Consider the following 143,160-nt stretch of genomic DNA (forward strand, 5'->3'; position numbering starts at 1 on the left):
CATGGGAAAGGCATCGTGCAAAGCGAAATCGATCGGATTTGGATTCTGAATTCTTATTTAATGAATTGATTCGGAAACGAGAAATTTCTGAAAATGGAAACGGAGGGATGCAGATAATGTCTGCATAAATCATCCAAAAACCCTTGATTTGAAATGGAGAGATTTGATGATTTGCAGAGAGGGAGAAACTTTGATTCTTTGATTTCCCCCTTTCTGCTTCAAAAATGGATGGAATTGAGAAAATTTTGACAGATATGACGTATTTGGGTCGGGTGAGATTGGACCCGTTTTAACCAGGCCCAAATCCAGCCACGGCCCGAATTTGGTCTGAGCCCATTCAAATTCAAGTTGAACACTCATAATTTATTTTTAGGGAAGTCACATTTGTTATGAAATGAATGAGGAATGAGACTATTGTTGTAAGATTTGTTACATAATATGATGACGAAGTTACATTGTTGCAATTAATTTCAAATGAACAGTTTTCAATAAAATGGGATTTTTCACAAGTTCCATGAGAAGTTCAATGATCATATTCCATCTGTTTATGAAATAGTAATGCATTGGTGAGAATTTTAGAATAATATGTGAAAAATTAAGTGCATTTGCGCATATCGTTTTTATAGTATATTCGTTTAATACTTTTACAATATGAGAATAATGATAGTGTAGCGCAGGGTCTAATCATTCAAAATGGGAAAAAATGTGATATTATTTCATAGATGATTTAAAATAGAAATATGAACATTATTTCGTGGAGACGTAGACTATATGACAATCCACTTAAAAGTTACTATTCCCTCTATTCGGCAATAGGATCCAATATTAAGACTTTCATTTTTCCATTTCAATTTGTCTGTCCATAGTAATCATATTTTTTTATATATTTTTAAGAAAAAAGAGAGCCAAAAGCTCTAAGAGTGTCCACAATAAGACCATGTTTATCAGTGACCCCCTAACCAAACCCAATCATCCACTTTTTCAATATTTAATTCATTTCTATCTCCTCCACACCATCTTCCACATCATTAATATTCATCCAACCCAACCACATATATTTTCATGGTTTATCAATGACCATCCAACCACACTATCATATATTTATTTTTATATTATTTTTTTAATACTATTATTATTACATGAAATACGTATTATTGTAAATTTCTCGAAAAACGTAATAAATGACAAACTAAAAATTATAAAAACAAATAAATAAAAAACATAAATAACAATCATTGAAATACGAAATTGAAAATACAAAATTGGTGCTCATATATTATTCTTATCATCCTTCGTATCTAGCAATAAGCGAAACTAAAAAATATGAAATTCTATTAAACAATAAGGATTATAGGAGGAGAAAAGATGATATTTTTTGTGTGCAAAACTATAGCAAATATGGTCTCTATTTATAGAGGAAGAAAAATTATGAATTTTGGTATAATTTTATAAATTTTTAATATAATATATTAAAGATATATAAATTATTAAAAATAATAATACCAATCAATGAAATTGTGCCATTTGGCACAATCTCATTGGCTGAGTGGTGAAAGGGGAGGAGAGAGAGAGTAGAGACCTTTGGGTCTGTTTGAAGAGAGAGATAGACCGAGGTCTTAGAGAGAGGTAGACCTTTATTTGGTTTTCTTTTTTTCTTTTAAATGGGAGTATGACATGGCGGTCGACCTATGTGACCGATAAACATAGTCTAAGGGAGCCCCGGCGGCCGCCGACTCCCCGGGGCAGGGAGGGGTGGAAAGGCCACAGCCGAGTAGTCGGCGTGGACCGGGCGGTAGGCGCCGCGGCTCTGACCGCGGCGGCTTATTGCATGGCCGGTGAGCCGCCTGCCGGAAATGTATTTTTTTTTTCGTTCATTTTTTATGAATGGACATTTTGAGAGGGGAGTTTGGGATTGGAGTTGGATTGAGGTAAAGTAGAAATGGTTTTGGTAGAGAATGATAGAACGGCAGCCATTGATTGAAAATTGAGGGTTCTGCAAAAATAGAGAGGTAGTGTGAAAGTGCAGAGGCATATTCATGATTTTGGATAAAAGTATAAACTTTTTTCTTTTTTTAATTTTTTGGGAGTTTATTTAAAGGATATTTGGTCCCAATTCTTTTTTTATTTTGTTATTGTTTTATTTTCTAATTATTTTCAGTCCCATAATTTTAATTCTAATTGAATTAAAATATACATACAATTAATCAAATAATGTGATTTATGGCTTGGGCATGTCCACTATTGCTGTGGACAAATTGTTATGGCCGTGTAAAAAAATGAGTGGCTTGTCCACCACCATAGTGTCCACCTCTAAGAACACCAATGCTTAGACAGAAAGATTGAGAAACAAATAAACCTATTTTATTGAAAAACAGTCTCACCTTATTTCCCCAATATTTAGATATAAAAACAAAACTAATTTTATACTCCGTTTTTCAATTCAACAAAACATTCTTCTTGAAAAAAGTGAATAGTAGAATTTTCTTGGATAAAATGAATATTAAAATATTCATTTTAATATTCATGTGCGCTGCAGATGTGGGACGCAAAGAACATGATGTGCGCTGCAGACCCACGCCACGGGCGTTACTTGACTGCCTCAGCCATGTTCCGTGGCAAGATGAGCACCAAAGAAGTTGACGAGCAGATGATCCCCAACAACGTAAAGTCCAGCGTTTACGATGTCTGAAAATGGCTTCCACCTTCATTGGCAACTCCACCTCGATCCAGGAGATGTTCAGACGCGTGAGCGAGCAGTTCACAGCAATGTTCAGGCGCAAGGCTTTCTTACATTGGTACACCGGCGAAGGGATGGATGAATTGGAGTTTACCGAGGCTGAAAGCAACATGAACGATCTTGTGGCAGAGTATCAGCAGTACCAGGATGCAACGGCCGATGATGAGGAGTATGAAGATGAAGAAGAGGAGGAGGATGTTGCTTGATGTGTTTCATGAGTTCCCATGGTATGTCCAAATCTCATGGTCCTTGAATTTTTATTAGTGTGCCTAGATTTATTTGTCCATATGTATATGATATGATTTGTGCTTCTTCATGTTGTGTGTGATTATGAATGTTTTTTCTTGGAATATTTCTTTCTTGCATAATCACGTGGAACGCATATATGTAACATTTTTTTGTCGTGTTCAAGTGAACGGCCTTTAAATTTCTGTTCATTTTTCAATTAAAAAAAACATTACTACTATTTTCACATGTTTTACAACTATAGTACAAGTATTTGCTGCTGAATAAAACTCAGAAGAGAATTCAAAACTAGGCCCTTTTTCCAACATCATTTCAGTGACTAGGAACAGCCGTTATATCCTGGAAAACCTGCAGCCTCCTCCGGTTTTGGGAATTCTCAAAACCGAGATATCCGGCTTTGGTTGTCAATGGTGAAGCACACCGGACATTTGGTGAGTCGGGGCTGTGGTTCTGATCGAAACACAGAGAACGCCTCAGTGGTTGGTTCTTTGACATTGTGGTTTTCTCTGGCTGAGTCCGATATCCGTCTCCAAGTTCTATCGCTCCCATCAATTCACTCGCCTTGGAAATTATGTTGGAGTAAACATTCTCATCACTGAAACCTCCTTGATCCACTGAAGCAGCAGAAACAGAAAACTCATCTGATGATGAAGTTTTCTGGTAGATTTCTTCCGCTTTATTAGCCCAGTTCTTCCCGTGCTGCTGCTCGCGTCTTGAAATCTCAGGCGCTCGATTCTTGACTGAGATATCTTCTACTTTTCCATTATCTTCCAGAAACTGTGGCAATATATCCGAGCTTGCAAATGACAGCACTGATTCACTACTGGGGGATGATCCGAATGACAGTTTCCGGCAATAGTTTCCATTCACATTTTCCACCAAAACGGCCTTTCCTTGATCTCCATCGCGCTCGCATCTTCTTGGCTGAGTGAGTGAAACTTTAGGCTCATAATGGTTCGCCCTCTTCTCATAAGCAAAACGAGTAGATGCTCCTTTGCTCACATCCCCTGATGAGGGCAGTAGAGACGACATCGTTCCATTGCTATCACTCGGACATCTCTGAGAAACGAACTCACCGCCCCACTGCTCCATCTGTTTTGTTACGTGCTGTGACTCAAACTCAGCCAGAATCTCAGAGGCATGCTCCATTGACTTAACATGAGATTCGTCGACAGCGCCATTCTCAGATAGCATCCCTTCGAGGAGAAACCTGGCTTCTGTCAACTTGTTCGTGTGCATCAAGCATACTGCCAAGTTACACTGCTTATTCTTGTCCGCATCAAACGATAGTGCTTTTCTGCAGACACGTTTACACGATACACCCTCAGCGTTCCGCAAGATCTAAATACGAAAACTCGATACACATTACCTGTAATTTTCTTCAGCAGAGTTGAAATCTTTCTTTTGCATGTAGGCCCAAGCTAAATTTCCCAGCAACCTGCAGTTATGTTATCAAAGTTACAAGGTAGTGAAGAAGGATCGTACGAGCATGTTTACGAACTAAAGAATCGAAGAACATACAAACCTCGAATACTCCTTCTGAACTGTGACCAGAACCTTCTTCTTTCCTTGAGACCTTGCAATCTTTGTTTTCCTCCCAGAAAAGGTCATCCCCTCTTCCAATTGCTTCAGTTTATACTGTAGCAGTTCGATCTCTTCCTCCACCCTTCCGGCTTGCTGCGTTTACGAGACTTTGATGCTCAGACTACCAATTTCCAAATTTCAGAAGAAAAAAAGTACACTTGTATAACAGTTTACCTTGTAGAGTTCAACCAATATGTTGTCAAGGGCTTCCTGAGAGTCGGGAGGAGATAGGTGGCGAAAGGACTTGATGGCCTCGATGGCTTCATCCGAGCGATTCAACTGTTTCATGATGACCGCCATGTCTTTGAGAGCACTATCAACGCGGTCACCAGCGTTTATCGCTTGCCAGAACAGCGAAATCGCCCTGCTAGGATCCTTGTCCACAAGCTGTAATTACAGAAGCCATTTCAGAAAATTTCTTGTCACCATAATTTCCACAGTTAAATTCCATTGTTTATTTTTGGTAACGAAGATAAATAAACAAAACATAATAAGAAGCCAAAAAAACAACAAAATCAACCAACCTGAACATGTTTGGCTCTAACATAAGGCGAGTCGCCGGCCGGGATCTTGTGAATGACATGAAACAGATCTCCCTTCTGTTGCGGCTCTGACCTCGGCATCTCCTGCCACAGCCGGCTGCTATTCTTCCATGTCGATGGCGGAGTCAAGAAGCCTCTCGGATGAAAAGAGTCGGCGATGTTGTGACGATCAACGCAACTGCTACTCGACATCGCCATTTCCTTCAATCAGTAGTTCTTGACGCCCTTTTTCACTCAATAATATCAACAAAATCGGTTTCTTTCAATGAATTCTTGGATGATTCAGAAAACTATGAAAGTAGAGAGATTAAAAAGGTTGAAATATTAATATGAATATATGATGATCGTCAATTCATAGCCGTTATGTATGTTGCCGTTGCCAAAAGCCGCGACTCTTTGTTGGAATTCTTAATATTGTTACTCATATATATATTAATAATACATAAATATAGATATAATATGGCATTGCATAATTATCTGTATATCATAATGTATATAAAATTTTTAAAAATAAAACTTATTCTGTTAATATATTATTGATATGATAAAATAAATCTAAATAAAATAGATGCATCGAATAAATGATGAGAAAGAAATTAGAGGAATCAAAAATTAAAAATATGGAGAAAAGAGAGAATAGAAGAATTCTAAATAAATAATGTAAATGTAACAAAATATCGCATTGCATGATTATCTATATATAATAATGTATGTAAAATTTTGTAAAATTAAACCTAATTTTGTTGATATATTAATGATAAGATAAAATAAATCCAAATAAAAATGGATGCATGGAATAAAATAATGTGAGAAATTAAATTTAGAAAATGGTGAAAAGAAAGAAGGGATAAAAATTATAGATAAATTGAGATGAGAGATAAATAATGTAAATGTACCAAACTGCATAAATTTACTACTATAATTTGCAATCGTATGATACTAATTTTCGATTCACGATCGCGATTCGCAAATCACTGCGACATGAAAATCCACTTGGGCTCTACTTTAATCCAGATTGATATCATCTCATTAAATGAGCACCACACATTCATTGTGGTTAGGGCACCCGCAACGCGTGCCGCCGGCATTCCGCGTGCCGTTCCGCCGGAACGGTTTCGCCGCGGAACGCGTTGCGGCGCACCATTCCGCTCCCATTCCGTTCTCATTCCGTGCCGGGTGCCGGCGGCACGGAACGCGGCACGGCTTGTGCCGCCACGCGCTGGGGCGACGTGGCGCTCCCCGATTCGTGCTTGCTTCCCACTCGCCGGCCCGCGAGTGGGACACGTCAGCGATGACGCAATAATTAATTTTTTTAAAAAAAAATTGATTAAAAAAAAATTTTAAACGGTAATATTACCGTTTTTTTTAACTTTTTTAATTTTTTTTATTTTATTTTATTTTCTTATTCTATAAATACACATAATTTATTACATTTCACACACAACTACACATCTACTCTTCCTAAACCAACATCAATTCCTCTCCAATTTTCTATTTCAATCTCCTTCACAAAATGTCCGGCGACGGGAATTACGGCGGTGGCGGCTCCGGTGGGTGGGATCTCAACGCGTTCGGCGATTGGGAGACCATGTACAACACACTTGGTTGTTCCGGGTCGTCGACGCCGGGTGGGTACCAACCACCCACTTTCGATGTGGATGCCTACGCTCGACCACCCGGGTCGCGGCTTTCTCAGGGTTTGTCCCAGATTCGTGAGGATATCCCCGTTGAACCCACCCAGGGAGGAAGCCGAGGCGGTGGAAGCTCTAGGGCTGCTTCTGAGGCACCCGAGGAGGAGGAGGAGGAACTGGAGGATCTGGGCCGGCATCCGTACAACAACGAAGAAACTAAGGCGGTGTACACCGCCTGGCTCACCGTCTCGTACGATCCCATCGTCGGGAACCAACAAGCCGCCAGGTACTTCTGGGAAAATGTCTGTGATGTCTACCACCAGACTAAGCCGAAAGGGGCCCGGAAGCGCAAATATACAATGCTCCATGCTCACTTTGGCCGAGTCGACGCACAAGTCAAAAAATTTTGCGGCATCTACTCGGCCGAAGCGGCAAACTACCAAAGCGGAGCTTCGGGCGCCGACATTCTGAGGGCGGCTTTGCGCGTCTTCTACCAGGACACCGGTCTACAGTTCAAATATGTTGATATTTGGCAGCTCGTCAAGGACGAGGAAAGGTGGGCCGGCGGTGTCCGCTCGAGCTCGGGCTCAACCTCAAAGCGCACGAAGCACACGGCGAGCGGCAACTACTCGTCTGGTGACACCGGTGAGGCCAGCGAGGGTGAACCGCAGGTGTTTGGGGGTACGGGGGATCCAACGCCCGACGAATACGGGGGATCCAGCCGTGGGCGCCGTCGGCCGCAAGGGACGAAGGCGGCGAAGGCGGCTAGAGCGAGGAAGGGCCGAGGCGAATCAAGCCAGTCGGCCTCGGGATCGGGCTCGCGGGGAGGCTCGGACACACTTATGGTGGCGTACATAACCGCCACAATGGCCGACACTTCCCGCTTCTCGTACGCCCAATTCACGGCCTGGTGGAACGGAATTGTGCATATGGCAGGACTACTTGGTCTTCCTCCTCCCCCTAAACCTCGACCGCCTCCGGAGGATGATTCGCCGGCGGAGTAGTTTTTTTATTTTCCCACGTTTAATTGTGTGTTTTTTATTTTGTGTTTTTTATTTTTTTAGGATTTTAATTGTGTGCTTTTTTTTTAAGTTTAAGTTGAATTTGTTTTTAATGTTGTGTGTTTTTTAATAAAGTGTGTTTGTTTTTTTATTAAAGTGTGTTTATTTAAATTGAATTGGGTTGGAAATAAAAAAAAATGAAATTGAATGAATAGTAATTTAAGGAACGGTTAAGGAACGGAGGGTTGCAGGTTCCGTTCCTTAGTTAAGGAATGGAGTAAAAAAGTACAGTGGGGCCCTCAAATAGTGGTTTAAGGAACGGTATAGGAACAACGTTGTGGATGGCCTTATGTTCAATTGCTAGAATCTGGCTAAAAAAGTAATCTGATTCCTTAAATTTAAATTTTTATATTTATTTAGAATTTTAATCAAATTAGAAAATAATCATAATCTTAAAAATAAGGGAAGTAGCACTCACAACTTTATAAGAGTCTGAATACTAGCTTTTCTTGGATATTCTTTTTCTTAGTTGTATGATTCTTACGCATTTAGGTATTTAATGGAATGTAGATAACTTTATACAATTATTATTATTAATTACTAATTTTTTTAAATAATTTAAATTTTTGAATCATACTTAATTTAGATATAAAAATAACTAAAAATAAGACTATAATAGTAACAATTATATTATTTATAATTGTTATTATGAATATCAAAATTATTATCATTAATTTATTAAATAATTAGTATATAGTTATTTAAATTATGAATCACATAATAATTAATAATAATTATTACTCCATCTATCCCACAAAAATATGGACATTTGGGATGACACGGGAATTAAAGCGCAAATTATAAAGTAAGAGAGAAATAACAAGAAAAGGTAACTATAGTACTGTTAGTGGAGAATGATATCCTTCTTATAAAGTGAAAGAAGTTATTAAAAATAGAAGAGAATATTTTTATGGGACATCTCAAAATGGAAAATGTCATTATTTTTATGGGACGGAGGGAATATTATTTTATAAATTACTCCCTCTGTCCCATAAAAATAAGGACATTTTCCTTTTCCATTTCAACATTATTATCAAAGTTGGCTTATAAAATCGAAGTTACAATTCTAACATTCGTAATAACAAAGACATCTTGAGTTATCGCAGTCACCAAAAAAATAGCCTTCTCCATGACAATCTGCGGAACACAGGTCCCTAGTAGCTAGTACCTCTGCGCAAACCCACTGATACGACTTGCTTAATACTGGGCAATAAGCTGCTGCAATCATCATCATCTCCTCTGCAAATGAAATTAGTTAGCATAGATAAACATGAAATCCATATATCTAGTCATATTGTATTTGGGTTACGTCTAATTCCATCAAAAATTGATCCAAACGGGCATGCTCGACAAATTTTGCCACGTGGTGTGTCCAATCAATTAAAACTGTGATTGGCTCGACATGTGTTTTGTCCACAAATTTTATAGTCTCGTTGCAATACTTTAAATAAAAAACAGTTATAGAAATACGTTGATAATAATACTTTATGAGATAATGTTTGTAAATTGAAAATGATGTGTTATGAGATAATATACGTAAATGAAAAGATTTTTTGTGAGTATATCTGGTAAAAATTGATAATTCTTTTAAGTAAAAGAGAATATATATTAATCTACGAGACGGAACAACATTGTCGAGAGACTTGACCAATATGCAATAATTTACTCCGTATAATTTATAATTGCAAAATTCAGAATAAATTCAAGATATACTACTTGATTAAAATTTATAATTTCAAAAAATAGAACTTGACAAAAATGCAATAGTTACATGTTATTATCCAAAAAAGAAGAAAGAGTGTAAACTTACGAGAAGCTAAATGGCAAAGAAGAAAGAGAGAGAGAATTGAGAATTGTTTAGCCATTTTGAGAGTAGGATTTTTAGGTTGATATTTGATATGGTTACATTCTTTGCCTTTTTATAGAGTGGAGAATTGCACAAATTGAAGAAAAACAATAAAGCTTATTTTAGTCACGTTTCATAACACCATTTTTTTACATGGAAAAATAAAGTAATAAATCTTCTTCTGATCCCATTTTTTAACAACTTTCTATTTTCTTTTACCTGGAGAGATTATGTTGTTATTCTTTACAAACGCATAAACATGACAAAAGTTTGATTCTATAATAGTATAATATTTTTCGTCTTTTTCTTAATATTGTTAGTCTCATATTTATAGCAATAATAATAATACATAAATATAGATATAATATGGCATTGCATAATTATCTGGATATCATAATGTATATAATATTTTATTTTAATGTATGTAAAATTTTGTAAAATAAAACTAATTCTGTTGATATATTAATGATAAGATAAAATAAATCTAAATAAAATAGATGCATCGAATGAATGATGAGAAAGATAAAAGAGAGAATAGAAGAATAATAAATAAATAATGTAAATGTAACAATATATTGCATTGCGTGATTATCTATATATCACACCGTGGGGAGTGATCAATTCCTAACTAATTAGCAATGTCAAATCTTAGCTATTAGATTAGGAGATCCGGTGGTTGAAATCATATCACATAGATTATATTTTAAATTAAAAAAATTATTCAATAAACTTAAAGGGTATTAATGTCAATTCTCTCTCATCAAAATCATCTCAAAACTTTATATTTACGTAACTCTCTCGATTTAAATTATTTTTTCGCAAAAAATATATCGAATTAAAGATAATTTTATAAGGATTCCAACGAGATCTCTATTGCATATGTTTCGACGATGTTCGGGTGATGAAATTTGACAAATTATATTTAAATTTTCATATATGTTGATAAACAGATTTTATCAAGAAATGCAAAAAAAATCTCGTATGCAAAATCTCAATATAGTGTAGGTAAAATATCAATAAAATTGTGTTGATATTTTCTTATACTTATCTTGATATTCTCATGTCATATCGTTGATATTTGTAATACACTATGTTGATATAAAAAACATCTACGAAAATTATCATATGATAACATAATGACGATATTACCCTTTTATTGATATTTTGTCTACTATTTATTGAAATTTGTGAGCTTTAATCTCATCCACTCATTTCAAAATCTAAGGGTGTAGATTTAGTCTTAATTTTGGATTATAGTGTTATAAGCATTAGAAGATGACCTATAACAATATATGTAAAATTTTGTTAAATAAAGCTAATTTTGCTGATATATTAATCATAAGATAAAATAAATCCAAATAAATAGATGCGTGGAATAAAATTATGTGAGAGAAATTAGAAAAAATGAACTTAGAAAATGGAGAAAAGTAGATGTATTGAGATGAGAGAGAGAAATAATGTAAATGTAGCAAAATGCATAAAATCAGTATCATCCACATAACCACTGAAACATATCTAGTTCCATACCCTTTAAGTTAACATATTAAATTATAGAGTATAAAAATAGAGCACATATTTGGTCTAATTTTTTCACTCACTCATTATAAAGTCAAACAATTTTTTAAAATCCGACCGCAGAATTTCCCGACGAACCATCGGAAGTTGAAAAAAAGCCGGTATACATCAAGATATGTCCCAATATACAACAATGGGTGCAAAAGAAGCAAAAATAACACTATTTTTCTACTTCCACTACTCAAAAAGCAAAAGGGAGAGTTAAAAATGAGATGCATAATTCACACTTGATAGCTAAAACAAGAACTACCAAAACCTAAATGGAGGACAGATCTTCATACACAGTCTTGATACCCGGCCTCTCCGACACCGGCCTGATGCACCGGAGGGCGATCCCGAGCAACTCTTTCATCCCTTTATCCGCAGCCGGGATGCTCATCTCCGCCACCAATGCTGCATCGAAGCATTCCGATCCCCGCCCTTCCGCCACCTTGAACCGGACCCAATCCGTCAGCCCGACTCCCCCATCCGCACCGGAGGCGACATCACCTGCGCATTTCCCGGTTAGGAGTTCCAGCATTATGACTCCGAATGCATAGACGTCTGATTTGAACGACGGGAGGGGCTTCTTTGATGCGACAAGCTCTGGCGCCCGGTAGCCTAGAACACCGGCATCGAGGATCTGCTCAATGGTGCCCGATTGGGTCATGAGACGGTGCAGGCAGAAGTCAGCTACACGGGCGTTGAGGTCGGGCCCTTCGAGTAATACGTTTGCTGCTTTGAGGTTGCCGTGAGGCATGGCTCGGTCGAAATGGAGATAGTTCAGGCCACGTGCAACATCTACGGCTATCTTGAGCCTCTGGGCCCACGTCAAGGCCGGCCCCTTCTTTCTCGGCCGATCTGCAAACGATAGGTTCGTTGAGTCGGAAACACAGAGACACCATAAGTAATTCACATTGTACATAAACAATTATGAAAATAATTCCTCCATCTGTCCCAACGAAGATGATCCACTTTCCTTTTATGTCTATAGCAACGAAAATGGCCCATTTCTAATAATGGAAACACTATATCTCTACTTTATTCTCTCTACTTAACACACAAAACAACACTGCATAAAACCATGAAAGTTGTGACAAGTGAAACACCAACCAATCATTACTTAATAAGGAAATCAAGATCTCATCTACGTCTATGATGATTGGTGACCGTGTCGATCACGGGCTTCATAAATTTACGATGCAATCACACGAACCACATCCTCGCCAAGCACACGTTACGAATACATACAACATTGTAAGCAAAAGAAGACGGTAAATTGTCTGAAAAATAGAGGCTAGGAGTGTTACCGTAGAGGAAACTCGCGAGATCTCCGGGAGAAATGTAGTCGGAAAGGATGAGCTTCTCGTGTTGCGTGGGGCCCCAGTAGTACCCTCTCAGCCCCACCACATTCGGATGTCTGATGTTGGAAAACTTCTTTGCTTCTCTAGCAAACTCCTTCCTCTGCTTAGCAACTCCTTCCCTCAACCACTTCACGGTCAAGAGCATCCCGTTCTCGAGAGTCGCTCTGTAGGACGTCCCGTGGCTGCTCCGTCCAAGGACTTCCGCTGGGGCTCGCGACAGCTCCTCAGCAGTGAACGAGACAGTGTCGTCGAGAAAGTACAGCTCTCCCGCCAGGCGGTCGGGAGATCCGGCTTCTAATCTCGAGAGGCTCTCCATAGTGTACGAATCACCGGATTCAGGGGACCGCGAGAAGTGGCTGGTCTTTGATGGGGAGAAACCGGTTAATGCCGCCTGTTTCTCCTCAGGGTCGATTATCTCCGACGACGACCCTTTCCTCGATCTCGCGAGATCCCCGGCCGAAACGTGCAAGCCACTAGAGCGGTCCTGGCCACCTACGCTCGATGGATTCGTTGAAGTGCGGCTGAAGTCTTTCGTCGTCGCAACAGGGGACGGCCTCTTGGATTTTCGCTTGTGACGGATGAAAACGACGAGCAGGATCAGAATGGTCAAGGCTGCCACACATGAAACCACGATTGCCACGATAACGATAGTTCTCGGATGATTATTTCCAGCTTGGCCTTGTCTCGGTCCCGGAGGAGGATTAGGGAACTGCAAGGCGGAGTTGCCAGGGTAGAACGAAGACAACGGGAACCTCCTCAGGTTATCCGGGACAACACCCGAGAGATCATTGTAAGAAGCATTGAAGCTTACGAGACTATCAGACAAGTTCTCTGGCAGATGCCCAGTGAAATGGTTCCCGGAGATGTCCAACGAGCTTAGCCTCGTGAGATTAGCAAACGAGCTAGGCAACGACCCCGAGAAATTGTTTCTTCCGACGTTGAGCCTTTCAAGTCCAGTGATCAAACCGAATCCATCAGGCAACTCACCACTGAGCCCATTGTCAGAGAGATCAATAGCAAGAAGATTAGTAATGTTAAAGAGAGGCGAGAACTCGATCGTTCCAGAGAAGGCATTGCCCTGCAGGTGGAGTTCCGCAAGAGTCTCGGACATCAAAAGGGAAGGCAAAAGAGGCCCTCCTAATCCGTTGAAGCTGAGATCGAGAGTGGCGAGTTTTGGAAAACGCGCGATGGCTTTAGGAAGGGGACCATTGAGGGAATTGCACGAGAGGTTAAGGTGATTCAGACGCAGAAACTGAGCCGTCGCCTCTGGAATAGGCCCGGTCAATTGGTTTTGGCTCAGATCAAGGATCTTGACTTTCTCCCATTTAACCAACCTAGTCAAGTTTCCTTGGAAGTTGTTTCTTGACATGTCCATCACAGCACAGCTTCCCGTCAGCAGCGGAAGCTCACCCGAGAGCTGATTAGACGACAGGTTGAGAGTGTGCAACGTCGTTGAAGTAATCAAACTTATAGGCCCTGTCAAGTAGAACAAGGTAGCTTTTGCATCACTTAATTCACAAGTGCATAAGATCATAAACAGTTGCTAAAACAAGAAAAGCAAACACAAAATATCATATCCAATAATAATTAACACTACAAATTCATACCTAATTATGAACGTTAGATCAAAAATAAGAACAGAAACAGTTACTAAAACAAGAAAATCAAATGATAGTTTTGTCAAGAAAAAGATCCTTACATGCTCAAAACATAGTTATAAAACCGAGACGACATCTTAACTTATCATATCAAATCAAGCAAACCGAATGAGCCCTAAACATCATATGGCAATCCAACAATAATCAACTCTACAAATCCATGCCTAAATTATGAACATTGGATAAAACACAAAAACATAAATAGTTAATAAAACATGAAAATCAAATGATAGTTTTGTCAAGAAAAATATCCTTACAAGCTCAAAACATAGTTATAAAACCGAGATGACATCTTAACTTATCATATCAAATCAAGCAAACCGAACAAGTCCTAAACATCATATGGCAATCCAACAATAATCAACACTACAAATTCATGCCTAAATTATCAATATAAGTTAAACATTCACAATTTTCTCAATGTACCTGAGAGGTTATTCCTACTAAGGTCCAGCTCAGTCAGAACCAAAGAGTCTCCTTTCAGAAGGTTGTTCGGAACAGGGCCAGAAAACCCGTTGTTGCCAAGTTTAAGGACTTCAAGATCGTAAACAAAATTGAAGCCAGGCAACTCCCCAGACAGCTGATTGTAGCTCAAATCCAAGACCTTCAAGCTCCCAAAAGCCTGTGCATCGCCACCACCAACGAGCGATCCTACTATTCGATTGTGGCTGAGATTCAAATACTTAAGAGATGAAGAAACACCTCCTAGAAACTTCTTATGATCCTCAGCAGGATTAACTAGCAAATTCCCACTGAGATCAACATGACTAGCATTAGTGAGCATCAAGAACAAAGGATCAACCTTGCCATCGAGCATGTTCCCATGTAAGTCGAGCACATCAAGTTTATTCATCAGCTCCAAACCGTTCGGGATGCCCTTTGTGAACCCGTTCAACGACAGATTGAGATACACCAAACTCTCCAGCCTCGTCAAGGATGAAGGTATGGGGCCGGATAGGGAATTCCGGCTCATGTCTAGAGACCTAATCGAGGCGAGGCCAGAGATTGAGTCCGGAACAGCACCAGAGAAGTTGTTTCCAGCCAAAGACAGATTCTTTAAACTAGCAAGTTTACCAATCTCAGATGGCAACGAAGAGGATAACAAATTATCAGAAACATCAAGATACTCGAGGCTCTTGAAGTCGCCTAGGCTTCGTTCTAACTTTCCAGAGATGGAATTGTTCGCAATCGAAAGCTTCACGAGCATTGTGAGATTAGAAAACACACCCAAATCCACATCAGCAGACAATCCCAAATTGTCAAGAACAACAGCAGCAATGTTATTGCCATTACACATGATTCCATTCCAAGAGGAAGGGCAGCCATTGTTTTCAATTGACTCATCATTCCATGAATTGACTACAAAACCAGTTGGATCATGTTTGATTCCTTTCTTGAACTCAAGCAGTGCTAAGGTGTCCTGAGATGGGAGCTGTCCTAAGCAGGAGACACAGCAAAGACTCACAACAAGAAGCCTAAATATCCTCATTCTAAACAACCACAAAAAGCAATCTTGTAATCCACAAATGTACCACATGATTAGATACCAAAATAAAATAATTCCACTAAAAATGTGTTCTCTCACTAGAACAAACACAGAGCCAAATCTCCATACCACATTTTCTGAACAGAACACCGTTGACAGCACAAAAAGGAGATCTAACAAATGAAACGTCACCGTTTTACCACCATGGCAGCACCCTCCTTGAGAGCAAAAAATGGAATAGCTCCCAAAATACAACAATGTTCCTAAAAAAGGCAACAATTTCTCACTTTCTACTCTCAGTGTAGCTCTCACAAGCCGGGTTCTTGGAAAGAAAGGCAAAAAGGGTGTTCGAATTATTCCACAACAAATGCAATTTCACACAGTTAAACCAACAAGGTTTGTGGCCTTTCAAAACCCTAACAACGTGGGGAGCTAAAGATTAGAGTTTTATGGCAAATTACACAAGAAAAGAAAAACACTCACTCTCAAAAGGTAACACCTTTTGTCTCTACAAAACTGATTCTTTTTAAAACTTTTTAATCCTTCAACAAGGCAATCACTTTCTCGCTCCAAAAAGGATAAGTGGGGAAGCTCAGCACATTAATTTTGTTTTATTTCATAACCTTGTTGCTCTCCATCACGTTTTATACAGCTATTTAATTAAACAATTAAGCTGTATAGCCAATCAGGGTGAGCATTAATTAGGGGTTACTGTACTGTGATTTAATCAAGAATCTCTGGCACCAGAAAAAAGAGGGAAATATTAGCGGGAGGATTAAATGCGTAATTACACCCGCCAAAACAGGAATCTTTGGACCCCAATGAGAATCATCAAATCTTGTTTATAAGTTTGATTTAAAGCAAAGTGGCTGCAGTAGCGAGCGCCAATTGGTTTCGAAGAGTGGTGAAGCAGTTTTAGGACAGGAGTGGGACCCTTCAATAACCATTTGAACAGGGTTTTTTTTTTATTTGCCTCATAATTTCACTTACAATTAAAATTCCTTATTATGTTTGATTTTATTTCTTTTGAATGGTGTTTCTCAATTCATTCGTCACTTTTAATTGCTATACTTTAGTTTATTTCAATTGGAATACAAATAGATGTACGTTGATACAATCGGAGTTTTTTTTTAAGCAATATAGGACCGATAATTTTCTACGCGACAAAAAATATGTACAAAATGAATAAGTTTGAGTCAAATTTTATTATATTTTATATCCTTGTCGAGTTAATCCATTGAGAATGTGATAATTTCGGGTTGAATTGCCGAATTCAGACTATCCATTTGTAATTAATATAGGAGTATTATTTTAATCAAGTTTATTTCTGGTTTTTAATATATTGATTAGGTTATCATTTTCCACTTTTTTATCGGTCATCTTCATTTCATTATTTGTTTTTACCTCTAATTGTAGATGGCTAGTCCGAATTAATAATGCTCAATAATCAAAGCCAATAACCTATTCTCTGAGATTTAATACCGCTTAATCGTAAGAATAAAGGAAAGAAGCATAGATTTAGTACCAAACGTATATGAACTTTGATTTGATCATACAAACTCAATTTAAACATCAATTTGATTATACAAACACAATTTCGACTATTAAAATATCAAAATACATGAATTTTAATATGCTTTTAGTGTCGGTGTTTGGACACGTAAAAAAGAAGAAATTGATGTAGTGGGATAACAAAAAGATGAAAAGAGATCGTGGATTTGTATGTAGTGTGTAAATTAGAGTTGGTAGTAGTGAAGCATCATTCAATGATTAAATGGGCCCACTGATCTGCTGTTTGGAGAGAGATTAAGTTGGAACTGGTAGGGTGGGCCAGTTATGTATGCCTTGGGCCCACTAGTGGCCCAACACAAATGGCTTGATGGAATAGGGAATGAATTTGGGAAATTGAAAAAAGAAAGAATTAGTAGTTTATTTCTTCACTCCAAAAAAGAAAGGAAATATATTGTGTTTATTATACTATTCTCTCTAAAATAAAAATTTACTTTTACTTCATATAGGTTTTTAAAACATATGAAAAAATATGGATAAAAAAATTAGTATAATATGAATTTTTCTTTTTATATACTATCAATTTGATACAATTATAGTGTATGAATTATCAAAAAAGTTGACCTAATCGTAAATGACACAAGTTTTAATACATAATTGGTAAAGTAAGAGAGGGATAAAGAAAAGGTGGTGAAATTAGCGTTAGTTGATTGTGGAGTTCATATTATAAAATGTGTTGAAATGGTTTATATTTCACTCTAATAATACTATATTTCCATTGATTTACAGCCTACTATATAGTAGAGAGATCATACAAAATAAGGTAAGATTTACCCTAGTTCGTATTGCCTTATTACACGGTAATTCCATTAATTCCATATCTCCTTGATTATTCTCTTGTGATTTGATCTTCCCTTGATTTCTTTCCAACAAAATGATATGTAAGGTTAGTAAGTAGTTTGATCAAAACTAGGTCTAATTTTAACTAGGTCTAATTTTAATGAAATGGAGCATGAGATGATGGACATCTTAGATGAAAAAAATAGTATGATACTACGTTGCTTTGCGATTAAAGGAATGATAAGATTGAGTTCATAATTTTTTTAAATTTGACGTATAGGGAAATGAGGCATAATACTTAATTTCGAAATTATATACAAAGAATTTAACAACGTTAATTGTTTCAAATTTTAGGTGTTTTTACACTCATTAAAAAAAGAGAGACTATACCATGATTTGACGTAATACTTGCACCAGAACCTGATTTAGATCTTATGCTTAATTTCAAATTTTAATTTTCGCAAACAATATTTGATAACATTTCCTGTTTTGTTGATTTTTCTACTAGCTTTTCTAATTCTGGTTTTACAAATCACTTCTTTCTTCTAAAACGTGTTACAAATCCCTTCTTTCTTTGAGCTTATTGATATTTTGACACAATGTAAACTTGTAAAATGGAAATAAATTATCTGTAGCAGTACTATATAGATTTTAAAAGATCCATTTTAAAAAGTGAAAACTATTCTAATAGTAATATTAAAAAGTAACTCATATTTTATATACCCTGAAATTTCTTACTGAAAACTGACTTAGATTATGATTGTAGAAATGTACTATTAATCAGAACTTAAAGATTAATCTAATTTTGAAACTCTAAATAATACTCTTGTGTACCAGGGTTATTTATCTTTTTAGGATATCCCACTTTAATTGACATAATAATTTTAAAATAGAAACATCAATACATAAAATATCAATGTTAGAAAAATACTCCTTCCATCCACCATTTAAAGAACCCTTTTGCTATTTTATTTTATCCACGATTTATAAAATCATTTATTTTATTCCACTTTTAGTATGCGGACTCCACTTCTGATACGAGGGTACTCGTATCGGTTCCGGCAGCGTGAAGTCGCCGAAGAAGGGTTAGGTTCGTTCGCGGGATCCTCCCGTCGAGCAGCCTAGGGTTCTCGTTCAATTAGGGTTTGACGAGATGAACTTGTGGAAAATAAAGTACAATAAAAGATAAAGTAACGATAGAGGATAAACTGGATTGATATTTCTTGAATGATTGAACTAAAGAACAATGTCCACTATTTATAGTAGTGGATACTAACTTAATGAGCAAGACAAAAGATATGAAAAAGATATGCAAATCTATAATTAACTAACTAAATAATAATAATAATAATCGTATCAACTCCCCCACGGTTGAAATCCACCTTGTCCCCAAGGTGGGCACCATGAAGCAACAATGAGTGTCGAGGAATCCTCCTGGGTCAAACATACACCGAATAGTTGAGCGTCTCCCTGCATCAATACGTCCATGAATGCTCAAGCATACAGTGTCATTTTGCAGAGGAATCAACCGGGCATCGGCGTCGAGAAAAGTTGATCGATGATTAATACTTGTAACATCACCAACATGCCAAACCGCATATACACAGACAATTACCTTCTTCATATCCTCAATGGAACCATCTTCGTCCTCTTTCAACAAAAAAGAATCAATCTTGTTGCTCAACATTGTAATATCCAACCTGTTATGCTCCACCACATGTATAGGTTCTCGGCAAGTAAAAACAACATTACATGGATCATCTATGCCATCTTTACTACCATAAATTAGTCCACTAATATCAACACTAGAATGAATAACAATTTCTTCCTCTTCATCATTATCAACGACAATTAATTCCATCGAGTCATACCCGAAATTGGAGTCGCACGACAGAGATATTGTGGCTGGTGGAGGCGGGATAGCAACGACAACAGGCAGCGAGCTTCTAGATGGATCGTGATGGAGATCAGCTGGGGCGGCGGCTGTCATCTATGGTAGGGGACACGATACCGGCTCCATGTACATAATACTGGCTGTAGGGTCTGGTGGAGGTCGTGTCGCGGCGTGTGGATCGTCCAGGCAGCGTTTGTTTGCATCCATCCGAGACGTCAATTGCTTGATAGTAGCAGTCAAACACTCGAGCTGTGAAGCCAAGGCGACCACCGTTAGGTTCGGTTCAGACTCAGGCGTCACTGGATCACGTGGCATGTTGAGAGGCTCCATATGGCCGACATCGTTGGTCGTTGGGAAACATTACCAATCCGGTTGATCGGGAGGTTGCGGATATAACAATGGCGAGTCTGGATAGGAGTATCCAAATTGCACGTTCTGGCTCTGGAGGTACCAACACGATGTGGGGCTCGGCATGGGCAGTGGCGAGAGGAACGGTCTATTGAACTGGCGATGGACGTAGTCAGTGTACGTGTATGACATGATGGCGGAAATACGGAGGATGAGATCACAATGAAAGCACCAGATGATACGAGGGTACTCGTATCGGTCCCGGCAGCGCGAGGTTGCCGGAGAAGGGTTAGGTTCGTTCGCGGGATCCTCCCATAGAGCAGCCTAGGGTTCTCGGTCAATTAGGGTTTGACGAGATGAACTTGTGGAAAATAAAGTACAATAAAAGATAAAGTAACGATAAAGGATAAACTGGATTGATATTTCTTGAGTGATTGAACTAAAGAACAATGTCCACTATTTATAATAGTGGATACTAATTTAATGAGCAAGACAAAAGATATGAAAAAGATATGCAAATATATAATTAACTAACTAAATAATAATAATAATAATCGTATCAACTTCCCACCAACTTTTACACTCACAATCCAATATAAAATAAACTTTTTACTCTCACAATCTAATAAAAAACTAATATTTTAAATGGGTCTCACATTATACTCACTTTCTCCTTTTACTTTTTTTCACAAAATCAAACAATTTATTAAAACACATGCCGAGTCAAAATGACTCTTTAAATGGTGGACGGAGAGAGTATATGCAACACTTAAATATTTGTCCCTCAGTGTAAGAAAAATATATGCTCTTACAATATCAATTGGTAAATTATACTTTACAGCCCAAAGCCCATTCAACATGAAATTGGTAATTTAAACTCTTGAGCACAAAGCCCATTCAATATGTACATAGCCCAATCGGCGCTCCACTCCCCACTCTGCCCCGCCGCTCCGCCTCCCTTTTCTTTCACCAGCCCCGTCGGCTTCCGGTGTGCTCCGTCAGTTATCCTTTTTAGTTGATTTAATATGATTTAAGTATTCTAATTTTGTTTCTGAGTTGGTATTTGTAGAGATTTTTAATCTTATTTTGAAAGCCATCATCTTTCTATCCATAATTTCACACAAATCTATTTTTGACAGATTTATGAAAAAGTGCAGATTAGGGCACACGAATTGTTTAACTTTTGTATTTTTATTATGAAAAGTATTAAAGATTTCATTTTTTTTATCCTATGCTTGTTTTGTAGTAATGGTTTACAGTATTAAAGATTTGATTTTTTTGTTGATAGTATATTCTAATTTGTGCTTCTTGTAGATTTGATTGATTCAATTGCATCCCTTTCAGAATAGTATTAATCGAGCTTTTCTTCATCTACTAATCTCGTATTGTTTTCAGGTATTAATGATGATTTTGGAAGGCGATTCTGGGTGTGGCATAATGAATAAAATTGCCAAAAAGGGTCGTTTATCTGCAAGGAAAGAAACGAAACTGAGAGATGTTTTGTTTGCAAATCTACCGGAAGAGATTACGATAGAGATCTTACGAAGACTCACCATTAGGCACGTTATGACGTGCAAGTGTGTTCTTCGTAAATCATGGCGCGATCTAATTGAGGGGGAGGACTTTGGGATGTCGTATACTCCAAAACCAGGCCTATTTTTCGTGTATGGAGACATGGAAATGCAGTACGTTGTCTGCGATGAGGCCTTAAAGCCACTTTTCCGATTCGGTTCGCCTTCTCATAATCAATTTTCCACTGCTCACTATCGTGTTATAGTTGCTTCAGCTAATGGTTTCCTTTCAATTTGGGACCAACGTGATAACATTCTATTTATATGCAACCCAATGACTCGTGAGCATGTCGAGCTCCCTCGTCTATCTAAGTACAATAAAGTTTGTTCCTTTTGGGGCTTTGGAGTGAGCAAAACAAGTAGTCAATATAAGATTGTATATGTCGATAAAGATAGTTGTTGGGTATACACTCTAGGAACAGGGTTGTGGAGAAGCATCGAAGCAATTGATCCATGCATATTTTTACTCGGTTTTGATAGTGCTGCTTTTTTGAATGGAAATCTTCACTGGCTGACATATGATTCGAAAGAAAATATCTTTATTTGTTGCTTTGATCTAGAAACTGACATCTTTACCCGTTTCTCTCTTCCTTGTGAGTTTAGTGACGATATATCTAGCTACAAGCGGATATATATATTTGAGGGTCGGCTATATTTATGCGGTATTTTAGATTGGTGTCGTGTCGTTCTTCGGATGATGAACAGCTACGGAGATGATAATTCTTGGATAAAGGAATATAGCTTCGATATACCCGGAGTTTATTCAAGAATGCGCGGGCTCAAAGTTTTGGTGAATGGTGAATTGTTGATAGCAATTCCGGGTCTTTATATGTGCACAACTCATGATCGACTATTTTTTATCGACCCCAAAAACACTGAAGCTCCGGTGGCATATAAAACATATGGTGATTTGGAACAAAATTATTCTTCCAATATTGCTACTTATACCCCAAGCTTAATTTCGCTCACCACCATTGGTTGTCATAATGTTCAGCCGTTAAATTTTTTGTACTATTAGTTAAACATATAAATAGTTTGTACTTATGTATTTTTAGTTTATTTATATGATTCTTATTTACACAATCGTAAACTTCTTGGCCATCTATAAAATTTGTCATCGTTTGTTATTTAACAAATCTTCACATTATATTAGGTTGTGATTGTAGCTAACAAAAGTTGCATCGTGTAATTTGTTAATTTTTCATTTTTCATATGTTAATTTCTGTTATTTCTTAAAATTTTCGTTATTATTAATGTAAACTTTGATTAAGTTTATTTTACAGTCTAATTTTTGTAAAAAAAATTCAATCATGGTTCGGACTTTGAAAATATGTTCAACAATGTTCAACAATGCTGCCACTTGGCCAAAATACTTGTCCAAAATAAGGACACATGTCAAAAGAGTCCTGTGTAAAAGGATTCTTGAGAATATATAAGGTGTTGGTGCTATCTATTTCAGCCGCCATACACACACACACACACACTACCATTTTCGCAAGAGCAAGAATAAAGAAGGAATTGGTGATAAATGGAAATAAAGTTGTTCAAGTTTAGGTAAGTCTCGATTTTAAATTTGTTACTACTTTCAATTATGCAATTAGTATCAAGCAAATTAAAGAAAAGGAGATTATGCCAAAACTTAAATCTTAGAATAGGCACAAGAGAAGTTGATACGGTTTCAACAATGTAAAACACAAAGTTTATGTAAGACTTCCACCTCAAAGTCACTCAAATGCATAAAATATTAAGATAAGTCATATTATCATCATAATAATATGAAGTTTGAAAGCTTATCACATGAATGAAGGTGGACGGTGATTCGAGATGGAGATTTGACCACTTTGCGAATTGTAATTAAATTAAACTAATAGGACTTGGTTTGGGAGATTCTTTGTTGGGCTGAACGTATAATAAAGTTTTGGGCCTTCCAAAATTAAGGTATGGTATGGAATAAACAAATAAGTGAGGTGAAGTTGATGTTCTAACTTCCGGAATAGTTAATTCAAGTTTATTATAGTAACGTAATTATGATTTCTTTCAGTAAAACAATTTCAGAACCCCCTCTAAAAAATTAGAGAATAAAATGAACACACATGTTAGAATGCATGCATTATAGGTAGATGTTTTCCTTAGTCTAATCCAAGTTTATTTCTAAAATGCTATCTCTGCAAAGTAAGATTAAGGAAAATAAGCAAATGAGGTGGACATTCTGTTTAAATATGGACTATGTCCTAAGCATGTTTTGATGTGATGTTATTTGTCATGCCATGTTTATGTTTTTCTATGGGGATCTATCTGAAGTTGCTTTGACATGTATGTTTAATCGTACTCGGATCCCAGTAGGGCCACAAACTTCACTCGGACTAGTGACCTGGAATGTGTACACCTATAGTAGATCGGGCGCCATCCTTCGAGTTGGCTGGTCTAGTGACCTGGAATGTGGTCACATTTCATGACAACGTATGTTCAAATACGGTATGACGATGATGGATGTTTATGAATGATTGGGCTGCGCAGCCATATTTTTCATAATTTTAATCAAATTTCTTTGGTTATATATGCAAAATCTCCTAAATTTTTTTATATATCCATTATTTTGTATCTTTAAATATTTCCTTCTAGTCCTATGTATATAATAAATGAAATACAAAAAATCACAGTTTAAACAAATCTCCTATATAATTCTTAGAGCATCCGGACTTCCCGGCGGAAGTCCGACCGCCGTGCCGGATGTCCGCCATTAGGCGTGGGAGGGACGGATGCGGACGTCCACTGCGGACACTGCAGATCCGCGGCTTTCCGGCGACGTCCGTTGTGACGTCCGCCATTGCGGTGCCACGGCGGACGTCCCGGCGGACGTCCCGATTTTTTATTTATTTTTTTTTTAAAACTCTATATATACGGCTCGTTGCAAACTCTATATATACAGCGAGACCCCCGTTCGGCTAGCGGCAAACTATATAGATTCAAGGCATAAAATGTAACTTTGTTTGAATCGTTTTTGGTTTGGGATGGGTTTTTTTTTTGGTGAACTACATATTTTTTTAAAATTTAAATATATATGTATGCTTTTGTGAATTGCATATTTCCCCGTATTCATGTCGAAATTTTAATTCCGTAAATTGCATATTTCTGAATTTGTGAATTTTTATTATTGTGGATGTCCGTCGGGATGTCCGCTATTGTGCAGTGGGATGTCCTTATGACGTGGCAGTGCAGTGGGAGGTCCTTATGATGTGGCATGAGGTGTTTTTGGGAAGTCCGCCGGGATCCTCGCACCATTGTGGATGCTCTTAGAATGTATAACGCCATTTTGAAGAATTAAAAAAACAACAAATCTATGTGACCAAATTTTGTACAACCAAAAACAAGTTTATTTGAAAAAAAAATAGGTTTATTTATGCATTTAATTAAAATATATGGATGCATATATAGTACATGGAAAGTGCATAATATTGTGATCATATATTTATGATTTGTATATAATTTTTTTACGTTTTTGGAACCATAAATGTGATTAGTGCATACTGTAATTCAAATTTTAAAAACAATAGAAAGAAAATTCAAATATAAAAATAAAAAATGAGGTTAAAGGCTAATAAGTCTTTTTAACTTGTCCACTTACTACATTTATTATTTTAATATATAATTAATACATTAAATTATTAATATAATTATTTTTTGGTTATACAAAATTTGGTTGTTTATCATCACCCTTAAAAAAATTTCCCATCTAGTGACACGATTTTCAGATCTTAGGTATTGCCATTGACAAAATATTCGATATTGCCGTTGAAAGAGGAGGGTAATTATTAATTCTCGTCCCTTTCACTTTAGCTTTCCCTTTTCGGTGAGAACTTATTGTGATGAAAAATTGAAAAAACTAACAATTTCAACAATCCATTGGATATAAATGTAAAATTGGTTAAATAGCAAATGATGACAAATTATATAGATAACGGAAAGTTCATGTTTGACTAATTAAAACTTAGCGTGATATGACACTCAAAAATGTCAGCACAAAAATGATGTCATGGCACTTTATCTATAATGGCATCCTATGCAAGTGCAGCTCAGAGTCACTGTAATGATAGGTGAAATGTAATCATATAACTATCATAACTACACCTAAAATTGCCATAAAACAATATGTTTGCTGACATTTGAAAGTGCCAGCAAATGTAATATGTGATTACATTGATTAATACAAATGAAAATTACAAACGACCACCTATATATTTTTGCAATTACATTTTGCCTCTTCAAATTTCATAATTCACATTTTTCATCTATAAATAGCATAATTTACAGGTTGCTCCTTCAAATATATAAAAATTATTTTATTACTATTATTTAATTTTTCTGAATTTGAATATTAAACAAGTACATTTCCATTTCCCAACGTACTCAGTTCCACTTTTACAATCACTTTAAATACAAAACATACATTCATATAAAAAACTTATATAATAATTTCCATAAAATCAAAGTATACAATATTAAAATGAAAATACAAAAAAGTTCTACATGACTACACAATTATCTAACGCTTAAGGTTTTTTCTTAGAAGCTCCTTATCACACATTCTCATCCGCATTAGAATACTTAGCTAACTTCATCTTCGCAACATCATGTGTTCCTGTTAAGATATTAAAAACGCAAAATATTAATCAACATAAACAAACTCTAACAAAATAATAAAAATTGATGATAAAGAGAAATATTAAGCTAGCAACACTTAACTTTGTTATTGATGCCTATTTTGTGCTAATAAAAAAGTTGCCACATTCCATAATTTGACAATATAAGATCAAGAAAATAACTAAGGTAATAAGGTATTACCTGTTCCTCGGGACAAAGAGAACGTATCACACAAAACTCAAATTATTAACGAATTTACCAACACTCTTTTACTTGTCTGTTCCCAATCAAATTTTCAATCATCAATGCAAGAAGAAACAAACCTTCAAATTATTTATCCATATGCACATATAGAACTTGCATATTGGCTTCAATACCCTTCTTATTCTCTCCCACTCCATAAAGTACTGCACAATAAACAAAAAAGATCAAGCTAATAAACATTAGCACCAGCTGTATTTCTCACATAAAGGTTATGTTTTTACTACCTTTTATTATTTGAACATCAGATACATAACATATACTATATCAATATGCATGACAATATGCAATCTCACTAACTCTTAGAAGAAAATGTAAGAAACTATTATAAGCACGTGAAATTCAGATTAGGTACATAGCTACTGATAGTTACCAAGGCAATGCATTATCAACTTACTAGCTTAGATGACTGAAGCAATACAATGTTGAGTCTCTAAATTTGTGAATGGGATAACATTTTTATAGCCATAGACACACATATATCAAGTCTCTTATTATTATTAATATAGCTCCAAATATTAGTAAACTTATTATTCACATTCACCCATTATCAAGTAAACTTATTATTCACATTCACCCGTTATCAAGTAAACTTATTATTCACAAATTCACCCATTATCAAGTCTACAAATCAATGAAGTTATAAAACGTAAACGATAATGTGTTATATAATTCCATAGTATGACCAAGCAAAAGAATTACTCTAATAAATGAGTGAAACTTATAAAGTCAAGTGTAAATGACAATAAGGTGCAATGGTGATTCTCCAGATGGTTAATTATGTTAATCAACTAATGAATCGACAACCATTAGCATTCAAAACTCTAATTTTCCCAACTTATCCATGTTAACTCCACTTCACAAGAGGAACAAACCATATGCTTCATTTTAGACAGAAGAGTCAAAAAATGAAATTCTTATATATCTACTTCATCCACTATTTTACCCAAATCGTTAACCAAATCATAAGCTAGACAATTATCACAAACTATTTCCCACATAAAAACCTAGAATTGAAAAAATTAGGATTCACAAACAAACAACATTTTAAACTATGGAAATAAACCTCACGTGGAGCAACAAGGGCAGCGACTAGTAGCGTGGGAAACGTCGCCGCCGGGGAAGGGCTTTCGGAGGTGAGCAGTGGCGCCGGTGACTAGTCGCATGGGCAGAGACATGTTTGGGCAGTGGCGCGCCTATGGTACGCAATTAAAAGTTTTGTACGGGGAAAGGTAAGCGGTGACTCTCGCCGGCGATTGGGCAGCGATAACGTACGAGGGTACGGTGACTTTTTTTTGGAGGGGGGAAGGAGGGTTTGAGAAATCAAGAGAGGAAGGGGGAGTCCGGGAGACGAGGGGGAAACTGAAAAGTTGTGGGTAGTGTGCAACAATTTACCTCTTTTTTATTTTCTATTATTCAAATTTATAATGACAAAATTTGGTTTTAATAATTAAGAGTTTTTATGACTTTTTAATTTGTTATGTTTAATTATTGGTTTTAAATTTTCTATCTTTTCTGAATGTCATAGTTAAATATTTCTTAATTTAAGTAATTAATTGGTTAATTATCCATTTGCTTCGTAAAATATTAGGTGATGACGTTTGCATTTTTTGTTAAAATTTACATTTTTAATTTTTATTACAATATTAAGAATTATTTTTACTTTGAAACCGTAAAACACTTAGAAGTGCCATTAAATGAGTTCCAATATGGCATTTATTCTGAGATGTAGTAATAGTATATGTTATATGTGAGGTGAAAAGCTAGTGTAGTGACTGAATATCTGTACTGGCATCTTTTACAAAGTGTGATAAATAAAGTGTAGTGAGAAGCTATTTTTCTAGTAGTGGCGACTGAACATTATGAAACCCCATGGGTTTGAGCGAAATCAAGCTCGGGGTGATTACAACAATTTTGGAAGTATAATGTTCTAAACTATAATGTATCTCATATGTCGCAGTAGCTCCTGTGTTTTTGGAGTAGATAAATGTTCGATCATGAGATGCGGGCAAAGCCAGGGACGGAACCAGAAATTCAAAAAAGCCGGTGCTGAAATTATAATATTTATATATTTAATTTTACATATAATTTTTTACTGTGACCCTTAATGATACTCCTTCCGATCCCCAATAAAAGTTTCATTTTTGTCGGCATGGGTTTTAAGAAGTTATTGATTTTGTACATAAAAGTGGTATAAAAAGTTAATGGAATGTGGGTCCTAGTTTTATATATTAATTTTATAATAAAATGTGAGTTTATGGTGTTGGTCCACTATCCAAATATAGTAAAAGTGAAATGAGACTTCTAATGGAGACCAAACGAAAATGACAAAATGAGACTTTTAATCGGGACCGGAGGGAGTACTTGTATGAACCAAAAATCAATAAATCTCCATTATCAAATTCAGATACAATCCAAATTTTTAGCTATTTAATTCTAAACTAATAAACCAAATTATAATTTAGAAATCATATCATAATTTCTTAATATGCAATTCCAAATGGAGCAAATAAAATAAAGTATCAAGCTTTATTCACTATCCCTAAATGTTTTAAACTATAATGTATCTCATATGTCGCAGTAGCTCCTATGTTTTTGGAGTAGATAAATGTTCGATCATGAGATGCGGGCAAAGCCCTAGTAACTTCAATTGCGAACAATAAGTCACCATTCCATTCGCCAAGACTTCGATACATGTGCACTCTTGGATAAACTCCAGGTATGTTGAAGTTACATTCCTTACTCCAGAAATCCTCATCTCCGTTGTTGTTCATCTTCCAAATAATAACACGTTGCCAATCTAGAATATTGCATAAACATAGCCGACTCTCCAATAAGTATGGCTTGAACTTTGAAAATCTATTCAACTATAGCTATGGCAACAATCGGCTATATATTTTGGAGGGTCGGCTATGTTTATGCAACATTTTAGATTGGCGCCGAGTTATTATTTGGAAGATGAACAACTATGGGGACGAGAATTATTGGATAAAGGAATATAGTTTCAACTTACCCAGAGGGCGTCCATATTTGTATTTGCTTGAAGTTTTGGCGAATGGTGACTTGTTATTCGCAATAGCAGGTGTTGATTCTTGATCCACATCTCATGATCAACTTTTTTATCTACTCCAAAAACACTGAAGCTATTGCCACGCATGCGATATATCGTAGTTTGGAACGTTGTTGTTTATATCCAAGCTTGATTTCACTCACGACCATGGGTTTTCATAATTTTCGACCGTTAAGTTTATTAAATAAACATGCGGATCGGTTGTATTTTAGGTGATTGGTGTACTATTTATTTTTTGTTGTAATAGTTCTTATGTATTTTTTAGTTTTATTTATAAGATTCTTACTCGCAGCATCCTAAACTTCTCCATAATCTATAAAAATTTGTCACAATTTGTTACTAGTATTTAACAAATTTCCACATAATACTGTTAGATTGGTTGTGATTGTAGCTAACAAAAATATCGTTGTGTAATTAATTATTGATAGCAACTTTATAGTCTTGTCTCATTTATAACATCAATTTTAATAGGTTTCAATTACAGTGTAAACTTCGATTAAGTTTATTTTACAGTCTAAGTTTGAAAAGAAGTTTCAATTACAACTAAAACGACCAAAAATAACAATGTCAAATTTAATTTGTTGCTAATCTTGTCATTTCATAATAAGTTTTGTTTGATTGACGCATAAATTTTATGGTTGAGAACTGAGGACAAATTTTGACCGACAACCACTGCTTTTCTCTATTTTTCAGTTAAACTTCTTCATTATTCAACCAAAAATTTTAGAGTATTACCTTAACCTTAAAACGAGGTATGCCCTTGAGGCGGTCCTACATGCAAATCTCATATGCTCCGGTAAGGTCGATCAAGAAGTAGAAAAGTTTTGCGTTATCTCAACAACGTGGAAGAGTGACGAGGAAACAACTCAAGTGAGGTGAGTATTTCAAAAGAGACGTACATATGAAGATCGGAAGATGGTGAAAAGTGGTACGACCGAAGCACACTGTCAATGGCCAAATTACCAAAAGCAGGAGGTCAACCCCACTCCGAGCAATGAGGCAGTTCAGAGTATTGGTGTGGAGCCGAGTAGGAACCGTCTAATTGAACAAAAGGCGGCTAAGCGCAAGGCAAATGGTCAGCCACAAGTATTGCGACAACGAATAATCTTGCAGGTAGGCACTTGAAAAAACAAATTAAGTCTATTATAGAAGTCACGAACGATGAACAGTTGCAAATACACCACAAGTTTATCAAAAATCACTAGGATAAATTGAGAATATCCTATGTAGTTCTTGTTTTATTAATTATGTAAGTACGGAGTAATTTCTATGTCAATTAATCCAGTACTTTTAATGAAATTTGTTGTTTTAATTTTATATAATTAACTTAATTGGAAATAAGAAATTATTGTAGGGATAGGAGTTGCCCACATACAAGATCCTGATGCGAGTTACTTACAAAATCGGTTGCACAATTATTACACCTAACTATAGAGTATTGTATCTAAGTTTTCGACTAACATTAAAAATTGACTAAAATATAGTAGTCATTTCCACATAAACGCTTTAAGAAATCGCATGACTTGCAAAAGCAACGCATGACTAAAAGTCGGGTTGAGCGGTGATTTTTGTGGCCTTATTGAGAATTATGATTCAGCCTCCAAAATGGCATTCCCTTCATTATTGCCTTACTTCGTTAGATAAATTTATAGTGACATAGTCACATAGCATAACACTACTCCATGTGTCCCCCTTTTTAATTATTCCACTATATTTTACTATATTTGATAACGGGTCTCATATTTCACTAACATTTTTGTTAGCTTGTGATTGCTCAGTCTCCAAAGGATCAAAGTGTTCGAGATACTTCAAAGGAAATGAGCATCGAGCTCATCTTAAGCTTGCGTGCTTCAGCAGCCGTTCGATTGAGTTTTAGTTGATGGATTAAATCTGAGCCGTCAGATTAGAAACTAGCCGTTAGTTTTGTTATTCAAGTTTGTTAAGTTTGTTTGGCTTTTCTCATTCTTCCCATTCAGTTTGTAATCACCTTTTGAGCTCCGATTGAATAAGATTTCCTCTCTCTCTTTTGCTCAATTACTCTCCTCAAGAATCTCCTTTCCAATTCTCGTTTATCGATTCGCGATTAGAACTCATTTCTTTACAATTGGCGCCGTCCGGTGGGAATTGTTGAATCTTGGCTGGGATCTGTTTTTTTGTTTCTCGCGGAATCGAAGATGGCTTCTAGGTTTGAAGCTGAGAAGTTTACGGGCAAGAACGACGTCGGCTTATGGCGTGTGAAGATGAAGGCATTGCTGATTCAACAGGGACTTTCATCGACGTTAGAGGCTGAGAGTAAGGATAAGCCGAAGGTCGATCTTGATGAAAAGGCAGCCGCGAAGAAGGCTGAAATTGAAGCGAAGGCGCATAGCGCTGTTGTTCTGAGTTTGGGCGATAAGGTACTCCGAGAAGTGTCGAAGGAGACCACCGCGGCTGGAGTACTTTCGAAATTGGAAGATCTTTACATGACGAAGTCGCTCGCCAATCGTCTCTACATGAAGCAAAACCTTTATTCCTATCGTTTCTTGGAAGAGAAGAGTGTTTTGGAGCAATTGGAGGATTTTAACAAGGCGGTAGATGACCTTGAGAATATTGATGTTTCGATAGGAGATGAAGACAAAGCGATCTTGCTCCTGAATGCACTTCCAAAGGCGTATGATCAACTTCGTGATGCGATTATGTATGGGCGTGAGAGAACCATCACCCTATTGGAGGTACAATCTGCTTTGAGGGCCAAAGACTTGCACAAGACCAGTGCAAAGGGGCAAGATCCAGTGCCAGAGAGTCTGAATATCAAAAAGTATAAGGGGAGGAAGTATGCCAAGAAAGAATCAGAGAGCTCGAAGTCTTCATCCACTGACCAAAAGGAGACCCGTTCATGTCACTGGTGTAAGAAGCCAGGACATCTAAAGAAAGACTGCTTCGCTTGGAAGAGAAAGCAAGCAAATGCAGGGGGAAACTCTGTTAATTCCACTGATTGTGTTGAGGAGAATGAGACTCCGGATGCACTCAACATAATGGAAGTGAAGGATGGAGGTTCATGGATAATGGATTCTGGATGTTCTTTTCACATCACCCCCAATCTAAATTTGTTTGAGGAAATTCAAGAAAGCACTAGTACTGTGGTTCTGGGAAACAATGTAGTCTATCAGAGGGGAGGGGCAGCTTATACTACTTGATTGCAACAGGACTCAAACTCTCAGATGGAGAAGTGAATATGATCAAGTCTGAGAGTGTGAGCCTTTGGCTCGGGCATCCTGCAGAGGACAAACTCAAACTCAAACTCTCAGATGGAGAAGGCTCGGGCATCCTGCAGAGGGAAGTGTAAAGGAATTGATTAAGAAGGGGATAATTCATGCTGCAGAGGACAAAGCCAGTACTCCATGTGATGAATGCATTCTTGGAAAATCCAAGAAACTACCTTATCCACCACCTTATCCACCAGGTAAACACACCTCCTCAGCACCTCTGGACTATGCACATAGTGATCTATGGGGGTCAGCTTCTGTTAATTCTATAGGAGGAGGCAGATACTATATGAGCATAATAGATGATTTCTCTAGGAAGTGTTGGATATATATCTTGAAGGAGAAGTCAGAGGCTTTTAAATTCTTTACTCAATGGTGTAATGAGGTTGAGAGGGAAAAGGGTACTACACTTAAATGTCTAAGGACTGATAATGGTTTGGAGTTTCTGTCTAAGGAGTTTGATGGCTACTATAAGGAGAAGGGGGTCAAGAGGCATAGAACCGTACCTCTAAATCCTCAACAAAATGGTGTTGCAGAAAGAGCCAATAGAACAATATTGGAGAGAGTCAAATGCATGATGTTGGCATCTGGTTTGGAGAACAAATTATGGGCCGAGGCAGCCTCCACTGCTGTGAAGCTGTTGAATATGGGTCCTTCCTCCAGCATAAATGGAGAGACTCCTGACCTGAAATGGTATGGCAGACATGGAGAATACAACCAGCTGAGGATTTTTGGCTGTAAGGCATTTGCTCATTTAAAGCAAGGGAAACTTGATGCAAGGGCAATAAGGTGTATAATGTTGGGATACCAGATTTGAGTGAAGGGGTATAGGCTTTGGTCAATAGAGCCAGGAGATCACAAGATTATTATCAGCCGAGATGTTGTGATGTTGTGTTTACTGAGACTGAAATGCCTTTTATGCAGAATCAGAAAGTTTCTATTGAACAGAAGCCAAATAATGAAGAGGTTGGGGCTGATGAATCTGAGGTGGAGTCAGGGAGCTCAGATGTTGAGACTGAGAATGTTGAAACTGATAAGCCAACTCAGAGCAGTCCAAATGATTTAAAGAAGTGGATGCTAGCAAGAGATAGAACAAGAAGAGTCAGAAAGGTGCCTGCAAAGTATGCTGATTCAGAAATGTTGTTTTATGCTCTTTGTGTGGCTGAGGAGGTGGAATATTCTGAGCCAACCACATATAGAGATGCTATGAGCAGTAAAGAATGGGAAAGATGGATGCAGGCTATGATAGAGGAAATAGAATCACTTCTAAAAAATGGAACTTGGGTGCTTGTGGAGAAACCAGATGGAAGAAAGGTAATAAATTGCAAATGGATCTTCAAAAAGAAGATTGAATCCTCTGGAGAAGATCAGATCAGATTTAAAGCCAGGTTGGTGGCTAGAGGTTTCACACAAGAAGAAGGAATAGATTTTACAGAGGTGTTTTCACCTGTTGTTAAACATGCCTCTATCAGAATGTTGCTAGCATTGGTGGCCAGAAATGATTGGGAACTGGAGCAGCTTGATGTGAAGACTGCTTTTCTATATGACAACTTAGAATAGACCATTTATATGTCCCAACCAGAGGGCTTCATAAAGCCTGGAGAAGAAGGCAAAGTCAGTCTGCTCAAAAAGAGCATTTATGGCCTTAAGCAGGCCTGGCACATAACTTTTGATGATCATGTGCTTAAAAATGGCTTTGTGAGGTCCAAGTATGATGGATGCGTGTACATCAAGAAGAAGAAAGGGGTTCCTGTAGCTTATCTTCTGCTATATGTCGATGATATGTTAGTAGCTAGGAAAAATATATCTGATGTGCAAGAAGTGAAAGATGACTTGATATCAGCATTTGAAATGAAGGATCTGCGATAAGCCAAGAAGATACTTGGTGAGGAATAGAATAGAGAAGCAGCTGTGGCTGACTCAATCTGATTATATCTCCAGAATGTTGAAAAGGTTTAAGGTGGAGAATATCAGAGAAGTTTCAACTCCATTTGCCCTTCACTTCAAATTATATGCTGATCAGAGGCCGCAAAATGAAGCCGAGGCTCAAGAAATGCGGAGGATTCCTTATGCTAACATTGTTGGGAGCATATTGTATGCCATGATAAGCACACGGGCAGATATCTCACAGGCCATTAGTGTGACTTCTCGGTATATGTCAGACCATGGTAATGATCATTGGGCAGCTTTAAAGTGGCTGCTAAGATATCTCAGAGGTGCAAGTGATTATGGAATTTTGTTCAATGGTGACAGTAATGATGAAGAAGATGTCTTGTTGGGCTTTTGTGACTCAGATTTTGCTGGTAGTATTGATACATGAAGGTCTCAAACAGGGTATATATTCACAATGTATGGATCTGCGGTGAGTTAGAAATCAAATCTCCAAAGTGTGGTGGCTTTGTCTACCACATAGGCCGAATATATATCACTTACTTCGGCTGTGAAAGAAAGCTTTTGGCTTAAAGGAATGCTGGGAGACTTTGGTTTGAAGCAAGAAGCGGTCAGCATTGGGTGTGATAATCAGAGTGCACTAAGCTTAGCAAAGCATCAGGTCTACCATGAAAAGAGCAAGCACATAGACGTGCGTTTGCATTTCATCAGAGAAGAGATAGAGAAAGGGAAGGTGAAGGTGTTCAAGGTGCATACTTCGAAGAATCCTGCGGATATGTTAACCAAACCTTTGCTGAGAAAAAAGTTTCGTTTGTGCATGAGTTTGGTGAACTTGTGCAGACTTAAGCAAGTTGGTGATTGAGCAATCAAGGTGAAGTTTGTTAGCTTGTGATAGCTCAGTCTCCAAAGGATCAAAGTGTTCGAGATACTTCAAAGGAAATGAGCATCGAGCTCATCTTAAGTTCGCGTGCTTCAGCAGCCGTTCGATTGAGTTTTAGTTGATGGATTAAATCTGAGCCGTCAGATTAGAAACTAGTTGTTAGTTTTGTTATTCAAGTTTGTTAAGTTTGTTTGGCTTTTCTCATTCTTCCCATTCAGTTTGTAATCACCTTTTGAGCTCCGATTGAATAAGATTTCCTCTCTTTTGCTCAATTACTCTCCTCAAGAATCTCCTTTCCAATTCTCGTTTATCGATTCGCGATTAGAACTCATTTCTTTACAATTTTATTACAATACTAATATACAAAAATAGGACACACATCTCATTAACTTTTTCAACTCACTTAAAACTGTGTCTAGTCAAAGTGGGACACGTAATGAGGAACGGAGGGAGTATATAATAAGTCAAAATAAAATTTATGGTAATTAAATTAATTATAAAAGGGGAGGTGAGATGGATAATAATAAGATGCACTACTCCCTTCGTCCCATAAAAAAAATATGGACATTGGGACGAACACAATTGATGAAATAAGAGATATAGAAAAGAAAAAGTAATTATAGGGCTCATCTTATTATATGGAAAGAAGTTACCAAAAATAGAAAGTACTATTTTTATGAGAGTGGCGTAAAATGGAAAAATTCCATATTTTTTTGGAACGGTCGAAAATTAAAAAAGTTCATATTTTTATGGAACTGAGGGAGTAATATAATTTTGACATAGGAAAAACATATCAAGATATATTGTCATAAATTGAATTTTTGAAAAAAAAAACAATTAAAATATAAGAATAGGCATGACCTCGTTAACAAATTGCTGTGCGAGCTCAATATGACGTCTGATTAGTGAAGCTTCGCTGTTGGCATTTTGCACGATCCATGGCAAGGCGCCATCGTCTATCAGGAGGGACCGGCCGTGCCTTGATCCTGTAACTGGACCACCATATCATTAACAAATCACAGCCATGCATCAAATAATGACTGCCTTTGCTAAGTTTCTCCGACTTCCAAAGCATGCATAAAATATAAAGCTAGAGTTCACAATCATGTAAAATTCTAGTTACCTATTCGTTTCCAGAAGGAAATAGTTTACCTAAAAAATACTCTGTTAAAATCACTAAAGACTGAGAATCGAGTACAGATTAAGGGATGGTAGGAAGCAGGGGACCAACCCTAAGCAACCATTCTTAGAGTTTGAGGATCTTCTGCAACAGTGGCTGTCATAGCTAAAAGACATATTCCACCTCAGGCCATTATGAGCTCTTGATTAGCCTCTGAAACCAGGACAATAATTAGCCTCTGACGAAACCACAACTGAATTCCAGCTTCAGATTTGGTTAATGATCATACAAATTCCTATTATACAAGACCTTTCCAGTAGAATGAAATACAGAAAATTTTCGCAAGAGTAGATGATAACAACATTGCAGTTGTACTTATTAATTTAGGAGATCAGAAAGACATTGGACAATTCGGATGATGCATACAGGAGCAAATGTGAAATACCTTCTGCAGCTAAGTTGGCTACCACTTTTACCTCATATTTCCGTACAGTAGCATCCTCTGACTCAAGTAATGATAATATCTTTTGCAATCCAACTGTTATATCAAGAAGCAGATGAATACAATTACAGATACATGAAGATGATCTGAAAATTTGTGACAGAAAGGCCTAATCAGCACCTTGTTCATGAAGGTTTGCAATCAATACCCGTTCTCCATTATTACCATCTCTAGACCACATATGATTGGAATCTTGACCAACTGGGGGATTGCCAGAGGTTGTATCCATCTGCATAGCCTCTCGCATATGGACATAAAGATCAAGAAAAAGTTGGCCAGCTATACAAGTAATATTCAAACAGGGAAAATTAAAGGATCAGATGAAAAGGTTATTACATTTGAATGGGTTCTTTTTTTCATGAAGATATACAAATGAGTTATCCACTAAATTTTGAAAATGAATAACACATTAAGCATTCCCATAACTGAATCAACTTTATCACCAAATTCCACCTCTTAAAAACAGAATAGACTGCTTAAGTATTCGTTTTCACAACATACAATGTACAATTTTAGCCAGAAGGCCTTTCGCTTCGGAGCTTAGGACAATCAGAGCTTAAGGGTGCAAATCCAACCATGTAGAAATGAAGCAGTCAAAAGGGGATAAGGTTGACAGACAGTTTCCCGAGGTCAGAATTGAGTTGGCATGAGAAACGGAGACAGCATGTGATGCCACTCATGGTGCCGGAGAAAAGGTCGTTGAGATCGCCAACTGCAATACAACGGCCATAATGACTTGCATCAGAGATACTGCCTGCTAAATCATGTACATCAAATAATCACCAAAATAAGCAAACTTACAGGTAGGAGTGGAAAGCTTAAGAGTTCGGAAGCAGATATCATAGAGAGCCTCGTTATCCACAAACATACACTCATCCGCATTCTCAACGAGCTGATGAACAAACAACGTGGCATAATAAGGCTCAACAACAGTGTCGGATACCTTTGGCGATGGAAAGACGGAGAATGTAACTTCATCCTGTCCGGAATGACATAGCTGAAATCCTGTTGAAGAAATATCAGAGCAATGTCACAATCCAATAGAATAATCATCCTCAGTTTGCATTATCCTACACCTTATAAACCATCGTAGGCAGAGAATGAATATAATATTGAATTTCTTGCAAGGGAAGAAGTGATAAATTTGGTATACACGTATGACAGAAGTATTGAGACATCAAATACATAAATCTTTGTGAAGTGTTCATTATTACAACATGATAAACTAACAAAGGGCAAAGCTTATGGTAAAATCTGGCATATTCAAAATTATATATGAAGTTCCATTAAATGCTATCTATCTCTGCATCTCTAAGTGTATGTAATTCAGACAAGCAAAGTATGGAATTCCATGTCATCAAATCCACACACTGTAAAAGTTGGTCAAAATTCTATATCAAATTCAGACTGAACCTAACAGTTAATATTAGGGTGATTATTCTATACAGCTTTTCACTTGTTAGCAGATGGGCAAAAGACACACACATAAGTATGTATATATGAGGGACCCGATAGGATCATAGGGGGTACAAGGGGGTGAGCACATGGTCATCAAACAGACCAAACAACTCATTTTGTTTCTGAGGAAATCACAACTGAATTCCAGCTTCAGATTTGGTTAATGATCAAACTGCAAATATATTTGTCAATCATAACAAATCATACAAATTCGTATTATACAGGACTTTTCCAGTAGAATGAAATACAGAAATTTAAGGCAATATTAGAGGACAACAACTTTGCAGTTGTAGTTATTACTTTAGGAGATCAGAAAGACATTGAACAATTCAGACGATGTATGCAGGAGCAAATGTGAAATACCTTCTGCAGCTAAGTTGGCTACCACTTTTACCGCATATATCCGTACAGTAGCATCCTCAGACTCAAGTAATGATAATATCTTTTGCAGTCCAACTGTTATATCAAGAAGCAGATGAATACAATTACAGATACATGAAGATGATCTGAAAAAATGTGACAGAAATGCCTAATCAGCACCTTGTTCATGAAGGTTTGCAATAGATGCCTGTTCTCCATTATTACCATCTCTAGACCGCATATGATAGGAATCTTGACCAGCTGGGGGATTGCCATAGTTGTATCCATCTGCATAGCCTCTCGCCTATGGACATAAAGATCAAGAAAAACTTGGCCAACTATACAAGTAATATTCAAACAGGGAAAGTTAAAGGATCAGATGAAAAGGTTATTACATTTGAATGGGTTCTTTTTTTTCAAGAAGATATACAAATGAGTTATCGACTACAAATGAGTTATCGACTAAATTTTGAAAATGAATAACACATTTAGCATTCCCATAACTGAATCAACTTTATCACCAGATTCCACCTCTTAAAAACAGAATAGACTGCTTAAGTATTCGTTTTCACAAAATAAATGTACTACAATTTTAGCTAGAAGGCCTTTCGCTTCAGAGCTTAGGACAATCAAAGCAGACACCGATGGGATAACTTTAAAATAGAAGTATGCAAGGGCAAAAATTACTTGTCACAGTAAGATGCTTTTAACCACTAAAAACGCTAGTAGTCATTAGTCAATACGAAACATACTTGATCAGCTTCAATAGATATTTGTGCCAGTTCACTCCTTAAATATCTCACTTCTTCTTGCTGAAGGCTAGAGCCATCAGAGTTTCCACCTGCCAACTACACAACAAGAGTTAGTCATAGGTAGCTACACATCCAAGGATCAAATTATTTTACTCATATCTTACTGTCCATACCTCCATCTTTGAAAATCTAAATAGCTGATTACTTAAGTTGTGAATTTCATCTTCAGTTGCTTTTCGTAGACAAACTTCATCTTTGAGCAGCCTTTTTAGCTCCACAACCTCCTCATTACCAGCACCATTGTTAATCTGCATGAGAGTAATTCAAATCCTCACTTAAACTTTGAGAAAGTGACAAGTGGCAACAAAAAAAAGGTATTCACATCTTATTTCAGATCTGCTTTGATTCATCAATTTTATTGCCATGTAAAAAATGAGAGGAGCAAGTTATCACAACTACAGCAAATGACGGTAGCAAACCCAAACTACCTCTGCATTAATAGCATGCTTTTGTTGGTCGATAGTCTACTTCTCAAGCTTCTCAATTGACTCCATATCATCCATCTGACATTTGGTTTTCTCCTCCTAATACAAAAGGTTGATAAAGGCCACAAAACTAAAAAGATCAAATAGCTTCGAGAATTTTTTTATGGTTTTTTAGGGGATTCAAAATGAAAACAGTGATTAAGGCTGAAACTGCATTTACTAATACATAACTAGACTGCATTATTTCTCTGTGAATTCTAAACTGTATTCTAAATACAATAAGATATTCAGGATTTCATAGGCATATTAAGGCATATATATACCTCTAAGGATTCCACATAATTCCTTTCAGCCTCAGCGACATGTTCCTCTGCTTCTAATCTGATTCGCTCAATCTAATTTTCATAAAACTTTTGCTGCCTTTCATTCTCGGCCATAAATTTATCAATATCCATCTCAAGTCTCTTGGCCAAACTCCTGTAGTCAAATTCTTCCTTAATCTTCAGCATGTTCTCCACTTTCATAGCCTGGTATAAATCAGCATGTGCACACATTATGGTTGAACCTAATTTCAAAAAATAAACCACTTCTATCTTTTCTAATTGAAAGTATGTGAACACTTTTACATTTACTTAGATCTGGATCACAGTGTCTGCTACTAACAACTCACCCTTGTCCCAAACATTATGGTACTTGAAGTCTCTGCTCGAGATGTGGAGAAGGACCGATTGTGATAACTAATGATGTTCTGGATGTCCCTGCAGCATAAGTACAAATCATATCCTGACTCTGTACACATTGATTTATGGTTATAGGTTAAAACAATGTAACTATGAGCAGATATATATTACCCAATTTTTTAAACAGGTTATGCAAATGTGTGATGATATTGCTTCACAAAGTGTCATGGAAAATTACTGAAGTTGTTCAACAGAAGCTCACACACAATATACTTTCAAAACAAGCACTAACTCTGACCTCCGGATGAATCTTTAAGTAGCCTTGTAAGCTTTGAATCTCAAACTGGGACGTGAGGACTGTTTTCCGCCAAGTCATTTATACATTTCCCAAAAGCACCAAGTGAAAGATTTATAGACTTGGCTTCTTCTAGTATATGTCCCTCGCTTCCTTCAAGAACAATAAAAAACTTAAATTACAATTCCAAATAGTTAACCACTGAACACAATATTATCAACAAAACGAGCATGGCCCCAACTGACTCTAATCTAGAGATGGGCATTAAAATTTTTAGATTCCGCATCAAGAAAATCAATCCAAGATCAGAAAGAAAGACCAGAGGCAATTCATTCTAGTTATGACCTAAACTAGGTTAAGAGGAGCGGATTGAACCTGATGTGGGTCTCAGGTAGAGAGTTCCAAAGACCTGATTGAGTTCGGAACCAGCAAGATCTACCACGATCAGTTTGCCTTTGCGTAGCATAGGAGGCCTCAAATTACCAATTGAGCAATTTTGTGCATCAAAAGAAAATTCATCCCTTTCCACTACAGACTTGTTCCACATGTACCTACACTATGACAAATGAGTATCAATGTTTCATAATTACAGAGGCCGAAATGTAAAGGCAACCAAAAAATAAAGCTATCAATACTAAGATTACCATCAGAAGGGCATGACTCCGAGAAGATTCAGTGTTCAGTACTTCAGTTTAGTGTTGGCAACAATCCTATGGGCTTCACCAAAGCGTAAGAGTTGCATGAAACTTTGCTGGTCTCTGATCTCCCAGACTGTCGCCCCTGGCAATGAAACACCACCAGTTTTCTGGTCCTCAATAATTGATAGTATATTATCATTTGCTGGGTTCAACAGATCCTGGATGTATTCCATATAAAGCTACACAAAAAAACAATAATTCTATATAAGAATAGCACTTCAGAATATAAAGATCTTCGAGGAATAACTCAATTGGACAAAGAAAGATGTCCATAATGATGGAACCAATATTCAAGCATGCAAGTAGCCTGTTCAACCTGCAAGAATGAAACTGAGACAGAATCAGTCTCGGGTGAGATATTTGCAAGAATATCCTCCATCGCACGAACCATTATACCCCGAGCAGAGGTATCTTCATCGTCTCATCGTCCTATAGTATAAGTCTTCACGGTTCCGGTTTAACCATAAGCCATCACTGTCCCATTGTAACCCTGTACAACACTCTGGGAAAGAAAAGAAACAGCATAAAATCTAATAATCTATAATCAAGAGAGAGTTCAAAACAGCTTCTGTATACAAGAAAAGTATTCCATGACTTAGCATACTCTTTCAGTCTGATGATGGAAATTTTAAACATGAGCCAAATGCGGACATAAAAATAAACTTTAAACCTATTCATTTGCGCTTTTCTGTAATCCGTTAATATCCAGGAATACCAAACACACTGAGCCCTTTTAGCACAGCAAACTTGCTTCAGTATGAAATGCTCGATATGCTAGATAATACTAAAGCTCTGCCAAGCTCACCTCAACAACAGGTTTGGCAACAACTATTTGGTATCCTGAGGTCGCAATCTTACAGCAACTCGGATTCTTACTGAAACTACCCAAGTAGCATACATGAATCAGATTTTGCTTAATCAAAAAGTATATACTATATTTCTCAAGTAGTTTATCACGTCTAAAAACATAATGAAGCTTGGAAGTCTTAGATTTGCTAACTCATAACTAGTACTAAGTGATCACTCATTAATAGGATATGTATATGCATTCTATAAACATTTTTTCCAGCTTCCAAAGGAACATGCGACAAGTCCACAAAATAATAAACATGAATATCTAGAAAAGCTCTCTGATATCATCATAATGCCATAAATTTCTCTCCGCATTCAGGTGTGTAACTAGTAAGACAGAGGATGGGGCTTAAGCTCTCTGAGCAGCAATTTTGGCCGGCACCGATGATATGTACTCTTCAGCGGTCTGCAGATTTCTAGAAAGCGGAGAAATTACAGCTGTTGTCGCCGAAGCCAGAGCAGCGCATGGAGGGAGCCAATAGTCGAGAAGCAACCTTGCAAGCAGCCACAATTCTCGGCCTCCTTGAGTCGCCGCAGTTGATGCCTTGCTCATCGCAGATTACCTCCCAGAATTTGGCGCCGATCTGGTTGCGGATGATTTCTCTGATTTTCCTTGATTTTGGGGGATTTTCCTTCTTCGATTTCTTTATTCTGTGATTTAATTTTAATTTTAATTTTAATTTTAATTTTAATTTTAATTTTAATTTTAATTTTGATTTTGATTTTGATTTTGATTTTGATTTTGATTTTGATTTTGATTTTGATTTTGATTTTAATTTTAATTTTAATTTTAATTTTAATTTTAATTTTAATTTTAATTTTAATTTTGATTTTGGGGGATTTTCCTTCTTGATTTTATACAATTGAACGAATATCATTTAATTAACTAAAGCTTATTAATACATATCAAAGCACGTTATTTTCATTGTTGGACGTGAAGGGGCTTAGAATGTGAACTATACAGAGCATATAATCGTTAAAAAATCGTGAAGCATATATATTTTAATGAAGTATATTAATATTGATAAAGCATATGTATCAAATCCATTCGTTGCATTGATAAAATAGATTAAACTTGTATTTTAAATAAAAAGCTGAAATCTTATTGTTATTTTGATAGACAGAGGATAGCAATGTCTAAAATAATAAACTACTGTGTACAACTTTTATAAATAACTAAAAAAAAATAATAAAACATTATATAAAAATCCCTAATTTTTTATTATTGCAAATACAATATGGTCATGTTTTGGTTGTCAGGATTCTGAGAAAGTAATTTGATTCCTTAAATTTTAAATTCATGTGTTTGTTTTGGTTTTTAATCAAACTGGGAAAGTAATCAGAATCCCGAGAACACGTAAAATTAGTACTCCCTCCGTTCCTTGTTAATAGAGGCGTTTCTTTTCGGCACGGAGTTTAAGAATAGTGTGTTAAGTGGTTGGTGAATAAAGTAAGAGAGAATAAAGTAAGAGAGATGTAGAGAGAATAAAGTAAGAGAGGGGGTTACTTTTTACTAAATATAGAAATGACTCAATTAACTTGGAACTTCCTAAAATGGTAAAATGACTCTATTAACATGGAACGGAGGGAGTACAACTTTTCAGGATTCCGAATCCTAACTTTTCTTAGGTATTCTTTTTCCCAGTTTTAGGATTCTTACATATTTAATGCAATATAGTATAATTTTATTATTATTATTATTATTATTATTATTATTATTATTATTATTAATAATTACAATGTTTTAAAATAATTTAAAATTATAAATCATACTACTTAATTTTAGTATAATAAATAACTATTATTAAAATAATCATAAGTATAACTATATTTTTAAAATTTTATAATATAGTAATTAATAATTTCTTAAATAATTAAAATATAATTATATAATATAAATCATTGTATAATAAATAATAATAATTATATTTTATAAATTAATAATTAATCTACAAAGTCGTGGTGAAATTTTAAAATTATAATATCCATAAATATTATATTAATAATTATTATTATATTTTGTTATTATAATAAATTAGTATAATACTCTATGTAACTTTAATTACAATTATATTATTATATATTATGATGGATAATTCATATTTAAACTATCCATCGTAATAGTAATAAATAATTATTATTATTTGTATTTAATTATATAAAAATAATAAGTATATTTATAGTTTGGTGTTTAAATTAAATTTAAAATCTTGATATTTTCCAAACACAAAAAAGTAAAGTTACTATGAATCATATACTTGGTATTCATTTTTTCAGGATTCATTTTCCTTAGCAACTTTACTTTCCCGTCAACCAAACATGTCATATGTCTCTAAACAAAATTAAGTATTCATTATAAGAGGAATGATATGCTATATACCTTATGCAACCTCCTTATGTGAGCATCATTCTTGTTTGACACGCGTTTAGCATTGTTCATTCGATTTATATATTTAGTTTGACTCTAATACATTAAAAAATGTTTTTGTAATTTTTAATTTCACAAAATTCATAAAAATCAAAGCTCGATTTGCTCGTTTTATCTTTAATATCAAACAAATGAATAAAATAACAAATCAAGCTTTGATTTTTCTGAATTTTATAAAATTAAAAATTGCAATAACAATTTTTAATGTATTAGAGTCAAACTAAATATATAAATCGAACTCGAACAATGTTAAACGTGTGTCAAACAAGAATGATGTTCACATAAGGAGCACGCATATAGGTGTCAAGTGGCCCGGCCCAGTGGGCCCAGTGACATTTCGGCCCGGCCCGGCCCACGTTGGTGGTGGGTCAGGTCGGGCCTGAGTTTTGGTATACATAATGGGCCCAGCTCAGGCCCGGGCCCAGTTGATTTGTGGTCCAGGCCGTTTCTGGGCTGGGCCAAGTTCAAAATTTTTACTGTGCTATACCTATTAATTAATCTATATTGGAATAGTATAGTATAATTGATGCATAAAGATATATTCCCACAAAATAAGGTAAGATTTTGTAGACATGAGTTTTATATTGGAATATGTAATAATTGATTTGTGTATTACACATACACGCATATGTTATACAATCCCACAAAATTAGGAATTATTGTATACTATAATTATATAACTATTTTTAATTGAGATAAATCAATTAACAACTAATATCTATAATTATGCAAATTAAATGTAATAATGGAAACCAAATGATTTAGGTTGAATAATTGAATTAACTGATTATTTTTTAGTAATATTATTAATAAAATTTAGAATGATTTTGAAAACATACAAATATAAAATAATCATGCATCTAGTAATATATTAATAAAATGGATATGTATGAAAATAGTATCCAAACTTCATAGTCTACACATATATATATACACGTAAGGGAATATATACATATTACATTTTGCATACATATGGAAAACTAATCAATTACTACTATATTTATGGAATTATATTTGGTAGAAATAAATTATTAACAACCAATCTCTACAATTATGCAAATCAAAATTATTATAGCACAATCAATTCTAGGATCCTCTATTTTTGAACAAAAATAGTCAAAACTAATCTCTTTAATTATGAAAATCAAATTTATTAGTATAAGTTTTAATTTAAGTTAAGTAATAATTAAATTAATTGAATATTTTTTGCATGATGCTATTAATAACATATCTTTAAAATATACAAATATAATATAACCATATGTCTAATAATAAATTAATACTAGGAGATATGAATATGTTATTAGTATTTTACTTTTGTTATGCATAAATAAGTCTATTGAAAGAACTAAAAGTATAGTATAGTATAAAACCAAGTACATAAGTTAGCTTCTGCCGAGCCTGGGCCTGGGCCTGGGCCGGGGCGGGGCTTTGTGTGGGCCTAGACTCGGGCCGGGCCTGGGTTTGTAAAAAGGCCCAATTGGAGCCCGATTAATCTACTCAGCCCAGCCCAGCCCAAGCCCTCTTCATTTCACTGATGGGCCGGGCCTGGGCCGGCCCATACCGGGCCTAGGTCGGGCTAGGTTGGGTCGGCCCAGCCCATTTGACATCTCTAAACCCACATAAGGTATGTAGCATATCATTTCTCTTTATTATAAATATACATCGCGTTTCAAACAAAAAGAAACATTTTTGTTATAAGAGTGAACTACACTAATAGTCTCTGATCTTGTCGAAAAATGCACCAATGGTCCCTAAAAAAATTTTATAGCCTATTTGATATCTAAAAATTACATTTTTGGTACCTGCCGGTCTTTTATATCCCTCTACATTAGAAGAATCTCCTAAATGCCATGGAGGGCATTTTTGGTATCTGGAAATTACAGTTTTAGTACCTCTTCAATCATGCAATTATTTTGGACATACATAAAGCACCTATTACAAAAAAAATATTTCTTTTGAATTAATTCACTTAAATTTTTTAAATAATTACTTGAATAACATATAAATTAAGCTTTATAATGAAAAAATTAATATAGTTCACTTTAATATTTTTAGTAAAAAAATGTTACTTGCAAGAGTTCGCTTTAATTTACGTTAGATATAATTCACTTAAATTTTAATTATTATATTTAAAAAATATTTTTCACTATACTATATTTTAATTAATGTAATTGAAATATTTATTTTTCACTTAAGTATAGTAACATTTAAATATTTAAGTAACATTTTTAAATAAAAATTTACTATAGTTCACTATAATATTTTTTCTTCTCAAATTTGAAAATTTTAAGTAACATTTTTAAGTAAAAATAAATCCCACAAAGAATTTTCTATAATTCACTTTAACATTTATATTAAAAAATGTTACTATGAAATATAATTTTTTCTTCGCAAACATATAGATTAAGTTGTATAATAAATAATATTTAATTTTAAAAATAAATAAAACATAATTAAAACATTTGGTTTCTTATTTAAATTTTTGAAATCATAAAACATCAAATATTATTTAAATGAAAGTATAATTGAGTTTATAAAATAAAATGGTGAGGGAAGAAAAAATGAAAAAAATTAAAGGGAGAATAGAAAGGTCCAAAATGCCCCAAAACTTTAAATATTGATGCCTAGGATTACTTTAATCTTAGCGTACCAAAAATGATATAAAATATTTTAGGGACCATTGTTTCATTTTTCGACAAAATCAGGGACTAGCAGTGTAGTTCTCTCTTGTTATAAAATGATAGTATTACCTTTTGAATAAAATCAGGGACTACAGTGTAGTTCTCTCATGTTATAAAATGATAGTATTACCTTTTGAATAAAATAATACCTTAATTTGGCGCCGATCTGGTTGCGGCATTGATGTTTTCTCTAAGTTATCGGAATTCCCTTCTTCGATTTCATTATTATATCTTGATAGCATAAGATTTTAATACGTATTAAAAGTCTATTTACTTTTTCCAAAAGGAATAATCTGATTTCTCATATGGAGAATTGAATGAATCCCATTACATCAACTAATGCTTATTTAAAAATAATTACCAGTTATATTACTGAAATTTCATGATGCGAATCAAATTTGTAAAAGGTTGAAAATTTAAACGCCCGAAGAGACTCACTATTCAATAGACTAGGTTTCGCTCTTTCTTTAAAGTTAGTTAATAAAATAAAAATAAAAATAAAAATAAAAATAAATTAGACTTTACTACCCGATTTGATCCGTAAATAATTAAAGAAGAGTGAACTTCAAAAATGCTCCCTGGACTATGGGCTTATCTCACCCATAGTCCCTGGACTTTAAAAATATCCTCAGTAATCCCTGGACTAAGGGTTTATCTAGAAATTGGTCATTTTGCACTATTTTCAGACGAAAATACCCTTTTGAGGGTTTGGGCAATTTGGACATTTCAAATTTTTGACTTTTCAGTGGTGTCAGCTGTGCAGGTGGTGTAATTGATGTGTGACTGTATATTTCTCTCTCTTTACACCTTCTCTCATCTATCTCTCTTCCCTTCTTGTTCCTCTGGTTCCTCCGCAACAGTCGCCCGTAACAAGAAACAAGAAATCAAATGAAATGTTGCAAGGTTTATTTATGGTGGTGTTATCCGAAGTGTGCAGTTTTTGGGACGAAGTTGATTTCTTTGATTTGTTGGGTTTCCGTTGTTTGTTTCATCTATATCCATTATCGTGAGTTTGAGCAAGTAGTTTTGATAACTAGATTGCAATACGTGATTATTGGGGAAAATTTTGATTGGCGTCAATTTAATTTGATTATGCGTTTTCTAAGGTCTATAACAATCAAATTTTATGAAGTTTGAAGTTTCTGATGTTGTAGTGAATGAAAAATTGATTTGAAATTTTATTTGATGCACTATGAAATTAACGTTGTCGGAAGTAAAAGTATGAAAATGGGCATTTAAATTTTCATTCGACCGGTCCGACGTGTGGTAATACACGAAATCTAGAAATAAAACTAATAGTACCTAGTAATAATATAATGGCCACTGAGATGGATCATGTTGGAAATCCTACTTAAATTGATGTTGCTGGACATCTACTAGAATGGATCTTGTTCGACATCTTCCACCCATTGTTCCCATTCCACTGCCCATTCGAATGGGTGTTGATTGTTCGACGTCGCTGTCATAGTTGAGCTTGAGACAACTGTGACATTGGCGACAGTTTCTGAGACCAGTGCTGAGAAACGAAACTCAGTTCCGATGGTGTCGGCTTCGCTTCACTTGCATTTTGGGTCGCTTTAATCTTGCAAAGATACTTCTCAACTTTTCCTTAGACAATTTTCCACCAATGACTGGATTTGGATTTGTGGTAGTCTCCATTGTGTTGTGTTGTGGCGTATGTATTTGGTTGTGCAAGTTTTTATATTGGTTGATGGGGTATGATTAAATGAGTTAGTTGGAAATTGGAAGTTGGAAGTTGGAAGTTGGATGAATCCAATGCGTCTTAAAGCCTGATCTGATACATAACTAATTTCAGATGCAGTATATGAAAATAATATTAAATTGGCTACTGATCGTTAATATCACATGTCATACGAAACTAATATCAAATCTATTGCACAAACTAGTACAACATAGAAAATAATAACATATTGTGTACTAATAGTAATATCAGATGTAGTAGATGGCAAAAACTACAACACAAAATAATATCATACTTCGTACTAATAGTCATCTGAGATGTGAGAGGTAGTGGATACCACAAAATAATAGCACATCAAGTAGAAGGTTTATGTACATACGGAGTACTCCTAACTTATGTATGCAATCCTACATAAATGCATACCAAAATCATCATCAGTCTGCACATCCCTTTACTAGTCAATGGGCAAAAACAAACAACAAGGTGTAGCAACCCAAGTATTAAGGGTAGAGACACAGACTGTATGTGATTTACAACAAAAAACGATTAAGTTAAGTTTAGAGACTTGCAATGCCATTCACAAAAAACACAGTTTCATATTGGAGGCCAATTCAATTCAATCAGTCGCCTTCCGACGACCACATCTCTGAGCTTTCCGAACATGGGCTGATGAGGAGGCAGCACGACTCGGCCCAACAGTTGTCTTTGTAGGAGGGCGAGGCGGTCGGTCCCTGTGCGCGTCAGGCTCTTGACTCCCATCACCACTTGCTTGTCTGCGTTGGCTGTTGGGTACTGAAGGGTCATTCTGAGAAGTCTGCCTATTGTGACCAATTTGCCCACATCGACCGCATGAGAGCACTGGAGTTCGCTGTAGCGATTCAACTCCATTCTCGTGAAGACGTACCTAGCAGCAAATCAAACTTGCATTCTTAGTGAATGACGAACACCACATATGATACATATAATCTGAAAAAAGATGTGTTACCTGAGGCTGTTCTCTCCGCAGTTTCCTTGGGCGCCCACGTTCCCTTTTGGTGTTTGGAGGGTCCAGCTCAAAACCAACCTCCGAAGACCTTGACTAGTTTTCCATACCGTTGATATGGTACAACACAAGCTCATATAGTGTCGCCATGCTGGCCCTCGCGTAAAATGATGATACATAATCAGTTAGAGGGTGCTTACACCTGAGTATGGATGCTGCAACATGCACACAAGGGAGCCCACTGATTTGCCAAAGACTACACGTGCATGTCCTATTGAGCATGTTCACCACAAACTGACCAGCAGGCACAGAGACCAGATACTCATTTTCCCCATTCCACAAGGCTCTCCAAGAAGTAGAGTTTGATGCCGCCTTATCAAGGATCTCTTTTATAACAGGTGGTACGGGGTAGTAGTAGTTCTTTACCCACTGACCTCTTATCTAGATGCGCTTCAATTGTTTTGTTCGAATTTTCTCCAACAACGTCATAATAGGTTTTTCACGTGCCTCGACGATCTTAGCATTAAACGTCTCACACATATTGTTCAGCTGCAGAATAATGTCGACATTAGACGATGGTAAATCTTGATTCACAACCCAAAACACTATAATATACTTTAAACATGTGTTATACAGTTAAAACTTGTTTACCTGTGTATCACATTTTGCATGTCCAGAGAAGTACGCCTTAACCCATTTTTCTTTTGGTGCCGCAGCCACCAAATGCTCATAGACAGCCTGGTTGTACACCCGAAGTTCATCCAATCTCTTCTCGAAAACCTCCACAGTCGTGCTATCAGATATTTGCCACATCCTTTTCTTCAACTCTTTATCTGAGAATCGCTTCTTAAAGTTGTTGTACATATGATGTACACAGATCATGTGCTCACTCTGCGGATACTTTTAAGCAATTATCTTCGACAAACCCTGTCCATATATAAACGAAAGTTGTTACCTAACAAGTTATAATATGATATGAAAAAATTTCCAATTGCAATACTTACCTTCTGTTGTTCAGACATGAATATATATCGAGGGCCGTTTTCTGATAGCTGCAAGTTCTCATCCAGATGATCTAGAAACCATTTCCACTGCGCATAGCTTTCAGTTTCACAAACAACCCAAGCTATAGTTCACCAGCCATTGTTGTGATCGATCCTGATGGCAGTCAATATTTGTCCCTTATACGTCCCCTGCAAAAAACATGCGTCAAGGAAGATGATAGGTCGACAGAACCGTGTCCATCCGATCTTTAGTGGCCCTAGGCAAATATAAATTCTGAGGAACCTCGGACTTGAGCTTAGTGTACGTCTATGATTCTCATAATGTCTCTGAACAGTTGAGCCGGGATGCGTTCGAAGCAGCTCATTCTTGTAGTAGAAGAGCTTCCTGAATTGCTTGTCGATGCTCTCAAATATGCCTTCGAGTGCGTGTCACTTAGCCCTATATGCCTTCATCCGACTAAGTCTGGAACCAAACTGCTCATCTACACATTGTCTGATTGCAACCAATGGAATTTGCGGATTTGTTTTTATCTTCTCAATGAATTGTTTCCCTAACCACTTAGCCGTGATCCATTTATTTTCTTGAACCTCTGAACATGTGTGAATATGCTCCCTGTTTAATGTTTGCACCACGTAGTCCCCATTTTTTTCCTTATGCATGTACACAAACCAAGTGCACCCACCATCAGCCCCACGGCACACAGCTCTCATTCTTGTATCATCATTCACTTTGATATAAACGGGCCTCTTCAACATCATGCCATGCTGTTGGAGGACCTGTCTAAAGAAGTCTCGGCTGTCAAAGATATGTCCAACACTAAAGTGTGGCAACTGATTAGTGAGTATGAACTACTGTTTCACCACAGGACTCCGCGTAGGTGCTTCATCGTCTGAATCAACATGTCTCACCTCGGCATTGGCTATGTCATCTAGCATGTCAGCATCCTCAGCCATCCGTTGGGCTTCATGATTGTGAGTATCTACCACATGAGATAATTTGCAGCATTTAGTTGTCTTCGAGGTAGATTTGGATGCGGCTGCGGCGGAAGATTTGGCTGTGGCTGCGGCTCTCTCAGCCTCGCGTTGTCTGGTCATTTCTTAGAAATAAGACGCAAACAATTGCTCATCCCGACACATGCTTGCCAGAGAAATGAACTGATCAAAGTCTTGGCAGTCATCATCACAATGCATATCAAAACCCTCGTTGTGCAGAGGGCAGTCGCCTATGTCTACGTCGTCATCGTCGTCCTCGACCTGGCCATCTTGCAAGTTTATGTTCACATCCTCCTCAGGTGCAATTCTTGTTCCTCCATTGACCACATCCTCAACACCATTTGTGTTTTCTCCTCCTTGGTTTTCCTCTGTGTTCACCTCCTTAACCACAGGTGGAAATCTTGTTCATCCTCCATTGTTCCTCTCCTCAGCCTCAGTCAGCCACACAAGATACTCCTGAAACACAGCAGCTGCTTCAACAAAGTCTGGCACAAACTGCCCTTTTGAGTGTGATTTAAATGGCACGTAATCTTCCAAAGCATCCATAATTGGCCTGTACACATCATCATCTGTATGTGCATTACCAACATATGCAACTGATTCTGGTTTATCTGCTTGTTCAACTACTTCAGTTGGCTGCAAACTCAACCAAAACGCATTTGTTAACCACATCAATCCCCTCCTCAAAACCAACACAACATAATATCAAAATCAATATGCTATGCATGAAAACTAATATCAAAATTAATACAAAATCATTGTGAAACAAAACAATATTCAATTTCAAACACAAAACTCAAAATAATCACAGGACAGTAACAATACCTCATCAACATTAGGACTCAAAATAATCACAGTACAGTAACAATACCTCATCAACATTAGGTTGGGCATCCCGAGATGCATTTTGAAGCTCATCTCCAACCGATGGTCCAACTTGATCTTGTAATCCTCCCACTCCAAGTACTTTCTCCACCTACAACATGCATACCAACACGGCATAATAGCCAAATTAGTAACTATGCAACCATAACAATCATAATGTATTCAATTCAATCCTAAAATTAAATCTAAATATCTATCAATGACAGTACCTCATCAACATGAGACACATCTACATCAGATGCAGTTTGAACTTCATCAGTTTGTTCAACTGCTTTAGTTGGCTGAAAAGTCAAAATCAATATGCATAAAAACTAATATCAAAATAAATACAAAGTCAGTGATTCACAAACAAAACAAAATACAATTCAATTTCAAAAGAAAAAGAAAATTCAATTCTTCAATATCAATGACAGTACCCCATGAGCATGAGTTTAAGCTTCATCAGATGTTTTTTCAATCTCATCTCCAACCTGAGCCTCATCTCCAACCAAAGGTCCAACCTGATCTTGTAGTCCTCCCACTCTCAAAATCAATATGCATGAAAACTAATATCAAAATACATATAAAGTTAGTAATCACAGTACCTCATCAACTTGCGCTTGTGCTACATCGGCTTGTCCAACTGCATGGTCTACGTGTCCTTGTAATCCTCCTACCCCATGGGCTTTGTCAACCTACAACATGCATAGCAATAAGTATGCAGTTAACTTATATGGAGAAATAACACATTTAATACCTGTTGTACAACATCAACATCATCTTCCTCTGTTGCATCACCAGCATTAACATCACAACATCATCCTACAAGGTAATGTCCACATTTAGATATGGTAGTTATTATAGTTATAACACAAACAAATATAACACCAAATAGGATACCTGAACCACAACAAATTCATCCATCAGATTATAACGCTTTAATTTTCCCTTTCTTTCGCCTTCCATTCCTCACGTACTACACCAAGCTATCAACGAGGTAGTCACGTTCATACCACCCTAACAAAGGTGTTTGTGGAATAGCCTTTGTCTTCTTCCTAGCCGGTTTCGGTACAACCAAAGGGGGCTCCTCTATTTCTTCAATCACAATACTACTAGACGATTTCGACTGCAATTTTTTTTAAACAACTCAATTTGGTCCTCCTGCTGTCATGCCCGAGCATCTGCAGGTGTCATCTCAGCCACGTAAACGTGAACATGCCTCGATTTCAAGCTACTAGCAACCTTTGTAAATCGAGAGACATCGTCTTCTTCTATGAGCGGATCAGGAGGATGCCCAATTTGAGTACCCACGCATCCATCATTGAAATGGGGATGACAATAATAGGACTCACATATAGTGTGTCTTGGATACCCAACTCTGACCATCATACTTGCCAATTCGAACAGGTCAAACTGCAAAATGCTCACGTAGTCGATGTAGTTTAATAATCCCGTAATGTAATCTCCAGCGCGGAACACACCATGGTGGTGAAGGGCAATTGTAAAACAATCGGGCCTATTCTCTGTTCAAAGTCATGCAAAACAACAAAATCCATTAATTCAAAAATGTCTACCTTTTTCGGATGCATAAAATCGATCAATGTTCACAGAACCCTAACCTCAACATTACATAATTACAAATTCTTCATTTTTTCAAGTACATAGCAGAACACTTTTAAAGGATAAAATGCGTACCATATTCAAGCTCCGGGTGGAAGATGGAGATATGTCCACCACGGAGTTGCCATGTCTCAGGCTCAAGGTCAATTATCACCGAGGACGGCTAGGGTCAGCACCACCATTGTTCCTCGTATTTCGACTCGACCCAGCATCATCATTGTTCGGCGTATTTCGACTTGACCCAGCACCATCATCGTTAGGAGTACTAAAATTTTATTTATTTTTAAATTTGCAAATATGCTTGTTAGTTGTTACTACTATATAGGAGTACGTTATTGGGCCAGATTTTAAATTTGTTGTCTTTGGGGGCTCAAATTTTGAGGTATTTTTCGGTTTTGACATTCTCGAAAGCAAATAGTAAATCGTGATAGGAATTGCCAAATATATAAATATGTAATGATTGAGAAAAAGTTAGAGAAAGAGTGACAAAAACAAAAAATATGTATGATAACAAGTTAACAACTAACAACAGTCAAAAGTATAGTTAATATTGAAAGAGAAGTTAGTGACACTAACTAAACATATGATTTTGTGATTAATAAGAATGTTTAAAAAACAGAGTTTATAGAAAAAAAATATAAATATAAAATGTAATCAGATAATAGAAATAGAGAATAACTAAAAAAGGTATGGATAGAGAAAGAGAAAAATAGTAAGTAACCAATATATTTGTGAAAATCGGTCTATTCTATAAGGTGATATTTTTAAGAATCTTTTCTTGAAAATTGACCTATATTTTTGGTAGTACAATAAAATAAGGAAGGGAGTGAAATTGGCACGATTGCAATAATGGACAGGTAATGTCGCATACCAAATGTCGTGCTGATTAGAATACGTGAATAATTAGGGGCTAAGCTTTCGAATTTGATAGGATTGAGATATGCGTAAGCTGAGTAGCAACGATTGCATCAGTACGATTTATTTATCTCTTAAATGTCTAATATGTAAAAAAAAATGTATAGTACTATAATTTATTATGCTATCTTCGTATATAAAATCATGGGATTTAAGATTCGATAGCTACCTTCAATTATTATTTTGATGACTGGTTAACATTACTGATTTGAATTTGATTTTTTATAGTGTATGTGAAACTTATAACTAGAATAAAGATAAATGAATACATATATTTTTTTAATTATCAATTTACAATATTATCTTCATACATGTGTCAATTAATTTTATTTCCATATTAATATATTTATATATATTGATTTGTTTTAATTGATCGAACTATTGTAGTGATTTGATTCTTTCCAAGCAAAATTAAACATAAATAAACTATTAAACACATCCTTCAATTCTTCCGTATAGTATGAATTAATGTTAATAATAACACATAATTATTATTTTGAGTTTATTCGTATAATTTATTTGACCGTTAGATTATATGGGGACTATAACACAAGCCAGCCCAACCCATTCCAAACGGTGGGAAAGATATAGCCTCAATTCTGACTATGATCGATTGTTTAATTTTTTGGTTCAATTATCTCTGGCCCAATAATATGTGCCGGCCCACACTATATCTGTGCATCGGTTGCACCTTCATGAATTGAGAATACCATATTTACCCTTCCGACTTTCCATTTCTCCCCAAATTCATGAATTGAGAATACCTTATTTACCCTTCCGACTTTCAATTTCCCCCCAAATTCACTTCGTCTTCACTCCTCACAAAAAAACATGAGTAGCAAAAAGGTACCTCTGCGCTGACGAAGTTTACACCGTCGGCGTCGAAATGTACGCAGTCGGCGTCTTGGTCGCTGCACATTGAGCGATTCTCCCCTCCGTTTGATACACCTTGTTGGTCTCCTATTAGGTCTGTTCCTTAGAGCATTCACAACCGTGCTCTTGCCAGCGGCACGGTTGTGGGCCCGACCCCACTTTTTCTGCCTGCTCTCTGGCAAGAGCACAACACCCACAGCTGTCCTCTTCCGCAAGGACGAGCACAATTCAATTTAAAATTCAATTAAACAAAAACATTTCCATAATATTAAAATTCATTAAAAAACCACAATAAATAATACAAATAAAATAAAAAAGACATAATTAAAATCCTAAAAATTAAAAATTACATAATTAAAATACTAAAAATTAAAAATTACATAATTAAACTCCTAAAAAATTAAAAATTACATAATTAAAATCCTAAAAATTGAGATTGAGAGAGTTGTTTAGTATAGTGTCATTTTTTGTGTTTGAAATGAGAGTATTTATAGATGAAAGTATGAATTTTGGGGTAAAAATGATGAAAAAAAATTAAAAGTGCGAAAAAAATGGATATATTTTATTAGGAAGTGAGACAATATTTTTTTTAATTAATTTTGAAATTTTCAGATTTTTTCGATTTTTTTTAAAAAAAATATTAAAAAATGATAAATCAACGGGCCAATCAGAGCATGCCACGTAGACGTCTTGTGCTCTTGCCGCCGGCACGGCCGTGCTCTTAGCTAAGAGCACGTCCGTGCCAGCGGCAAGAGCGCAGCGGTGGCGGAGCGCGTCCTTGCCAGCGGCAAGGACGGATGAGCAGCATTCCACCACCGTTGTGGATGCTCTTAACTTCATTGAGCTTGTGTGTATATTTTGAACTGTTTGAAGTTATATTTCCGTATGATTGGGGATTTTAAATATAGGTGATTCTACATCTATGAAATTTTTTAGAATGAGCTATATCATCAATGCATCAACAAGTTTCTATTGATTTTGAATTGATGCAGGTGTACTCACGAATGAGCTATATCATCTGTGTAATTTTATTCATGAATGAGCTACATCATCTGTGTAATTTTATTCATGAATGAGCTATATCATCTGTTTGATTTATTAGAATGAGCTATATCATCTGTTTGATTTGTTAGAATGAGCTATGTCGTCTGTTGTAAATGGTGTATCTGCTTGGTCCTTTAATTTGAGCTTTACACTAGTGTACCCTGTTTTATCTCTGATGAATGAGCTTTATCATTGTAAAATGTTAGTACCAACCTCCAGCTTGTGCAAGATACCGTTACATTTGATATGCTTATCCTATTAAATGTCCTAAATTAAAGTTTATTTACATTAACAATTCTCATTCTGTTTACAGATCATTCATATGGCTGACCAATACATGATTCTAGAATTGAAGAGGACCCCTGCTGAGTTTACTATATCAAATATAGTGGAATGGGGGCAGAATGATAATGTTGGTGAAATTCTGTTTTTGTTTTTGGCTAACTGCTTGCAGGCCCTTTCAGAGGTTGAAGATGACCTGAAGGATAGTTGCTTATGTAATATCCTCAGAATTTTCATTGAGAAATCTCCTAGATATATATATCCAGTTGTCTCTATTCTCACTAGGAGTTTCGTTGATGAGGATGGGTCTTTCGTAGTGGAGGCTTCAAAAGCTGACATCATGGCTGCAATTTCCCAAGCATCTGGAAAGTCCGTTGATGTTTTAAAATATGAGATGCAGCACCTATCTGACTTAGCATCTCTTGCTGAATCCAATAGGGCAGCTTGCCTTGTGATCGGTCGGAGACCGCATACCATTGATTATCTGTTTTCAAAGATCATTGCATTAGCAAAGGTAACAACTATTCTTATTTTAGTACTTGTAAAATCCATTCTAATATACTGTATATCTTCTAAAAACAGGATAGTGTCAGAGAGGTGGGTCGCAGAGGTCGGAGAAAAAAACTTAGGAAGACATTGCTTGCTATGTTCGTTGCAGCTTCAGAATTTGAAGCTGGTATTTTGGTTCGGCTTTTACAGGTTAATGTTGTTTAATTCTTCTTTTTTAATTGGCTAATTCTTCTTTATAAGCTCTATTTGTAGTTAATACTTACTGTTTGCAGCCTGTTTGGACCAAGGTCCCTGAGAATGTTGTTCTACATGCACTTGCATGTGCCACGGTCTATGCAGATAGACGTATCTTTCCTGAGGATATCCCTTCTCATGTCGACCGAGTAAGATACTAAGTTTTAATTGAAATATTCTCATTTTGATTTATTTCCTCTCCTTGAACTTACTTTTTATGCTGAATGGACTTACCTTTTTATGCTCGGTTAAATCTACAGGCAGTTGATCTCTACAATGAACTCTATAAGTTGCACCAATCCCTCCGATTATTATGTGATGCCTATCCGTGTGATTGCTATAAGTATATGCCTGAAATCATTGGTTTTGCCCCTGGTATACCGTTGGAATTAATGGAGGCAGAACACACACATGGGATATCGGAGATTTTGAACAAATTTGATTTGAAGAGGTTTGCCTATGAATCTAATGACTACGACGAGGTTATTCGTGCTCAGGTTTGAAAGATTTTTATTTTATATTTATATTTATATTCGAGTTACTTTTTCATATTTTGCAATTTAATGTGTTAACCCAGCACACACGGCTCACACTTTTTAGGAACTCACACACACAGAGCACACAGAGACATACACTAATCTTGATGAAGAAAGAAAGGTTTCTTGGAGAAAAGGAATTCTCTTTTATTGATTGACTCACTACTCTAAGATACAAGTAAAACCGAGCTATATAAAGCTCATACAATCTGGTAACTGCTACAAACAGAAAAAAAGAATCAAGAAACAAGAATCAAGAACCAGAGTTAATAACTGCTCTTTCATAACAGAATAACTAACTTCCTAACGTCTAGTTTTCTGATTCCTTCTTCCTTTAATTCTTCTAGAACTAGGATCTGAATGTGCACTAATTCTTACAATTCTCCACCTGAGTACACATTTCAGTCCTTGCAGCAAACTTTGATCAGTTCCTTGCAATGATCAACTTTGTCCCTTCCTAGGGACTTAGTGAGCATGTTAGCTGGATTGTGCAAAGTGTCAATCTTGACCACCTTCACTCTTCCCTTCTCAATCTCATCTCTAATAAAATGTAGTCTCACATCTATGTGTTTACTCCTCTCATGGAAATACTGATATTTAGCTAAGCACATAGTTGAGCTACTGTCACAATGAACAACCATGGTTTTCAAGTCTGATATAATACCCTGAATCCAGAAGCTTTCTTGCACTGCTGCAGCTAATGCCATATATTCTGCCTCTGTTGTTGATAAAACAACACTTTGTAATCCTGACTTCCAACTGATCACTGTACCAAACATAGTGGACAAATAGCCAGTTTGGGACTTTCTGTTATCTAGATTTGTAGCATAGTCAGCATCACAGTAGCCCACCACTACTTCACCACCCTCCTTATCACAGCCATTGAACATAATACCCCAGCTACTAGTGCTCTTCATATACCTCAGAATCCACTTAAGAGCATTCCAATGCTCTTTCCCAGGATCAGCCATGTATCTGCTAGTAACTGAGATAGCATGGGCTAGGTCTGGCCTAGTACAGATCATAGTGTACATTACACTTCCAACCACACTAGCATAAGGAATAGACTCCATCTCCTGTGCCTCTTGCTTAGATTTAAGTGCCTGCTCCTTAGATAGTTTAAAACTCTGTGACAAAGGTGTTGTAGCAGCTGACTCATGCTAATTTTGCAATTAAAAGCGTCACCCACAAGTGTACGGGCTAAGTAGCATATGTCAAGTTTAAAATTATCGATCCTCGAAGACTAAAAGCCGGTTTGAGTATTACGATGCAACTTTGAACACTATTTAGACTACTAAAAGAGGTTTTTTGGTTTTCTATAACTAAGATCAAAGAACAATTAATCAAGTAAAGGCAAATAACTAAACAAGACAAACAAAGGATGGTTTTTCACGCAAATTTGGAAAGGTATGGATATGGATCCGTTAGTATGGATCACGGGTTTCACCTAGGGATCATGCTCATCTATTAGTTCTCATGTGTGGCTAGGAAGGTCGGGTTAACTGGTTAGACCCCCTCTCGGGTGCATGTAACTCGTAGATTAATCCCTAGTGTAGGAGTCACCTCCATATAATTCAAGATTAACTCCCTAGAACAACGGACCCAAGTCCTCTCTCTAGCTCATGCATCTCTCGACTGCATGTAACGCACGTAGTTGTTGATTACCTAACCATTCTAATCATGCATCTCTCAATGTCATTAATTAGAACAAGATATATCAAATTGTTAGCTAGGCAATTGGATAATAAGAGCTCAATAACCAACAAAAACCAACACAAGAGATAGATAGCATAAATCAAGGATCAACCCATGCATTCCATACAAACATCACCACATCCCTAAGGAAAATCTAGCTACTCTTAGTCAGGTAAAACAAAAAGAAAAACAAAGCAAATGAAAGAAGACATCGATAGAAAATAAAATATAGAACTCCCTATGGTAGAAACAATGTTGTCAAAGCAGTATAACGGTTCATGGCGGTTCGCCCGAAAAATGCCACAGGGATATAGCGTATCGGTATGGCGGGATATAGCGGTCATTAATTAAATATATAAAATAATATTTATATATTCATATATAATTCAAAAAATTAGAAAATAATAAAAATATAACATTAAAAACTCTAAAAACATGTAATAAAGCATAAAATAGAAAACAATTATATAAAAGTCTAGCAATTAAAGTCTTTAGTTCAAGTGTTCAACACAACATAAAACCATGATAAGCTCAATAGACATCAATCATCAAGCTCAACATAGTCTTTTAGCTCATCATCATCACTATCATCGGCATCCATTTCATCTTCATCCTCCACTGCTTCATCCTCTTGATCTCCACTTACACTATCCTCAACTTCTTCCTCTTCTGATTCTTCATCTACAAGCGCAAGCCTTTTCCTTTTCCCTTTCCCTTTTCTAGGTATGATAGGTTCTTTGTTCTTAGAAACTCTAAGACAACTTGAACTAGATGTAGAAGATTCTTGTCGGAAAGCTGACTGCTGGTCGTTGGACTGTTGCTGGAAGGTGCTCGGCTGCTGTAGGTGGCGGCGGCGGCGTGAGGGTGGCGGCGGCGCGGGGGTGGCGGCGTCAAGTGGCTGGGCGGTGGCTGAGTCACTGAGTGGGGATGATTGTGAATAGGAGGGGTTGTAGGGTGCAGATTGTGAATAGGAGGGGCTGTATGGCTGGGCGGTGGCTGAGTCACTGAGTGGGGCTGGAGGGTGCTGGCGGGTGCTGGCTAGGCTGCAACAGGCGGCGGCGGCGGCGGAGGGGGCGGCGCGACGGTGGGTGGCAGATTGTGGAAGGACTGAAGGAGTAGAGATGAAAAGCGGCAGATTGGGGTTGTGGAATTAGGGTTTAGAATTATTGGGGCGGGCTGATTGGGCCTATGCAAAATTAAATTAAAAAATAAAAAGCCCAATAAAAGTTAAAATTAGCACCAAAAAGTCAAAATTGGGCTAAAATACCGCTATTGCGGGATATGGTAGCGCTATGGCGCCACGACCGCCACGGGTATGGCGGCCGCCACAGAAAAATGCTACGTATCGGTGTGGCGATAGCGTTTTCATTAAAAACTGATATGCTATAGCGCAATATCCCCGCTATAGCCGCTATTTGACAACATTGGGTAGAAATGATGGTGGGGAGTCTTCTCCTTCAATCTCTTGAGAGGGGAAACTCCTAAGCCTTCAATTCCTCTTCAAAACCTTGCTCTCTTGCTTAGAATCGTCGTGTTGAAGTTAGGGTCAAATGTGTGAAGTCCCCTTTTATATCCGGAGTGAAAATCAAGGTTAAATGAGTGATTAGTCAAAACACCCGGCCGGGTGATCTGTAAATGGAGAAACACCCAGTCGGGTCTTCTCTCTGGAGCCCGATACCTTCTGGAAAACACCCGACCGGGTTTTCCGGGAAATGAAAAACACCCGGTCGGGTTTCTTCTCTGGAACGAGCCTCGTTCGCTCCGTTTTTCTCGTTTTAACTTGTTTTTACTTCAAAACTCCAACAAACTCATTATTTCATCTAATTGATAACTAAATTGGTGAAAATATATAATAAACACCTTAATTCAACAAAAACATGGGTTAATCACCTCTAAAACAATCCTAAACTATGAGTTTGTCAGCAGCTTTTGCGTTATCCATGTTGAACCTTTTCAGAACTTTTTCAATATAGTCAGATTGAAATAGCCACAACTTCTTACAGCTTCTGTTTCTCTGGATGTTAATACCAAGGATCTTTGCCTCACCCAGATCCTTCATTTCAAAGCTAGACTTCAAATCTGCCTTGACTTTATGTATCTCAGCCATAGATGGTCCAGCAAGGGAGCATATCATCTACATAGAGCAATAGATAGGCTACTGGAGTGTTGCCTTTCTTCTTTATGTAAATCCAATCATCAAACTTAGATCTTAGAAAACCAATCTTCACCATCTGCTCATCAAAGTTTCTATTCCACTGCATAAGACTTTGCTTTAGTCCATACAAGCTCTTTTTCAGCAAGCAAACCTTGTTTTCTTCTCCAACCTTCACATAACCCTTAGGTTGATCCATGAAAATTGTCTCCTCAAGATCACCATTGAGAAAAGCAATCTTAACATCAAGCTGCTGCAATTCCCAATCTAACTGATTCACCACAGCAAGCAAAATTCTGATAGAAGTGTGCTTCATAACAGGAGCAAACACCTCATTGAAGTCCACACCTTCTTGCTGTGTAAACCCCCTAGCCACCAAACGAGCTTTGAACTTGATTCTATCTTTATCAGTAGTTTCAACCTTTTTCTTGAACACCCATTTGCAGCTTACTAATCTCCTTTCCTTCCCATCAGATTTCAACTGAGATTTGTCCACCAAAATCCAGATTTTATTCTTGTGTAATGACTATTTCTTCATTCATAGCTTCTATCCACCTTTCTCTGTCCTTACTTCTCATAGCTTTCTTATAAGTAAAAGGATCAGTGAGCTCAATATAGGAGGTCCCACATTTCTTCTACCTCTATCTCTAGCAATCTGATATTCTCTGATAGTCTCTGATGTGCCTCCACCTTGACTGGATGCACCTTCATTTTCAGCCTCTGACTCACTCTCTGAGTCACTAACTCCACCTACACCTTGGCTCATAGCACCTGACTCCACCTTAAAGAAGTCACTGTCTGCTTCATCAGGAATTGCATCCTTTCTCAGATAGGGCATTTAAGTCTCAGTGAACACCACATCCCTGCTAATGATCACTTTCTCCTTCCCAGGCTCAATACACCAGAGCCTATACCCCTTAACATCCCTCTGATAGCCAAGCATAATACATTTTAGAGCCCTAGCTTCAAGCTTGCTTTCTCTAGCATGTGCATATGCTGCACACCCAAACACCTTGTACTTTGAATAATCACTATGAGCTCCATACCACATGTAATCTGGAGTTTCTGACTTTAGAGCTGTAGCAGGGCACTTGTTGATAAGACAGGCAGCAGTATACACTACCTCCCCCAGAACTTGCTGCTCAAACCAGAGCTTAGAAGTAGACATCTCACCCTCTCCAGAATAGTTTTGTTCATCCTCTCCGCAACCCCATTTTGTTGAGGGCTGCAAGGAGCTGTTCTATGCCTCTTCATGCCCTTCTCTTTGCAAAACATATCAAACTTAGTAGAAAGATATTCTAGGCCATTATCAGTCCTAAGGCATTTCACACTCATGTCTTTCTCTAATTCCACCTCCTTGCACCACATTTTAAAATTTTCAAATGTTTCTGACTTCTCTCTTAGAATATAGACCCACAACTTTCTAGTATAATCATCAATAATACACAAATAGTACGTTCCTCCACCAACAGAATTAATAGGAGAATGATCCCATAGATCACTGTGTATATAGTCAAGAGGGGATGTAGATGAGTGTATACCTGTAGGATATGGGGCTTTCTTTGCTTTCCCCAAAATACATTGCTCACAGGGATCCAACTTGCTGCTGACATCTCCAGAGATTAAACCCTTTTTCACCAATTCTTTCATGCTTCCCTCAGCTGGGTTGCCCAACCCCATGTGCCACAGCTTCATATTTTCAGTAGATATGGAGTAGCTTTCTCCATCAACAGCTTCAGCAGTTAGGTAGTAAAGTGTATTCTCTCTTTCAGCCACCATAACTGATTGATTCCCTGATTGCACCATAATCTTTCCCTGACTCATAATATATTGAATCCTTTCTGTTCCAGCATTCCCAAAGAGATCAGGTTCTTCTTAACTTCAGGAATAAATCTCACTTCTGTCAAGATCTTGATAGAACCATCTTGAAGCCTCAGCTTCACCTTCCTAACTCCTTTGATCTTGCAGATATGATTGTTTCCAAGAAGAACTGTTCCATTTGCCTCAATGAGATCATGGAACCAGCTCCTATTGGGGCACATGTGAAAACTGCACCCAGAGTCCATAATCCATTTTTGACTTATCCCATTTTCTAACACATTCAGAAGCTGGGCTAGTGGATCAACACCCTTTGCACAATCAGAGGTGTCCTTCCCTTTGCCCTCAGAGGCTTGCTTCCTCTTCCATGCAAAGCAATCTTTTTTTAGATGTCCAGGCTTCTTGCACCAATGGCATGACTGGTTTCCTTTGGAGTATCAGAGGTGGATCCCTTGAAATTTTCCTCATACTTCTTCTTGAACTTAGACTTCTTGAATTTCTTCACATTTAGTGCCTCTGGGGCTTGTAGATCAGACCCCTTGCTGTTATTTCTCTGAAGTTCTTTAGCCATTAGAGTTGAATAAACCTCTGTGTAAGTAATAGGCTTGTCTCTGCCATAGATGATGGCATCACTCAATTGATCATAGGAACTAGGCAAGGCATTGAGTGTCAAGATAGCCTTATCCTCATCAGAAATCTTGACATCTACATAGCCAAGATCATCAATAATCTTGTTGAATTCCTCCAGCTGCTCTATAATGGATCTATCAGTAGCAAAATTGTAGGAGTAGAGCCACTTCTTCAAGTAAAGTCTATTTGCTAGAGACTTAGCCAAATAGACTTCATCCAATTTCTCCAGAATTTCCATTGCTGTCTTGGCCTCTTGCACATCTCTCAGAACTTTGTCTCACAAGCACAAGATGACTGCACTATGGGCCTTGAGCTGCATCTCATCAAGTTTGGCCTGAGATTTTTCATCAAGAACTGGAGCTTTCCCTTTCTCACTCGAAGTAGTAAGAACTGCTGCTAAGCCTTGCTGGATCAGAACTGCCTTCATCTTCCACACGCCATAATCATTTTTTCCTGTGAATTTCTCTGCATCTAGCCTTGCTGCCATCTCTGAAACCGTCTGAAACTTCTGCAAACCAACTTCAATTTCCCACCGGACGGCGCCACTTTTTAACCCAGCACACAAGGCTTACACACTCTTTAGAAACTCACACACACTCAGTTATGAACTCTCACACACAGAGCACACAGAGACACACACTAATCTTGATGAAGAAAGAGAGGTTTCTTGGAGAAAAGGAATTCTCTTTTATTGATTGACTCACTACTCTAAGATACAAGTAAAACCGAGCTATATAAAGCTCATACAATCTGGTAACTGCTACTAACAGAAAAAAAAGAATCAAGAACTAGAACTAATAACTGCTCTTTAATAACAGAATAACTCACTTCCTAACGGCTAGTTTTCTGATTCCTTCTTCCTTTAATTCTTCTAGAACTAGGATCTGAATGTGCACTCATTCTTACATAATGTTTAGGTTCATGGATTTGGCAATGGCGTGATTAGTATATACGTGGACCATGCATTGGTCACAGATCGTTTCCCGGATGTTGTTGCTATAATAAACAGGTATTGTTTACTTATTCATAAATAATTACAATGATTACTAATATATGTTTACATTTATTGCTTAAATGTAGTTCCTTAAAAGACGAGACAACATCGTTTATATTGGATGTCAAACTTTATGCATTTATTAAAGGGAGTGATATCTGGTTATTGCTTGAGGTACCTTTTTTAGATTTAGGTTCCCTTTATTATGTTTTTGTCTTTATTATTTATTTTGTCTTTATTATTTATTTTCTTGTGATTGAATGGTTAGGACCTTCCCAACCGTCATTGGGAAAATGATAAAATTGTTGTCAGCATTGTTGTGTCAGACATTCTTTACTTGAATGGGAAGTCACTTTTGCAAAGACAATTCAAGAATCGCTTTGAGGTTGTCATTTTTTGTTTGATTTTGCTTGTTTGTTTTTGTTATCCATCTTCATACTTTATTTTTGTTTGTAGGAACTTGAGCACCTATTTGAGTTGTTGCCAGGTATCAAGTACAGAGTCAATGTGTTGACTGATCTCAAGTTTCTTAAAGGCTTTTTAAATGATTCTCCCAAGTCAAGGTTAGCTGGGCTTTTTCTTCTCCAAGCATTATTTTAAAATAATATTTTTGTTATTATTTTTCTTATTTCTAACTATTGTCCCCTTCTTTTTACCTTTTTAGCTTGATTGTGAAGTCGTATCTCTTTGATTCCACTTATGAACCACACAAAAAGTTGCGGAATTGGCTTATTCTTACAGATGAAGATTTGGTAGAACTGGAAGCAGCCATTGATTGGGGTGTTGAAGATGCATCTCCTGGTGATAGTGCTGAAGATTTGTCAGAGCTGGAAGCAGCCATTGATTGGGGTGTTGAAGATGCATCTCCTGGTGATAGTGCTGAAGATTTGTCAGAGCTGGAAGCAGCCATTGATTGGGGTGTTGAAGATGCATCTCCTGGTGATAGTGCTGAAGATTTGTCAGAGCTGGAAGCAGCCATTGATTGGGGTGTTGAAGATGCATCTCCTGGTGATAGTGCTGAAGATTTGTCAGAGCTGGAAGCAGCCATTGATTGGGGTTCGTCAAGTGGTAGTGGTGAAGATGTTGATTAGAGGGAACAAAATGCTCCCAAGTCTTGATTAGAGGGAACAATCTTTGGCCACGTTTACGATCCTACAATTCTATTTGTTGATTAAAATTTGGTGGTGTGATGTTTTCTTTGAAAAATCAATAACGTTTTATGGAGTATTAATTTTTTATTCAACACTATTTAAGTTACATAATAATCATTTATCTTCATAAAACATTTACTTACATAATAATCACTTTCTTAATTATAGTATGTGTTTATTATAAAATGAAACTTGAAATATCGGATCAAACTGGCAATGTTTATATTAGTAAAAGTAATTTTAAAAATAGAAGTTTATTCATTTTCTTTGCATTAAATAGAATCCACAGTAGGCATTTAATATTTAATTCGTGATCTAAACAGCTAATTTAAACTCCTTGTGGGTAATTAACACTTAGTAGGTAATTTGGGTTTATCCGACATCCAGTCTATTTTTTAAGTTATTGCATTTTTAAATTTAAGAAATTAAATGGTGGGACGTGTATTGTCTCTTGATCAATAAATAATTAAAAAATAGTGTAGTGTATAGATAATAAAGAGAATAGATGAATAAGAGGTAATATTCTTAAGAGGGAATAAATTTTTTAGTATATCAACTAGCCTAAATGACCAAATTTGGTCCGTAACATTTTATAATAACTTTTGAGGTCCATCAACTATAAGTTAATATCAATTCAACTACTTTTTGGCTATTTTCAATATTTTTCGAACGAAAATGCCCTTAAAGCCATGAAGGGCAATTCAATCTATTTATCCTCTCATTTTCATTAAATTATGTACTAATTTATTTTTCTCTTTATTAATCCACTTTATTCTTTTTTCTTTGCCTTTACCATAAAGACAAATATTAATTTATCCACAATGCTCCTCATTCCTCCACCACACCACAGTATATTCAACACCACTCTCTCTGCTCCTCATTCCTCCACCACACCACAGTATATTCAACACCACTCTCTCTGTCTACAAAACATACTCTTCATGCATGACCCTTTCACTTCTCTTTGGAATTTCTTATGGAAAGATTGATTTTTTAGGGAATCTTGGTTCAAGATTTTGGGTCGTTGAAATGAGGTTTATGATTTCTGAGGCGGCGATTTGTTTGGACTAGAATTTTGAATGGTACAAAATTACATATTCTAATGAAGAATAGAGAGTAAATTACATATTTTGGTGTCTTTATATTTGAGGTATTAGGTTCTTTTAAGGTAAAGGGAATGAAAAAATTAGAAAAAAGAAAGGAGATGAAGAAAGAAGGAGAAATAAATTATATTAGTACTATATTTTAATAAAAAAGAGCGAGTAGATAGATTGAAATGACCTTCATTGTCTTGAGGGTACTTTGGTCATGAAAATATTGAAAATAGTCAAAAAGTAGTTGAATTGATATTAACTTATAGTTGATGAACCTCAAAAGATATTATGAAATGTTATGTACCAAAATTGCTCATTTGGGATAGTTGATGTACCAAAAAAGATGTTCCCCCTATTGTTAATGGTGTATATAGTACTACTATCATTAGAAAAAAAGATAAAAGCGAAACGTATTTGTAAAGATCATCTGTTGATCCAATATACTCCCTCCGTCCATGAAAAATAGAGCATATTTGCCATTTTTATTTATCCACGAAAAATAGAGCACGTTTAAAAAATGAAAGTTTTCAACAACTTCTCTTACTAATAATATGGACCCCACATTCCACTAACACTACCTTTCTCTTACTTTTTTCCTTCTCTCATACTAATAATACGAACATCACATTCCACTAACACTACTTCTCTCTTACTTTTTCCCCTTCTCTCTTAATTTACCAATTCCATATTAAAATCCGTGTCATTCACAATGTGTCATATTTTTCGTGGACTACACAGCAAATAGTGTTGTTCTCAAAACGCATAAAACAAACAATGAAACGGCAGGTTCCATTTCAATTATTTTCTTCTTATATTTTATTATAATTTTCTATTTAAAAATAAAATTTACTCTAAATATCAATTAAAATTCATAAATTAGCACACCCAATAATTATCATATCAAATATTATGCGTATGTTTTTTAGTATTTTTAATTTATTTTACTTTTTTGTGTGTTTTATATGACAAATGTATATTTTTATGATAAAATAAAAATATTAAACAAAAAATAAAACATACTCCTATCTAATATTTGAAGGGTAAAATCATACCCATGTTTGTCTAACATGGGTTAAGAGGTAGAAACCTCCAATAGCAGGTTTGAAGATGGAGTTAGTAATCTGTGTCAATTGTTTGGTTGTGTAGACACATATCTCCAGCTCCGTAAACACGCTGTTTGGTATGCGTGGGCGAAACTATAGATACACATGTGCATTCCCGATTTTATCCTCGTTGTTTTTACATAATGGCCAGATTACCCTCATCTCCCATTTTTGGCGCTGAACTCAATTATTCGGGGAACCCTAATACCCGACCACCAATTCCACACTCTCCCTAATTTTGAAGCGTCTACAGTCGGCTTCGTTGTAATCGGGTAGGAGGATATTCAATCCCTAAGTTAATTCCAGGTATGTATGTCGGCGGTGAGCTACCCAGCAACATATTTGTAGTCGCTGCACAATGTGGAGATGACAATTAGTTTCGTAATGCAATGGTTTCTCTTTGTGGTCATGTTGTTTGAGTTTTATACAATTCGACATTCTATTCAGTTCGATACGTATGTGTGTTTGTTTATTTGGAGCAAAAATTTGGAACAACTCATATCAGTCATGATGCGTTTATGTATTGTTGCTTGACTAATCTAGTATATTGAAAGGTGTTTGTGCTGCCACAAATACGAAGCAATACACATCACACAAACAGCAGTAATGGGTTCACAACATCACAGTGGTAATGACACCGAGGGCAGTCCATTACCAGAGGGTAAGGCCTTGATCTAAGCACCCTTACTCTTCGTACTAGATATAGACGTGATAGTCATCTACATTTGCTGCCCAGGTTGCTCTGATATGGTTGCGAACAAAGGAGTAGTTGCAGCTGGCGCTAGACGTTGTTGGATATAACGCGAGGAGGCCGTCCTTATGGCAGCTATGAAGGAGTTGGCCGCCACTGGTTGGAAGTCGGATAATGGATTCCGTTCGGGGTATCTAACCGTGCACTGGAGGCACTCAAACGTGAATTTCCAAAAACTGATATAGTTGTTCATCCTCACATCAAATCGAAAATCACTTCTTGGAAGAAGAATTACTATTCGCTTATGCAGATACTTGACCGCAGTGGAGTCGGATTCAATGCAGATGGTGAGTACAAGATAGATATCGACGATGAACAATGGTCACAAGTTGTCCAGGTAATATTATTGAGATTTTTTGCAATGCTAGATTTAGTTGTGCAGTTATAAAGGGTTTAGGCTATGTTTTTATTGCCAATTTGAGTTGTTGCTGTTATTGCAGTGGCTTATGCATATTGCTAGCACATCACTACAATATGTGATTTTGGTTATGGTGTTTTTAGTTCGTTGTAGCTAACGCGCATTAGAATACTTTTGTCTAGAGTTTTGCTCCAGTTCCATACAATAACTGAGAGTTATGTCAAGATAATATAGGTACACCGTGTGAGACCTTGAACGCACACTAGTTTAGGCCTTATGCATCTTTCTGTTTTACTTTGTAATAGTCATACACCTGTAACAAGACTGAGTTAAGCTTCAGAATGCCTATTGCAAGTTTCATTTGTTTGTAAACTCTGTAATTTGTGTATTTGTTTAACCGTGTTTGGCAGAAGGATAGCAATGCCAAGTATATGAGGAATAAGTCGTGGCCTATGTTGAGCGACTGGAAGGAGATTTTCGGCAAGGACCGTGCGGAGGGCCTTAAGGGCTGGACACTGGGGAGGCGGTGCAAAAGATTTATGGGTCAAAGGTTGTGGTGGGTGAAAGTTCGGCGATGGATTCTCCAATTACTTTAGAGGAACTATTCCGTGATGAAGTTTTCCCCAGCGGTGTTATGCCAGAGATGGTTGATGAGTGCACTTCGGCTCCGGCGCATGGCCGTGCACATCCGAGGGTACAAAACAAGGCAACGAAGAAGAGGAAGACTGAAGACAAGATGGATACTATCCTTGCTCTTATGAATCGCATCCACGAAGACACTAATGAGCGGTTGAAGGACATCTCTAGCCGAATTGGTTATGAGTTTGATCTAAGCACGAAGAGAACCGAAGTGTTCAATCAGTTGAAAGGGATGCCTGGACTGACTACCAAGCAACAATTCTATGCCGCAAAAAAGTTGGTGAAGGAACCCGAGCTGATGGATCTGTTTAGGGGTTTGGATGTCGTGTCTCGCCCGGCATTTGTGCTCGATCTTCTAGAGACAGACGGAATGATCTGAAAAGTGTGGATTCTGTCCTTTTTTTGGCTATTTTGTAATATATCATGGTTAAACCTTGATCCATGCAACTAAGAATTTCGGATGCCCACATTGCCCTGTAGTTAGACACGCAGCTTTTTGTCTATTATCATATGCGTGGCATGGACTACGGTTTTATAATTTGTGATTACTGTTATCAACTTTATGTTATTTGTTTTCTCAACGACAAGTGGTTGGGTGCGAACATGTGAGACTCTGAAATAAAGATCACATTGCACTGAAGCTGTCTAATATAGCATCATAGTAGACAAAAAACGTGAATACGGGATGCATACGTCGTTAGCTTAATACACAGTACAAAATTAGCACCCCCACAAAGCGAACCAAGATAAACAAGCACAACAAAGCGAGCAAAAACCTAAGATCATGCCCCACATACAATGAAAACACACATGTCTCTTACGGGCGATCAAACCAAACATAAAAATGGACATCTTGTGCATCGACGAGCTTAAAGTTGCAACGAATACCTGGGAACAACGCGTTTGCGTCCTTGAAGCGGCGCCATCCATGCTTAACCCAGATTTTGCCCCCGCTATGCTTGAGCAATATCCTCCATGTTTGGCCGTCAACTAGAAAATGCACCACATTCTGATTCGGGGCGTCACGGATGTGAAGTTCCCAAAATTCGATAGGAATTTCTATTGTACGCTTGGTATTTGATTTGGTCAGCTTCAGGGTCCATGTGGGATACTCGTCGTCGTCAAGCGCCCCCCTTTCACCGTCGTAGTCGCTTTTGTCTGTTGCCTCGGATTCCACATCCGACGGAACGCTATCGTCAGACGAATCAATATCAGGGGTGTAGACCTCATTGTCCTCCTCGTCCTCATTAAGCCCTACTTAACAAAAATGAGAAAGGCAAATCCATATTGATATGTTTTTAAACTTTAAGAAGGAACACATATTTTTTCTGAGAACGTGAGACTCACCTTCGCGATCACAGCCGGGGGGGGCACCCAGTCCCCGACTTATATCTTTTTACGTGGAAAATCCCAACATCTACGAGAGTGAAGGTTAGTTTCTCACCATTGGAAAGGTTATTCTCACTCCGGTATTCCTACCAGCCACAACAAAAGTGGCATCCACTGGCTATATTAATCAAACGGACGTGCCAACGAGTACCATTTGGCATCAGGAGCGAGCAGTCGACGGGCAGGTCACTCCCATGTTCCGCAACCCATAGTGGAGGTAGCCGCTACACAGAAAAAAGGTTATAAATCGTATGCATTGTTTGGGTCGAAGGATGAATAACCCAACGTGATTCGTGGGGAGACAATGAAGCATACCAATCCCTCTTTGTTGCGAGATCGGGAAAACACCTTGATGAATGAAGGAAGCTTATGGTAATCGGCATATGCGTCGTTTTCCGCCATGGCTAGAAGATAAACAACTTGCACACAGTGATTAATCGGTTAACATATTTATTGGTGACGTTCCTCGCAACATTAACGCCACAATATTTAATCCTATGAATTGCCGAGTCAGGGGTCAAAGGCTGCAACAAAGTAGAAGGGTTTGGTTGCTCATTTGATGCATGCATTAAAGGTGATGACATAACCAGTCCTACTTACACTGTGCGTGGATGCAGCGTGTAAGTTATACTCGGGCGGCCATTTACTCTTCCTGAATCAATACAAGATATGCCAAGCTTATCCACAAAATTTTCACACTTCAAACGAGAAGTGTTATGTCCAATCAAATCTCCATTCTTCAATGAACCCGATTGCAATGTTTACATAATTAATTATACGATATTGTAGTTGTATATACAAGATAATTTTATAAACAATAAATCACAATGTTGCCCTTTACCATAACATAAGCAATTAATATTAATCAAAATATCATAGATCAACCAAATTGATCAAGACATTAACTGGCGTTTACATGAAAATTTGACTTGATCATATGAGCACACACCGCTCGTTGTCCCCTACGTTACGATGAAAGGAACTGACTACTACCGACTATAGCTAGCATTAGTAATTCGACCGATCTTATGGGCGTTCAATCCTAACATGGAATAGGACAACAAAGCTGTCAACTAGCTGGAAATGGCAACGCACCCCTTCCACCAGATTGTTATCTTGCTTGAATCGAGCCCAGCCGTTCTTCACCCGTATCTTCCTGGAGTTGTGTTTGAGTGAACACAACCACATCCTCCCATCGTTTACCAGATACACTCCCGCAGCATTGCGCAAAGCAGCACCATAATTATCAACGCTGTGACCACGCCCAGTCTCGTTATCTTTTGTTAAATTAGTAATATGCTGTTTTGAATATGGGATGAAGAAATTGTAGGTGACTGTAGATTAGCAGTATGTTGTTTACATTGCGATGTAGCCGCGAGTCTGGGCAGCTGGGTTTTGAATTTGTAAGATTGTATAATTATCCGATGTAATGTAGTCATATTTCGCCAGTTACATACTATAGCTTAACAAAAATGTGCAAAGCTCGAACAATTTATAAAAAAGATGGCAAACAAATGCGCAATACTTCACGCAAATTGTGTTTAAAAGATCACATTATTGGTCATCTGCATAATGATCGAACTGTACGTCGATCACACGGTTGATCTATGAGCCCACATTGCAGCAGCAAGGTCATCCCTCTTCTTCGTCCACATTGGGGTTGGCGCAACCGTATTGATAGTAGATAACACTGCATCATCGTGATCACTCCCATACCCATCTTCAAGTTGAACTCCTACCAATTCTTCGTACGGATCCACCGCCATCTAGGTGCGAATAAAGTTGTGGAGCAAGAAACACGCAATGATCAATCCCGTTTGGACCTCAATGGGATAGAAGCTTGGGCTGCGAAGTATTCCCCAACGCATCTTGAGTATTGCAAAAGAACGCTCGATCACATTCCGAGCTTTAGAATGCTTCAAGTTGAACAATTCCTCGGATGTTTGCGGTGCTTGGGATCAACTATTTATCTATTCCAAAAACACCGGAGCTGTTGGAAGATATGTGCCAAGGTATAGTTCTCTACAAACTTCTTCTAAACTTGCTGTTTTTACCCCAAGCTTGATTTCGCTCACAACCATGGGGTTTCAGAATGTTCAGTCACTAAGGTTTAATTAGTCGAACATAAGAATTGATTGTTATGTATTTTGTTTATTTATATGATTCTTATTTACTGAATCATAAACTTCTCGGTTATCTATCAAATTGTCATCATTTGTGGTTCAACAAATTTCCATATTATATTACATTGGCTTTGATTGTATCTCACAAAAATTGTTGTTAAACTTTTCATTATTCTTTAATCAGTTTATATGCCTGCAATAGTGCGTTGCTTTCTGTTATTTCTTAAACCTTTCATTTTTGTTTTTTAACTAAATTAATTCTTAGAAGCTATATATTTCTAAGAGGGAGACCGCACTTGAAAGTTTTGAAAGCTCTGCATAGCAGAATCCAAACACCACAGGAAATTGGAATTGAATTCGAGGTATAATCTATAAAATGGAGACAGCCTCTTCCTTTTGTAGTCTCAACAAATTTGAATACTTCATTCGTGAATTATGTTATTTCATACAAATTTGAATACTTCATTCGTGAATTATGTTATTTCATACAAATACTTCATTCGTGATTTATGTGTATAGTTTGTGTGCCTGATTTTTGACTAATGTTAGATTGTATCATATTCGTATGATATTAGTTTGATATTCATATGACATCTGAAAATGGAAAATGTAATCAACATGACAAGAAAACGAAAGAGTCAACATTACATAGCTTTGTTACAAAAGTAGAAAAATTACAATGCATAACAATAAGATTGTGATTTTAAACTTTCGGGAAATTTTAGCTGTTTTAGCAATTTTGAACGTCAAAGCTTTACACTAGTCATTTTTCATGGCCAATTGTAACTTCAACACTCCTCAGTTTTCGTGCGCAATTTCTCTTCAAGAACACCTTCAATTAACGATTTTGCTCTAAGCTGAGATTCGAATTGGTCTCGTTCAAGTTTCACTCTTTGAAAGTAACTGTCTTGGCTTGGGGATAGACCCGCATCAACCCATCGAAAAAACTTGCAATCATCTTCCTGCATAATACTTTGTCAATAAACTTCCTGCCAACAAAATTCATATACAAAAAACATAATACATGATTTTAATTTTCCATATCGGGCAGTGATAGTAACGTCTACCTGGGTTAGCAGCCGTCCTAGATATCACAAGCTCAGACTCAAGATCATGATCACAGTTCACAATTTCGGGACGAGGCCAATTCCAATTGAAGCTTGACCCGTATAATTGAGAAGAAGAAGAAGAAGAAGAAGACATTGCAACAGGACCTGAATTGAATTCAACATTACAAAATTCAAATCAGTATTGCAAGTTCGACGAAACATAGCACAGTAAACCTAAAACCATAGATCGAGTTGACTGACTTGCCAAAATACAAACCAGAATTGCAAAATAATATGAATCATATGCTAAAAATAACAACAATTCACTATTTCTCGCTCAAATGATCCCCAAAAATTTGCATACCACTGTAACCCTAAAACCATAAATCTAGCTGCCCGACTGGCCAAAATTCAAACCAGAATTGCAAAATAATATGAATCATATGCTAAAAAAAACAACAACAATTCACTATTTCTCTCTCAAACGAAATCCCCAAAAATTTGCATACCACTGTAACCCTAAAACCATAAATCTAGTTGCCCGACTTGCCAAAATTCAAACCAGAATTGCAAAATAATATGAATCATATGCTAAAAAAAACAATAACAAATTACTATTTCTCTCTCAAATGAAATCCCCCAAAATTTGCATAGCCACGGTAACCTAAAATCCCCCTAAAATCATACAAAATATAATTTTAATTTTCTTTCCACGTAATCTATGTAAATTCAATAATTTAAAAGTATTGGACTAGTTTTACATAAAATGTTTATGTATGTTTATTAACGTTGTGTTTTCAATTTTTCATATGACATGAAGCAGTATTATTATATATGTAGGGATCGTGATTAATCTAAATTAAAATTAATATATTATCTGCTAATTTATAAATATAGATTGATAGCCCAAAACATATCAGTTTCTTGATAATAATTCGTTGATTTATGATTATAAGTTAGAATTATAGTAATATTTTGAGAGACAACAATTGATATTAATTAATCAGCGAACTTATAAGTTTTTAAAATTCTCATTTTGAACTTAAAGTTTTTAAAATTCTCATTTTGATTTAGTTATTAATTGATCACAATTATATTATACACTTTTCTTGTCTCATAAATATAGAGATTTTAGGAATATCATGGTTTTAAAGAAAAAGAAGAAAAAAATAAACAATAGTAGATAATGGGACCCATACCACTATTAGTATAATCTATGGTAAATAATCTCTAAAAATTGAATTGACCTGTTTTTTATGGACAGAATCAAAATAGCGAAAAGATACTACAACCTCGTTCCGCCATTAGGAGTCTCATTTCTTGGCGACACGGATTTTAAGAAATGTTAAGAAAAGTGGGTGGAAAAAAGTTAGTTGAATATAAGTCTCACTTGTATATATTAGTTTTAAATGAAATGTGAGTTAAATGAGTTAGTGGAAGGTGGGACTCTATTACCATTTATGGTAAAGTGAACCACGACACCTGTTCGCGGACTGACTAAAATGGAAAAAAAGGACTCCTATTTGCGGATGGATGGAGTATTTTATTAGGACAAAATCACTAAGTACAGCCCTTACCAATTAAATTTCCTGCGTCCGCCACGGTTACGAATAATAAATTACTTGCAAAGGCATTTGCTATAGTAGTACTGTAAATTAATACCCAAATAAATAATAATCGAATTGGGTATTTCCTCATGGTTAAATTTGACATGGTATTTTCCTATAATGTATCAACTCAACGATGAAACTTTATCAACTTAGTATGAGTATTCTTCATTTTCAGGTGCTAAACAATGTACTAATGGTAGAAATATTGAATCATACTATCTCCGTCCCACAATAAGAGTTAAATTTTGCCATTTCAGTCCATCCCATAATTAGAGTCACATTTCACTTTTACCATAAATGGTATGTAGACCCCACATTTCACCAGCCAATTTCACTCACATTTTATTATAAAACTAATATATATAAGTGAGAGTCATAATCCATTAACTTACTCAACCCATTTTTCTTTACGTTTCATAAAACCCTCGCTCACACTAAATATGGCTCCTAATGTGGGACGGATGTAGTAATGATTGCAATTGCATTGATCAATATAGGTTTGAGTATATAAAATAAAGAAATAAGTGTTGGGTAAATTTATGTGACGAATTATGATTCAGATTTGACGACGAAATACAACTTAGTTAATAAGATGTTTCCCTTTTCTCAGTATTCTCTTGTCTCGCTAGGTAATCGCATACTCCCGTGAAATATATGGAATCACTTAGGCCATCCCTAACGCTGCGGGCCGGACCGCACCTGGGTCCCGACGCGGTTCGGCCCACAGCCTGTCGCGTTGGAGGGAGGAAATTCGGGGTCTGGGCCGCGCCTGGTGACGCAGTGGCATCCCGGGGTCGCTCCCAGGTGCGGCCCGTCTCAGCTTAGCATGGTCTCGGGACGGGCCTTGTCGCCTCCCGACCCAATGTTGGTTTGGGTTCGGGACGGACTCGGGTCCCATTTTTTATTTTTATTTTTTAATTCAAATTTTTTCTATAAATTCCACCGCATTTTCATTTCTATTCTACTTCCATTTCTCTCCCTCTCAAACTATATCACTCGCAGATATATCCGTAAAAAATGTTTCCTCGACGTGGTGGTCAAAGAGCAATCGAAGCTCAAATTGCCAGAATGTTAGAGGAGGCGATGCCCGCAATCTAAGAGGAAATCAACAACTAGGTTGCTCGCTACCAAGCTGTTGTTCAAGCGTGGAACGAACAACACGTCCGCGTACTACAGACTCGAATATATATCCACCGAGAACGTGAACAAGCTCATTTACGGCTTTCACAGATGATTTCTCTAGAGATCCTCGATAGAGTTATCAGATGTTCCGTCGTCAGCGCAGTTGTAGCTCGTGACTCGTACTTCATGCAAACCACCGATGTTGTTGGCCGGCAAAGTATATCGACTTTGCAGAAATGCACATCGGCCATACGCCAACTCGCTTACGGAACTACTGCAGATATGTTCGATGAGTATCTCCATATAAGCGAACAAACTGGACCCGAGTGCCTAACTAAATTCTGTCGGGCGGTGATCGAAGCATTAACGACCGACGACACCTAGAGGTTGGTGAACATGCACGAGCGGGCCCACGGCTTCCCCGGGATGCAGGACAACATCGACTGTAAGCATTGGCAGTGGAAGAATTGTCCAACAGCTTGGAGAGGACAATACACTAGTGGGCACAAGGGCACACATCCGACGACCACGTTGGAGGCCGTTGCCGACCAACGATTGTGGATCTGGCATGCCTACTTTGGTGTCGATGGGTCGAACAACGACCTCAATGTGTTGAACGAGTCTCCATTGTTCAATGACCTGTGTGCCGGCCGAACGCCGAACGTAGAGTTCACGGCCAACCAGCGCCGGTACACTATGGGGTGCTATCTGACAGATGGGATCTACCCTCGATGGCCCGTGTTCGTGAAGACTATCACATGTCCGACAATGCCGAAGAGGTCATTGTTCGCCAAAAGCAAGAGGCGGCTCGAAAAGATGTGGAGTGTGCATTCGGAGTCCTCCAATCACGGTGGGCTATGGTGAAGGGAGCGGCCCGTGGATTGGCACCGTCCACTAATCGCCGACGTCATGTATGCATGTATCATAATGCATAACATGATTGTTGAGGACGAGGGAGAAAATGTCACGGCATGGAGCGACGATGCAGGGTGTTCCTCCCGACATGCGCAATGTCATGGCCCGTTCAGCTGCGATGTGCCAAGAAGAAGCACACACTCGCCTCCAAGCGGATCTGATTGAAGAAATTTGGACACGCACCAATGGTTTCCAGCATTGACGTTATGTTTTAATGTTTTTTTTTTGTATTTTTAAACTCCTATGTTGTAATTTTCAATTTTCGAATGAAGAACGACTTTTCCGTGTCTTAATTGTTCGCGTTTTTTATTTCACACGTAAAATAGATTGTAAATTGTGAATAGTGAAATTTAATAGTTGTGGCCTGAATGAAGCCTTGATGGGGCCTGCAGGGTTAGTGGAGTTGTGGTCTGGACCTAAAATTTAGGGAAATGATGACGTGGAGGGGATTGGGGCCGAAATCCGGGCCTGGTTTTTTTATGTCCTTTGTGCTGACTTAATATTAATTAAATATACTAATATTTCAAATTAATGGTACCACTACCACCTACTATCTTTTAGATTGTAGTTAAATATTTTAAATTGATAATCTAGATTCAAATTTTATAAAAAAAATATTTACTGCGTTGCATTTTTGTTTAAATTCTATGCAACATACTCTACTTACTTAGTTACGTTTGATACCACATAACTGAAATTACATTACAATTTTTTTGGTAGGTAAGATCAACGATATATATTTTGATTTTTTATTTTTTTTATTTATACAAAGTAGTAGTATGTGTTCCTATGCTATTTTAAAAAATAACAATTGTATGTGTGACTATGTGCGAGTATGTGTTGGGTGTCCGCAGTGTGCAACATATGTATTTTAAAATGTATTCCATTTATACTTATTTGAAATACTAAATATTAAAATGCCCCTAAAGCCATAAAGGGCAATTCAATCTATTTATCCTCTCATTTTCATTAAATTATGTACTAATTTATTTTTCTCTTTATTCATCCACTTTATTCTTTTTTCTTTGCCTTTACCATAAAGACAAATATTAATTTATCCACAATGCTCCTCAGTCCTCCACCACACCACAGTATATTCAACACCACTCTCTCTCTACAAAACATACTCTTCATGCATGGCCCTTTCACTTCTCTTTGGAATTTCTTATGGAAAGATTGATTTTTTAGGGAATCTTGGTTCAAGATTTTGGGTCGTTGAAATGAGGTTTATGATTTCTGAGGCGGCGATTTGTTTGGACTGGAATTTTGAATGGTACAAAATTACATATTCTAATGAAGAATAGGGAGTAAATTACATATTTTGAGGTATTAGGTTCTTTTTGGGTAAAGGGAATGAAAAAATTAGAAAGAAGAAAGGAGATGAAGAAAGAAGGAGAAATAAATTATATTAGTACTATATTTTAATAAAAAAGAGCGAGTAGATAGATTGAAATGACCTTCATTGTCTTGAGGGTACTTTGGTCATGAAAATATTGAAAATAGTCAAAAAGTAGTTGAATTGATATTAACTTATAGTTGATGAACCTCAAAAGATATTATGAAATGTTATGGACCAAAATTGCTCATTTGGGATAGTTGATGTACCAAAAAAGATGTTCCCCTATTGTTAATGGTGTATATAGTACTACTATCATTAGAAAAAAGATAAAAGCGAAACGTATTTGTAAAGATCATCTGTTGATCCAATATACTCCTTCCGTCCACGAAAAATAGAGCATATTTGCCATTTTTATTTCTCCACGAAAAATAGAGCACGTTTAAAAAAGGAAAGTTTTCAACAACTTCTCTCTTACTAATAATATGGACCCCACATTCCACTAACACTACTTCTCTCTTACTTTTTTCCTTCTCTCATACTAATAATACGAACATCACATTCCACTAACACTACTTCTCTCTTACTTTTTTCCCTTCTCTCTTAATTTACCAATTTCATATTAAAATCCGTGTCATTCACAATGTGTCCTATTTTTCGTGGACTACACAGCAAATAGTGTTGTTCTCAAAACGCATAAAACAAACAATGAAACGGCAGGTTCCATTTCAATTATTTTCTTCTTATATTTTATTATAATTTTCTATTTAAAAATAAAATTTACTCTAAATATCAATTAAAATTCATAAATTAGCACACCCAATAATTATCATATCAAATATTATGCGTATGTTTTTTTAGTATTTTTAGTTTATTTTACTTTTTGTGTGTTTTATATGACAAATGTATATTTTTATGATAAAATAAAAATATTAAACAAAAAATAAAACATACTCCTATCTAATATTTGAAGGGTAAAATCATATCCATATATAAAAGGAAAGAGAGGAATCGCCGTTTCATTCACTGTTTTATGCGTTTTGAGAACAGCACCGCTGTGTTAGCAGGGAATCCTTATCTCTAAAGGCCGGAATTTACAACTACAAAAGGTAGAGGCTGCCTAAGCTGTGCATCGCAATTGAAACCCTCTCACAAGGTAATTGAATTTGAAAGCTTCGCATTTCTTCTCTTGTTGTCTCTCTCTCCGGTGTCGCAAGGTATTTCTGCCGCTGGGAATTGCAATTTAATTTGAGATCTATAGATTTGATGTTAAATATTTGATTTTTTGTGCTTAAATGTGGCTGGAAATTTGAATTGAATTTGAGATCTATCCAATTGATGTTATATATTTAGCAGTACTTTTTTGATAATGTGGCTGGAAATTTGAATTGAATTTGAGATTTTTGATGTTTAAGATTTGATTTTTGTGGGTGTTAGATGCTGGGCTATATCTGTTTTTGGTGAATATAAGTAGCTCAGATTTGTCTGCTTTGTTTTGCCCTGAATCAGGGCAAACGGTTCTATTTTAGTTATGATTAAATAAAAAGTACTACTAAAGATTGGATTTTTTTTATTTCTATGCTTGTTCTGCATCTGCCAATCTCATATTTTTTTTCAGTTATTGATGAAGATCACTAACTTTTTGGAAAGGGATTCTGCTATATGTGTGTCTCGGTGTGGCATAATGAATAAAAATTCCCCTGCTGCACTCAGAACAAGTAACAGATATTTCGCCAAAAAGGATTGGTTGTGGCGTTTAGCTGTAAGAAAACAACGGAAACGGCGTGTAGCTCTAAGAAAAGAATGGAGACATTTCTCCAAAAAGGATCTCTTGCGGCGTTCATCTGTAATAGAAGCACAGAAGCCGAAAGATAGCCGTGTTGCTGTAAGAAAAGAACGGAAACGGAAATATATTTTGGCAGCAACCAAGGAAGATCTGTTTGCAAATCTACCGGAAGAAATCACGAAAGAGATCATGGGAAGACTCCCAATTATGAGCGTTATGACATGCAAGTGTGTTCTTAAATCATGGCGCCATCTTATTGAGGGGGATGAGTTTGGGATGTCGTATACTCCCAAACCAGGCCTAGCTTTCGTTTATCGAGACATGGAAATGCGGTACAATGTCTGCAATGAGGCCTTAAAGCCACTCTTCCGATTCGATTCACCTTCTCACATTCAATTTTCCGCTATTAACTATCGTGTTATAGTTGCTTCAGCTAATGGTTTGCTTTCAATGTGGGATCGATGGGCTAAAGTTATATTTATATGCAATCCAATGACTCGTGAGTATGCCGAGCTTCCTCCTATATCTACTAGTATAATTACTTCCTTTTCTGGATTTGGAATGAGCAAAATAAGTGGACAATATAAAATTTTATATGGGAATCGGTATAGTTGTCATGTATACACTATAGGGAGAGGCGAAGGGTTGTGGAGAAGCATCGCAGCAGCACAACCAGGCATCAATAACCTGCACCGTGGTTGTGCTGCATTTTTGAATGGAAATCTTCATTGGTTGGCATATGATTCGGAAGATAATTTCTTCGTTTGTTGCTTTGATATTGAAACTGAGCTCTTTACCAGTTTTTCAATTCCTTGTGATTACAATGGCAAAAGCCATGGCAACAATCAGCTATATATTTTGGAGGGTCGGCTATGTTTATGCAATATTTTAGATTGGCAGCGTGTTGTTATTTGGACAATGAACAACTACGGGGATGAGAATTCATGGATAAAGGAATATGACTTCAACTTGCCCGAAGAATTTCCACATGTGTACGTGCTCGAAGTTTTGGCGAATGGTGACTTGCTGTTTGCAGAAGCAGATGCTTGTTCTTTTTCCTCATGGGATCAACTATTTATCTATTCGAAAAACACCGGAGCTGTTGGAAGATATGTGCCAAGGTATAGTTCTCTACATACTTCTTCTAAACTTGCTGTTTTTACCCCAAGCTTGATTTCGCTCACAACCATGGGGTTTCAGAATGTTCAGTCACTAAGGTTTAATTAGTCGAACATAAGAATTGATTGTTATGTATTTTGTTTATTTGTATGATTCTTATTTACTGAATCATAAACTTCTCGGTTATCTATCAAATTGTCATCATTTGTGGTTCAACAAATTTCCATATTATATTACATTGGCTTTGATTGTAGCTCACAAAAATTGTTGTTAAACTTTTCATTATTATTTAATCAGTTTATATGCCTGTAATAGTGCGTTGCTTTCTGTTATTTCTTAAACCTTTCATTTTTGTTTTTTATCTAAATTAATTTTTAGAAACTTTCTATTTCTAAGAGGGAGACCGCACTTGAAAGTTTTGAAAGCTCTGCATAGCAGAATCCAAACACCGCTGGAAATTGGAAATGAATTCGAGGTATAATCTATAAAATGGAGACAGCCTCTTCCTTTTGTAGTCTCAACAAATTTGAATACTTCATTCGTGAATTATGTTATTTTATACAAATACTTCATTCGTGATTTATGTGTATAGTTTGTGTGCCTGATTTTTGACTAATGTTAGATTGTATCATATTCGTATGATATTAGTTTGATATTCATATGACATCTGAAAATGGAAAATGTAATCAACTTGGCAAGAAAACGAAAGAGTCAACATTACATAGCTTTGTTACAAAAGTAGAAAAATTACAATTCATAACAACAAGATTGTGATTTTAAAATTTCGGGACATTTTAACTGTTTTAGCAATTTTGAACGTCAAAGCTTTACACTAGTCATTTTTCATGGCCAATTGTAACTTCAACACTCCTCAGTTTTCGTGCGCAATTTCTCTTCAGAAAACCTTCAATTAACGATTTGGCTCTAAGCTGAGATTCGAATTGGTCTCGTTCAAGTTTCACTCTTTGAAAGTAACTGTCTTGGCTTGGGGATAGACCCGCATCAACCCATAGAAAAAACTTGCAATCATCTTCCTGCATAATACTTTGTCAATAAACTTCCTGCCAACAAAATTCGTATACAAAAAACATAATACATGATTTTAATCTTCCATATTGGGCAGCGATAGTAACGTCTACCTGGGTTAGCAGCCGTCCTAGATATCACAAGCTCAGCCTCAAGATCATGATCACAGTTCACAATTTCGGGACGAGGCCAATTCCAATTGAAGCTTGACCCGTATAATTGAGAAGAAGAAGAAGAAGACATTGCAACAGGACCTGAATTGAATTCAACATTACAAAATTCAAATCAACATTGCAAGTTCGACGAAACATAGCACAGTAAACCTAAAACCATAGATCGAGTTGATTGACTTGCCAAAATACAAACCAGAATTGCAAAATAATATGAATCATAAGCTAAAAATAACAACAATTCACTATTTCTCGCTCAAATGATCCCCAAAAATTTGCATACCACTGTAACCCTAAAACCATAAATCTAGCTGCCCGACTTGCCAAAATTCAAACCAGAATTGCAAAATAATATGAATCATATGCTAAAAAAAACAATAACAATTCACTGTTTATCTCTCAAATGAAATCCCCAAAAATTTGCATACCACTGTAACCCTAAAACCATAAATCTAGTTGCCCGACTTGCCAAAATTCAAACCAGAATTGCAAAATAATATGAATCATATGCTAAAAAAACAATAACAAATTACTATTTCTCTCTCAAATGAAATCCCCCAAAATTTGCATAGCCACGGTAACCTAAAATCTTAATTAGCGTAGCCAAAAGGGGAAATCTCATACGTTACATGATACAAAAAATCAACAGAAGCACACTAACTCGAGTTAGGCATGGCGATGTGTGGGGTCGACAAGACGACGAAATAAGAAGAAAACGAAATGGGAAGAAGTAAGAGGAATGAAATCAATAGAGAGGGAGAGCTAATATATTCACAATTAAACATCATAAGAAAGTGGAAAAACAATAGGAAAGTGGAAACAATAGCATGCATGATTTTAGACATCTCTTACACATCAGGTAGTAGTCACACAGTAGGTGTGCAAAGTTGTGCAGGTTTGGGGGTAATGAGACTAAATTGTCCTTCAAGCCATTTGGGCATTTTCGTCCGGAAAATGGCAAAAAACACCAGGTTTGTGATTGTATATTTTGTTAGACCCCATGGTGGTATTTTTTTTTGTTAGGGGTCACCAGTGTTACAAACCCAAAAGTTAGGAACGTTTCATGCAGTTCAGTCAAGTCGAAATTTCCATGAAATTGGGTATTACGAATCAGTGGCAGACACAGTAAGAGGTGGGGAAGGGCTTAAGCCCCTCCCAAGAGTTCCATTTACTTGATTTTTTTACTTGTAAATTTTTTGAAAATTCTGAAAATCATCATAAGCCCTCACTAAAATATTGTTTTAGACGCCTAAATGATCAATGTTGAAAGATAAGGAGGGGCTGAACGAAAGTAAAGTATCGAAAATTACAGAGTTGAAAAATGTAGCAACAATGGCTACCGTGTGGTTAATGAAGAAGAAGACGTTTAAAATAAATATTAATAATATTATATTACTCCTATTAGTAAAGTACCTTGTAAAATGTGTAATGGGTTAAAATGTTGACAGTTGTTCACTTATATGCTCTCATAGTATCATTTCAAAACATTTTGTTAAATAAAGTGTTGCTTTAGAGGTTGTAAACAAAATTTTAAAATGAATATCAACCAATAGAAAATCTAATTATAGGGCTTCACGACAAAAACCATCATACAAAATATAATTTTAATTTTCTTTCCACGTAATCTATGTAAATTCAATAATTTAAAAGTATTGGACTAGTTTTATATAAAATGTTTATGTATGTTTATTAACGTTGTGTTTTCAATTTTTCATATGACATGGAGCAGTATTATTATATATGTAGGGATCGTGATTAATCTAAATTAAAATTGATATATTATCTGCTAATTTATAAATATAAATTGATAGCCCAAAACATATCAATTTCTTGATAATAATTCGTTGATTTATGATTATAAGTTAGAATTATAGTAATATTTTGAGAGACAACAATTGATATTAATTAATCAGCGAACTTATAAGTTTTTAAAATTCTCATTTTGAACTTATAAGTTTTTAAAATTCTCATTTTGATTTAGTTATCAATTGATCACAATTATATTATACACTTTTCTTGTCTCATAAATATAGAGATTTTAGGAATATCATGGTTTTAAAGAAAAAGAAGAAAAAAATAAACAATAGTAGATAATGGGACCCACACCACTATTAGTATAATCTATGGTAAAAAATCTCTAAAAATTGAATTGACTTGTTTTTTATGGACAGAATCAAAATAGCGAAAAGATACTACAACCTCGGTCCGCCATTAGGAGTCTCATTTCTTGGCGACACGGATTTTAAGAAATGTTAAGAAAAGTGAGTGGAAAAAAGTTAGTTGAATATAAGTCTCACTTGTATATATTAGTTTTAAATGAAATGTGAGTTAAATGAGTTAGTGGAAGGTGGGACTCTATTACCATTTATGGTAAAGTGAACCACGACACCTGTTCGCGGACTGACTAAAATGGAAAAAAAAGACTCCTATTTGCGGATGGAGGGAGTATTTTATTAGGACAAAATCACTAAGTACAGCCCTTACCAATTAAATTTCCTGCGTCCGCCACGGTTACGAATAATAAATTACTTGCAAAGGCATTTGCTATAGTAGTACTGTAAATTAATACCCAAATAAATAATAATCGAATTGGGTATTTTCTCATGGTTAAATTTGACATGGTATTTTCCTATAATGTATCAACTCAACGATGAAACTTTATCAACTTAGTATGAGTATTCTTCATTTTCACGTGCTAAACAATGTAGTAATGGTAGAAATATTAAATCATACTATCTCCGTCCCACAATAAGAGTTAAATTTTTCCATTTCAGTCCATCCCATAATAAGAATCACATTTCACTTTTACCATAAATGGTATGTAGATCCCACATTTCACCAACCAGTTCCACTCACATTTTATTATAAAACTAATATATATAAGTGGGAGTCATAATCCATTAACTTACTCAACCCATTTTTCTTTACGTTTCATAAAACCTGCGCTCACACTAAATGTGGCTCCTAATGTGGGACGGATGTAGTAATGATTGCAATTACATTGATCAATATAGGTTTGAGTATATAAAATAAAGAAATAAGTGTTGGGTAAATTTATGTGACGAATTATGATTCAGATTTGACGACGAAATACAACTTAGTTAATAAGATGTTTCCCTTTTCTCAGTATTCTCTTGTCTCGCTAGGTAATCGCATACTCCCGTGAAATATTATGGAATCACTTAGGCCATCCCTAACGCTGCGGGCCGGACCGCACCTGGGTCCCGACGAGGTTCGGCCCGCAGCCTGTCGCGTTGGAGGGAGGAAATTCGGGGTCTGGGCCGCGCCTGGTGACGCAGTGGCATCCCGGGGTCGCTCCCAGGTGCGGCCCGTCTCAGCTTTGCATGGTCTCGGGACGGGCCTTGTCGCGTCCCGACCCAATGTTGGATTGGGTTCGGGACGGACTCGGGTCCCATTTTTTATTATTTTTTTTAATTCAAATTTTTTCTATAAATTCCACCCCATTTTCATTTCTATTCTACTTCCATTTCTCTCCCTCTCAAACTATATCACTCGCAGATATATCCGTAAAAAATGTTTCCTCGACGTGGTGGTCAAAGAGCAATCGAAGCTCAAATTGCCAGAATGTTAGAGGAGGCGATGCCCGCAATCTAAGAGGAAATCAACAACTAGGTTGCTCGCTACCAAGCTGTTGTTCAAGCGTGGAACGAACAACACGTCCGCGTACTACAGACTCGAATATATATCCACCGAGAACGTGAACAAGCTCATTTACGGCTTTCACAGATTATTTCTCTAGAGATCCTCGATAGAGTTATCAGATGTTCCGTCGTCGGTTCCGAATGCAGAGGCCTTTATTCCTGCGCTTCGTCAGCGCAGTTGTAGCTTGTGACTCGTACTTCATGCAAACCACCGATGTTGTTGGCCGGCAAAGTATATCGACTTTGCAGAAATGCACATCGGCCATACGCCAACTCGCTTACGGAACTACTGCAGATATGTTCGATGAGTATCTCCATGTAAGCGAACAAACTGGACGCGAGTGCCTAACTAAATTCTGTCGGGCAGTGATCGAAGCATTAACGACCGACGACACCCAGAGGTTGGTGAACATGCACGAGCGTGCCCACGGCTTCCCCGGGATGCAGGACAACATCGACTGTAAGCATTGGCAGTGGAAGAATTGTCCAACAGCTTGGAGAGGACAATACACTAGTGGGCACAAGGGCACACATCCGACGACCACGTTGGAGGCCGTTGCCGACCAACGATTGTGGATCTGGCATGCCTACTTTGGTGTCGATGGGTCGAACAACGACCTCAATGTGTTGAACGAGTCTCCATTGTTCAATGACCTGTGTGCCGGCCGAACGCCGAACGTAGAGTTCACGGCCAACCAGCGCCGGTACACTATGGGGTGCTATCTGACAGATGGGATCTACCCTCGATGGCCCGTGTTCGTGAAGACTATCACATGTCCGACAATGCCGAAGAGGTCATTGTTCGCCAAAAGCAAGAGGCGGCTCGAAAAGATGTGGAGTGTGCATTCGGAGTCCTCCAATCACGGTGGGCTATGGTGAAGGGAGCGGCCCGTGGATTGGCACCGTCCACTAATCGCCGACGTCATGTATGCATGTATCATAATGCATAACATGATTGTTGAGGACGTGGGAGAAAATGTCACGGCATGGAGCGACGATGCAGGGTGTTCCTCCCGACATGCGCAATGTCATGGCCCGTTCAGCTGCGATGTGCCAAGAAGAAGCACACACTCGCCTCCAAGCGGATCTGATTGAAGAAATTTGGACACGCACCAATGGTTTCCAGCATTGACGTTATGTTTTAATGTTTTTTTTTTGTATTTTTAAACTCCTATGTTGTAATTTTCAATTTTCGAATGAAGAACGACTTTTCCGTGTTTTAATTGTTCGCGTTTTTTATTTCACACGTAAAATAGATTGTAAATTGTGAATAGTGAAATTTAATATTTGTGGCCTGAATGAAGCCTTGATGGGGCCTGCAGGGTTAGAGGAGTTGTGGTCTGGACCTAAAATTTAGGAAAATGATGACGTGGAGGGGATTGGGGCCGAAATCCGGGCCTGGTTTTTTGATGTCCTTTGTGCTGACTTAATATTAATTAAATATACTAATATTTCAAATTAATGGTACCACTACCACCTACTATCTTTTAGATTGTAGTTAAATATTTTAAATTGATAATCTAGATTCAAATTTTATAAAAAAATATTTACTGCGTTGCATTTTTGTTTAAATTCTATGCAACATACTCTACTTACTTAGTTATGTTTGATACCACATAACTGAAATTACATTACAATTTTTTTTGGTAGGTAAGATCAACGATATATATTTTGATTTTTTATTTTTTTTTTATTTATACAAAGTAGTAGTATGTGTTCCTATGCTATTTTAAAAAATAACAATTGTATGTGTGACTATGTGCGAGTATGTGTTGGGTGTCCGCAGTGTGCAACATATGTATTTTAAAATGTATTCCATTTATACTTATTTGAAATACTAAATACTAAAATGCCCTTAGAGCCATGAAGGGCAATTCAATCTATTTATCCTCTCATTTTCATTAAATTGTGTACTAATTTATTTTTCTCTTTATTCATTCACTTTATTCTTTTTTCTTTGCCTTTACCATAAAGACAAATATTAATTTATCCACAATGCTCCTCAGTCCTCCACCACACCACAGTATATTCAACACCACTCTCTCTCTACAAAACATACTCTTCATGCATGGCCCAATGATGTATTTTCAATTTCGTATTTTCATGATTGTAATTTATGTTTTTTATTTGTTTGTTTTTATAATTTTTAGTTTGTCCTTTATTATGTTTTTTGATAAATTTACAATAATAAGTATTTCATGTAATAATAATAGTATTAAAAAATAATAAAAAATAAATATATAATAGTGTGGTTGGGTGGTCATTGATAAACCATGAAAATATGTGTGGTTGGGTTGGGTGAATATTAATGATGTGGAAGATGATGTGGAGGTGATAGAAATGAATTAAATATTGAAAAAGTGGATGGTTGGGTTGGGTTGGGGAGTTGCTGATAAACATGGTCTAATGTCTAAGACATAATGAGGTTAAAGTAGTCATTTTAGATTGTTTTATATTTTTATTTAACTTTACAATTTGTATATGTACATTCTTGTCCTTATATGAAAAAACGTTCAATTCTTCTAATTTAGGTGAATGAGATGAGCTAAGATCCCTATAATTATGGCATACTCCTAACATTTCTTTAATTACATTTAGTTACAACAAATCTCTATTTGACAATTCTATTAATTGAAACTTGATTGTGATTGTAATTCGTAAATAATGATAACTTAATTAATTAATTAATTATTTGGTTTAATTTTATTAATAAAACCTATCCTAATGTTAAAAGATATAAAATACAAACTAATAAAAAATTTAATAATATAAGTTAATTGAAGATATACCATGCAAATAATTAATAAAGACATGCTTGAACTTTTTTTTCATCAAATAATTAATTTATCGAAATATATCTTTCAAAATTAATCTTATCATATTTACATTTACAATGTGTTACACTATATACGTTATATAAATTGACTTTAGAGTTTTCATAATTTAATTAGAAAATTCAGCACATCTCATCCTCTTTCATATTGCTTAGTAATAAAATAAGTATGAAACTAATTAAAAATAAATAAATGTAATATTTAAATTTTAGAGATATAATACTTTAAATAATTTTTATAATTATAATATCTTAGTGGTTTTAACTATAAAATAAGTTATACTCCCTATTTGATTTTTTTTATCACTGACCCGAAAAATAGCATATTTTTTTTGTCTCGTACGAATTACAATGCACATTTGATCAATTCCCATTGTATTGTTTTTTCTCAAACTAAAATTCCCTATGTAAATTAAAATACATATATTATCAATCCCCTTATGCAGTTTATAAAATTGTTTTTAATAAATAATATTTTTCATACTAACTTTTATTTATAAAAATAGTAATAAATTATATTTGTAAGAACAGTCATTTTAATTTTATATTTTAAAAATATATGATTATTTCTGTAAAATTACGAAATATACTTTTAATGGTACTCTAATTAAAAGTATGAATACTCTAAGTAAGACTTTAAATACTCAATTTAAAATTATGAATACATTGAATGCAATCATGATAAGCATGTGCCGATTAATTAAACTTCGTAATCTAATATTTATGTTTTCTAAAATACCAAGAGGGTAAATTAGTCACAATATAAAATATAATTATGTCAAGATAACATAAGGGTATTATGTCATAGAGACATTATGTCTCTAAATCACTACTCTTTAAAAAATAACAATTGTATGTGTGACTATGTGCGAGTATGTGTTGGGTGTCCGCAGTGTGCAACATATGTATTTTAAAATGTATTCCATTTATACTTATTTGAAATACTAAATATTAAAATGCCCTTAAAGCCATGAAGGGCAATTCAATCTATTTATCCTCTCATTTTCATTAAATTATGTACTAATTTATTCATCCACTTTATTCATCCACTTTATTCTTTTTTCTTTGCCTTTACCATAAAGACAAATATTAATTTATCCACAATGTTCCTCAGTCCTCCACCACACCACAGTATATTCAACACCACTCTCTCTACAAAACATACTCTTTGGAATTTCTTATGGAAAAATTGATTTTTTAGGGAATCTTGGTTCAAGATTTTGGGTCGTTGAAATGAGGTTTATGATTTATGAGGCGTCGATTTGTTTGGACTGGAATTTTGAATGGTACAAAATTACATATTCTAATGAAGAATAGAGAGTAAATTACATATTTTGGTGTCTTTATATTTGAGGTATTAGGTTCTTTTAGGGTAAAGGGAATGAAAAAATTAGAAAGAAGAAAGGAGATGAAGAAAGAAAGAGAAATAAATTATATTAGTACTATATTTTAATAAAAAAGAGCGAGTAGATAGATTGAAATGACCTTCATTGTCTTGGGGGTACTTTGATCATGAAAATATTGAAAATAGTCAAAAAGTAGTTGAATTGATATTAACTTATAGTTGATGAACCTCAAAAGATATTATGATATGTTATGGACCAAAATTGCTCATTTGGGATAGTTGATATACCAAAAATGATGTTCTCCCTATTGTTAATGGTGTATATAGTACTACTATCGTTAGAAAAAAGATAAAAGCGAAACGTATTTGTAAAGATCATCTGTTGATCCAATATACTCCCTCCGTCCACGAAAAATAGAGCATATTTGCCATTTTTATTTGTCCACGAAAAATAGAGCACGTTTAAAAATGGAAAGTATTCAACAACTTCTCTCTTACTAATAATATGGACCCACATTCCACTAACACTACTTCTCTCTTTCTTTTTTCCTTCTCTCATACTAATAATACGAACATCACATTCCACTAACACTACTTCTCTCTTACTTTTTTCCCTTCTCTCTTAATTTACCAATTCCATATTAAAATCCGTGTCATTCACATTGTGTCCTATTTTTCGTGGACTACACAGCAAATAGTGTTGTTCTCAAAACGTATAAAACAAACAATGAAACGGCAGGTTCCATTTCAATTATTTTCTTCTTATATTTTATTATAATTTTCTATTTAAAAATAAAATTTACTCTAAATATCAATTAAAATTCATAAATTAGCACACCCAATAATTATCATATCAAATATTATGCGTATGTTTTTTTAGTATTTTTAGTTTATTTTACTTTTTTGTGTGTTTTATATGACAAATGTATATTTTTATGATAAAATAAAAATATTAAACAAAAAATAAAACATACTCCTATCTAATATTTGAAGGGTAAAATCATATCCATATATAAAAGGAAAGAGAGGAATCGCCGTTTCATTCACTGTTTTATGCGTTTTGAGAACAGCACCGCTGTGTTAGCAGGGAATCCTTATCTCTAAAGGCCGGAATTTACAACTACAAAAGGTAGAGGCTGCCTAAGCTGTGCATCGCAATTGAAACCCTCTCACAAGGTAATTGAATTTGAAAGCTTCGCATTTCTTCTCTTGTTGTCTCTCTCTCCGGTGTCGCAAGGTATTTCTGCCGCTGGGAATTGCAATTTAATTTGAGATCTATAGATTTGATGTTAAATATTTGATTTTTTGTGCTTAAATGTGGCTGGAAATTTGAATTGAATTTGAGATCTATCCAATTGATGTTATATATTTAGCAGTACTTTTTTGATAATGTGGCTGGAAATTTGAATTGAATTTGAGATTTTTGATGTTTAAGATTTGATTTTTGTGGGTGTTAGATGCTGGGCTATATCTGTTTTTGGTGAATATAAGTAGCTCAGATTTGTCTGCTTTGTTTTGCCCTGAATCAGGGCAAACGGTTCTATTTTAGTTATGATTAAATAAAAAGTACTACTAAAGATTGGATTTTTTTTATTTCTATGCTTGTTCTGCATCTGCCAATCTCATATTTTTTTTCAGTTATTGATGAAGATCACTAACTTTTTGGAAAGGGATTCTGCTATATGTGTGTCTCGGTGTGGCATAATGAATAAAAATTCCCCTGCTGCACTCAGAACAAGTAACAGATATTTCGCCAAAAAGGATTGGTTGTGGCGTTTAGCTGTAAGAAAACAACGGAAACGGCGTGTAGCTCTAAGAAAAGAATGGAGACATTTCTCCAAAAAGGATCTCTTGCGGCGTTCATCTGTAATAGAAGCACAGAAGCCGAAAGATAGCCGTGTTGCTGTAAGAAAAGAACGGAAACGGAAATATATTTTGGCAGCAACCAAGGAAGATCTGTTTGCAAATCTACCAGAAGAAATCACGAAAGAGATCATGGGAAGACTCCCAATTATGAGCGTTATGACGTGCAAGTGTGTTCTTAAATCATGGCGCCATCTTATTGAGGGGGATGAGTTTGGGATGTCGTATACTCCCAAACTAGGCCTAGCTTTCGTTTATCGAGACATGGAAATGCGGTACAATGTCTGCAATGAGGCCTTAAAGCCACTCTTCCGATTCGATTCACCTTCTCACATTCAATTTTCTGCTAGTAACTATCGTGTTATAGTTGCTTCAGCTAATGGTTTGCTTTCAATGTGGGATCGATGGGCTAAAGTTATATTTATATGCAATCCAATGACTCGTGAGTATGCCGAGCTTCCTCCTATATCTACTAGTATAATTACTTCCTTTTCTGGATTTGGAATGAGCAAAATAAGTGGACAATATAAAATTTTATATGGGAATCGGTATAGTTGTCATGTATACACTATAGGGAGAGGCAAAGGGTTGTGGAGAAGCATCGCAGCAGCACAACGAGGCATCAATAACCTGCACCGTGGTTGTGCTGCATTTTTGAATGGAAATCTTCATTGGTTGGCATATGATTCGGAAGATAATTTCTTCGTTTGTTGCTTTGATATTGAAACTGAGCTCTTTACCAGTTTTTCAATTCCTTGTGATTACAATGGCAAAAGCCATGGCAACAATCAGCTATATATTTTGGAGGGTCGGCTATATTTATGCAATATTTTAGATTGGCAGCGTGTTGTTATTTGGAAAATGAACAACTACGGGGATGAGAATTCATGGATAAAGGAATATGACTTCAACTTGCCCGAAGAATTTCCACATGTGTACGTGCTCGAAGTTTTGGCGAATGGTGACTTGCTGTTTACAGAAGCAGGTGCTTGTTCTTTTTCCTCATGGGATCAACTATTTATCTATTCCAAAAACACCGGAGCTGTTGGAAGATATGTGCCAAGGTATAGTTCTCTACCAACTTCTTCTAAACTTGCTGTTTTTACCCCAAGCTTGATTTCGCTCACAACCATGGGGTTTCAGAATGTTCAGTCACTAAGGTTTAATTAGTCGAACATAAGAATTGATTGTTATGTATTTTGTTTATTTGTATGATTCTTATTTACTGAATCATAAACTTCTCGGTTATCTATCAAATTGTCATCATTTGTGGTTCAACAAATTTCCATATTATATTACATTGGCTTTGATTGTAGCTCACAAAAATTGTTGTTAAACTTTTCATTATTATTTAATCAGTTTATATGCCTGTAATAGTGCGTTGCTTTCTGTTATTTCTTAAACCTTTCATTTTTGTTTTTTATCTAAATTAATTCTTAGAAACTTTCTATTTCTAAGAGGGAGACCGCACTTGAAAGTTTTGAAAGCTCTGCATAGCAGAATCCAAACACCGCTGGAAATTGGAATTGAATTCGAGGTATAATCTATAAAATGGAGACAGCCTCTTCCTTTCGTAGTCTCAACAAATTTGAATACTTCATTCGTGAATTATGTTATTTCATACAAATTTGAATACTTCATTCAGGAATTATGTTATTTCATACAAATACTTCATTCGTGATTTATGTGTATAGTTTGTGTGCCTGATTTTTGACTAATGTTAGATTGTATCATATTCGTATGATATTAGTTTGATATTCATATGACATCTGAAAATGGAAAATGTAATCAACATGACAAGAAAACGAAAGAGTCAACATTACATAGCTTTGTTACAAAAGTAGAAAAATTACAATTCATAACAACAAGATTGTGATTTTAAACTTTCGGGACATTTTAGGTGTTTTAGCAATTTTGAACGTCAAAGCTTTACACTAGTCATTTTTCATGGCCAATTCTAACTTCAACACTCCTCAGTTTTCGTGCGCAATTTCTCTTCAAGAACACCTTCAATTAACGATTTGGCTCTAAGCTGAGATTCGAATTGGTCTCGTTCAAGTTTCACTCTTTGAAAGTAACTGTCTTGGCTTAGGGATAGACCCGCATCAACGCATCGAAAAAACTTGCAATCATCTTCCTGCATAATACTTTGTCAATAAACTTCCTGCCAACAAAATTCATATACTAAAAACATAATACATGATTTTAATCTTCCATATTGGGCGGCGATAGTAACGTCTACCTGGGTTAGCAGCCGTCCTAGATATCACAAGCTCAGCCTCAAGATCATGATTACAGTTCACAATTTCGGGACGAGGCCAATTCCAATTGAAGCTTGACCCGTATAATTGAGAAGAAGAAGAAGACATTGCAACATGACCTTAATTGAATTCAACATTACAAAATTCAAATCAGCATTGCAAGTTCGACGAAGCATAGCACAGTGAACCTAAAACCATAGATCGAGTTGACTGACTTGCCAAAATACAAACTAGAATTGCAAAATAATATGAATCATATGCTAAAAAAACAACAATTCATTATTTCTCGCTCAAATGATCCCCAAAAATTTGCATACCACTGTAACCCTAAAACCATAAATCTAGCTGCCCGACTTGCCAAAATTCAAACCAGAATTGCAAAATAATATGAATCATATGCTAAAAAAACAACAACAATTCACTATTTCTCTCTCAAATGAAATCCCCAAAAATTTGCATACCCTAAAACCATAAATCTAGTTGCCCGACTTGCCAAAATTCAAACCAGAATTGCAAAATAATATGAATCATATGCTAAAAAAAACAATAACAAATTACTATTTCTCTCTCAAATGAAATCCCCCAAAATTTGCATAGCCACGGTAACCTAAAATCTTAATTCGCGTAGCCAAAAGGGGAAATCTCATACGTTACATGATACAAAAAATCAACAGAAGCACACTAACTCGAGTTAGGGATGGCGATATGTGGGGTCGACAAGACGACGAAAGAAGAAGAAAACAAAATGGGAAGAAGTAAGAGGAATGAAATCAATAGAGAGGGAGAGCTAATATATTCACAATTAAACATCATAAGAAAGTGGAAAAACAATAGGAAAGTGGAAACAATAGCATGTATAATTTTAGACATCTCTTACACATCAGGTAGTAGTCACAGAGTAGGTGTGCAAAGTTGTGCAGGTTTGGGGGTAATGAGACTAAATTGTCCTTAAAGCCATTTCGGCATTTTCGTCCAGAAAATGGCAAAAAACACCAGGTTTGTGATTGTATATTTTGTTAGACCCCATGGTGGTATTTTTTTTTTTTAGGGGTCACCAGTGTTACAAACCCAAAAGTTAGGAACGTTTCATGCAGTTCAGTCAAGTCGAAATTTCCATCAAATTGGGTATTACGAATCAGTGGCGGACACAGTAAGAGGTGGGGAAGGGCTTAAGAGCATCCACAACCGTGCTCTTGCCAGCGGCACGGTTGTGGGCCCGGCCCCACTTTTTCTGTCTGCTCTCTGGCAAGAGCACAACACCCACAGCTGTGCTCTTCCGCACGGACGAGCACAATTAATATAAAATTCAATTACACAAAAACATTTTCATAATACTAAAATTCATTAAAAAACCACAATAAATATTACAAATTACAAATAAAGTGATCGCCGGATTGGTTCGTGCCAACCACCGCATCTTCGGAGATTTCCAAGTATGACTTGAACAATCTATCCCTCTCCGCCGGTGAGTACGGTGTGCGGACACCGGCACGAGATGGAGGAGTCGGAGTTTGGGAAGGGACGGGAGGCCTAGGCTCCGGTGTCTACCCGTAGCGCACATCGGAGCCACCTTGGTCGTCGAACGGGTATGGCCGGTAGCCACCCGGAACGCCCGAATCTTGGGTGAGAGGAGGGGCCGAATAGTCCGTATCCGGACTAGGAAACAGTTGCGAACCGAACCATTCAGGGTTCCAACCGTGGGAGCCGCTTGGGTTATCGTCGTGACCGGACATAGTGGTGTTGTAGGGTGTGAGAGAATGAAGATGAAAATGGATATGAGAGATTGAAGATGAGAATGGAGATGAGAGAATGATGATGAGAATTGTGTAGTTTGATGTGAATTTTTGGGAGTGAAATTGGGGGTATTTATAGATGAAAGTGTGTATTTTTGAGGTAAAAAAAATCAAAAAAAAAATTAAAAAGTGGGAAAAAACGGTTATAGACGGATATAATTTTTTTGGGAAGTGAAAATTTTTTATTTTTTATATTTTATCGGTTTTTTTAATTAAAAACCGATTTTTTTAAAAAAAATATTTTAAACGCAACGGCTATGCCGTTGACGAATGAGGGCGCGCCACGTCAGCTGCTCGCTGGCACGGCGCTGCTCGATTCATCGAGCAGCGGCGGCGGGTGGCGTCCGTGCCAGCGGCGCGGACGGCCGTGGCGACGGACGCCACCGTTGTGGATGCTCTAAGCCCCTCCCAAGAGTTCCATTTACTTGATTTTTTTACTTTTAAATTTTTTGAAAATTCTGAAAATCACCATAACCCCTCACTAAAATATTGTTTTAGACGCCTAAATGATCAATGTTGAAAGATAAGGAGGGGCTGAACGAAAGTAAAGTATCGAAAATTACAGAGTTGAAAAATGTAGCAACAATGGCTACCGTGTGGTTAATGAAGAAGAAGACGTTTAAAATAAATATTAATAATATTATATTACTCCTATTAGTAAAGTACCTTGTAAAATGTGTAATGGGTTAAAATGTTGACAGCTGTTCACTTATATGCTCTCATAGTATCATTTCAAAACATTTTGTTAAATAAAGTGTTGCTTTAGAAGTTGTAAACAAAATTTTAAAATGAATATCAACCAATAGAAAATCTAATTATAGGGCTTCACGACAAAAACCATCATACAAAATATAATTTTAATTTTCTTTCCATGTAATCTATGTAAATTCAATAATTTAAAAGTATTGGACTAGTTTTATATAAAATGTTTATGTATGTTTGTTAACGTTGTGTTTTCAATTTTTCATATGACATGGAGCAGTATTATTATATATGTAGGGATCGTGATTAATCTAAATTAAAATTGATATATTATCTGCTAATTTATAAATATAAATTGATAGCCCAAAACATATCAGTTTCTTGATAATAATTCGTTGATTTATGATTATAAGTTAGAATTATAGTAATATTTTGAGAGACAACAATTGATATTAATTAATCAGCGAACTTATAAGTTTTTAAAATTCTCATTTTGATTTAGTTATCAATTGATCACAATTATATTATACACTTTTCTTGTCTCATAAATATAGAGATTTTAGGAATATCATGGTTTTAAAGAAAAAGAAGAAAAAATAAACAATAGTAGATAATGGGACCCACACCACTATTAGTATAATCTATGGTAAAAAATCTCTAAAAATTGAATTGACCTGTTTTTTATGGATAGAATCAAAATAGCGAAAAGATACTACAACCTCGGTCCGCCATTAGGAGTCTCATTTCTTGGCGACACGGATTTTAAGAAATGTTAAGAAAAGTGGGTGGAAAAATGTTAGTTGAATATAAGTCTCACTTGTATATATTAGTTTTAAATGAAATGTGAGTTAAATGAGTTAGTGGAAGGTGGGACTCTATTACTATTTATGGTAAAAGTGAACCACGACTCCTGTTCGCGGACTGACTAAAATGGAAAAAAAAGACTCATATTTGCGGATGGATGGAGTATTTTATTAGGACAAAATCACTAAGTACAGCCCTTACCAATTAAATTTCCTGTGTCCGCCACGGTTACGAATAATAAATTACTTGCAAAGGCATTTGCTATAGTAGTACTGTAAATTAATACCCAAATAAATAATAATCGAATTGGGTATTTCCTCATGGTTAAATTTGACATGGTATTTTCCTATAATGTATCAACTCAACGATGAAACTTTATCAACTTAGTATGAGTATTCTTCATTTTCAGGTGCTAAACAATGTAGTAATGGTAGAAATATTGAATCATATTATCTCCGTCCCACAATAAGAGTTAAATTTTGCCATTTCAGTCCATCCCATAATAAGAGTCACATTTCACTTTTACCATAAATGGTATATAGACCCCACATTTCACCAATCAATTATACTCACATTTTATTATAAAACTAATATATATAAGTGGGAGTCATAATCCATTAACTTATTCAACCCATTTTTCTTTACGTTTCATAAAACCCGCGCTCACACTAAAGGCGGCTCATAATGTGGGACGGATGTAGTAATGATTGCAATTACATTGATCAATATAGGTTTGAGTATATAAAATAAAGAAATAAGTGTTGGGTAAATTTATGTGACGAATTATGATTCAGATTTGACGACGAAATACAACTTAGTTAATAAGATGTTTCCCTTTTCTCAGTATTCTCTTGTCTCGCTAGGTAATCGCATACTCCCGTGAAATATTATGGAATCACTTAGGCCATCCCTAACGCTGCGGGCAGGACCACACCTGGGTCCCGACGCGGTTCGGCCCGCAGCCTGTCGCGTTGGAGGGAGGAAATTCGGGGTCTGGGCCGCGCCTGGTGACGCAGTGGCATCCCGGGGTCGCGCCCAGGTGCGGCCCGTCCCAGCTTTGCATGGTCTCGGGACGGGCCTTGTCGCGTCCCGACCCAATGTTGGATTGGGTTCGGGACGAACTCGGGTCCCATTATTTATTTATTTTTTAATTCAAATTTTTCTATAAATTCCACCCCATTTTCATTTCTATTCTACTTCCATTTCTCTCCCTCTCGAACTATATCACTCGCAGATATATCCGTAAAAAATGTTTCCTCGACGTGGTGGTCAAAGAGCAATCGAAGCTCAAATTGCCAGAATGTTAGAGGAGGCGATGCCCGCAATCTAAGAGGAAATCAACAACTAGGTTGCTCGCTACCAAGCTGTTGTTCAAGCGTGGAACGAACAACACGTCCCCGTACTACAGACTCGAATATATATCCACCGAGAACGTGAACAAGCTCATTTACGGCTTTCACAGATTATTTCTCTAGAGATCCTCGATAGAGTTATCAGATGTTCCGTCGTCGGTTCCGAATGCGGAGGCCTTTATTCCTGCGCTTCGTCGGCGCAGTTGTAGCTCGTGACTCGTACTTCATGCAAACCACCGATGTTGTTGGCTGGCAAAGTATATCGACTTTGCAGAAATGCACATCGGCCATACGCCAACTCGCTTATGGAACTACTGCAGATATGTTCGATGAGTATCTCCATGTAAGCGAACAAACTGGACGCGAGTGCCTAACTAAATTCTGTCGGGCAGTGATCGAAGCATTAACGACCGACGACACCCAGAGGTTGGTGAACATGCACGAGCGGGCCCACGGCTTCCCCGGGATGTAGGACAACATCGACTGTAAGCATTGGCAGTGGAAGAATTGTCCAACAGCTTGGAGAGGACAATACACTAGTGGGCACAAGGGCACACATCCGACGACTACGTTGGAGGCCGTTGCCGACCAACGATTGTGGATCTGGCATGCCTACTTTGGTGTCGATGGGTCGAACAACGACCTCAATGTGTTGAACGAGTCTCCATTTTTCAATGACCTGTGTGCCGGCCGAACGCCGAACGTAGAGTTCACGGCCAACCAGCGCCGGTACACTATGGGGTGCTATCTGACAGATGGGATCTACCCTCGATGGCCCGTGTTCGTGAAGACTATCACATGTCCGACAATGCCGAAGAGGTCATTGTTCGCCAAAATCAAGAGGGGGCTCGAAAAGATGTGGAGTGTGCATTCGGAGTCCTCCAATCACGGTGGGCTATGGTGAAGGGAGCGGCCCGTGGATTGGCACCGTCCACTAATCGCCAACGGCATGTATGCATGTATCATAATGCATAACATGATTGTTGAGGACGAGAGAGAAAATGTCACGGCATGGAGCGACGATGCAGGGTGTTCCTCCCGACATGCGCAATGTCATGGCCCGTTCAGCTGCGATGTGCCAAGAAGAAGCACACACTCGCCTCCAAGCGGATCTGATTGAAGAAATTTGGACATGCATCAATGGTTTCCAGCATTGACGTTATGTTTTAATGTTTTTTTTTGTATTTTTAAATTCCTATGTTGTAATTTTCAATTTTCGAATGAAGAACGACTTTTTCGTGTTTTAATTGTTCGCGTTTTTTTATTTCACACGTAAAATAGATTGTAAATTGTGAATAGTGAAATTTAATAGTTGTGGCCTGAATGAAGCCTTGATGGGGCCTGCAGGGTTAGAGGAGTTGTGGTCTGGACCTAAAATTTAGGGAAATGATGACGTGGAGGGGATTGGGGCCGAAATCCGGGCCTGGTTTTTTGATGTCCTTTGTGCTGACTTAATATTAATTAAATATACTAATATTTCAAATTAATGGTACCACTACCACCTACTATCTTTTAGATTGTAGTTAAATATTTTAAATTGATAATCTAGATTCAAATTTTATAAAAAAATATTTACTGCGTTGCATTTTTGTTTAAATTCTATGCAACATACTCTACTTACTTAGTTACGTTTGATACCACATAACTGAAATTACATTACAATTTTTTTTGGTAGGTAAGATCAACGATATATATTTTGATTTTTTATTTTTTTTTATTTATACAAAGTAGTAGTATGTGTTCCTATGCTATTTTAAAAAATAACAATTGTATGTGTGACTATGTGCGAGTATGTGTTGGGTGTCCGCAGTGTGCAACATATGTATTTTAAAATGTATTCCATTTATACTTATTTGAAATACTAAATATTAACCTTCGTTATAAAATACTACTCTTATAAATTGTAGTAGTAGTATAACTTAGAAAATTTGTAAGTTGAATTTAAATTCAAGCGTTTTTAACAATTGATTTAGAATTAACAAATTATAAATCCGTACTTCCAGTTGTTTGGTTAAATATGGGTAGCCGCATAATATTTTCTTTTCCGATGTTACCACAGAGATAAAAATGGTAAAATCCGCTAATTACAGCGTGGCAGTCAAAAGCCAATCCGTGGTAAAATTGGAAATTCAACTGCTTCATGTTTTCTCTCTCATCGGAAGCAGACAACAGTTTTCATCTGCTTCAACTGCAGAGATCTCCAGCCATATATCGCGTTAAAGAGAGAGAAACGAGAGAATTATTGGACGTGTGGCAACCCAACCTCTGTGAAATCGAGCTTCACTCACTCGGGTAAAAAAATTCATAATCTCAAACCCTAAACATCATTTCTCCAATTCAATCGAATCAAAATTTCAATTTTCTGTTTGATTTTTCCCTATTTGATTATGTTGATTGTGGGAGGGGGGAGAAGAGAACTTTCTCCATTTATCATCCGTTTCAATTTTGGAGCGTTACTGGAATTGGAGGGGGTGGAATTTAGCTGGATTTAATTCTTTTTTTTTCTCAATTTTAGTGGAATTTAAGCCGATTCAATGTGATTGAAATCCTGACGGAGCTGATTATTGATTGGAAATTCGCGCAGATTGCCTGTATGTTTGTTTGTGCTGAGCTTTCGTTGTGTTCATCTTATTTTATTGAGTTTTAGCTGTTTATTTCCTAATTAGACGCCTAATTGTGATTGATTGGATTCTGGTTTTTACATTGCAGACATTCAGCATTATGACATCCTCCGTTCACAGCCTTTCAGGTGAATTTCTCTGAAGAAATTGCTTGCTTTGCCAGTCCTTTTTGTTCGTTTTTCGTGTTTTAATCCATCAAAATTGGAGCATAGAGGACTAGATTTTGTTGTAATTAAGCTTCAGTAGGGATGTGGTATATGTTTGTATAGAAATCGGCATACGGTTAGTAATTTCTCAGCAGCTTTGCTGCAATTTTCATGTCTTTTAATGCTGGACGTATTCGAAGCAGGATTGAACTAAATGTTGCCGTTGCTTGCTATCACACTTTTACTTCTCGGTGTTCCTCTGTTTTGATGTTTGCCGTACAGACTTCCTTACTAGTTTTTGTGATATGAATAATTGTCAGAGAATAGTGAGGCTGATGGACAACAAAAGCACACAGAGCCTTACCTACAACCGTCGTCTCCAGCAAAAGGGACTTGTTCCACTGGTATTGCATCACCAGGAATGCACTATGCATCACCTCCTGCTCAAGTTGGAGTAGGAAATGTAATGGTATTACAAATGGTGCTAGTTGTGTTTTTATGTGTTTGAGCCACCTAAAAGTTGAAGATATCGTCATCTTAGTCTGAATTGTGGTATCATCTGTGTTTCGTTAGTGTCTCTGCTGCATCACTAGTGTTATTACAAGACAATGCTTTTCGTGTTTCTCTCGTATTATCCTCGTGTAGAATATAACCATATAATCACTGTGGAATCATCCTTAGATGTCATTTTAGGTGGCTTGATTGCTGATGATTGATGAATACAGATTCAGTATAATTCGGACTTCCTAATACTTGCAGGCCCAAGCAGCTTACCCGTATCCCGACCCGTACTACAGGAGTATATTTGCTCCTTACGAAACCCAGCCTTACCCAGCGCAACCTTATCCTGTGCAGCCTATGGTACTCTACTCGTTATGCTCGTCTCCTCGTCCTAATGGAAGTTTCCGAGTGTTCTAAATCCAAACTTAATTCAGGTGCATCTGCAATTGATGGGAATCCAGCAAGCTGGTGTGCCACTGCCGTCAGAAGCAGTTGAGGAGCCTGTCTTTGTCAATGCAAAACAATATCACGGCATCTTGCGACGTCGCCAATCCCGTGCAAAGGCCGAGTCGGAACATAAACTCTCCAAGCCTCGTAAGGTATTAATGAGATGCGTCATCATTGCATTCACATGAGGCATTGTTCATAATTGATGAATCCGTGCAGCCGTATTTGCATGAATCGCGACACTTGCATGCGCTGAGGCGAGCTCGGGGGAACGGGGGTCGATTCCAGAAAAAGAACGACAGCCAGAAGAAGAAGGACGTGGAATCGAGCGAGAGATATCACGACAACATCAACCTCAACAGCGAAAAGGATGCCCCTTGAAGATGGAAGTTAGACGGATCGAAACATAAGTAGCTCAGTCGAAACTGTCTCGTGTGAGTTTGGCAGATTCATTAAGATGGTTCATAGTCAATAGTCTCGTTTGTGTACATTCAGTCATAGGTTTTTGTAGGAAGCATTTTTCAGCAGAGTGTGAATTTCAGGTTGATGTTTTCTGTCTTTTATTTAAGGTAGGAACCTAAATCCAATCCACACACAAATGCATCTTCATCAACGCAATGTATATTCTCTTCGTCACACCAATTAAAATATCTCAAAAATACAAAGTAGTTTCCAAGATTTCGTCTTTTTCATTCTTCTTTCTTCATCAAATCATAATCTCCCTACTCCCAATCAATAAAGAAAGCGAACCACATCCACATTGCATTCAAGTGAATGGAATAAGCTAAACAACAAGAAGAAAACCAAATGTGTGTGAGAGAGAGAGAGAGATGCATGTGTGTTCTTTCAAAATTCAAATCACTTCGTCCGCGATTAAAAGTTGTTAAAAATGGGGCGCGTCACGCGTGATTTGCTGAGGTCCAACTGTGATGCGAATCCGATGCAAATTGCTAACCAAATGTTTCATCCCTCTACAATTAAAGATCTCATTTTGTTATATCAGATGTTTACAATAAAATACTCATATTCTATCTTTTATAAGTGAAGCGCTTCACGTTGCACTTACTCATTACACTATAACGTGTTCACTTTGCTCTATTTCATTTCTAGAGAAATGGGCCCGGAAAGATTTGGGTAGGCAGATATAAAATTTACCTATTTTCAAAGAAATGAATCTACTCCATTTCATGTGAATAGTGAGGGCCTTCTCTTATTTATAGGGCTCCAATGAATTAATTAGGCAACACTGAACATTGGAAATGATCAGATTTGACATCATTTCATGGTATTTCTTGTAAAGTGAACACGTCCTAAAGTTTGTTATAAGAGTGAAACATGAGTGTCACTGTTATACTAGGAGTAATTTTGTATTGGATTATATGTGGGAGTGGAACATTACTCTCACTAACCATGAATAAAATGTGATATTTTATCGTGGACACCTGAAATAATATAATGAAACTTTAAATCGAAGACAAATGGGGCATTTGTTTAGCAATTTACATCGGATTCGTGTCACATTTGGGCCTCAACAAATCACTGGCTCCGCCACCATTATTTTCCTATTTGGGCTAGAAATATTTCCTGAAATGGGCTCAGCTAAGACCAATAATGTTATAAACCAAACCTATATCCATATATACCTATTTATAAAATAATTTGAAAATTTTCCCTATTTATTGAAAGAAACTAGTGAAGTAACATGTCAACTACTAATTCTGCGTCATAAGTTTTTGTGTGAGATTTATTGTATTTTATGATCAGTTTTGATTTTGAGTTGTTGACCAAAGTGTGAAAGATAATGATAGTGTGTTGTATGTCTTATTCGAACAAACATGATAGTACAAATTATCTCTCAATCAAACCAAATTCAAAGGGTATAGATAGGCTACCTCATTCAAAATTTTCAACACAGCCAGCCACAATTACTCCACTTTTGTTTTTTATTATAATAATATGTTATCTATAAATTTTCTTCTCTTGAATCATTTCTAGTTTGCCTAAATTTTCCATGTTGTAGTTCTTGGATTTTGTCTCATTTAAACATGCAATCTTGTCCTTTTCATTCCAATAATCATAAAATACAATCTATTTGATCCTACGTGTGATTGTTGTACTTGCCCTCAAATTTTGTTTGTTGGGATAATTTCATTATATTGCTATTTATGCGGTATGTATTGACATTAGAGGTCCCAAGTCCCAACCCATATGTTTGAATTATTGTCTTGGCTGTATATGTATTATACTTAAGTAAATACGGAGTAATTGACTTTTTAAATTAACTAAGTACATACTCCTTATTGATTTGGCTCTTCTTTCTCCCAAAAAATAAACAATTATCATGACAGCAACATATTTAGAAGATCCAGAGGGAGCTTCAGCAGCCCCCAGCCAATTTTCTCTTTACAAATAAATCCTACATTCTTTTATTTTTATATAACTCAATATTGTTTTTCTATTATGTCCATCCCTATGTCAAAAAAAAAACAAAGATAGTCCAATGAAAATCTATCCCTACTGATAGAAATTCATGTGTTTTATCCTAAATCAATTAGTGATAGGAGGAGGGGCTCGTGTGACTTATATAATGATTTCAGTTCTCTTTGTACACCGATGTGGGATGGTTGTAGTTATTTTTAGTTTCAATTGCGAACGCACTCACTCAAACCTTTCAAGGTGAACCTTGGAGGGGTTGGATTTATTTTTCTAATCGATTGGACAACTGGTCTAACTTTTTTCGATCAGTTGGACCACTGGCCCAAATTTTTAAGTCGAAATATACTGTTGGTCAATTATTTTTTTGGTTTCGGCTCAAATATACTGTTGGGTCATTAAAATTTGACCGACAGTCGGCGACCAGCTCTGATGTCATGGTAGAAATTCATAAGTTTCATCCTAAAACCAATTGACGACAGAGGAGGGACTTATGAAAACTAATATAGTGATTTTAGTTCTCTTTATACACCGATGTGAGATGATTGTAATTATTTTTTAGTTTCAATTGCAAACACCTACCACTCGATATCTCGAATAGGATTTATTTTATTTTATGCGTTAAAAGATAAACAGTTCAAAATATAAATGATGTCATAAAAATAACAAAATCAGTGAATCATAACAAGCGAATATATATCTAAAATTAGAAAATGAAAGCAAATGGACGTCAAACATCTTTGCGTTATCTATCAACTCAAACCATTAGAAAGAAGTGATCTTACATTAATTTCAAACCAAATATGAAGCTTCATGAAACAATCACAAAACAAATGGCAAAACACCCATTAGCCAAACAAACTAAAATAAAATTGTTCTCATAATTGTTCAAAATAGAAAAGATTTCCTCCCCACCCAACCCTCCAAAAAATTTTAAAATGTGAATTTTGAAAAATAAAAATAAAAAGTTGGCACTAGAATTAGGGATGTCAATGTAGCCCGTAACCCGTGGGCTGGCCCGAATAGCCCGCCAAATTTATAGGGTTAGGGTGGAAATTTCTAGCCCGATAAAATCAAAACCCGATTAGCCCGCACCCGATTAACCCGCAACCCATTATGGCCAGACCCGAAAACCCGATGGGCTGGCCCGAAAACCCAATAAAATTTCTATTATTCTATTTTTGTACTCCTAATTCGACATTTCATTGATTAATATTAACTAAAAAAATAACTTTCAATTTTATAATAAATATACAAATTATATATTAAATTTTTATTAATATAATAATTGATAAATAAATTAAAAACTTCAAATTCACAAAAAACTATTTAAATTTCTAAAACATGCATTAAAAATTTATGAAATATCTCAAATATTAGTATTTGATCATGTTTATGATTGAGTTTAAGCATATATCTCAAATATATCATAATTAAATGTTTTACATTGTATGAATATTGGTAATTTTAATCATTATTTATTGGATTGATCGTATGTTAATATTATCGGTAGCAACCCGATTAACCCGCTGGGCTAGCCCGAAACCCGAGCTTTTAGGGTTAGGGCTGAGCTTTTATAACCCGAAAGAAATCACAACCCGATTAGCCCGCACCCGATTGACCCGCAACCCTAATAGGGTTGGCCCGAAACCCGACGGGTCGGCCCGATTGACATCCCTGACTAGAATTTTGGATGGATTGGTAACTTGAAGAGTCACTCTCAACCATAATATTGGGTTACTTTTTGTTCCATTTATTAGAAGGTTGACAAATAAAATTCATAATCTTTGGTATCACTCATAATGATGGCAAAGTATTATACCATGATTTTCTGCTATTATTATTATTATTATTATTATTAATATCCTAAAGTTTTTCATCTTTTTCTTTTGTTTTCTCCTCTCTCTAGCAGAAGCATCCCTCTTTCCTCTTCTATTATTTCAAAAACTTGGGCCCCACTCTATCTTCTCTGTCCTTCCATGAAATCTAATTAATCTGTGTGTGTGTGTGTGTGAGAGAGAGAGAGAGATGTAAGAGGGAAGCAAAGTCATGGAAATTTTAAGAAAGATGGAGAAAGGTGAGACAGAGAGAGAGAAATGCACAAACAAACACGCTTTTGGTGCATGAGAAAAAGGAGAGCACAAGCGAGTAGCACTTTAGGCTTTAATTTTACAAGATCACGCAAGGGGATTGGGATGTGGGAACATCAACAAGTGGGCCGGGCCCATATGTGGGCCTTTTCTGCCCCACACCCCTAATATATTTCTTCTTTAAATTATATTTATTAACTATATTATACCATAAATAATTAATTTCTGATTAAAAATATTTTATAAATTACTAATAATTAAAATAAGAGAAATGCTCCAATTTAAATTTATTTTATTTTGTTTTATCATCTGTATATATGTTACTAGTACTATTTTAATATTACAAATTATATAAAATCAAAACTCGATTAGTCATTTTCTCTGCAATTTCAAATAATTTTTAATAATATATCAAATTACTTATATCAATAATAAATTTTAAAATATTAGACTTAAATAAAGTAAATAAAATAAAACAAACAAGTCATAACTTCAACGCATATTTATTCAAATTATAAAATAAATAAGGTGTAAATTCTTTCACCAATTTGTAATATAACTTGTCATAAATGGATATTGTTCATGGCACAAATTTTAATTTTTCAAACATAATCATGCACCAAGTATTTATTTATTTTCTGAATCAAATGTGCAATTATTATATGATTATGCGACAAAAAAAATGTAATTTTATCAAGGGAGTATTAAATGCGGCTTAGAGAGACAATTATTGATATTACTCTTTGTTATTTGTTAAATTTGAATCTTGAAAATACTATAATTACTGAATAATACTTTGTGATACTATGATTCAACAAAAATAGAATCAAATTAAAATCATAATTTTATAACATCAAACGTGAAAATCATAATTAGTTTTTTTATTTGATGTGATATCCTTGTTTGATTAAATATATAATGCAAACACATTGTAAGAGCAAAGATTTGAGTGTTCACATAATCATGAACTTTGCTAGATAGGGGGACAAGAATATACAAATTGCATTCCCAATTTTCATATTTTTAGTTTTCCAACTTTTTAAATGGATCGACTGCATTCCATTTCTTCAGTAATCATTATAAAAGTGAGAGTGAGTGAACAAACAATATTATATGTATATACACATAATATCGAGTAGTCTACATTATATTTCATTGCTGTCTAAATCCACAATTTTTTTATATTATTTTGTACTTAATAATAATTCTACATCTCATAACTCATTAGTCACTACACCATTTTTTCTGCACGGTGATATTCTCTTAGAGATACTGATTTATAGTATAGTACTACTTGATAATAAAATAGTACTCCTGCTTAGTAATTAAATTTTTATAAAATATTATGGGTCTACTTCATTATCCATTATATAATTCAATTTGAACTAATAAAAGTTACTTCTATAAAATGATAATATGTTAATGAATATTAGTGACGGCAAAGCACTGTTTAGTTAGTCCCACAATTACTTTGGATGCTTTTGAAAATGCAAAGCACTTTATTCAAAATGTCAACCTAGTGAAAAAATGTAAATGTCAATTGCTTTTTCTTACCTTTTAGGATTCTTTTGAGTGAAGGCACAATGTAAATCCATAAGTAGTGGAAACATTTTCAAGTATTGCAGCAACAAAAAAAAGGCGATCTCACACTCCGGCCCGACATCATGTGAGAGTGTTCAATCAGGGTACGCAGTAGCCCGTTAAAGGAAGGGCCTAACCCACTGGCTGCCAGAAGCCCATCTCCCAAGGCCTCACACTTATGCACATTTTCAAGTATTACAAATATGTTGGTGGTTGGCAGTCGACTTTCACCGTGAAAACTAAAATAGCCAAACAATTAGTCTTTTTTATTATTTTGTTTGTTGATTTCAAAATTCAATTGCTCCCTCATCCCAATATTTAAATAACTACTATACAAAAATAGAGTGAAATTATAGGTTGTTTCATAAAGTAATGTTTGAATTCATTTATTAATACTCCCATTTACATAATAGGAAGTTTATTGCAGTATAATTTTATTTACCAATAATTTTACTTATTTGTTGTGAGAATTTGAATCAGCCTATATAGTCAGGATGAAGGGTGTAATGTAATGATCACTGCTTTTATTAAGGTGTTAATCAAGCCTTCTAATTTAATCATACACGGTAAAAAGGGGTGTCATCTTCAAGCCTTCTAAATCACATCATTTCACACGATTTTAAGTGGCTCATTATTTAGGTTTATCTATAAATTATCATATTATTTTTTAAATAATAACGTGTGTTGTAAAATTGAATGACATATGTTGCCCATAAGTTCATTTCACTTTGATTTATCATTTCGTAATTAACTGTGTCGATAATTCCACTAATTTTAAAAGATAAATGTTTTTAGATAAATAAGTAGGAGTACTAAAATTTCATAATAATAAGGTTAATAATGAACTAGTACTAGTATAATTCATGAAATCGTGCCTTTTTTCCTAATCTTGTTTATTACGGAGTACTATTATTTTTAGTTGAATAACTATCGAAATGCCGAAGCTACCAACGTTGCCTTAATAGCATAATAATCATTGCAAGTAACAAGTAATTAATTAAAAATAACCTCGAAATAATGCTATTTTGTCATATTATTATCAATAATAATAAAATATTTCTCCCTCAAATGTTTCAAAAATAGTTTTATCTGGCTAACAGTTAATATCACAAAGCTATTTTTCATTAAACTACAAATAAAAAAAAAATCTCTTTCGAATCTGTAGGGCCGATCTAGTGACATGCATGGGTTTATTTTATTTACTACTAATATTATTAGAATAACAATTGGCCCCAACTTTTATGAATTGTTTTCTACAATTAATCACCTATACCTTTTTCAATATTTTAAAAACATTTGCCATCCAACTCTTGTGAAAAGCTTCATGGCCCTCGTCTTCATCATGACCAAATTGTAAATGTGTAGCCATACTAAAATAAATTAGTTTAAAATACATACATATAATTAACAAGGTTCTTATATAATTTTATGTTAACATAATTTTAATTATATCGAGTATACTTGAATCTAGCACACTCGTGAATAATAAGTTAATAACTACTCATATATATTCCAATTTTGTAGGGGCACTCTAAAGCATATGTCATGAATCTTATAGGAGGAATCAACCAATGATCATAGTTGTAATTACGAGAATTTAATTAAGGTAATTAATTTCAAAGTTTATACAATATTTAGTGATTTATGGGACCCATTTCCAGCTAAAGTTTAGTGCATGAAAACGTTATAATGATATCATGTTTATGAAAGCATGCTTGGACAGCAATGGGTATTTCCTTGTTTATTAGATTGTGTCATCATATAATATATTGTCACACCGGTTTAGTATAAGATGTAGTACCAAAAAGTTCATCAACATCTATGTTTTAATAGGATATTTGAAGTTTTATTGGTTGTTGTAACTTCAAACGTGTTATTGAATATGTATATGTATATGGCCTGCTCCATACATGCTAGCTCCGCCCCTGCTTGATATTGATATATACCAATATCTAGAACGAGTAGAATTACATCATATTAGCTTTAAGCCGAAGATCATGCGTGTTTGGAAAGCAGTTAGAAGTGCGTGTTTGGGAAGCTGTTAGAAGTGCTCCAAAGCAACTTTTGATAAAAAAAAAACGTATTTTCTCTTTACCAACGGCATAAAACCTAAAGTCTAAGCATAGAGTTCGTGTTAAGCTCAATATTTAATTAAGAAAAGAGTGAAAACAAGACCGATGTCATCTATATGATCCGATAATCCAATTTCTATATCATCTTACTCATCGTCACAATAAATAAAACAATAGTAGTAATATATAAAAATTAAATGTTCAATTGAAGGGAGCAATTCGATGTTAATTTATTTCACATGTGGGTGAAATCAATAATTAAAATCAGTCATTCGTCAAATATAAATACAATAGTCGATTAAAATTATTTTATCCCAGAGATTAGCCAAATATTAAATGAAGCTGATATCGCTCTAGATTAATTTTGGTAATGAAGTAAGACTAAAATTTATAAACCAATATTAATTTCACATGATATTATTATAGAATAAAATACTACTACTATTTATCTATAATATTCCCAACGCTCAACCTTATTATTATTTATTAATAATTCAAATCCTAATCGAACACTAACTAATGCGTCATCCATTTGCAAAAATAGATGTCGTATATTCTTTTTCACATACTTTCATTTTGAACACATTCTTATTAATTATCACATTAAAATTTAACAAAAATATACTACCATGTCCAATGCATGATGCGCCATACCACATCCATGCATGCATCATCCATCACACGTCCCACATTCTTCCTCACCATACAAACAAAGAAGGTAGAGGGAGAGAGACTGTACACTTTTTTTTTTCAATTAATATTTTCCCCAAGAGATGAAGCTACAGGCTTAACAGCTAGAATCTCTATTTGTCTACAATTGGGCCTGCCGACTGCTTCCAATAAAGGCATCCCTTCTGCCTTCCATTTACTCTCTTCAATCTTTTCACTGTTTTCTGTTTCTTTAATACTTCCATCTTTGTACACATTTTTCCATTTCCCAATTTCAATACCAACTGCGAAATACGAAATCATTATACGCACCTCACTTTGCTTAATTGCATTCAACGTGCTTGATGAAATTACTCAATCAGCTTTTCAATTCCAGACTTATGAACTGAAGTAAACAATTATTGACGTATTGCAATTGCAATTGCAATTGCAATTGGAATTAGTTTATGATGCTATTCAATTTTGTTTTTGTTTACCCTCAGTTTCTTTTTTCTGTGGGTTGGTGCAAGGACTTTATCTACACTCTCAGTCTCTCTCTTATCGCACTGTATATATAGTAGTACTCTCTCTCTCTCTCTCCACATTTCGCTTTCTATGAATTTCTCGAGATTGGGGTGTTGAGATAAAAACCAGGGGGACCTCTGTTCCAATAAACAACACTACCTCAACACCAGTCCTTCTCCTGCTCTCCTCCCCTCTATATCTCTCTATCCTTTGGGCGAGGAAAGTAAAGATAATACACTCTCTCTGCTACACAAAAGAGAAGAAGAAGAAAGAAACCAACAAGCCACAATCTTGATTGATGAGTGGGAGAGTAGGCTCTCTGTGTGAAGAGAGCCTGCCTGTTCATGCAGCCATCTAAACCGCCATTTCTCCTCTCCCAACGAGCAAAGATTCAGTCTTTCTTGTTGAATGGCGCTTTCTATGCACAGGGATAGTAACAGCAGCGGCAGCGGCAGTAGCAAGCAGCAGCAGCAAATGGATGCAAGCAAGTATGTGAGGTACACGCCGGAGCAAGTTGATGCGCTCGAGAGGGTCTATGCTGAGTGCCCCAAGCCTAGCTCTTTGAGGAGGCAGCAGCTCATTAGGGAATGCCCCATTCTTTCCAACATTGAGCCTAAACAAATCAAAGTCTGGTTTCAAAACCGCAGGTACTCATGTGTTTCTGAAGGCTGTTGGGACATGAGTTTGGAGTTTTTTTTAAAGGATTGGGAAAGTTCTTGAGTGATTTTAGTTGTTGTTTGTTTATCCTCTTCAAGTTTTTGTTTGTACAGTTCTTTTTTTCTTTATCTCAAAAAAAAGATTCCTCCTTTTTTCCACTCTCCAGCACTACTTGCTGAACAAATCGACAGTGTTGTTTGTTATTTTTGCATCTCATGTTTGCTCTTCTGTTCTCAATTTTTCATATTTAGAATAGGGATGGGAATTCGTAGCTTTTCCAGCCCTTACTTTTTTGCTCAATTCTTGTCCAAAAAAATGAAGGTTTTTAATTAACTAAGTATTCTGTACATGGTTAATTAGAAAAAAGTGAGGGCTCATTCTAATCTTTTCACTAATTGAATTTGGAGGTGAAATTCAATTTCTTGTGCCATTTGTTGAGATCTCAGTCAATATGCTTCAGATGGGCATTCATCATTTTGACAGTCATGCTATTAGTTGCTTTATCTTCATTTCCTGTCCCTTTCCTTGTAGATCTTAATTCATCTGTATACAATTAATGCCCATCAGATCTTTATCCGGGATTGAACATTACCAAGTTTTCCAGTTGCTGGTCATCATTAAAAAGTTTACTTTTAAGATTTTTGCTTTTATTTTTTTCCTACAACTTTTCAACATTAACTTTTAGGTTTTCGAGGGCCCTTATTCTAAATTTACTAATTAGTATTGTGAGACTGTAAATGTTCGTTCTTATATAAATTTTCAGTTGATGGAGTACCCAGGGTTGTTTTGTATTAGTCCTGTCTGACTGTTTTGTCGATTATTTATGATACATTTATGAATAAAGACTGTTTTGTCGATTATTTATGATACATTTATGAATAAACTCTACCAATCAGATTATATGTCCTTTTGCTCTTTGCATTCATTAGCCTCTCTTTTGTTCCTGTTTGCAATCTAGTTTTAGTTGCATTACACAATGAACAACTGCTTTGTTCTTGTTTAATAGATGCCGGGAGAAACAGAGGAAAGAATCATCTCGTCTCCAGACTGTTAATAGGAAGCTGACTGCCATGAACAAGCTGCTGATGGAAGAGAATGACCGCCTTCAGAAGCAGGTCTCTCATCTGGTTTATGAAAATGGTTACATGCGTCAGCAGCTGCACACTGTAAGTTTGTAATTTATTTTGTTTGTTCATGCTACATTGTTATAATTTGATCTAACAAGTCGACTTTCATTACTTAAAACTGATGCTACTTGTGTTCTCACAGGTTAGCTCGACCACCGATACTAGCTGTGACTCGGTGGTTTTGAGTGGTCAGCAACAACAGCAAAACCCAACTCCTCAGCATCCTCAGAGGGATGCTAATAGCCCAGCTGGGTAAATTGCCTTACTGCTGCCTTAGTAATTCAAATGTTTTAGCTTGCATATGTGTTGGTGGTCCAGTAAGTTTGAACTGATGTGGCTTCTTTACCATTTTGTTTAATTTGTTTTGTGATAGTCTTCTCGCAATTGCTGAGGAAACCTTGGCAGAGTTCCTTGGTAAGGCTACTGGAACTGCTGTCAACTGGGTACAGATGATTGGGATGAAGGTAAAGATTCTTATTGCCTAGTTTTGTCTTCTATCTATTCTCAGCTCTGGTGGTAACATGTCTTCTATATATGATGTGCACAGCCTGGTCCGGATTCTATTGGCATTGTCGCTGTTTCTCGCAATTGTAGTGGGGTAGCAGCACGAGCCTGTGGCCTCGTGAGTCTTGAACCCACGAAGGTAGTAATCAAACTTTCCTCACCTTGTCCATCATCTGTGGCATGTTTTTACCCCATTTGAAATTCAACTTTGACCAACTTCCCTTTGCAGGTTGCCGAAATTCTCAAAGATCGTCTCTCCTGGTTCCGTGACTGTCGTTGCCTTGATGTAGCAAGTGCAATTCCCACAGGAAACGGAGGGACTATAGAGCTTGTATATATGCAGGTACAATTGCTGTGATGGAAGTCTGTATGTTGTTCTTCTAGGCCTTAGGCAATTTATATATCTTACAATTCCAAAAAATGTTTAAAAACCCACTTTGTTGTATAGGTATATGCACCAACAACATTGGCATCTGCTCGTGACTTTTGGACGCTAAGATATATCACTAGCTTGGAAGATGGCAGTCTAGTGGTAAATGATCCTAGTACTCAACTATTTCCCTTAGTTTCATAGGTATTAAATTTTTTTAATGAACATTAAAGGAATACGAGTATCATGACAATTGACAGCATAACCTTTTATGTTGCAGATTTGTGAGAGGTCATTAACATCTTCCACTGGTGGTCCAGCTGGGCCTCCTGCTACTTGCTTTGCCAGAGCTGAAATGCTACCGAGTGGGTACCTGATCCGACCTTGTGAGGGTGGCGGATCAATTATCCACATTGTTGATCACATTGACTTTGATGTAAGAACTTACCAACAAATGTTTAGGGGTCTTTCGTTCAGCTTTTCCATTTGCTGGTCATCATTGAACTGATGTCACATATCGTGGGTCTTACTTTTAACAGGCTGGCAGTGTTCCCGAAGTTTTGAGGCCTCTTTACGAATCATCCAAAATCCTAGCGCAGAAGATGACTATGGCTGTGAGTGTTATCTGCCTTACATCTTTGTGTCTTTGTAGGTCCATGTCTTCAATTATGTAGCAATTAATCATTCTGTATGTTTAGGCTTTGCGTCACATAAGACAAATAGCTCAAGAAACGAATGGGGAGGTCCAGTACTCAGGTGGCCGCCAACCTGCTGTTCTCAGGGCCTTAAGTCAAAGGTTGTGCAGGTGAGTAATGACTTCCGTTAGTATCTTATATTTACCTTAAAAAATTATGACAATAATTATAAAATGATTACCTTACTCATGCATTTCCACAATCTTTAGGGGGTTCAATGATGCTGTCAATGGATTTGTTGATGATGGCTGGTCGATAATGAGCAGCGATGGGGTGGAAGATGTAACCATTGCTGTTAACACGTCCCCGAACAAATATCTTGGTTCTCAGTATAACAATTTGTCAATGCTCCCAACATTTGGGGGAGTCCTCTGTGCACGAGCATCTATGCTTCTCCAGGTTACTTTTTTGTAAATCGTTTTCTTGACAAAGAAATGATGTAAATGTCATCAGCTTTTCCTTTCCATTGTCTTCACGGCCTCTAATCTCTGTTATATAGCTTAATATTACACTCCTGATTGATAGTTTCAAATTCAATAGCATCTCTAAATTATATTCATTGCAGAATGTACCCCCTGCTTTGCTTGTTCGCTTCCTGAGGGAGCATCGTTCGGAGTGGGCTGATTATGGCGTTGATGTTTACTCAGCTGCTTCTCTGAAAGCTAGTCCTTATGCAGTTCCTTGTTCTAAACCGGGTGGATTTCCTAGTAGTCAAGTCATTTTACCTCTGGCACAGACAGTGGAACACGAAGAGGTACCCTTTATAAACACATTGATTCATGCGCCGGTCTATTTTGTCTCTTAATGGCAAATTGTAGAATAATTGGTTTCAAATTGTAGTTTCTGGAAGTGGTTCGTTTGGAGGGTCATGCATTCTCCCCAGAAGACATAGCTTTGTCAAGGGATATGTACCTGTTACAGGTCTGGCAATTGGAAAACAGATTCGTAGATGTGATTTCCTTCATTATGTTCTCATATCGTGAACGAATCCTTATGTCCATGCAGTTATGCAGTGGGATTGATGAGACAACAACTGGGGCTTGTGCTCAGCTTGTTTTCGCACCGATAGATGAATCATTTGGTGATGATGCACCTTTGCTGCCATCTGGTTTCCGCGTCATTCCATTGGAACCTAAATCAGTTGGGTGCTACTCCTTGCCTAGCTTCTCTCTGTCAATTACGTGTTGAAATTCTGCAAACTCGCTATACGTATTTATTGTTCTGTTATGATACAGGATGGTCCTGCAGCAACTCGAACACTGGACTTGGCTTCAGCCCTCGAGGTAGGACATGGTGGAACTCGTGCGGGTGGTGAAGCTGATACGAGCACTCAGAACCTTAGGTCCGTTCTAACCATTGCGTTCCAGTTCACTTTTGAAAATCACTACCAAGAGAGCGTTGCTGCCATGGCCCGTCAGTATGTACGAAGCATTGTTGCCTCAGTTCAAAGGGTTGCTATGGCCATAGCCCCGTCTCAACTCAGCTCACATATGGTACCAAAGCCTTTTCCTGGCACACCAGAGGCTGTGACATTAGCACAATGGATATGCAGGAGCTATAGGTATATTTTTTACTAGATCCACGAGGAACGAGCCTTTTTTTGTTTAAACTTGCTAAGTCTGGTATTATAGACTTTGTCGTTGATATTCGCCCAACTTATTTCACAGTGTGCACACTGGGGCAGAGCTCCTTCAGGCCGACTCACCAGGTGATGCCGTTCTTAAACAACTTTGGCACCACAGCGATGCGATAATGTGCTGCTCTGTTAAGATGAATGTTAGTCTGTTTTCTTGATCTCTTTTTTAAAATTCTTGCATTTTCTCTTATTTTGTTCATAAACACGGGCTACCTATTGTGCAGGCGTCCGCAGTTTTCACATTTGCAAACCAGGCAGGGCTCGACATGCTGGAGACGACCCTGGTCGCCCTTCAGGACATAATGCTGGAGAAGATTCTAGATGAAGCAGGCCGTAAGATTCTCCTCTCGGAGTTCTCCAAGATCATGCAGCAGGTACAGCTTTCACTCACCGATTAGCTTCTCCCTTGTGACGTAACAGCTAAGCTTTACTCATCATTCGTCGTTCTTGTTTAGGGTTTCGCCTATCTGCCAGCCGGAGTTTGCGTCTCGAGCATGGGTAGGCCGGTCTCGTATGAGCAAGCCGTCGCGTGGAAGGTCCTCAACGACGACGACGCCAATCACTGCCTTGCTTTCATGTTCATGAACTGGTCTTGTGTAAAGAAATAGAGTAAAAACTCCTACTAAGATATGACATCAGCTGCTTAAGTTATTTGTACCTCTTTGATTTTGCCAGAACTTATGCATGACATAATGTTTGAGAGGGATTATGAACTTATGAGATGCCTACTATTTTGTTATATATGGAAGCAAGCTACTTTTTAATCCTCTTTTTATTACCAAATATAGCATCTTATAACATGCTCGAATCTAATAATAGGTGTAGTTTATGCATGAAAATATTTTTGGTTAATAATTAGCATTTGTTTGTAACTCTATTGGTTGAATTGAAACTTTGCGACTCTTGATAAGATTACCAATACTACAAATTAGATGATCGAGAGTGATCCGTGTCTCAATAATACCACTCCCTACTCTGTCCACCTTTATAAGGACACATTCGACCTGACACGGGTTTAAGGAATGTAATGTAAGTGAGATAAAATTTGTGGAATGTGGAGTCCATTACTAAAAATGGTATTACCGTCCTCCCACAATAAGAGTCCACTTTTATTTTTACTATAAATGGTACGTAAGTCTCATATTCTACTAACTCATTACACTCATATTCATTATAAAACTAATGAATAAAATTGAAACTCTTACTTCACTAACTTTTTCAACTCACTTTATTAAAATCTGTGCCGAGTTAAATGTGGACTCCTGTTGTGGGACGGAGACAGTAAAAGATAAATGAAAACTAGACGGATGAAAATGGTAAAATGAAAAAATTATAAATAATAATAATAATAATAATAATAATAATAAATTGAAGGAAGGATGTGACGCGAAATCTGCAAGAATGATATCGGTGGGTGCTAATAGAAATAAGTGATGATTTGGTTGGGTGCAAATTGAAATGTGTGATGTTGAAATTAAAAAAAAAAATTGAAAGCAAAAGGTTGTGGAAAAAAGGAATAAGGAGTCAAGGTCAAATGCATGGATTGGCTTTGGCTCTGGCTCCACACAACCAAACAATGTCTCGTGAAGTCATCTCTGCACCTTCACTGTGTGTGAACCACCAACAGAATAATATCTCTTCACATCGGTCCCCATTTGGACAAATTTTTTGTATGGGATAAATACCTAAAAAGCCCATAAGTTTTGTCTGATTTGTTAATTAACAGATCTGCACTCCCACGTCCATCAACGTCTTTTCAAATCTCTGTTAATACCACTCTTTAACCTTAATTCACCCCTATTTCCTCCAACTACTTTCCTCCCTCCAAATAATAATGTATTTTTAAAATAAATATAGTACTAATGGATCATAAAAGTAGTTACAACCAAGCATTAAGTTTAAGATAATTATAGTTGAAACAACAAAAAAAAACTAATAAAAAATAATAGTGAACTAATTTTTGGATTGACAAAAATGAAACTATTGTTTGAGGACAAAGTCACAAAGGAGGTTATTTCTTATTCACTACGAGCATTTATGAAATGTTATTGTGTGTGCTAAAGTACAAACAATTTTTTTCATAGGTACACACTGCATCAATAAATTCAGATATGGATATGCCGAATATTTTTTGCTATTAGACAATTAAGGAAAAAATGTGAAAGTATATGATATAATTGATCATTTTAAAGTTTTTAATCATTTTTAAGTGTCTATTGACCATATTTTAATTAATTTTGATGTTTTTTTTGATAATTTGCTTAAGTATGTTTTAATTTTCTTAGTTGTTAGACTAAGGAGATCCACAGGCTAACCTAGTGACAATTTGCTGGGCTGATTTGTAAGCATTTTAAAGGGTTGAACAACTTATCAAAAGATTTAAGTCTGATCCATACCAAAAATCATATTGATTTGTGAGCATCTCTTGAAGGGTGGCTTCAGGATTTAAGACTCCTTCCATATCCAAAGGCATAGATAGATTTAATGATCATTTAATTAAGGATACACGATTCCATGCCACTTGGATGGACACCCCCTTTGATTAAAGTACTACTACTATATTTTAATTTGAGTATGCATATGCATGCATTGTAGCAAAAAAAGCGATTTCGTCGCCTTGGAGGCCTCACACTTCGCCCCGATATCGTGTGAGGGGGTTCAATCAGGGTACACAGTAGCCCATTAAGGTGGAGACCTTAACCCACTGGCTGCCAGAAGTCCATCTCCCAAGGCCTCACACTTGTGCCTGAGAGATGGATGCAACTACACGACAGTAGTAGTGAGATTTGAACCAAGGCTTATTGCAGCAAGATATGCCCCTTTATTGCCAATTGTGCTGCCCCTGCAGGAAGTATGCATATACATGCATGGCATGATATGATGAGTATGACATTCATGTCAAGAACATTGATGGCATGGCAACTTAAACTCATTCTTGGACTTAATTGGCGGACTTTCCTTTTGCTGCGTTTGAAAATCGAGCCACTGTTAAAGCTTGCTGCCAATGGCCACCCCTATCATGTACATAAATGGGAACAAATTTACGTGTAACATTTAATGTGAAAGATAGATCAAATCATCCTAACCAAATAAAAGTATGAAGTGTCACTCCAACCACCTAATCCAAGACACACGACACTCACTAATTTTACTTTTGGTATGGAACAATCTATTTAGCCATAATGTGATAATTTCACAAATGAAATATGAGATATATTAATAGTTTAACATGATATAGTAATAAATAAAATATGTACATTTGAGTTATACACAAAGTCAAATTTACATTTATAAAGTATCTTTTTACACATTTTTATGTATTATAAAAATATTATTTTCATTCCATTATACTTGAATGTTTATTTCAAGTTGTTTCAGTCTTGTATGTTTCGAGTTGTTATGCGTTTTTATGTATTTGTTTTAACATATTTTACTTAATTTTTTTGACATTCAACGTTGAAAGGTAAGTGACTATCACAATTTAATTTAACCAAACTTCATAGTAATTTTTTCATATCATGAAAAAATTCTGAGTCTTTCAAAATATGTTCAGACGAAGCGTGCACTTAGAGCACCCGCAACGTGGGCCGCCCGCGTTTCGCGTTTCGTGCCGGCGGAACGGAACCGACGCGCGACGCGTTGCTGCGTTCCGTCTCCGTGTCGTGCCCATGCCGTCGCGGGGGCCATCGCCGCAAGACGCGGCACGGCTTGTGTCGCCACGCGCCTCGGCGACATGGCTCGCCCTGCGTCGTGCGTGACGCCCACTCGCCGGCCCGCGAGTGGGCGTCATCACGCTGACGCAATAAATTCATTTTTTTAAAAAAAATGAATTTTTTAAAAAATATTTTTTATTTATAAAAATTATTTTTTATATTTAAAAACAATTTTTACAAATAAATGAATACTAGAAATTCGTATTAGCCCATATATATTTGATGAGCTTGCGAATTTATGAAACCCATTCTTGGTTGTCTCTCTTTTATAGAGACATCCTTGAATGTTTTATGTTCCACTTTCGATGTGGGACAAACTCATTCTTGGTTGTCTCTATTTTATAGAGACATCCTTGAATATTTTTTGTTCCACTTTCGATGTGGGAATATTTTATGTTCCACTTTCGATGTGGGACAAACTCATTCTTGATTATCTCTATTTTATAGAGACATCCTTGAATGTTTCATGTTTCACTTTCGATGTGGGACAAACTCATTCTTGATTATCTCTATTTTATAGAGACATCCTTGAATGTTTTATGTTTCACTTTCGATGTGGGACAAACTCATTCTTGGTTGTCTCTATTTTATAGAGACATCCTTGAATGTTTTATGTTCCACTTTCGATGTGGGACAAACTTATTCTTGGTTGTCTCTATAAAATTGTATTTTAAATTATGTCAATTTTTATTTTTTTAGGATTTTAATTATGTCTTTTTCTTTTTTTTGAATTTTAAGTTGTAATGTTATTTTAATTTTAATGAAGTGTGTTTGTTTTAATTGAATTGGGTTGGAAATAAAAATAAAAAATGAAATTGAATTAATAGTAATTTAAGGAACGGATAAGAAATGGAGGGTTGCAGGTTTCGTTCCTTAGTTAAGGAATGGAGTAAAAAAGTACAGTGGGGCCCGCAAATAGTAGTTTAAGGAACGGTTTAGGAACGGTGGGGGAACAACGTTGTGGATGACCTTAGAACCCTCTTTTCATGGTACCGTTGCTTAGAATATGCAATAAGCATTTCTAGATAATTGCATAAAACCCCACACTTTTTAAAAATTACAAAGTGGCCTCTCTCTGAAATCATTGAATTGGCACTGTTACTTAAAAGATCATTGTTGACCTACTATTGAAGCATTTATTTTCTGTGGTTTCTTGTGACAGCAAAATCTGAAATAAATTTTTGGGTGTGGGATGGGTTGAATTTTTGACTACTTTGCTTTTCTCCATGGCTATATATTGCAGAAATACAATCATTATTTACTCTTTGGAAAAGTTAAAATAATTTGCTTACATTAGCCTTTTTTCTAGCTGGGTCTAATGTAATTTGTAATGTGGGTTGCAATAAATATTACATATAGTATGAAATTTATTCATAAATATATTGAAACATCAACATGTGTTATTCATTTGTATTCAGGAAATCATTATTAATTTTGAAATTGGATGATGAGGCTTTTACCTTTCGTACTTGTGTCTCATCTTTACATATTGACAACTAAATATTTGTCCCATTTTCTATATTTTCATAGACTGCCATCATTATTATTTCTTGAGACATATGATCTTTTTCAATGATATAGATTAGTTTAATTTTTTTTGTTTTCAGTAAGAGGAACAACCAATGAGATATGATACAATTTCCAATTCTGCACAATATAGATTTAGATCCAATCCAATTTATATGTATGTAATTGAATTATATATTTAAAATTGTAGTGAAATATCTGACTCAGACATCCCTAAGATCCATATGCTAATTTTTTAGATGACATGATTATGTATTTATATTGTTTAATTAGTTTATGTAATATATTAAGGTTTTCTTACTATATAGATCAAGAAATGGAAATGCAAAAACATTTTTTACATGGAGAATTGAAATCTTTATCAAAATCCAAATATTAAAGGCCCATTTATTCTATTTACAAATCTATTATTACGGCCCACTCAAGACGCTAATTTCATCCTAAGGCCCAACTTGTAGCCCGTTAGTTTCATCATACGGCCCATCTTCAAGCCGGCTAATTTCATCCCCAAAATTAGCAAGGAAGAAGGAAAAGAAGTGAAAATGGCGGATTCAGAAAAGGTAGAGGGGTCGATGGAATCAGCATCCAGTGAAATTTCGAGAGAATTCAGAACCCTAACTGATTCGCGAGATTTGGATTCGATCAAACAATCACAAAATCTCATGTATGTATGCATAGAAACATATTTTTTGTCAATTGGTTATTCGATCATGATTTTACCGTGATTCCAAGAGTTGAATACGCAGATTGGGGAGATTGCAAGACAGCAATGCAGTGTTGTCTCACTTCAACGAGTACTCGGAGAATTGCTTCATGGAAGTGCATGCTGATTTTGCGAAGAACACGCGCCTCTTGCGGTCCATGAAATCGGACCTGGATTACATCTTTCAGAAGCTCAGGTATGTCAAATTCTCCGTTTTTTCGACTTGTAACTTTAAATTTCCCCAATTTATGATGCTTTTTTTGTTTTTCACACTAGTTATGTTGATATACAAATGAATGTATCCAGAGCTTGTTTTTTTGGATGAGTGGAAATATTTTGAGCAATTAAGAAGAGTTGATGAAATTTATGCTACGTGATGATGATAATGGAGCCTATGAAATGTGTTGAGATGTTTGATGATGGCATATTAATGCCAGATTGAACCTTCTCCTCTTCAGCTGCAAAAAATTGTTAGCTCCCTGTGATTAGCCTTCCACAAACTAAGAACACAAATAGGGCTAGGAAATCCATATGGATATGAGATATTCTCCGATGTCCGTAGAAGCTACACTTAGCAATGTGGATTAGATTAATGGCACGACAGAAGTCCGTGTTTGTTGTCAAAAATGGCAGAGAAGTCGAGTAGCATCCTTCGCTTGTTTGGTTACCATATCAATGTGATTTTCCCTAAGCACTTAATTTCAAGCAAATGATCCTGTGGTGAAGAGGGTATTAGGCCAAGCACGGTTTATGTGAACAGACGAACAACACGACTGAAGCTTTCTTTGATTGCACATATACTCCGTAATTAGGAGCTGCATAGTAGTCTTCTTCAATAACAATTAACACCTACCAAGTAAGCTACAATAGTGTATGCTAAAATGAATGGAACGATCTATGTGGCAAACGGCCAGCAACTCTTTTCCTCGGATTTAAACTCTGCCCATATGACCCATATCATTGTTATTTTCTTTGCGTGGGGGTCTTTTTTGCCACATTTCTATGGAAGCTAATGCGCATTTATTCCGATGTTGTTTGTAGGAGCCTTAAGAACAAGATCGCAGGAACCTATCCGGATGCTTTTCCTGATACCTCAGAAATCGAAGCTCTCGATCAAAGACCGGACCTGGAGTTGCCCAAGGATAGCTAGAAATGATTTCCCCCTTCTATCTTCTTCTGCTCTAAATCCACTTCACACCGTTGCTCCTAGATTTCATGGTTTCTTCAACTCTTGCCACTTTGTGTATAAATTATGCTGTGGTAATCCTTGAAAGAATTATTGCTCGCTGCTTCTTTAGTGTTGTCCAAACTTACTACAAAAGTGGTTGTATAATGTGCTCTTTAGTTCCTCGAAAACTAAAGCTCTCCCCGTCTACGGTTTACCATTAAATGTCTTATTTTGCTATTTTGAGATGTTCGTCATTAAATGTTTAATTTCATTTGTGTGAAGTTGAGAAAAGTTCCTTAAAAAGTAGTTGTACAAGTCAACTAATTTCATTTTCTTGAAAACTACTCCATTTGTTCGTCATTCAATACTCATTTTGGGATGTTTGTGATTACACATGTCTCATTTCATTTTATTATAATATGATAAATATGTTTTATATTTCATTATAAAGTTAATATTTCATTTCATTATAATATGATAAATATGTTTTATATTTCATTATAAAGTTAATATGTAAAAGTGAGCTTCATATATTATTAACATTTTCCAGTCATATTTTTCATATTAATATCTTACTGTCATACTGTGGTTTAATTAATGTACACCAAGTGTGGCATAAAATATAATCATGAAATTAGACATAAAATTGAGTATATAGAACAATTATTACTGCCATAAATTGCCAAACGAAATAAAATAGTCTGGTACCACATTTAGGTTAACTAATTGCAATAATTAAATATTGATGATACATATACTCGTCACATGATATATAAGTCAATTTTTTTTACATGTGTCAATGATAATCACATAGAAAAATCAAAACTTAAACAACGGATATTTGTTTCCGCTCTGATAGGTAGTAGGTTTATTGATACATTTCTTCTGCAAATTCCGAAAAAAATTCACACTTTCTCCCACACACACTCGCAGGTAATATAGTTCCATATATTCATCCCTCTATCTCTACGCGTGAGTGAAATTTTGCTGTGAAATTGAATCCAATACAGGAATCCGCGGGTGCTAGTGTCGTGGATTATCAACAAATTTGTGAGTTGTGACTAATTTGGGTTGAAATTGCAGGGATTTTGTTGAATTAAGGAGGCGCTGGGTGTATGAGCTAGGGTTTTTGAGTGGACAGATCTGAGTACGCGTCTGTAATTCGATCGCTGCACTTCGGGGATTCAACATGTTCTGGCGAATGGCTGGTCTCTCCACTGCATCCGCAGTGAGTGCTCGTGATCTTATTTATTTGAAGAGATATTACTTGTGTTGTTTGTTGAGTAGTTTCTTCTGTTTGTTGGATCCAATCCTGTTGGCATTTTGTTACTTGGACGTTGGATATCGTTGTGCGTTTATTGTATTGCTGTTGAGATTTGTATGGTCGAAAAGGGGTTCTTTAATTGGGGGAGAGTCTAACTTTGGAGTCTTGCATGATCATATCTATTTGGCCAGTGTGCCGTGGCAGAGTTCTATTGATTGGATGGGTTCCTATTCGTCAAACTTAACCTTGCCTGCAATTCATCCAATGGGAGGTAACATCGGCCTAGTAGAGTGCCACTGTGTATTCTTGCTGTCGGGTTCGTAAAGTCCTTCCAGCTGTATTTGTACAATAGGTTCTCTATTTTGACTAGGCCAGACAAGGAATTCCATGCTAGTCGGATTTATGCCATATTTGCTTGAGAAAAAATATCTACATGTTGCTCAAAGTTGGAAATAGGAAAAATAAGGACGATGGCGCTAGTTGAGTGATCTTTGTAGTCTTGCTTTTGAACAATGGAAATCGACCCGTGTCTTCGACATGAAAAGATGTTGCCCTAATCAATGGACAAAAGGGACCGAAAATTCATTCTTCATATACCTCAGCTCCAAGAATAGAAGTGATTCATTTTTCACAAATAAACTGTCCAAGATTCATTATTGTAGATTTTTCTTGACATTGATTGGAGTGGAGAAAATAGTAATTCAAGTTGAAAATAATGTTACTTATAACCATACGACAGGATGCTGCATAATCAAATTCGACAGCTTAGGTAAACAAGAGACACTTTTTCGTATTTTCCAGCGCAGAAATGAGAAGCTGCATGCTTTCTACAGGTTATGCAAAATATGTTATTTTTCCGTTTATTGGTGGAAGGATGATCTGGGAAGATATTTCGCTTTTTATTTACCACTCAGACTTTGACTGCAAGCCTTTAGCTTATATTCGTATAGCTGTACAAATTGTTGTGGATACCATGCTGGGCTTTATGGTCAGAATTGGTAATGGTATTCTTTAATTAGGACATGCAAGCCCCGATAAAAGCATCCATTACTAGATTGGACGATTGAGTATGGAATATTAATTGCTTCTGATTTCTGACTGTATTAATATTTAATATTAGGTGGAGACCATATTGGACAAAGATGATTTTACACTGGAGGAGCTATTGGACGAGGATGAAATCATTCAGGAATGCAAAGCTCTTAATGGTCGTCTCATTAATTTGTGAGATCAAGTTTCCTTTGCTTTCCTCTATATTCCAACATTTTGTTGCGTTTTCTAATCATTATAGTATAGAAAGTGGAGTGGGGTATTCCGGTGTTCATAATTGAGTGTATCTTATGTTTTATTCTTTTTGAGGTACATCATCACATGAGAGTATTCTTATGTAATGTTTGCCACAGTAATTGGGCATAAATGCTCACCAACTCATGCGACAAGCAAAAATAAAATTTGCTACTCCCTTCGTTCCATGTTAATTATGTCATTTTTCTATTTTGGGAAGGTTCAAGTTGATTGAGTCATTTCTTTTTGGAAAAAAGTAACCATCTCTCTTACTTTATTCTATCTTATTTTATTTACCATCCACTTAACACACTATTCTTAATCTCCGTGCCGAAAAGAAATGCCTCAATTAACAAGGAACGGAGGGAGTATATAAGTTGAATTAAGATGAGATGTGAAGGACAGTATGATAATCAGCTAAGTAGTTTGTGCAGTAACCGATTACCGATCTTCATGGGTTCTTATTGATCGCTGAAAATGAACTGGTTTTCCTTCTCTGCTACAATCATGGAAACTATATTTTCTTATTAAAATGTCCCTGTTATTATTTTTTTGGTAATAATAGAATTTAACATCTTTTTCTTTGATGTTGCACCTTTAGTTAACAGCCAAAATTTCTTGTAGTTTGCGGGAAAGAGCTAATGTAAAACAACTGGTTCAATATATCGTGGAAGAACCACCAGAAGGTGCCGAAAAAGAACGAATATTCAAGTAAGCATGTGTCATGGATGTTCTAGGTGTATTTTGTTTACAATTGACTGCATACCAAATATTTGCAACAAAATTGTGAAGGGCATTCAAATTAATTTGACTTATGTAATTTTTCTTCTTTCTCCCCATAGGCTTCCCTTCGTTGCTTGTGAGATTTTCACTTGTGAGGTCGATATAATTCTTAAAGCCTTGATAGAGGATGATGAGGTTGGAATTTGTAATGCTATCTTTTCTTCTTTCTTCCTTTCCCATTATCTCATCTGGTCTGTCTAAAAGCTTAGACCTTCTTTATATGGGACTAAACTAGTTACCTCCTGCATTTGGTTCACAGTTAGTGGATCTGCTGTTTTCTTTTTTGGAACCTGTGCGTTCCCATAGCACTTTGTTGGCTGGTTATTTCAGCAAGGTATGGTTTATATACAAATGACTAAATATATTGCATATAGTTTTTTTGATCATTTCTGGCTGATCTGTTTGATCCTTGATCTTTGATGTTCCAGGTTGTTGTGTGCCTCTTACTGCGAAAGACAACTCCTTTAATGAACTACATACAAGTGAGTCCAACTGTATTTGTATATCTGCTATGGTTGTAGGCTGATCAGCAGTGCTTGTTATGTTCATCATTGAAAGACAAATAAGTTTTATGAACATAAAACCGCGTAATTTAAGCCGTGTTAATGTCACAACATGATGCATAGCAACGGAGATGGAAATAATTCTATATTGTACAGGCTATTTACATGCTCTCTGAGAGAAGAGCTACTGAGTTTTCATGTTTTTAGAGAACTTCCAAATTCCTATATGCATAAATTTTACGTTTTGAACAGTTTAGCAGGTGGCACTGTCCGTTTTCCTGCATTTCCATCTTGTTTCAGTCATTGCATGGTTTATGTATAATTCTCAGTTATTTATTCTATATAAGTGTAGAATCCATTACTCTTTGGTTTGATGTAATATGCAGGAATTTAACTTCCTCTTAAAGGGATAATTCATCAGCCTACTTACTGCCTTGTACTATATGGCATATACTGAGAAGCTTATTCATATTTTTACAGGCTCATCAGGATATCATTAAAAGGCTGGTTGACCTAATTGGTATTACATCTATAATGGAGGTATGCTGTTAATCCTTTCCTCCAAACCCTGATCCTCACCCAGGCCTCTCTTTTACTAGGCATATTTGTTTAAAAATACTAATAGGTTTCATGTTGAACAGGTTTTAATACGTCTAATCGGTGCTGATGAACATATTTACACCAACTGTGCGGACTCTATGCAGTGGTTGGAAGATATGAATGTGCTGGAAATGATTGTTGACAAATTTAGTTCATCTGTAAGTTGCAGTGAGCATGTATACCCTGACTTGACAGTGTTGTCTTCTTTACCCCAGAGTCTGGTTATTTAGGGTTTGTGGACTATGGCATGGTTGGAGATTGACTTTCTTTTCTGATTGTTGAGGGTGTATAGATGTTTGGGAGTTGTGCCTCTTTTGCTCATTTATCCTTTATTACTGTGGAGCAAAAGTTATTCATTCACAGAATTTACACATGGTTTGTATATATTCATTAAAATCCTGCATGTATAACTGATTTTGTTTGGTAGAATTTTTTTCTATAATTTTTTTTTCTGTCTATTGGGGTGGGGGTAAGTTGAGTAATTGTATTTTGACAAATGAAGCCTACTTCTTCATGTTTCTTTTTTTTCCCTCCCATCCCCAAGAATTTGACTGATCTGCTTCTCAGAGCTTTTGATGTGTGTGCTATTTTGGTTTACAGGATTCCCCTGAAGTACATGCTAATGCGGCAGAAACACTTTGTGCAATCACTCGTTATGCTCCACCAGATCTAGCTTCAAAAATCTCCAGCCCAAGGTTCATTTGTCTACCTATTTTTGTTCTTAGTTTCCCACATCAGATTGTTTTCTTATCTTGGTTTGGACTGGTTGTTGTCACAGTTTCATTGAAAGACTGTTCCGGCATGCTCTGGAAGACTCGCGCCCAAAATCTGTTTTGGTTAACTTGTTGTCCGTCTGTATATCGTTGATAGACTCCAAGAGGTTAACTTCAGGAACATATTACATGTATACCCGTCAAATGACACAAGGATCAGGAACTACTGCTAGCCCTGAGACTGTCAGAAGCATGCTAGATGGACTAGGTTAGTTATTGGATTTGATTGCTTGTGCTGACAAGTTGAGGCTTCCATCCAGTCTTTTCTTTCTCTAAACCATTATGGATTCACTACAAAATTACAATGCAAATGCATGGCTGGCTCTTAGTTTATTTTGTCCGTTCAAATACGTTTCTCAGGAAATTTTGTGAAAAGTGTGATGCACATCTTCATTAGAGACTAGCTTGATAACTCTACTGATTTGTTTGGCAGGTGATTTGCTCAAGCTTTTGGATATTTCTTTGGAAGAGCGTGTCTTGCTTACTACTTATGGAAAATTGCAACCCCCTCTAGGAAAGCATCGTTTGAAGGTACATCTTTTGTTGCTCAAGGAGTGGTTGTTGTCAGATGTTTATTCTTCAAGTATGTTCTGTCTCCAACTAATAACTGCAAATCTCTTGTGCATTCCCTATATAACTTCACTTGGCTGCATCTGCATATTATAATTTATTTCATTCTTTCATACCTTTCCAACATTATGTCTTAATAAGTGAATTAATCAATGCTCTCATTTGGGTCTTGTAGATTATAGAGTTCATCTCAGTCTTGGTCGCTGTCAGCAATGAAGTTGCAGAAAAGGAATTAATTCGCCTGGGTGCTGTGAAGCATATTCTAAAATTGTTTTTCGAGTACGTTGTTTACCCATCTCCGTCTTATACTAGTAACTCCATAGTCTCTATTGAGAATTTTGATTATACTATTTTTTAGGTATCCATACAATAATTTCTTGCATTCAAATGTGGAACACATCATACTATCTTGCATTGAGAGTAAGAACCCTCAGTTTGTGGAACATCTGCTTCACGAATGCAATCTTGTTTGGAGGATTCTTGAAGTTGAAAGAAACTTCACTTTGACTGTTGATTCGAGCAAGGTAATTGTTTGATACTGCAGTTAAAACTTGTAGCTGCTTCTATCACTTGCTCTTATTCTTTTCATCACAATTGTTTTGGCTTTCTATGATGTGGGGTAAAGAATCAAATCATTCTTAAAAACTGAACTATATTAATGTATTTTGCAGCCTACTGTATCCGCGGAGGGAAGAAAACCACACAGGGTAGGGAATATTGGTCACCTAACCCGTATTGCTAACAAGCTTGTGCAATTGGGGGATAGCAACAGTGACATTCAGACATTTCTACAGGTTTGCCCAATCTTTATTTGATGTCTTTTATTGCATTTTTCTGTTAGTGTTCGCAACTGCCTTCAAACACCCCTCCTCTCTTGGTTCATGACCATCATCAACTGAAGGCGATATTGCTATCTGTTGGCTTAAAGCTATCTAACAGATATACTATTACGAAATACTAATTTTAAAATGCCTTTGTTCTTTATTTCTTTGATCATTTTTTCCCTGTTACCCATATATCTTTAACAAATTAGCATCGTTTGTACCCTTATGAGGTGCTGCTGTTAGACTGATAATGGCAACGTTTCAGTATATTTTGAATCTTGCTAAGGCATCAATGCTGTTGAGTTTCTGATATATTTTTAAAGAAAGTTAGTTGTTACCTTTTAATTGACAGGGAAACAGTGATTGGGTTGATTGGCAAACAAATGTCCTGCTTAAGCGCAATGCTGTGGAGAATGTCTCACAGTGGGCATGCGGGTTAGTGTTCATAAATATGGTCTTCTCTGCATGTAGCTATTAGCTATACAGACTATGCACGAGAAACTGAGTTATTGCATGCTCAGAGGGTGTTGCATATATGCACATGCACCCTTATATCCGATTCTAGTTCTCTCTAATATTATGGTCAATGTTATCAAATAGCAGATATGGCGGCGCCATGGCGCTATGGCATGGCGTTCTGTGGTGGAAATGCCATAGCACCGCCATATCCGCCATTTGACAACATTGCGGGTGTACTGCATTTAGGAATGGGGCATTATGCAAGAAACATGGATGTTAGAGCTGTATTTTATGCTTTATTAATTGTTTTAAGAGTTTTAGATGTTATATTATTGTTATTTTCCAATTTTTGAATTATGTATAAATAATAAGTATTATTTTATTTATTTAATTATTGACCGCCATACTAATACGCCATATCCCTGTGGCGGTTTTTAGGTGAACCGCCATAAGCCGCCATACGAGATTGATAACACTGATTATGGTCATGTTTCAGCATTATTCCTTTGGACTAAGTGTTTTGAAATTGCATAGTCTATTTAACTAAATTCCAAACTCATTCTGGACACGACATTATTCTGAATATGCAGGAGGCCCACTGCACTCCTGGATCAGAATAGATATAGTGATGATGATGATTACCAAGATAGGGATTATGATGTTGCAGCATTGGCGAATAACTTGAGCCAGGCCTTCCGATATGGGATATACAGTAATGATGATACCGAGGAGGTTTGTTTTGTGCTATTGAACTGCTACTGCTACTGCTCTGTTTTTCATTTTTTCTTCTAGATAATTAAAAGTTAATAGAGGCCCAAAAAGGCTAGCAAGTGGCCTTTGTACCATTGACTGAATAGTGTATATGTTTGCTTTTTGCAGGCTCATGGTTCTGTGGAACGGGATGATGAGGTATGCACATGACTGAGCATTATGACTTAATTATTGATTGCATTTAGTGATTGGTTGGATGAGAATATATTGGTATTGAATATCTTGCGAATTTTGGTTCTGTTTCTTTGATATTTTACTCTCTCCATCTTAAACTTTATCTGTGCCAAGTTTTTGCACCGCCATAGTTTATATTTCTGTCCTTTTCATCCTTTTAACTTTGTCAAATTTTGTCTTTTTTAAATCGTCTAACTATGATAACTTTTTTCAGGATGTTTACTTTGATGATGAATCTGCTGAAGTTGTCATTTCTTCACTCAGGTTGGGTGATGATCACCAGGAAAGGTAAAAATGGAAATGAAATTTGTAACTCTCTTACCTTTATAGTTCTTCTAACTTTTTGTATCCACAAGCTTAAAGATTAGTGAAAGTTGTTTATTAAATCAATTTTTTTCTTGAACAAAATAGCAAGGCTCATTGTGATTTGTGATCTTGTTTACAGTGGATCCCTCTTTACAAACTCTAATTGGTTTGCATTTGAAGATGGAAGAATCGCTGATGAACACAGCGCTGCTCCTGTTGCTTCTTCATCCCCCTATACCGAAGGCCATGGTTGTGTTGGAGATGTCGTTGTCGAGGAAGATTTGGAAGCTGATACTGCCGCATCTGAACCTTCTGAGCAGAAATCAAATGTTGTTGATGACATACCTAATAAATTGTTGGAGGGCTCCAGAGAAAGTGAAACGAGTTCCTCTGACAAACCCGAGTGGGTCGAGTGGAGGGAAAGTTCCGATTATTTTGAAAACCCTATGCCATCAAATACTGCAAATACATCGGATGCAGACCAACTCCCATCTTTACCCAATGGCGAGCTGCAGGTAGAATTAGAGGACCAAACCGACGACAAAACGGCTCCTTCCCCAGCCTCCACCAATGAGCCTACAGATACTGGCAAAACTAGAAGTTGAGAATCCCCTAATGATGCAAAAGACTATGCTGCCAGTCCTTCACATTCCACACAAGCGGCTGAAGAGAATCGAACTATTGAACAGGACGACGACACATCTAGACCTACAGAACAGGAAAAGGATAACTAAACACACTGTAAATTCTTATGCCATATATAGCGTCAAGATGAAAACCTGGCACTGGTATTGATGGAGAGCGGGCGACTCTGGGAACGATGCTGCTCGTCACAGGTAGAGAAAGCGAAGCCAAGTCTCCTGTGCAATAAAGTGCTTTAGCTCAGCCGAAGCCTAACAGCTACTGAAAATATTTGTAGAGTCTGCCTTCGTTTTTAAATGATTTTCGAGTTTTATGTACTTGTAGGTAAAATCTGACTCTCAGTTGGGAATGTTGGATGTGTGTGTTTGCCAAAATCTTTGTTTATATTTGGTGCTCCTAAATTCCTCCTATTTGAATATTTGAGGCTGAAACGATTGCTATAGAACTCTGAATCACTCACTTTGTTTCGAGTTTCCTTATATGTTAATAGAGATCATATCTGATTTTTTATTCAATAATAATTTCTCATTTTGTTTGTCCTATTGGTTAAAGGGGAAATGACGTTGTCGTTATTGCGGTTTCTATTTCTTCGTTGCTACTTTCCTCAACATGGATTGAGGAAATGAAGAATTATGGACAGTTAAATTATTGTTATCCTAATTAAGAAATAAATACAAAATGCTGCGCTAGTTATTTTCTTTTTGCAATAATCAACCAGTATTAAATTTTTTATTTTATTAACTCCTCACTTAACTTACTAAAATATCATTTTCTCGTACTGGATGATATATTGACTCACTCAATATCACCTGCTTAAATTTGGGGTCGATAACAAATTATAGAATATATATTTATAGAGGAATGATATGTTACATGTTTAGCTTATTTGACGTGCTACGTACGTTTAGCGTTGTTCGTTTCGATTTATATATTTAGTTTTATTCTGATACATAAAAAAGCGTTATTGAAAATTTTAATTTTACAAAATTCATAAAAATTAAAGCTCGATTTGCTCGTTCTCTATAATTTCAAATAAATTAATTAAAATAACCAATCAAGCTTTGATTTTTATGAATTATGTGAAATTAAAAATGAACAAAAATGAAGGGATTAATTTTGAAAATCAAGCTTTAATTTCACATAAGGTATGTAGCATATTATTTCTCTAAATTAAATTAACAAAAATGAAGGGAGTAGTTTTAAAATATTTTGGCTCAGATTAAAATTAGACTAAATTTCATAATTCAAATGACGGTTATCTCTATAGCTTTGGCTGATCTAAGCTTTATACTTAATACTTGTATTTACAAAAGTGCGAAAATCTTAATAGTGATGCAGAATTTGACTTCAATGTTGGCTATGTACCAATAGATTGACTGGAGAAGTGCTGGTTCCAACTGTTTTTTCTGATTAATCACTCCAAGTTTTCAACTAATTAATACTGCGTAGCCAGGAATTCATTACATGAGGAGCAAATTATTTTTTGAGAAGGGGCATTTGGTATAGTTTTGTAGAATTGGGTAATTTGTGTTATATTATTCACAATGAATTAGTACATCATATATAGACCTAGGGATTATTATACATGGTAAGATTTTCCACAATCAAATCTCCCTAATTTGTAGTCTAAATATCTCGTTCAATCTTCTCCTGATTTGGTGTGATTCCCTTATTGATTGCATGATATTCTGTAATCTCCAACACTCCCCCTCAAGTTAAGTTACGGGATCTCCGAAACTTAACTTGCCCAGAACTTCGTGAAAGTTCTTTGCAGATACGGCCTTGGTTAAGATGTCTGCCAATTGATCTTCGGACTTTACATATGGAATCTCGACAATCTTCTCCTCAAGATTTTCTTTTATGAAATGTCGGTCGATCTCGACGTGTTTGGTTCTGTCGTGCTGTACTGGGTTCTCTGAAATACTGATCGCCGCCTTGTTATCACATAGAAGTTTACAAGTCTTTTGTGATTCAAGATTTAACTCCTTCATCACCCTCCTAAGCCAAAGAATTTCAGTAAGACCACTTTTAATACCTCGGAATTCAGCTTCTGCGCTTGACAGGGCCACAACCTTCTGCTTTTTACTCCTCCAAGTGACCAAATTTCCTCCCACAAAGGTGAAGTATCCTCCTGTGGATCGCCTATCAATTGGATTCCCTGCCCAATCTGCATCAGTGTATCCATGGATGTCGAGATGTCCATTTTTTCGGAACAGTATTCCGTGTCCGGTGGTCCCCTTTAGATATCGCACTACTCGGAGTGCTGCCTCCCAATGCTCCTCCTGTGGATTATGCATAAACTGACTAAGCACTCCTACTGCATATGCAATGTCAGGCCGAGTGTGAGAGAGGTAGATGAGTTTTCCCACTAGTCTCTGGTATCTTCCCCGATCAGTCGACGCTGCTGCTTTGATTATCTGAAGGCCGTGATTCTGCACCATGGGAGTATCTGCTGGCTTGCACTCAAGCATTCCTATCTCTGTCAAGAGATCGAGAACGTACTTCCGTTGACTGATGAAGATGCCTTTTCTGGATCTCAGTACCTCGATCCCAAGAAAGTATTTTAGATCTCCAAGATTCTTCATCTCGAATTCTGTAGCTAGATGCCCCTTGAGGTCGTTTATCTCTTCTAAATCATCCCCTGTAATAATCATGTCGTCCACGTAAATTATCAGACAAGTGATCTTTTCTCCTCTTCGCTTGATGAACAATGTATGATCTGAGTTACTCTGTTGATAGCCGTATCGTTTCATCACATCTGTGAATCTTCCGAACCAAGCTCTCGGGGACTGCTTTAATCCGTACAAGGTTTTCTTCAACTTGCACACCTGGTTCTGGCCGAATTCCTCTTCGAAGCCCAGCGGGGCCTCCATGTAGATTGGATCCTTTAATTCACCATGGAGGAAGGCATTGGTGACGTCATACTGATGAAGTGGCCAGTCTCTGTTTGCTGCAATGGATAGTAGAACTCTTACTGTGTTCATCTTGGCTACTGGAGAGAACGTCTCTGAATAATCCACTCCTTGAGTCTGCGTATACCCCTTCGCCACTAATCGAGCCTTGTATCGCTCGATACTCCCATCTGGTCTCCGCTTAATTGTAAAGACCCACCTGCACCCCACTGTATGTTTCCCAACGGGCAACGGGCTCACTTCCCAAGTTCCATTTCGTTTTAGTGCTTTCATCTCAACGAGCATTGCCTCTCTCCACTCCTTGCTTTTGAAGGCTTCTCCAAATGTCCTTGGAATCTCTTCCTCGCATAGTGCTGTATGGAACGCCCTTGCCATTTTGGACACGTTGGCTTCAGCAAAGTTGGCCACCGAATATCTGCTTCTCGTCCCTATTCGTTCCGGGGAGTATCTCTTGGGTGGAATTCCTCTTGTACTTCTTGGAGGGAGTATATATTGTCCTGTGTCCTGGTCAATAGAGGTATCCTCTTCCTCTTCGACTTCTGCACTTGGTGAGTCCGGAATAGAATTTGAATTTTCATGAGTCGGACTAGATATTACCTCGGATTCCGTTACGGTTTGATCAGAGGATCGCGGCGGAAGCGTCGGGACTATGGTCTCAGCAGACGGGATCGGCTCAGGAACAGTGCCAGCTTGTTCTGTTGGGTCCGAATCAAAGTTACTTGGCACATACCACCGAAGGGAGTCATTTTCGTGGGTCTCCCCCTGTCTTTCACTCTCCCCCTGAGTCCCAAGGTGGTAAAAAAATTCGGTCTCAAGAAAGTTACAATTCATGGTGGTAATCACTCGTTTGGTTTTGGGGTCATAACATCTATAGCCCTTCTGGTTGATCCCATACCCCAAAAAAACGCACTTAATTGCACACGGGGAAAATTTGTTGCGTTCGTGTTTGGGAACATGGACATAGACAGAACAGCCAAAGGTTTTAGGTGGTAAGGATAAGGCTGAGGGAATTTTTGTTAAGGTAGAAAGGTGATCTAGGGGTGTTTTTCGATATAGTGTTTTAGTGGGTAGTCGATTTAGAAGGTAGACGGAGGTAGCAACTGCCTCAGGCCAAAAAGAAGGAGGAACTTTTGAGTCGAATAGGAGGGCTCGGGTCATTTCAAGAATTATCCTATTTTTCCGTTCGGCTACCCCATTTTGTTCTGGTGTGTGGGAACAGGAAGTTTGGTGAACTAACCCATTTTCAGCGAAAAAATTTGTCATAGAACTGTTTAGGAATTCCCCCCCATTATCGGATCTTAAGATTTTTACAGAAGCCTGAAATTGGGTTTGAATCATTTTATAAAATAGGACGAATTTATCATATACTTCGGATTTATGTTTCATGAAATACACCCAAGTAGTTCTACTGCAATCATCAACAAATATCACAAAGTATTTAAAACCAAAAACCGTTCCTATAGGCGCTGGGCCCCACACATCGGAGTGAATCAGGGAAAAAACAGTGTCAACACGTGTATCATTTGGTTTAAAAGAGTTTCGATGGCTCTTGGCCAAAACACATGCTTCACAAGAAAAATCTTTGGGAACAAAAAGTTTAGGAAATAAGGATTTTAAATAACCCGGAGAGGTATGGCCCATCCGACGGTGCCAGAGCCAAGTATCTTGATTAGTGGATCCGTGAGCAAGCATCGCCGCACCATCTCGTCGAGCAATCTCATCCACAAAGTATAGTCCGCGACGCTCAGTGCCACGTCCAATAATCTTCCCCGTCCGGATATCCTGTAACATACAAAAGTTTGGGTGCATCAGCAGAGAGCAATTCAAATTCCTCGTCACATGACTAATTGACATCAACTTCTGAGATAATTTAGGCACATAGAGGCAGTTAGGGATAAGAACATTAGGAAAAATTTCTATGGTTCCCGCCCCTTCTACTGGTGTTACTCCCCCACTCGCTGTTTTTATGTGCGACTTAGGGGTTTTATGGATTTCTAAAAAATCATTTCTATCGTATGACATCGTGTCGGTAGCCCCACAGTCGAAAATCCACCCCGTATCATTAATAGTATCACAATCCTGGGCCTCAAAAGCATATGATAAATTTTCTAGGGGTGCAAATGAATTTCTGCAAATAATAGGGTCGGTTCTGCACTTATCAATAATTTGGTGGCTGGATCTGTAATTATTCGTAACTTGGGGGCTGGTTTGATAACACTTATGGAAATGGGGTCTTTTTTCTGAATATCCAAAATATTTGGGCTTAATTGAAAAATGAGGATTATTAGGGTTAGGGCAGCCGACCCCTAACCCTTTACCTGCTTCTCCGCCTCCGTCCAACCTGAGCGAAGCCACCATGGCTTCTGCCGTCTTCGCCCCACCAACACCGTCGCCGCGCCTGCCGCCGTCGGTTGGGAGACCGCTATTAGCCGGTCCTTTCTCCTGGAACCCAGTCGTTTCTCGGCCTCCTTCGTTCTGATTTCTCCCTCCGCCTTCAGTTCCAATCGCGATTTTCGCTTTTCCGGATTTTTCCTCTTCCCACCACTCTGGGTATCCCACCAATTGGAAGCACGTCTCCTTTGTGTGTTTATGCATTCCACAGTGCGAACACCAGAGCTTGGATTTGTCCGGTTTGCCGTTTCCCCGGCGGCTGTTGGCGGCGGAGCGCGACGGAGGTGGCTGACCCCGATTCTGTGGCTGTGGTGGGCGGTACTCTCGAGCTCCGAATCCGAATCCGACTCCCCCCGATGATGTCTCGTTTCCGACCGCGACGGAGATTGAATCGGACGCCGGTGACATGACTTTAAGTCGAGCTGCCTCCCGTTTCACCCATCCGTACGCGACGTCGGCTGAGGGGTAGGGTTCTTCCTTGAGGATTTCGCGTCGGATCCAATCGTATTTCTCATTGAGCCCGGTGAGGAATTTAAACAGCCTCAGTTCTGATTTGATTTCTCTGTATTGCTCTACTCCCTTATCGCAACAATTTACTGTTTTATGCGAGCATCGATCGATGTCGATCCATAAGCCGTGTAGTCGGCTCCAGTATGCCTCCAGCGTTGAGTCCCCTTGCACTATCCTGCTTGCTTTGTCCCTCAGATCGTATATCAGATACGAATCCGATGAGCTCGCGAATGTTACCGCGAGTGTATCCCATAGCGATTTTGCTGTCTGATGATGCGCGAAGTCCGCTATGAGATTAGTCTCCATGTTATCGATAATCCAGGAAAAGACTATTAAGTCTATTTCCTCCCAATCGGTGAACCCGATTTCGCCTGGTTTTGGTGGGGCTGGTACTCCGGAAATATGGCGGTAGACTCCTCGGCCGCCAATGGACACCTTCATCAATCGTGCCCATAGTGAATAATTTGAGCCGTTCAACTTGAAGGCTATGGTAACACTCTTGCTTGATCTAATCTTCTCGGCTATTTCGGTTTGGGGTTTTTCTGGCTTGTCTTCTGCCATTTTCCAGGTTTCAGGTTTGGGCAGATTTGGTGTTCTCGCCAATTTGGTCGAGAAAGGTATGTTCCTGGGCTATGATGATAATTTTCTGAGCCTAACCTGCTCGGATGCCTTGTAGAATTGGGTAATTTGTGTTATATTATTCACAATGAATTAGTACATCATATATAGACCTAGGGATTATTATACATGGTAAGATTTTCCACAATCAAATCTCCCTAATTTGTAGTCTAAATATCTCGTTCAATCTTCTCCTGATTTGGTGTGATTCCCTTATTGATTGCATGATATTCTGT

General features: G+C 36.6%; 13 protein-coding genes, 2 long non-coding RNA genes and 2 pseudogenes across 27 annotated transcripts; 11 read left to right on the top strand and 6 right to left on the bottom strand.

Moving 5' to 3' along the window:
* Positions 1-2,536: 2,536 nt before the first annotated feature.
* Positions 2,537-2,943, top strand: LOC121759166 (annotated as a pseudogene).
* A 277-nt stretch (positions 2,944-3,220) lies between these two features.
* Positions 3,221-5,379, bottom strand: LOC121758149 (protein POLLENLESS 3-like). Its single transcript, XM_042153579.1, has 5 exons — positions 5,092-5,379; positions 4,742-4,954; positions 4,509-4,660; positions 4,353-4,421; positions 3,221-4,280 (listed from the first exon to the last, which is right to left on the bottom strand). The coding sequence occupies exons 1-5, from the start codon at positions 5,305-5,307 to the stop codon at positions 3,296-3,298; spliced, it is 1,635 nt and encodes a 544-aa protein (XP_042009513.1). The 5' UTR covers positions 5,308-5,379; the 3' UTR covers positions 3,221-3,295.
* A 5,843-nt stretch (positions 5,380-11,222) lies between these two features.
* Positions 11,223-16,398, bottom strand: LOC121759462 (LRR receptor-like serine/threonine-protein kinase GHR1). Its single transcript, XM_042155045.1, has 3 exons — positions 14,650-16,398; positions 12,512-14,041; positions 11,223-12,062 (listed from the first exon to the last, which is right to left on the bottom strand). The coding sequence occupies exons 1-3, from the start codon at positions 15,758-15,760 to the stop codon at positions 11,479-11,481; spliced, it is 3,225 nt and encodes a 1,074-aa protein (XP_042010979.1). The 5' UTR covers positions 15,761-16,398; the 3' UTR covers positions 11,223-11,478.
* Positions 16,399-21,229: 4,831 nt separating this feature from the next.
* On the top strand, positions 21,230-22,902 carry LOC121759463 (putative F-box protein At3g16210). Its single transcript, XM_042155046.1, has 2 exons — positions 21,230-21,288; positions 21,696-22,902. Exon 2 carries the CDS (start codon positions 21,702-21,704, stop codon positions 22,887-22,889), a length of 1,188 nt encoding a protein of 395 aa, XP_042010980.1. The 5' UTR covers positions 21,230-21,288; positions 21,696-21,701; the 3' UTR covers positions 22,890-22,902.
* Positions 22,903-26,315: 3,413 nt separating this feature from the next.
* LOC121757264 lies at positions 26,316-28,168 on the bottom strand. Its single transcript, XR_006041208.1, has 3 exons — positions 27,840-28,168; positions 26,836-26,919; positions 26,316-26,510 (listed from the first exon to the last, which is right to left on the bottom strand). It is a non-coding gene; the product is annotated as an uncharacterized LOC121757264 (long non-coding RNA).
* An 8,557-nt stretch (positions 28,169-36,725) lies between these two features.
* LOC121758755 (kinesin-like protein KIN-UB) lies at positions 36,726-37,727 on the bottom strand. 2 transcript variants are annotated; one of them, XM_042154151.1, is made up of 3 exons: positions 37,601-37,727; positions 37,424-37,516; positions 36,726-37,191 (listed from the first exon to the last, which is right to left on the bottom strand). In XM_042154151.1, the coding sequence occupies exons 1-3, from the start codon at positions 37,725-37,727 to the stop codon at positions 37,163-37,165; spliced, it is 249 nt and encodes an 82-aa protein (XP_042010085.1). In that variant the 3' UTR covers positions 36,726-37,162. The 2 variants fall into 2 exon arrangements, with proteins under 2 accessions (XP_042010085.1, XP_042010084.1); XM_042154150.1 differs by lacking the exon at positions 36,726-37,191 and having other exon boundaries at positions 37,205-37,516.
* Positions 37,728-37,788: 61 nt separating this feature from the next.
* On the bottom strand, positions 37,789-52,955 carry LOC121759167 (annotated as a pseudogene).
* A 5,536-nt stretch (positions 52,956-58,491) lies between these two features.
* LOC121759168 (DNA ligase 1-like) lies at positions 58,492-59,698 on the top strand. The gene is made up of 4 exons (XM_042154672.1): positions 58,492-58,965; positions 59,034-59,150; positions 59,234-59,344; positions 59,456-59,698. Exons 1-4 carry the CDS (start codon positions 58,492-58,494, stop codon positions 59,696-59,698), a joined length of 945 nt encoding a protein of 314 aa, XP_042010606.1.
* Positions 59,699-60,132: 434 nt separating this feature from the next.
* LOC121759169 (secreted RxLR effector protein 161-like) lies at positions 60,133-60,804 on the bottom strand. Its single transcript, XM_042154673.1, has one exon. The coding sequence runs from the start codon at positions 60,802-60,804 to the stop codon at positions 60,133-60,135; it is 672 nt and encodes a 223-aa protein (XP_042010607.1).
* Positions 60,805-66,959: 6,155 nt separating this feature from the next.
* LOC121759170 (DNA ligase 1-like) lies at positions 66,960-68,111 on the top strand. The gene is made up of 5 exons (XM_042154674.1): positions 66,960-66,964; positions 67,107-67,194; positions 67,289-67,405; positions 67,477-67,583; positions 67,685-68,111. The coding sequence occupies exons 1-5, from the start codon at positions 66,960-66,962 to the stop codon at positions 68,109-68,111; spliced, it is 744 nt and encodes a 247-aa protein (XP_042010608.1).
* A 2,420-nt stretch (positions 68,112-70,531) lies between these two features.
* Positions 70,532-72,656, top strand: LOC121757943. Of its 2 annotated transcripts, XR_006041266.1 has the most exons (4): positions 70,532-70,674; positions 70,923-71,029; positions 71,105-71,456; positions 71,888-72,656. It is a non-coding gene; the product is annotated as an uncharacterized LOC121757943 (long non-coding RNA). The 2 variants fall into 2 exon arrangements; XR_006041265.1 differs by having other exon boundaries at positions 70,532-71,029.
* A 10,017-nt stretch (positions 72,657-82,673) lies between these two features.
* LOC121756969 (putative F-box protein At1g32420) lies at positions 82,674-84,781 on the top strand. 4 transcript variants are annotated; one of them, XM_042152412.1, is made up of 2 exons: positions 82,674-82,816; positions 83,311-84,781. In XM_042152412.1, the coding sequence occupies exon 2, from the start codon at positions 83,345-83,347 to the stop codon at positions 84,671-84,673; it is 1,329 nt and encodes a 442-aa protein (XP_042008346.1). In that variant the 5' UTR covers positions 82,674-82,816; positions 83,311-83,344; the 3' UTR covers positions 84,674-84,781. The 4 variants fall into 4 exon arrangements, with proteins under 4 accessions (XP_042008346.1, XP_042008344.1, XP_042008345.1 ...); XM_042152410.1 differs by having other exon boundaries at positions 82,676-82,816; positions 83,279-84,781; XM_042152411.1 differs by having other exon boundaries at positions 82,679-82,877; positions 83,279-84,781.
* A 9,853-nt stretch (positions 84,782-94,634) lies between these two features.
* On the top strand, positions 94,635-97,147 carry LOC121758972 (F-box protein At5g49610-like). Of its 5 annotated transcripts, none has more exons than XM_042154445.1 (2): positions 94,635-94,777; positions 95,272-96,742. In XM_042154445.1, exon 2 carries the CDS (start codon positions 95,306-95,308, stop codon positions 96,632-96,634), a length of 1,329 nt encoding a protein of 442 aa, XP_042010379.1. In that variant the 5' UTR covers positions 94,635-94,777; positions 95,272-95,305; the 3' UTR covers positions 96,635-96,742. The 5 variants fall into 5 exon arrangements, with proteins under 5 accessions (XP_042010379.1, XP_042010376.1, XP_042010378.1 ...); XM_042154442.1 differs by having other exon boundaries at positions 94,637-94,777; positions 95,240-96,742; XM_042154444.1 differs by adding an exon at positions 96,923-97,147 and having other exon boundaries at positions 94,640-96,528.
* Positions 97,148-104,500: 7,353 nt separating this feature from the next.
* On the top strand, positions 104,501-106,767 carry LOC121758974 (nuclear transcription factor Y subunit A-7-like). 4 transcript variants are annotated; one of them, XM_042154451.1, is made up of 7 exons: positions 104,501-104,668; positions 104,892-104,967; positions 105,086-105,125; positions 105,464-105,606; positions 105,903-106,004; positions 106,079-106,243; positions 106,311-106,767. In XM_042154451.1, the coding sequence occupies exons 3-7, from the start codon at positions 105,098-105,100 to the stop codon at positions 106,470-106,472; spliced, it is 600 nt and encodes a 199-aa protein (XP_042010385.1). In that variant the 5' UTR covers positions 104,501-104,668; positions 104,892-104,967; positions 105,086-105,097; the 3' UTR covers positions 106,473-106,767. The 4 variants fall into 4 exon arrangements, with proteins under 4 accessions (XP_042010385.1, XP_042010384.1, XP_042010382.1 ...); XM_042154448.1 differs by having other exon boundaries at positions 104,503-104,668; positions 105,464-105,612; XM_042154450.1 differs by lacking the exon at positions 104,892-104,967 and having other exon boundaries at positions 104,502-104,668; positions 105,464-105,612.
* An 8,673-nt stretch (positions 106,768-115,440) lies between these two features.
* Positions 115,441-121,193, top strand: LOC121759292 (homeobox-leucine zipper protein ATHB-14-like). Its single transcript, XM_042154825.1, has 18 exons — positions 115,441-116,087; positions 117,104-117,263; positions 117,367-117,476; positions 117,598-117,688; positions 117,772-117,867; positions 117,958-118,071; positions 118,177-118,260; positions 118,379-118,534; positions 118,638-118,712; positions 118,797-118,903; positions 119,003-119,192; positions 119,359-119,547; positions 119,634-119,714; positions 119,799-119,933; positions 120,029-120,354; positions 120,461-120,569; positions 120,654-120,803; positions 120,885-121,193. The coding sequence occupies exons 1-18, from the start codon at positions 115,849-115,851 to the stop codon at positions 121,035-121,037; spliced, it is 2,565 nt and encodes an 854-aa protein (XP_042010759.1). The 5' UTR covers positions 115,441-115,848; the 3' UTR covers positions 121,038-121,193.
* Positions 121,194-126,192: 4,999 nt separating this feature from the next.
* Positions 126,193-127,777, top strand: LOC121759294 (kxDL motif-containing protein 1-like). The gene is made up of 3 exons (XM_042154827.1): positions 126,193-126,333; positions 126,416-126,568; positions 127,414-127,777. The coding sequence occupies exons 1-3, from the start codon at positions 126,212-126,214 to the stop codon at positions 127,520-127,522; spliced, it is 384 nt and encodes a 127-aa protein (XP_042010761.1). The 5' UTR covers positions 126,193-126,211; the 3' UTR covers positions 127,523-127,777.
* A 235-nt stretch (positions 127,778-128,012) lies between these two features.
* LOC121759293 (serine/threonine-protein phosphatase 6 regulatory subunit 1-like) lies at positions 128,013-136,972 on the top strand. The gene is made up of 20 exons (XM_042154826.1): positions 128,013-128,473; positions 128,624-128,768; positions 129,925-130,028; positions 130,713-130,799; positions 130,931-131,006; positions 131,131-131,205; positions 131,300-131,353; positions 131,855-131,914; positions 132,016-132,132; positions 132,575-132,669; positions 132,753-132,955; positions 133,181-133,278; positions 133,493-133,596; positions 133,676-133,841; positions 133,989-134,111; positions 134,494-134,576; positions 135,191-135,332; positions 135,480-135,509; positions 135,760-135,833; positions 135,991-136,972. Exons 2-20 carry the CDS (start codon positions 128,730-128,732, stop codon positions 136,454-136,456), a joined length of 2,196 nt encoding a protein of 731 aa, XP_042010760.1. The 5' UTR covers positions 128,013-128,473; positions 128,624-128,729; the 3' UTR covers positions 136,457-136,972.
* Positions 136,973-143,160: the final 6,188 nt, after the last annotated feature.

This window comes from Salvia splendens, chromosome 12 (assembly GCF_004379255.2).
Source record: "Salvia splendens isolate huo1 chromosome 12, SspV2, whole genome shotgun sequence".
Taxonomy (NCBI): Eukaryota; Viridiplantae; Streptophyta; class Magnoliopsida; order Lamiales; family Lamiaceae; genus Salvia; species Salvia splendens.

Bases quoted from the DNA above. Each gene is read 5' to 3' on its own strand.
- LOC121759462 (XM_042155045.1), bottom strand. From the start codon at position 15,760: ATGTGGTACATTTGTGGATTACAAGATTGCTTTTTGTGGTTGTTTAGA. The intron at 14,042-14,649 runs GTACATTGAGAA...TCTACTTGACAG, and splicing joins TAGTAGGAATAACCTCTCAG to GGCCTATAAGTTTGATTACT. The intron at 12,063-12,511 runs GTAACACTCCTA...TATCGTTTGCAG, and splicing joins TCTCGCGAGTTTCCTCTACG to ATCGGCCGAGAAAGAAGGGG.
- LOC121758974 (XM_042154450.1), top strand. From the start codon at position 105,098: ATGACATCCTCCGTTCACAGCCTTTCAG. The intron at 105,613-105,902 runs GTATTACAAATG...TAATACTTGCAG, and splicing joins TTGGAGTAGGAAATGTAATG to GCCCAAGCAGCTTACCCGTA. The intron at 106,005-106,078 runs GTACTCTACTCG...AACTTAATTCAG, and splicing joins CTTATCCTGTGCAGCCTATG to GTGCATCTGCAATTGATGGG.
- LOC121759292 (XM_042154825.1), top strand. From the start codon at position 115,849: ATGGCGCTTTCTATGCACAGGGATAGTAACAGCAGCGGCAGCGGCAGT. The intron at 118,535-118,637 runs GTAAGAACTTAC...TACTTTTAACAG, and splicing joins TTGATCACATTGACTTTGAT to GCTGGCAGTGTTCCCGAAGT. The intron at 118,904-119,002 runs GTGAGTAATGAC...CACAATCTTTAG, and splicing joins TTAAGTCAAAGGTTGTGCAG to GGGGTTCAATGATGCTGTCA.
- LOC121759170 (XM_042154674.1), top strand. The intron at 67,195-67,288 runs GTACCTTTTTTA...TTGAATGGTTAG, and splicing joins ATATCTGGTTATTGCTTGAG to GACCTTCCCAACCGTCATTG. The intron at 67,406-67,476 runs GTTGTCATTTTT...TTTTGTTTGTAG, and splicing joins AATTCAAGAATCGCTTTGAG to GAACTTGAGCACCTATTTGA.
- LOC121758755 (XM_042154150.1), bottom strand. From the start codon at position 37,727: ATGCGAGAGGCTATGCAGATGGATACAACCTCTGGCAATCCCCCAGTT. The intron at 37,517-37,600 runs GTGCTGATTAGG...TTGATATAACAG, and splicing joins TGCAAACCTTCATGAACAAG to TTGGATTGCAAAAGATATTA.
- LOC121759463 (XM_042155046.1), top strand. From the start codon at position 21,702: ATGATGATTTTGGAAGGCGATTCTGGGTGTGGCATAATGAATAAAATT.
- LOC121758149 (XM_042153579.1), bottom strand. From the start codon at position 5,307: ATGGCGATGTCGAGTAGCAGTTGCGTTGATCGTCACAACATCGCCGAC. The intron at 4,955-5,091 runs GTTGGTTGATTT...CTGTAATTACAG, and splicing joins TTAGAGCCAAACATGTTCAG to CTTGTGGACAAGGATCCTAG. The intron at 4,661-4,741 runs GTAAACTGTTAT...TCGTAAACGCAG, and splicing joins TATTGGTTGAACTCTACAAG to CAAGCCGGAAGGGTGGAGGA.
- LOC121756969 (XM_042152410.1), top strand. From the start codon at position 83,285: ATGAAGATCACTAACTTTTTGGAAAGGGATTCTGCTATATGTGTGTCT.
- LOC121759168 (XM_042154672.1), top strand. From the start codon at position 58,492: ATGGCTGACCAATACATGATTCTAGAATTGAAGAGGACCCCTGCTGAG. The intron at 59,151-59,233 runs GTTAATGTTGTT...TACTGTTTGCAG, and splicing joins TTTTGGTTCGGCTTTTACAG to CCTGTTTGGACCAAGGTCCC. The intron at 59,345-59,455 runs GTAAGATACTAA...TTAAATCTACAG, and splicing joins TCCCTTCTCATGTCGACCGA to GCAGTTGATCTCTACAATGA.
- LOC121759294 (XM_042154827.1), top strand. From the start codon at position 126,212: ATGGCGGATTCAGAAAAGGTAGAGGGGTCGATGGAATCAGCATCCAGT. The intron at 126,334-126,415 runs GTATGTATGCAT...TTGAATACGCAG, and splicing joins AAACAATCACAAAATCTCAT to ATTGGGGAGATTGCAAGACA. The intron at 126,569-127,413 runs GTATGTCAAATT...TGTTGTTTGTAG, and splicing joins TACATCTTTCAGAAGCTCAG to GAGCCTTAAGAACAAGATCG.
- LOC121758972 (XM_042154442.1), top strand. From the start codon at position 95,246: ATGAAGATCACTAACTTTTTGGAAAGGGATTCTGCTATATGTGTGTCT.
- LOC121759169 (XM_042154673.1), bottom strand. From the start codon at position 60,804: ATGGAGTCTATTCCTTATGCTAGTGTGGTTGGAAGTGTAATGTACACT.
- LOC121759293 (XM_042154826.1), top strand. From the start codon at position 128,730: ATGTTCTGGCGAATGGCTGGTCTCTCCACTGCATCCGCA. The intron at 131,007-131,130 runs GTTGGAATTTGT...TTTGGTTCACAG, and splicing joins CCTTGATAGAGGATGATGAG to TTAGTGGATCTGCTGTTTTC. The intron at 132,133-132,574 runs GTAAGTTGCAGT...TTTGGTTTACAG, and splicing joins TTGACAAATTTAGTTCATCT to GATTCCCCTGAAGTACATGC.